The sequence below is a fragment of the Citrus clementina genome, unplaced genomic scaffold (genome assembly GCF_000493195.1).
Source record: "Citrus clementina cultivar Clemenules unplaced genomic scaffold, Citrus_clementina_v1.0 scaffold_5, whole genome shotgun sequence".
In the NCBI taxonomy this organism is placed as follows: Eukaryota; Viridiplantae; Streptophyta; class Magnoliopsida; order Sapindales; family Rutaceae; genus Citrus; species Citrus x clementina.
The window spans coordinates 35,132,121-35,269,244 of NW_006262201.1; the positions used below are offsets into that span (position 1 = coordinate 35,132,121).

The following is a 137,124-nucleotide window of genomic DNA, read 5'->3' on the forward strand; positions in this document are numbered from 1 at the left end:
ACTGCAATCATTGTTGTATACAGGATGTGTTATTCAATAATTAGTTTTAGACTATTTCTACTTTTATGTAGTAGTTGAGATATTAATCTATTTTTATCTCAAGAGAAATGTCACGTTAATCTTACACTGCCTATTAATAAAATGCATATTAAATAACACCTTATTGTTGTGTGCGGAATACAGAATCAAGTACACCAAATAATCACAGAAAAATAAATGACACAAAATTTACGTGATTTGCCAATATGCATACGTCCATGAGAGTAAGAGAAAAATAATTGTATTACTAACAATTATTAAAGTGCAATATTTGAGTAAAAAACTTCACTTCCCAAAACTCAAATACACCAATACTCTCACACACTTAAAACCACAAACCTATGAAATACACACTTTCCAAATTACTCACTATCTTAACAATTATATAATTGAATTGTTATTCTCCCAATTTAGAATTCTCTCAAATCTTGGGATGCTTTAGCCGTCCCAATGAAGTTCTATTTATAGTTGAGCTTCACTGCAAAAAGTCTTAAAAGTAGTTGTCAAAAGTCTTGCAATTTGGCGCGGAATTGAAAGAAAAACAGAAGAAATGCATGCGACTCCTCCTTCAATTTGCCAATTTTTGTCAAGAAAAGCAAGCGGATTCAATTTATTCCAAATCCAACATGTGAGCCCGCCCCATTTACTTTTGACTTTTCGAACAATTACCTTATTTGAAAAACGTATGCATTATATGTCTTAATTATGTAACTATAATATTGCTCTAATGTTTAACAACTGTCTAAATAAAAAAGAAAAATGATTTTCTACTCATCTTGTTTTTATTTATCCTTTGAAGATTTTACGACACATGTAATGTACAGTATTACTCATGTATACTTACAAATGCATCGATCTATTATTTTTGTTTATACCAACCGGCAAACTAAAGATAAGAATAGTAAAGAATTTGAATCCGTGAAAAATGGTTCATTTTTTTGGTAATTAATCCAAATATTAGTTTACTAACTAAGTTAAAAAAAAAAAAAAAAACAAATCAGTATAATAAAACGCATATATTAGATGGCATTTGCAGGTGTATGAATTGTGACGGTGCGTGTAGAGAATTAATTATATGCCACCCAAATTTTACAAGCAACTTGGGTACGACGAACTTGCAGATAAATAGAGAACAAATGACTTCTTCAACAAACTCAAGTGGCATGCACTAGATGTATATGAGTATGACTCAGTGTTCATATTTTATTTTTATTTTTACTTTTAGATTGAATTGAGAACATCTCAATTTTCCTATTTAGGCAGCAAATTAAAACTTCTGACTTCGGACGCGTTTACGAAATGTCTGAGTTATATTGCCTTTAAAAAAATGTTATTAGGCTAAGAAAACCACGTCAGATCCAAGCTTGTTCGCTTACTATTTACAAGTGAAGTGCATGAAACTTGTAATTAAGAGAGCGAGGATAAGATTGCAAAAAAGTTGATTTAATAAGATATACATGTGATTCTCATACAATTCGCGCCACGTGGTAAATGACATAATTACTTAATAATATATGAGAGGTTAGAAATAATATTATTATTTTAGTTTGGATGCAAACTTAATTTCCATTCAATCTTCGTAAGTAATCTATCATTATTGATTGTTTAGGGGTGAGCGACCGAGCTAAGACTAATGCTACACTTATATATTATTAACATAAACATTTGTATTATAATTAATATTACAAACACATGTCACATGTCACGAATATAATTCATCATATGCCATATTAATTAGCTAAGAAAGAGAGTTGAATTATTGGCACCCCTCTATAATTTTTATGAATTATAATTACATTAAATGATAAAAAAAATCTAATTAAACTCTCATATTTCTCTCTAACTCGTTGCACTACACAGCTAGAGGAAGTTTTTCATATTTTTTTTATTTCCACTGCATTCTAAACTTTTTTTTTCTTATTGTTTTCTTGCTTATCTTTTTTTTTTTAAATTTAAAAAGAATTGCATAATAGCAGTTTGATTCCACTTTTAATTCTATTTAATTCTTACATATGTATGTTTCTTGGGAGTTAAATAAATATATCATTTAATCATTCAAAAACTTGTTAAAAAAAACTGTAATTGGAGTTTTTTTTTTTTTAATCAACTATAATTCGAGTTGAGTGGAAGAAATATAATTTGTTTTTAATCAGAAAGAAACTGAAAATTTTTTTAAAAAAAGATATTTTAGGAATCAAAGTAGGTTTTGAGGGAAGAAGATTTTGGGAAAAGAATTTCAAAGATACTAATAATCCCACTCCAAGAAAAATCTGTAAGCGCAAGTGCACAGCATAAAGTTTAATTTGTATACGTCAATAATGCCAGCCTAAAAGTTGGACTGTTTTTGGTCCAAGTTCAATGTGGCCCAAGCCCGATTGATTGAGTTTTATGGGCTGTTACGGGCCATTGGAAATTCACGAATAGCACATTTTTCCTTTCTCAATCACCAACCCATTTATAATAAAATAACAATAATGTTTTTTTTTTTTAAACATGATCGGACGTTCCCTGTGAAATAATAATTGATAAATTTTGAAAGGTGCCATGCCATCCGAAGGGAATATAATGGGATAATATTTTACCTTTATTTTATGTTATTTTATTTTTTTTTAGTGTTTCACATATTATCTCCGTAAATAGGTAGAATGACACTTTTTCTCCTATAATTTATAGAATGATAATGTATATACAGTAAACAATTTGTATATTATTGTGTTACTTTTCTTTGTCAAAGTTTTTACAGAAAAGCTCTTCTCAATCAGAAAACAATCAACTTTTTTTTTTAAAAAAAAAATTTGGATGTCTCTGGATAATTAGATACAATTCAAAATTAGAGATGATGAATGGTAAAATTGAATTAAGTATTATATTTTGCGTTAAAGAGCTTGACTGAATGGTTTTCAAGCAATATTCTTTATTTGACAATTCATTAATATTTGAGATGGAGGCTTAAATTAAGGAAAAATTGTAAATTAAATAATTGTGTACAGTAATGATATTTGACCCCCTCCTACTTTTCAATTAATCAAGTCATTTTCAAAATTACACTTGTTTCAAACAATAAGAGTTAATTTAAACTTACACCCGTAAAAAGTAACATTCATCAAATTAAATCCATGAATTTAAAAGTTAATCATATTGCACCCATTCCATTAAATCCGCCAATTGAAAAAGAAAAAGAAAACCTAATTTCCAATTCTGCTGCGTCAAAAATATAGTATGGACTCACACCCAAACACAATAACAGAAGCCCTAATTAACCGACTTCACGATAATTCAAATCAAGATCATATCTCATCAAATCACTCTTTAATTATTTTACAGCCCCCCAAAAAAAAAATTGTACAGAGGTGAACCCAGTTACCACAACCAGGAGTGGCGTATACAAACACTGCGTTCAATTAAGTAGAATGGACATTGAGAGCATAATCCTGGTGCAAAGCAGTTATTCAGCTTCAAGCACAGACATTGAGGACACCTAGATTTTTTGCTATTGGTCAAGTTTTAACGGAATGGGAGCAATTTGATTAAAGTTGAAATTCATGGGTTCAATTTGAATGTTGTTTTTTATGTCTGCAAATTGAAAATAACTCTTATTATTTAAGGAATGGTAATCTTTGAAAATAAATGAAATTATTTGAAAAATGGGAAGTGGTGGGAGGTTAAATATCATTACTCGATTGTGCATTGGACTCATCCTTTGACAAGTGGGTGCTCGGGCCCTTAAGGACTCGGGCTCAGTCTCAGAGAAAACTGAAAAAATCGTTGTCCACATCCTGAAGTTAGTATTTCAATCACACGGACAGCCATTTGCCTGCACAAATTTAATAAATTATAAGAGATATGCAACAGAATATGGTACAAGCATTACTGTCACGCCAATTCATGTACTAAAATGAAAAGAAGCTAAATTGAAGCTAAAGATATTTCTCTATTAGTTTAGTGTCAACTAATTAATATGCAAGGCTGAATACTAAAGCGAATGAAAGGACCTGCTGGACATCTGTTCTGGCTTTGATTTGTTGTTACTTAGTAAAACACAATACAAGTACAATTTGCCTCATCATTTTGCAGATATTAAAAAAAATGCATTGAAGTCTCGTAATGATCTCTTTGTAAACATCCTTTGGCGCTAAGGTAAAGACTGTCTTGGATCCAATAAGATATTGGGTTGGTACTGTGATTATTTCATTATTCCACAAGTATTTCTTTGATGATGAAACTTGAAATGGCCATTCCATTGATAAACTAAGTGTAATATGATTAATTAATTTATCAGATTATGTAAAAATAGTTAATTGTCCCCAAAAAAAAAAAGAGCTAGATAGGATAGCCTGCATGCATGCGAATCCTGAAATGTGAGTGTAGATCCTCTCCACGACATTGCCATCGAATTGGTGGCAAATGGAGAGGCTGAAATCTTAAAAACGAATACCCATCACATACTGCCGCTTCCCATCTTATCTCTTTCCTTGTATCTATCTGCTTTAGACCTTCACATGAAATCATCAAATACCATTGGTTCATATCATGGGATAATCAATCTGATGGATGAGAGAGTGACACGTTACCAATCTCGAATCTCTTGATGTTAATTTTTGAATAATTATATCATGACTGGCAAATGGCTTGTGGACAAATTAAAGAATCAGAAGAACATTGATGCTTTCAAACTCCCCTTTTCTACCCGTTCTAATCATAGTCATTACGCGGTTTTTTCCACATCTACACTAAGAATTTCAACCGAGCCCGCGGTCAACTTATTTGAAAGAGAGGGGAAAAAAAAAGAATACGTTTAACAGTTTAAGCAAAAATTAATTAAAGAAAAGTGCCAAAATTATTTAATTTGGAAAGGTAAAGGTTGGGTAGGGGAAAAACACCCCCTCTTTCCTTCTGTTTATCAAAGATTTTATGAAGAAGAAGTATAAACTTTTTTAATAGAAGGAGTTTGATTTAGGGTTGGTAGAAATTTCTAAATCTTGATCGATATTAGAGATTTTAGCCAATTCGAAATGAAATTCGGAATAAAATTTTATTCTTATTTATTATTCGGGGTTAGGATTTGGAATGTTTGAAAATCTTCAAATGGTTTGAAGTGTGGATTTTTAGATATGTATGATAAGTTGGTTTAATGAATCACATATATATATATGATGTATGACTTGTTAATTATAGCATATGACTTGATCTTTGTTGTGTAATCTACGGTATATAATAAAAAACTCATGTTATTGGAAATAATTTAAGATCCCAATCAAAATTTAAAATCCTAATCGAAAATAAAATTAAAACACATTTTTCTTTCTATTTATTATTTAAAACAAGTTTAAAATTTACAAATTCCAACTCATCATATCCCGTTCCGAGACCCTTTATAGAGCGTGACCGTGACCGTGCGCCTATATCAATTCACCAAACAGAATACTAAAAAGTCCTAAAATTCAATGGGCGGGCCAGAAGAGAGAAGATAGGGAGGAGTGTGGATAAAACGTGTAATCCACCCGCCAATCAGAGTTAAGAAATCAAAGTAGAGAAATCGCGAAGTCCCAATTCCCTCTTTTGCCCCCATAAAAGAGGAAAAAAAAAGTCAATAATTTCGCACCGACCCATAAGTCCCACATTTTTGCAGTCGCCAAAGACACCAAATCAAACCAAATACGAAAAAGCTCCACGGAGATTTGTTCAACAGCCCATAAAACCTCTGTATACCCTCCCATCCGGCGTCAATTTTTTTGAGGGGTCTGGGGGTTTTATCATTATTATCATTAGGGCACAAGATAATTTTTGAACGAAGATTCAGAATCATGTCGTTTTCAAGTGGATTTGCCACCGCTTTGGCCGGTTCAAAGATGGAAACAACTTTGTTATTCAATCTTTCTTCTTCCTCTTCTTCTTCTTCAGCGTTGTTTATGAAGGGTGTTCAAAGTCAACTCGGTCAACAAATACGGGTGGCTTGTAAACCAAATCGGAACGAGAGAAATTTGCAGCAGAGCCGGAGAGGCGTTGTTAGATGCGAAGTCGCAGTTGATCCCTCCTCCGCTTCCGCCCTCGAGCAGCTCAAGGCCTCTGCCCCTGACCGTACGTGAATGTCCGTTTATTTGATTATTTTGATGAATGCCGGTGGTTAATTTTCATTAGGGCTTGTTTTGTTTTTCCCTAAGCAGATGATTGAGGCTCTCTTATTACAATGACTAATTAATTTTTTTATTTCAATTCCTGTGACTTTGTTCCTTTTCTATAATATACATGTATGTCTGTGCACATGTGTTAATTAATTGTCCACCATTATGTGGAATTCTAATAATGAGAAAAGAAAATCTATTTCCGGTGGTGATCAGTTGAGTTATAGATTGACCAGGTCATTGTAGAATTAATTAAACGCCTGACATATCTACGATACCTTACTAACAAGTAAGGTCATTTTGAGTCTTTTGACCTGAGGAAGTGCTGTGATTACTGGAATTTCTGGAGTGTTTTTGTGCTTTTGGCAAACTATTCAATCGCCAATTACCTAGTTTTTCACATTTTATATCTGTCAGGATACACGAAGGAAAGGAGCAGCATTGTGGTCATTGGGCTCAGTGTTCACACTGCACCTGTTGAGATGCGAGAAAAACTTGCCATTCCTGAGGCTGAATGGCCACGGGCCATCGGAGAGTTGTGTAACTTAAATCATATAGAGGAGGCCGCTGTCCTTAGCACCTGCAACAGAATGGAGATATATGTTGTAGCTCTCTCTCAGCATCGTGGAGTCAAAGAAGTGACTGAGTGGATGTCAAAGGTGCTTTTGTTCTCCTATTGTACCATTTCTGCTTCATTAACTCGCCTAAGATTTCTGGCATTAACCCATTTTACCCTCTTTTTTTTTTTAATGGCATCTGTCTATCAGAGCCATAGTGGATTGATTTTATTTGTTTTTATCAAATTTAGTTGCTGAATTAATTTTAGTATGAGAATTTGAGATTGCCAATAGATCTAGACTAATAGTGTTTCCATTTGCAGACAAGTGGGATCCCCGTTGCAGAGCTTTGTGAGCACCGGTTTTTGCTGTATAACAAAGATGCTACACAGCATCTCTTTGAAGTATCAGCGGGTCTTGATTCCCTTGTGCTGGGAGAAGGGCAAATTCTTGCTCAAGTTAAACAAGTTGTCAAAGTTGGTCAAGGAGTTGTTGGATTTGGAAGGAACATTAGCGGACTGTTCAAGCATGCAATCAGTGTTGGTAAGCGGGTTAGAACCGAGACAAATATTGCTGCTGGGGCTGTTTCCGTCAGCTCTGCTGCTGTTGAACTGGCTTTGATGAAGCTTCCTGAATCTTCACATGCCACTGCCCGGATGTTGGTTATTGGAGCAGGCAAGATGGGGAAGCTTGTGATAAAACACTTGGTAGCCAAAGGATGCACTAAGATGGTGGTTGTAAACAGATCAGAAGAGAGAGTTGCAGCCATCCGCGAGGAGCTCAACGGTGTTGAGATAATTTATAAACCTCTCTCAGAAATGTTGTCCTGTGCTGCTGATGCAGATGTGGTCTTCACCAGCACAGCATCTGAAGCTCCATTATTCTTGAAGGATCATGTTCAGGACCTTCCTCCCGTTGAGGCTGCAGTTGGGGGTGTGAGGCTCTTTATTGATATCTCCGTTCCTCGTAATGTGGGCTCTTGTGTTGCAGATGTTGAAACTGCACGGGTTTACAATGTTGATGACCTTAAGGAGGTAGTGGCTGCTAATAAAGAGGACAGGCTCCGAAAAGCAATGGAAGCTCAGGCTATTATTTCTGAGGAATCAAAACAGTTTGCAGCTTGGAGGGATTCATTGGAGACTGTTCCTACTATTAAGAAATTGAGAGCTTATGCTGAGAGAATCAGGGTGGCAGAGTTAGATAAATGCCTATCAAAGATGGGTGATGATATCTCAAAGAAAACAAGGAGGGCTGTCGATGACCTTAGCCGTGGTATCGTGAATAAGCTTCTTCATGGTCCAATGCAGCACTTGAGATGTGATGGGAGTGACAGCAGGACTCTAGACGAGACCCTTGAGAACATGCATGCTCTAAACAGAATGTTTGGCCTTGAAACAGATACATCTCTTTTCGAGCAAAAGGTTCGAGCCAAGATAGAACAAAACCAGAAGTGAGCTTTTTGAATACCAGTTTGTCAATGGCACTTCATTCACTTCCTCAATTGAATAAGAGGAAAACGTCCTCACCTTGTTGTGAGTCTCGGCATTGCTGTATTCTTCATTTGAATAGTATAACAGTGTAGATCCCTATGTGGGATCATTCAATTCGTCAAGTGTTGTTATAAGACACTTTTTTCCTAACTCTCATTTGGGTGCCTTCCAACCTCCTAGGATAGAGGTGAGCCTGATCCTTGTACCGATGAAACCACTATAAATCCATGTAATTAATGTACTTCATTATATAGAGACACGCTTGTGTAAATGTCTTTGTTGGGGATTTCTTCCCTTTCGGTCTCCATGAAAGAACTTCTGCAGTATCACGATTTTTTAATTAGTCCTTCATGCTTTTGATAATTGATTTGCTGCGGAGATGCTAGTGAGTTATGCAGATGCTTCATTAATATCGCAAAGCTACAAGTGCCTCGTTCACAGAGAAGGTCCACTCAAACCCAATGGGAGGTTCAGAATCCAACCCAGGTTCAATTGAACTATGCCCTCCAGGATGTTTGTCTTCTTAGCGACGGATTTGGCATCATCCATCAACGCTGCAATAGGGGATGGCGTGCTTCTGGGCCTCTGAGGGATGTCGCAGGCTTACCAGCCCATGGGTCGAAGAAGACTAGGCCGAAAAGCTCATAGATTCGGTCTGCTTAGCATTTTTCTACTTTAGTTATGTAGCTGAGGAGCACAACCAGACCAATACTAGACTAATGCTGCGTTTACTTGTCAGTAATTGGAATGGACTGGAATCGGAATGAAAAATGAGAATTATAATAAATTAGAAAATAGAACCGCGCTTCACACAGCTTTGAAAAAAGAATTTAGTATTATCTTTTTTTTTTTATTTTACACTTGATGAAACTGATAAAAAATATGAATTGATTTTTTTTTATCAATGAGCCAGCCTTATAAAAAACAAAAAAATATATTAGCCAGCAATACAAATAAAGAAGCAACGTAAGATAAAGAATAAAATGAGAGAATATATTATAGAGTGATTTTATTTATTCCAATTGTGTGTATACAAAACAAAAAGATGAACTCACCTTATATAATTACATAATCACTCCATGAAATTAATGAAAAATTATATATCATAATTTCTTGTGAGATATTAGAAGTTATAGGGAAGCTAAAGGTCGCTAATGGGAGATAATGGGGAGACTAAGAGATATATGTTATGAACATCCACATTTATTTTAATAAATGTATAACATTACAAAGAATATGCCTCATTAAAACCTTTACATAATTGTTATTTTATAATAACAATTAAATTAATTATAAGAAGATGAAAGGCCAAATCTAAAAGAAATTTTCTCAATTTATTAGATAATAGAAAATATAAAAAGATGAGAAATGGTGATGCCACATCACCTCTTGTAGTCCCAGCTTTATATATATATATAGAAGCTATTAGCCAGCAACAAAAATAAAGAAGAAACACAAGATAAAGAAGAAACGTAAGATAAAGAATAAAATGAGATATATATTATAGAGTGATTTTGTTCATTCCAATTGTGTGTGTACAAAACAAAAAGATGAGCTCTCATTTTATAGTTACATAATCACTCCATAAAATTAATGAAAAATTATGGATCATAATTCATTGTGAGATAGTGGGAGTTATAGGGAAGCTAAAGGTTACTACTGAGAGATAGTGGGGAGACTAAGAGATATATGTTATGAATATCTACATTTATTTTAATAAATTCATAACACTCCCCCTTGGATGTTCATTACAAAGAATATGCCTCATTAAAAACTTTACATAATTATTATTGTGTAATAACAATCAAATTAATTATGAGAAGATGAAAAGTCAAATCTAAAAGAAAATTTCTCTATTTATTAGATAATAGAGAATATGCAAAGATGAGAAATAGTGATGCTACATCACCTCCTCAAGTCCCAACTTTATATATATATATATATATTGTTTACTTAAGCGGTAGGAATCGAAATCGGAATGAGCTTAATTATTTCAAATTACTAAAATACCCTTAATTAATTATAATAATAACAATTATTATTATTATTGTTGTTGTTGTTGTTACTATATTAATTAATTATATTCATATTTTCTTAGATTATTAATTAATTATAATAATCAAAATAAAAGATTATCATTAGCAAAATAATAATCCATTTAAAAATAATAATAATCATAATCAGATTCATCATCATCATCAACTAAATAATTTATTTCCAAAAAAACAATAATCCTCAAATTAATCCATTTCCCAAATAATCATCCTCAACAAAATAATCAATTTCTCAAAAAAAAAATTAACAGAAATAATCAAAATCAGAATCGTCATCGTCAGAACAACAAATCATCACCGTTAGCAGCAGCAGCAGCATCAAATCGGAACCGCGGCTATCAGAGACAAATCGAAGACGAAATTAGATGGGGACGAAACTGAAACGGTGACGAAATTGACACGGCCCAACGGAGACGAAACCGGCCACTAGCTGGTGTCCACAACGGAGACGAACAGTGATGACAAATATGTTGGATGAGTTTGGGCGCGACGGTGATGGAAGCTGCTTCGATGGCATTTGATTGGGAGGCTTGTGCGAGAGAGAGAGTTTAGGTTTTTAGGTTTTTTTTTTTTTTAATTTTTTGCTATTTATATTTTTATCTGAAGTGGGGGTATTTTCGAAATAATTAAAAATTTATGGGGATAGAATGAAAAAAGTCGGGAATGAGAGACTTGGGAATCAAGTTTCCATTCTTAATTCTCAAATTATTGTGGGGCGTACAAAAATGATTCTCATTCCCCTCCTTATTTTATCAAGTAAAGGCATGAATCATTCAAATTTCGGATTCCTATTCTTGAATTCGTCGAGTAAACGCAGCCTAAGACTTTGACGCTTTAACTTCGACAAGTATTGTGGTTACTCGTACCACTGTTGTTCGTCCGTGACATGATAGACATAGACCAGAGTAATTACACCACACCTTTGAGATTATTTGTCTCCGCAGCTCCCACTGGTACATAAAAAGCTATATAGAACCAGGACTCCAAAGACAGCAAGTACACGTACGTTATCGGGTTTTTATGGAGAACAGCTTGGCTTGTGGGTCACTGACGCTATAGTTTGCTTTATTATACAGCTTGTTACTTCTTGTCCTCCAGCCTAAGTAACACATATTGCAATGTACACATATGTACACTGTGTTTCACGGTGATTTTAGCTTTTCTACTATGAGATTTTCCCAAATAGTGGCACATTGAACTTTACAATAATCTACTGGGAGTACCTAACTGGCCTGAAACAGAGATGAGAACATGAGAACCTTTTTTTGGATCTACCTTTTTTCCACTTTCCCTAGAAAGTGTAATCTTCTAATTATTATGGCTATATAATATCCAAAAGCAATATATCCCTTTTTCTACTTCTTGATTTCAACAAAATCACCGCTCCTATAAAGATCATATCCTAATGTTATGCGCCATCACACAATATTTAATGGAAAACAAACTTGTTGTTCAAGTCGTAGAAACGTGGAGCTGCGGCTTCCCACATGTAGAAGAACGTAACTCAAGTGTCCCATTGTACGCGCATGCTCAATTTTGCTCTTCTTTCTAGTACCAAAAGAGGAGCCGACGGATGACGTGCGGTCCCCCCCTCCCATTTCGTCACATGATCACTAGCGTATCTGTGCCGTTATGTTTGATGTACTGGCCGCTCCATCCCCGCCGTTGGTAGGTGAGTCACGATTTCTGCTGATTGACGACTGCAGTGGACCATGAAATGCTAACACTCACTCAGAAAAGGACCAGACAACGGAAAACTGCTACAGTAAAATACAATGCCAACGCCAATGCCAATACATGCACACAGGACGAACAGTTTAAATCCGTAAGCTTTCAAAGAATGAATTAAAATGGGCTCTGTTTGGATACAGGACCAGTACAGTGGACAGGCAGATTCTGGTTGATTCCAACCTTGTAAATTGGTTTAAAACGGCGCACTCATACATATGCAACAGCAAAATAAGAGATAGGCGTATGGTCTCACATAGTCATTTGACAAGTAGCCCATGATTGCCCTCGCAAGAGTTACAAGATTAGCTGTAGTTATAAGAATCAAAGGCAGTATGCTAACAACATTACTCAATCATCATCATGTATACAATCATTATGTCCTAGGCTACTAGACCATTCCTACTCCCCCTATCAGGACTTGAATATATAACACAAAAGCAAAAGCAAAAAGGTTTTAAGAAAGGGAAAAAAAATAAAAATAAAAAAAGCTCCATTACGCCAGCATTCACAGCTTTTTAAAATTTAAGTTGGTGATCATCATCATCAAGATCATGATCAATCACTACAAACAAACGGAGCCTCTCTTATCCCTTTGGGCTGTGACAACGGACAAGCTCAAAATTATACAAGCAACCCAATCAAATCGATGTGGGCCATTTTTATCAGCCTATGTAGAAAGGCCCCCGCGCCGTCTGCTATCAGCTTGTCCCTAATATATATATTATATTCCTGCTCCATTTTTTTTTAAAGTTTTTTTCTTTCTCCAAATAATAGCTGTTTTGTTTTCTTGGTTATGCAATATCTAATTAAATTAAAATCTTGCGTTTTCGAAGCCGTGCAAATCGCTAACTCTATTCAACGACTTTTTCATCATAGCCACTTTAGCCAGCTTCTCAGCCGCTCTCCAAGCCGACGTAGGCGTAAGCGGCTCCCCGTTCTCATCAGTCACAACCATCACTTCCTTATCGCTCACTCTTCGACGTTGCATCATCATCATCTGCTGCTGTTGTTGCTGTTGCTGCTCCAACAGATATTGCCTTCTCCAATGCAATTCTGCCAGCTCAATCTCCAAACTTCTCACATGCTCTTCAGCCGATTCTGAGCTGGAGTGGATTAACAGAGCTCGAGCCGATGCAAGCAAATGATGCGCGCTGGTAAAATCATTGTGCTCTATCAATCTTCGCGACTCGGCTATTGCTCGTGTACTGATAAACAAACTTCTCAACCGTTCGATCTTTGGTGCGGATGATCTAACCGTATGTGGACATGGAACCAAAAGCGGCTGATCCGCGCCGTATACGACCTCTTGAGTTGCGGGGTCCTTGTATAGACACTTCACTGACATCACGTGGCGGGCCTGGGACCCAACCGCCGGTGTAGGGACCCTCAACTCTACGAGTAACTCCCTTTCTTCCTCGGCGTATAAATCGCCCAGCCGCACTGAGCCGGAGCTGAGCAATGCGGGCCGTCCATTGCATGAATAAACAGCTGAGATCTCAGCTGGCGCGGATCCGGGCGCGAAGCTAAGCTGGATTCTTAAATCTTGCACCACAACACTTAGTAGTCCGCCAACACATTTGGCAAAAGCGTCCTCAGCTGGCTCGTGGCTGTAGCCGCCGCTCCGTCCAAACCCAAACGAATGAACAGGGATCTCAATGTGCGCGAAACGAGTTGAAGACCCGTGGCTTACTCCATACCTATGATTAGCTGAACTAGGCTGGACCCGCTCATCCTGACCGTCCGATAATAACATGATACTCGCGACGGGATTTCTCTCCCTCCGATCTTCAAGCACCTTAGTAGCTTTTCTCAAAGCATCACCCACACTAGTCCCTTGGCCACACGCCAGCCGATCAATAATGCGCCGAGCGGCGCGCTGACCCTGAGCCGTCATTCTCCTCAGAGGCAACAATCTCTTGGAGCACGCGGAGAAAGTGACAATAGAAAGGCGGTCAGCCGAGCCGAGAGACGATATCACCAAACGCATGGCGCGTTTTAACATTTGTAACTTGGCTCCGGTCATGCTTCCACTCACATCTAGTACAGTCACCAAATCGACAGGCGCACGATGCGAGGCCGTATTGTTGCTGTTAACGGGAGGTGCCGGTAGCGGTGCTTTAACTCTCAATGCCACCGCATAAGTCTCGTAATTTTTACCAACCGAGATAACGGCAGATTCTGGAAGCAATCTGAGCTGAACTGTTCTTGATTGTCTTCCGTTGAATTCTAGTTGAACTTGATCGGATTTGATTGAAGACGAAGGATTAGGATTAACGAAAAATCCTTGAAACTCTTCGACGTCGTATCCATCGCCTTCGACATTCTCGTCTGCTTCAGGTATTGGATTGAAACGAGCAGCAGCAGCGGCTGTTGGAGATAACAAAGGCTCGTCGTCATCGTAAGATCTAGATTCCGATGGAGCTACTCTTGGTTCTTGTTTCGGAGTTTTAACGAGTCTCGGCGAAGGTTCAATCATTTTCTTCTCTTCAACTTTGGTCTTTGTGGTGGTGCTGTTGGGTGAATCGTCGTCGTTTCGGTTAAGGTTCTCTTGATTGAGATTCTTATGAGCGGCGAGTAAAGGAACGTCTTTCCAGGTGGTGTTGCAGACGGGGCACACGAGGTTTCCATGTTTCCTCACGTGCGAAGCTATGCAAGGGAAATGAAACGCGTGTGAACACTCTGCAGTGTAAATGGCTGTGCCCTGACCTCTCTTCACGCTGTTCAAGCAGATCCCGCAGCTAGTCTGGAAATAGCAATAATAACAACAAGTACAATTAATTTCTATAAAAAATAACTAAAATTGAAAGTCAAAACACTTTGAGATATATTAGCACGGCGTTCAAATTCTTACTCTGAACTTGAAGCTGTTCCTGAAAAGAGAGAGCTTGAGAGGAGATCTTGGAGAAGATGGATTTGAGCCGAGAGATTGTTTGAGTGTTTTAGTCGCTTTGGGGGTGGTTTTGCATTGGAGTCTGGGGCTCTCATTTGTTGAAGGTGCCTCGGGAGTTGCAGTCCGGCAACGCATGCCTGGGCTTGACACTGGCTGAGACTGCAATCGAGGAGTAGAAGGGTTGCTAAAAAACCCTAGCTTTGTACAGCTTCTGGGGCTTGGACTCGGACTCGGACTTGCACTCTGTTGCTGCTGCTTCTCTGAAACTGCTGCAATTTCTGGATCTCTAGGGATCGTCGTGCAAAAAGCTCTTCTCCAACCGGTAGCCATCGTCACAAATCCAAAAGGTAACAACACTTTTTTTCTTTTTTCTTTTCTTTTTTCCAATGTATTCTTCGTTTCGAAGGGAAGGAAGAAAAAGAAAAAGAGATTTTGTTTTGATCTATCTAAGAGTTGTGCGAACGAAGACAAAATGGTAAGATCGAGTTTAGCGATACGAGCATGGGATCAAATGAAATAATAAAAGTAAAAGAGACAAACGAGAATGTGATAATGAAGATAGAAAGAAATCCCAGGTCATTTCCCTCTCTCTTTAAAACTCTAGCTCTATTTTTATTTTTCTTTAAATATCCCCAAAAAGATCCAGGAAACCAAAAGCCTTTTGATCTACTTCCTCTCTCTCTCTCTCTCTCTCTCTACTTGTTCTATCCAGCTTTCTTTCTCTCTGCGTATGCGATAGGTTAATATTTATATTCATTGGAAAAGGTAATTTCTGGGTTTAACCGCGTAACCGGCACGTGTTGGGTTTAAATATTTTACGTAACCAGTCAAACGGCCGGGACTCTTTCTGTTTAGAGCACGTTATGGCCACCGACCTGTTAACTGAAGAGTTGGCATCTCTTACATGCTCCGTGCACTTTGTATTAAGTCCCCCTTTCACGCGCCATTGTAAAAAAATTGTATCACGAACGCAACGCAACTTCCATTTCACTATCCATGTGGCACGTGCTCTTCACTCATAGAAACCGCAAGTGATTCAGACATTGCTTAGTTGGACTTCTCTGTTATTCATGCATGATCCGCATACAGTAGGCGTCTAAGGTCATGATCCTATACGACGAAACACAAAACAACGCAATAGAAGTTTCATTTTAATCATGGATAATAGCCGTCGATTAGGTTTGAATCGTTCGAACATGATTGTGATGCGGGAGGGACCGCAAGAGCTGGTCTAGTACGGAACTGCTGGGCAATGGCTCATAGGTAGTTAATTACTAGTTACCACATACCATCATTCATGATATCAAGTTTCCGTGCATGCACTCGTAAAATTAAAAAGGCCTAGGAACCTAGGATGCAGGCTATTATAATGATGCAGTACGTAGAAATTTTTTCATTGCATATCTTGGTGCATTAAACACCCAAACACTGTGAGAAGAAAAAAAAAGAATAATTTTTAAAAAATTTTCCTGAGCTTTAGGATTGTTGCAAGTAGATGGTGAAAATTTATTTATTTATAAAAAATTTTCTACCGTCAGTTAATTTTAATATTGACCGTTAGTTGACTATGCAAAGATAATATTACCTTTAACAACAGTTTGTAGACGGAAATAACTAAAAAATAATTAAAATTATTGGCTATTTTATCCTCTTTAAATTATTGATATTTTCTTAAAATTCCTAAAAAAAATAAAATTAAAAATTTGAAAAATTCTCTTTAAATTATTAATATTTTCTTAAAGCTCCTATAAAAAAGATAAAATAAAAAACTTGAAAATGAAATAGTTATAATCTTTACCTATGATATTATAAATCTTTAGAATTGACAAGGATAAAATTGTCAAAAAATAGGGTTTGTGCTTTTCGCGCCAACAATTTTAATTTTTTTTTAGTTATTTTCGTCTACAAATTATTGTTAAGGGTAATATTGTCTTTGCACAGTCAACTAACGGTTAATGTTAAAGTTAACTGACGATAGAAAATTTTTTATAAATAAATAAATTATCGCCATCTACTTACAACAAACACAAACCTAAGGAGAAATTTTTAAAAATTACCCAAAAAAAAAATTAATAGCGATTAAGATTTAAGAGTAGTTTCAAAAGAAAAAGGCAATGGTACTCAATCGAATTGCAAAATAGGGCTCAGACACCCACATGTTGGGTCGTTCGTTTCTAGGAGTGTCAGTAGTTCGGAGACCATGAATTGGGCATACGCTGAAGCTACCTTTAGGGTCTGGTGTTTTTTGTCCTATCATTTTTGTTGAGCCGTGTCCATTTTTTTTTTAACCGAATGGTAATTGGTAAATGAAGCAAGTACTGCTGACAAGAATTAAGAAATCACGGATATTATTTCCGCAAGTTGGTCCCACCATTGTATTGAATCGACCGCTCATATGCAGACGATATCTTTATTACCCTTACATCGCCTTCCCTTTCACATACAGTACTTTCAAATTTTGCTTCCATTAGTCGTTCGTAGTAAATTTCAGTAACTTTGATCTCATCTAAGTAAATTTCTATTTTAAATACATGATTTGCATTACATGGAACGTGCGTGTATCTTGACCTGCGAGTGCTGAGCAAAAATGAGGGCGCGCAAGCAAGAGTCCCGAAGTAATAAATATTTTGTACCTTCCCGGAGAGAAAGCATCTTACGGATGGCAGAGAGACTTGACAGCGAGGAGAAGCAATGTCACCCACAGTCAATAATTCCGACACTCACGTGGGGCCCGAATTTTCTAGGTCTATCTAAAAAAGCCCGCATGGGCTTAACGCCGTTTACCTATTTGTTGACGTTTATTCAGCACATGGGGAACCTCAACTGATGAACTGCGTTACCAATTGTCAACTCCTTTACCCGGGAACACGAGTCCTGAAATGAAATCAATCAACCATCCGTCACACAGTACCAGTGCCTCTCGAGTCTTTTAAGTCATGGAAAAAAACTAATCATTTTTTAATCACAATGTCTATTTAACCCTGTTTTTTAATCCGAGTTAGGCAAACTAAATCCACTTTTAATGATTCCCTTTTTAACTTGCGTGTTGAAATTAACTAGGGAGGGAGCAGGTTTTAATTAACTCTTCTTTTCTGGGGGCCAGCTGCAACGCCTAGTATATTAGGTTTAGCGATGTTTTTAACCAATTTCTTGCAGTGCTTGTGTTCTAGGAGACAAAACTCAAACTCCTTGAAGGAATTCACAGCAGTCCCCGCAAATTTTCATCAAATCGGCGCATCAGTGTGCTCTTTAATGCCCTTTAATATCATTTTCTATTGTTATCATTGGCATATCCAATTAACTGTCTAATCGACATTTAAGAGCTGGAATTTGATCCTTTGGCGCCGAAATTTCATCTAGAATGTGTTCAGATAAACTCCCCCCACTCCCCTCCAATACTACAACACAGTTATGATAATAATAAATCTATCAGTATGAGTAGAGTCACGCTAATATCATGAAATAGGACAAATACGCTAATTAGGTTCTGAAATTTTTTTGATGTATAATATCAAAACAACTCTTGTGGTCTTAACATTTTGAAAATACTCCTAACACTTATAAAATTTGAGGACCATTCCTTGTGAAGTTCATTATTACACTTATAATTTTGAACTTGCATTATTTAGGTTAAATTCTAGACTACGTTTATTGTGAGATGCAGTGAGTAGGGATGGCAGAGGTCCCCATGGGGACGGGAGACTTTGGGGATTTTTCCCATTTGAGAAGGGTATGAGGATGATTTTATATCCAATTTCTTATTCGGAGAAGGGAAAAGGATGAGGTGAAATCCTTATCCCCTCCTCATTTCTCTATTTTAATTTTTAATTTATTTTTCTAGAATTATTAGTGAATAAATAATATATTTTAAATTGTAAAATATTAAAGATTGGTGTAAATATCAAAATATTTATACAAATAATATAAATATTAGTTAATATAAAATGTTTAATATAATTTAGACTTAATTACAACCAAAAGCACAAAATCCCACAAGCTCATAACTTACAAATCAAACTCTAAATCACTCCCTCACAGTCTTGCACATCCTTTCCAAATTATTCGCTCAATAGCAAGCACCCAACCCGTCTTCATCTCATCATAGCTCAATAGTGCGTCGCGTTGTCAGTGACCGAGTAGCCTAACTCATCGCAACGTCAACTAACATCCACACATGTGACTTTATTGTGCCACAGTCGGTGATCAGCATGTATCATCATTCATGGACAAAATCATGTCAATATTGTATAAAAATCACATTATTTAAAGTTTGTTTTGAAAATCATTATTTGAATATTATATATACTAAAAGCTTGAAGGAGTAGAATGAAATAAAGGCCATTCATAATCACTCTCATTTTATTTTATATATTTTCAGGTTAATATGATTAAACTAAGTTCAAAAATTAAAAATATATCAGTTATTCGAGGATCAGGAATTCTAGGGGATCCCCTATTATTATTTGAGGAGGGGGCGAGAATCCCTTCAAGCAATTCTGATGGGACAAAGAGGGGATGTAAATATATGCAGAATATCGGGGATGGATACGGGGGTGTTGACCTCCTCCCCTCCCCATTGCCATCCCTAGCATACTTAAGAGACTTAATTAAGAGAGACTCACATAGAATATGTACAACATGTCATTCGTGCATCTATCTAATAGTATTTTGACACATGCATTCATTTTGAGATTAGCTAGTAACAGTATTGAGAGAGTATAATTTAAATCACATAATTTACATCTTTTCCATGGTCCCAAAAGACTACACCATCTATTTTTCTCGTTATTAGCTTAACTCATTGAAATGTCACTACCAATCAATTTGGCCGATATCATAATAAGGAATTACTCAAAGGTTTTGAAGCTCAACGAAAATTAATTTTTTCGAGGAGATTAAGCTTAATTGTTATGATGAGTCGTATCGAACATTTCAAAAGAGATTCTCCTGATATAAGCCACTCGCAAGATGTTACATTACACGTAAGATGGGACAACTCATTGGAATCGAACGTACAAGTAAAAAGCGAAAATTGTGGTGAGATAATAAATATCGATCACCATTAATATACATGCCCGTCCCGTCCATTTGGATATCTAGCTAGTAGCAATACTAAAATAGAAATTTCCCGTTTCTTGGGTTTCTTGTTGAGTAACAAATTCCAATTTCTTTGGCTAAAAACTTTACTTGAACGATGAAATAAAAACCCTAGTAAAATATTTAATGCATTATGGTGTGTCAGGTTTCTTTTCACGGTCCAATTGAAGCTTAATTTTCACCGAAGTGGACACTTGCGTATGTATGTTTAATGCTTCAACACATTTAATGCATCATGCATGCAAAGTGTCTGCATATTAATAATTGTGCGAACACCGAGGTAGCATTGCACTTTGCATTTGCATGGCAATTGCGCGTTTTAAAGCTTTCTGCGTGTGGGCCCGCTTTACGCGCCAACGTGGCCCGAAACACACCATATGGGATGCCCATGTCGTCATCGTCCTCATTATCTCCCTCGTCCTGCTTCCACGTGGCACCACGCCTATTTTTCGGTCAAATTTGTTGACTGCTTTAAACGGTCCCGATACTCGGAACTCAAAAGGAATCATCGCGACATACAAAGATGTAATAATCTCAAAGATTTTATGTTTCAAATTTCATGTTCGGCATTGCAGCTGGATCCCCTACTTTTTCAAATAATAACAAAAAATTAATAATACAACACCAGTCTATAAAAGCATCCAATGCAAAAATTTTATTTTATTTTTTAAAAAAAAAATCCACCGTCCACTCATTTTTTTAACTTTTTCAAAAATAAATATTTTACCCCCAAAACAAAAATTATAATTTCAACCTAAAAAATATCAAAAATAATTAGATTTAATGATTAATATCATTATTAGTACATTAATGAAGTACAAAAAAATCTTAACTACTAGAGATTATAACTCAACAAATAATAAAATTCTACTTATCTTAAATTCAATTAATGGTTTGCGAGATTGGGTTATTTTTAATACTACTGTTATAATTTAACATTCTAATTACAGACGGGTTTAAAAAAAACCTGCATTTGATGGTTGTGGAATTAATTTCTTTATTGGCCGATGAGAAAAATATTTAGATTTAATCTTATTATTTTTGATAATTTTTAGGGTGAAATTGTTATTTTCGTTTTAGGGGGTAAAATTGTCATTTTCTAAAGTTTCCGTTAGTGTTCTTAACGGATTCCAAACAGAAGTGGAAAAGTGAAAAAAAAATGTAACTTTAGGTGGATTCCAGTAAAAAAAAAATTATGTATTTTTAAAAAAGTAAAAAAAACAGGTGGACCGTGGATATTTTTTCTTTTTTCTTTTTAATTCATGAGATGATTATAAAAGTGATGTAATTTCTTGTGATTCGGATTGGTCCGTTAGGGACCCACCTACCATTTGGTAATAGACCCATCTCTAACAAACACTCATAATGGCCAAAAATCTTAATAATTCAATCAATTCGACCATACCGTTGTGATATATTTAGAGAGAGATTCATGAAAATACGTTATTATATATCTCAATATAAATATAAAAATAGCTACTGTAGAAGAGGACAATAAGTAATGATTGATCTATATAGTCATATATTTTCATTTTCTTTTTTGGCCTTTGAGAAAGAAATTCCAAAGCTTTTATTTTATTTAAATCTTTGTTCATAGAAAAAAAAAAAAAGTAATTTAAAGTTTAGAAGGGACAGATGCATCTGTTTTAGACAACTTACATATCATCATGTACTTGCCAATTAAATGGTTTGAATATCAAGTTATGAGTCTAATGACATTAATAGTATAAAAAATAAATAAATAATAAAAAAAATCAACTAAACTGACCAAACCCCACAAACAACAATAATATATTTTGGATGGCATATGATAGAATAGAATGAAGCACCTGCTGGTTATTTATTAATCATTAGAGATTAGTTAAAGATTTAGAAATAAGGAAAATGCCCATAAATCACATGACATAACCGGACATCCCATATGGGCATATGGAAGAAATCCCATTATTTTGCTAACTCCCAAATTGCTGTTGTTAATTAATTCATTCTAGCAATTGGACTACTTAATTAATTGCAAAAATTACAACAATAAAGCATCATTATAGAAGAACCTTTTTTTGACCACGAAACACACCATTTATTCTGCAATCACCATGTGTATTGATCAAATCCCTTTCTAGTCTAAATTATTTCTAACTTTAATTTTTAATTATGTTTGTACTGTAAGCGTTCATTATTTAATGAAAGTTTTTTGTTTTTTTTGATTTGGGATCCCCCAATCGCATAACCCCATTTATAATTAATAAGATTACTTAGATTTGGTTGTCATTAATTCGGATTACAAAAATATGACATTCCCTTTTGTTCACCTACCATTCTGAAAATTAACGTAACCCATGCGCTGGCCACAGCATTACTCTCTTTTTTTTTTTAATAAATATTCAAACCCGATTATGGTACGTATTATCGTTAATAAGTAAAAAAAAAAAAATATTGTTTCTATTTTTCCCTTTCGGCTATGACATTTTTTTTTAAAAAAAAAATCACTCTTAACTTAACTTAAATTAGAGGTTTTTGGTGAGATGGGATCAATTACAATGGAATTTGTTTCTATCGTTAAGTTTAGTAGCATTAATGGGTTGGTGAAGAGTCAGTCATGTGGATCACAATTGGTGTAGGTATGAGAAGGGAATATCCTTAATTAAAAGTTTAAATTGAATTACTGAATTGAAAATGAAATTATGAAAGCTTCATTCACTGGAGGGTGGTTGTTGAGATGAGATGCTGCCATTAATGGAGCACATGTCCTGAAGGTACAACTACTAGAATCTTTTAACAACCCTTTATTTTTTACGTATTAATATTTGCATGACCAATGTGGGCGATGTATATGATCAAACCCTACTTGCTATTTTTTTAAATTATTCATTTTAATCACTTAACATATAATCCCAAAAAAAAAAAAAAAAGAAGTTTACGTTCAATATATACATACTAGGGAGAAACATAAATAAGATTATAGTCATCATATATATTAACATAGTATCTAATTATTTGTCACTTTGGCTTTTGTCTCTATCATAAAGACTGTAAGTATTTATAGATAAACTATCAAATTATCAATGGAGACTCCTCCAATGTTGTGGATATTTATTTATAAGCTTGAAATAGCATACGATTTAAACTTTATAATACCTGTGATTTTAACATACATTATAATATAATTTTAAAGTGTAATTTAATATAAAAGATAAGTAGTGTTGGTAAGTTATTATAATGTTATGGTTTAACATTTAAATTATAATATTACATGAGACTGTTCTATTTTAACCAAAGTTCTGAGTTCGAGACTTGAGAATACAGCTGCGTTAAATACTTGTTGAGAGAGTTTTGTCACCCTAATGATCTTACATAACTCGAATATGAATTAGTTAGGGTCCAATATAATTTTTAGATACCAAATGATTTAATATATTAAAAAAATGATGAATTATTATTATAAATAATTGTTATACAATGTTGTAAATGAATGCTGCATAAATTGAGAAACAAATTTGTCGCGTATTCATATACATTCGTAAATTTTGGTGGTGGATTTGGCGATGGTAATTTTTTTTTGAAATGGGCGATGGTAATTGATAATGCAAATTACGACGACACCATGCATATGATTCGGAGCTACAAAACTTAGAAGTCGCCAGATTTGACAGCTGGCATGATGTTAGTTTCTTAGTTTTGATTGAGATTGCAATAGTCTTTGATCTGTGTAGGCCCAGTGAGATTCTCGCAGGTGGGCCCAATCAAGTCATGATAGGACACTGCAATGACTCTGTGATCAATGGTAGAGATTCCATTAGCTAAGCTGCCATTTTTTTTTTTCGTATTTATAAAATGAGCAATCGTTTTGATTCACTGGGCTTTATAAAACCAGCTAGGCTAACGTGTAATGAGACTTTGAGCCCCCAGTTTAATGGGTCCTACAATTTTTCGCAAGCGTTCTTACAACCGTACAAGAAGAACACGCATACGCTGTCATTTATCATAATTCAACATTAAAGATCACTAGGTTGAAATCCAAATAGAAACCCGATCGTTGCCCAAAAAAGAGTTAAAAACACCACCAGAAACGCATATGGTTATTATCACATCGGCTTCATTCTGTAATTTTCTTCATCATTTCATGCCTTTTTGTTTTTAGATACACGAGACTAATACTTATATTACAATGAGACTATTACTAATATATTTATAAGCAAACAATTATTAAGATTAGTCTTATATTAAATCTTTCTTGTTTTGAAAATGACATTATTACTGATATATCTTACATTAAAATGAGACAATTACTAATATATTGGACAGTAAGTTTTACTCAGACTATTACTAATATAATTACAATCAGACAATTACTGATACTAGTCTCACGTTATATCTTACTCATTTTAAAAATGAGACTATTACTGATATATTTGTAATTAAACAATTACTGCGATTAGTGTCTTCACTCAATTATTATCCATAATAGATTGTGAGGGCTTGAATCGCTAGCCTCACAATTGTGAGAACAACGGTTCTGCTATGCCACCAAACGCGGAATTCATTTAATGCGATTTTGGTTGTATCTCTAGTTAGGCCATGGCTTTGAGAAAAAGGGACCAACACAATAGCAAAATTACGTATAATGAGATAACTTTTGCCTACTTAACTATTTATCCTTGTTTACAAATTATGAGATTTTGATTGCTGTCATAATCTTCTAGACAGTCTAAGTGGGCTAAGAAAGTTATCACAAGCTATTAGTTGAGATGGGTTAAAGTTTGTTGCTTTATGGAAACAAAAAAATAATTAATTAAGTCTTTGTTTGATTTTGTGGTTTGTAATTTTTATCGCACAATTGTTGTGATGTGAAATAGAAGTTCTAATTATTAAAAGAAAGTTAATAGATATTTAGCAAAAATTACTAGCTATTAAGTAAACTTATTTATTAATATTTTTAGAAACTTTTAATAAATTATTGTGAGATATATAACTAGATGTATCACCAAAATTAATGAAGTTGTAAATGCATGGTTACCAAAAATTTTAGTAGCTTAAATCAAATGGAGCCCATGTATTGCTTTAAATAAAGTTGAATGCAAAGAATGTATGAGATTGAGATAATCTAAATTATCTTTACCATAGTGGATAGAGATTACTTCAATTAAAGCAAAGGAAGAAATTTGTGTACAAAGAAGTGCTTTTTCACCTAAAACTATACTTTTTCGGCCACGGAGCGGAATCTAAATCTCTTGATGTTGCCAGATATTAGTTTAAAAACTCTTATGTTTTGCTTTCCCTGTTGCGTCTTGGCTCTGCTAGATTTGGACTTGTTAGGATCTCAACGTACCCTTATTTTTCTTTTTCTTTTTTTTCCCCTCAAGTTCATGAGTCTGTCCAAGATTGGCATTAGTAGAATTGTGGTATATGAAACCAAGCCATGTGGGGTGTTGCTATACTAATTGAATTGTTGCGTGTATTATTATAATGGGATTAGTTATTTATTGACAATTATCCCCTTTATGTCAACCCATGAGTTATAAAATATAGATAGTGGGAATTTAACAATCGTGATTACGCTCATAATTTCTCAAATCGATCTCTCGTCTTCATGGACTTTTGAGTTCAATTTTAACAACTACTCCAAGTCCATTTCAATCATCGAGTACTTTACATGGAATATATAAAAATGAGCTTGCACTGGACAGAAACAACTAGACTATTGATCTAACTAGTGACTAGTGGGTGTATTATTGTAGTAAGAATAAAGAATACTCCAGATATGTAAATGGAAATTCAGACTCGACTTGTGTGCCTTCAGTGTACGCCCATATTATGTTCATACTGTTCAATGAGGACTGTATCACATATTCACGTACGTGTCAAAGACCGAAGAGTTGTTGTCAGTTGTAACAGTTACTGAACTCTCTTGAGTCCGAGATGCCATCTTTCACCCCTTCCTGTTTACTTATTTCCCAGCAGTGAGTGGGAGTTTCTAAGTTAGGCCATTCCCTGGCCCTGCTTGCGACTATGTTTGCTGCACGCTCTAGCTATGTATCTGATGCATTGAATTAATGGGCGAGCATATCCTTTGTCCCCCTATTCAGCCACAGAATGTGGAGAACTCACCCGATATTTATTTATGGTGAAAACTCGATCGCCACCATCAACAATCCTCTCATTCATTTGCGCTTCCATCGGTTTTACTAGATTGAATCCCATATTTTTACCATGTGCTTTCCTTCTGAGGGGCCAGATATTTTTGGAGGATAAGGAAAACAAGATCTGTGCAAATATATATATATATATATATATATATATATATATAAAATCAATGGGCATGAGACTGATTGAAAATAGGTTTTCAAAAGGACCTCCGCCATGCCACGTGTTCAATTTATGCTGAAATTAAAATAATGATCAATGGGCATGAGACTGATTGAAAAGGGGATCTGTCTCCAGAATTGTGAGCATTCTACAGATAAGATTCATCTTCTTTTTTCACATACATTAATTCTAAGAGGGAAGCCGACTTAGAGTATTGGAATATCTTTTACAGGTACCCCTGATTGCGCTTCGGAATTTAACAAGCTCGAAGAAGTTCCCTCTTCATCTGAAGGCAAGAAGCTCATTTACCAACAAAGTAACTTACTAACACAATACTATTTTTCACCCACAAACGCATACACCATGCGTCCTTGAAATTGATCCTTGCCTTCAAGACATAATGCGGATAAGGTTCAAGCAGCTCTATCACTCACTTCCAATCATACTGCACTTGTTCCAAGCCCCATCCCCAACACAAATTTACAAGATGATGGATTTATCTATGGCCTCACTTGGGCAATTCATAGCCTCATACTAATCTTCCACGTGCAACACGAGTATGAGAAACTACAACCCAGCCAATAGGTACACCCAGTTAGAGAATAGAAGGCCACCAGCTTCTCTCGAGATGCATGGCTTACATTATTTCTGTGCCCCTTAATAACACCTAATGCTTGGTGCAGAGAAAAATTATTCAGCGGCAAGCATAAACTTCAACTATGAATAAACTTCAACAAGGTTAGCAACAAATCAGAGATTTGGTGGACTATAGCAGAAATTCATAGCAGCAAGTTAGATTTTCACGGTGCTAGTGGACTCCACCAATCCAAGTGCATCCAGTCCAAGTGCATCATGCAACTGCACCGTAGCCTGATCCTTAAAATAATTGCCCAACTAATGGTCATATTTAACTATCCTTGGAAAATGATTTTGCCCACATGAAGTTTGCAGTGCATGATTGCAGCTCCAATTGCAGTTGACTAAATGCTTCTATAGATATAATAATTAACAGGCGTCATATATTAATTAACAGACAGAGCAACATGAAAGTATGGCACAGACAGACAGGTAATGGAGACAGGGTTACAAATTAATGACATGGATGATGTCTTTTTTTTTTCACCATACAAGCACGCATAACAAAGTAGTTCAACAAACAACGCACTTTACAAACTAAGGCACCTGTTGGGAACAGGAACTTGTCAGAACTCCTTGAGGAGATCCAATCTCAGAGGTTCACTCCAAAATACAAGGTCTACGAGAGTTTTATAATTTTAATAACAGGACAACAATCACAGCTTACAGAACATGAAAATCCATCACAGTAAACGTAGTAATGTGGTAACACAGAAAAGCAGATGCCCTCCAACACCCCCAAGCATGAATTTGGATCATGTTATTTTCTGTCATCTGCCAGAATTTTATCACCGAGAATTGCTGGATGAATACCAACAATATGTTGAACAGTAGCTAGTTTCTGTTCCTGCATTTCTCCACAGCCCTTGGCGCTGCACGAAACAAAATCGCCCAAAAAAATGAGCCTAATTAAATTAATTTTAAGGCAGATATAATGGTGGACACAATTCATTGGTTCACGACCATGAATTGCAGAACAAATCAGACTGATATGCAGAAGCAATGGCAGAACTTATGCAACGGACTTCATCAAAAGATAATAGTTAATAAAGGACACATCAGGGACACCTAAGTTCTCAGAATACCATATAAGCTTCTCACTGGATTACGTAAAATAACAGTAAATAAATATCAATACTTCAGAATCCCATGATAAAAGTTGAGAGAACACCCCACACAAAGCAATCGGAATTTTGATCATGTTGCACATTGATCTAAAAGGTTCAGTTAAGAATATAGTAACAAAAATTAGATTACATGTAGAATTATAATTTTTTTTCTAGTTGAATAGCTCATGCAGTGAGTGCAGTGTTTGATTGACCATACATACCTAGGCCAATGGCATCAGTGCTCTTCATAATCCTCAACCTCTTGCATGTACCAATAAACATCCTGAAATGAATCAATGCATAGATTAGGCTACAATGCATGCCCAGGGATTTATACAACAATTTGTGATAAAAAGTTGCGAATCAGATGTGAGGGCACAGAGTTGCAGCATAAATTCAACTTCTATCTTATAAACAATAATAACAAATGCAGCAGTTAACGTCAATAAGCAGTCCTTATTCCCCATTCCCCATTCCCCATTCCCCCCCAACAAAAAAAAAATCATATCAATAAACAGTCTTTTCTGATTCTTGAGTTAACTAGTCTATCCACTAATCAAACTAGAGTAGCATCTTGAAACAAAATATTCATATATTCTTTTAGGAAATAAGAGCAGAACCCACAGTGATCAGGCTGATTGGACTAGATAAATTTACCAGATGCATGATATACATCCATTTACACAAATCTATAGAGACTGGAAAAAAGTGTTACAACATAGTTGTGTCCAGAATAACATAAAAAATTAGCCCTGGGTTATCTTCTAAGAGCTTTGGTACTGATATAATCTTCCTCCCTGCTTTAGTTGAAAGTCAGCCTTGAAAGATGAAACAGTGCCAAAGAATCATTCTTATATTCCGTTCATAAAGCTCTACAAATAATAATTGATGATTGACACAAAGTTGATTTGATGAAAGCTAAGGTCATATGTTTGAATAACTTCAATGTTATCAGCCTTCTGCATAGCTTGGATGTTACTCATTGCTATGCTACATCCATTTGGCATATTCACATCGACTTCAGATATTCTACTACCTATAACTACATCATCAAGCATCATATTTGATATGGAACTTCTTAAAATCTCTCCCACTACAATGACTGCACCGTTCTTATATAATAACTCAAGATTCTAAATAAGATCAATGGCAATGGAAATGTAAGTTATTCATGCAACATGCAGGAAAAAAATCAAGCAATAAGCAAAACAAAAGAAATTAGAACTTACTCCCAGGGGACATCACCCACAAGCATCCAATCCCCATCTTTGTCTTCATAAGTGAGAACGAATTCTGAGCCATGTAGCAGATCCTTCAACTTGCTTTCACTCAGCATCTCCCTGCCCAGAGCCCCATGAGATCCATATTGCCCTGATAACAAATGAAAACAGCAGCAACTGAATCCATACAAACCAGAATGTGCGTCTTCAAAGAAATATTGGCTCAGCACAAATTGCATAAATATATACAATACACTGATCAAAATCTAAAATTCAAACAGACTGTTAAAAAAGGCTCACCAATTGTAAAACAGCTGAACATCTTCTCAAGGGCAGAAGATAGTTCCTGATATTTAGAGTAATTTTTCAAGTCCACTTTTCTTAAATAAGGAGCACCATCCATGCTGACCTTAACAAACAGAGCACTGGAACCTGCTTTTCCATCTACTTCATCATTATTCTTAGACGAAGTGGCCAATGAATTCTTCCTAAATGATCTAATTGGTGGCCAACCCACAACCTGTGCCCTGTCACCGAATAAGGAAGATTGTAATTTTTCTATCTTACTGAATCCGAGATTTAACGCAAAACCAACTTTGGACTTACTTGGCAGCAGGTGCACTGCTACTGTTATTTGCAGAACCATTATGGTTTGTTATGGTCTCATTGTTAACATGAGGCCTTTCCTGCACTGCTTTTTGGTTGGCCATCTCTTTGCCTTTAGCGGTTTGAGGCCCAAGGTTCTCTTGAATAGAACCTGACTTCAGCCCCAAGTTTGGAGCAGCCCTGGGTGACAATAGCTCAGAACTAGAAAGATATTTCCCCTGCACCAAAGATTGGGTAATTTCCAAGTTAGATCGTGATAGAGAAAATAACTTCCAAGCATCTTCAGCCAGAGTAGTAACTTTACCTCTAAGAACCCATCCATAGCATCAGAGAACCCCCTTTTATTTCCAGAAACAACATTCTTCTGTGATGGGTAGTGGCTATCACTTGTTGGATGCAAAGGGAACAATGGCTTCTCATCCAGTTGCGCAGGACCTAGGAGGCAGAGTTCCGAACCTCTCTCTGGAGACTGGGACCCAGGAAGTCCGAGCCTCAGCTCTGTAGCCTTGAGATTCAGACTGCTCTTGCTACTCTCACCGGAGACACTGGAGACCACTGAGCTGTCCATTGAAGAAGAGTCTGATAATCCCATGTAGTTACGCTCTTTTATTACCGAGCTTTTTTGGCATACGCTGCCCATGGAGGCTGGAGAAGCCAGTAAATTGACATTGCCAGGACCCCTCTTCTCCTCACCAACACCAGGTGGTGGAGACATCAAAATCTAAAATCTGATACTTTAATTCCGTACAACCTGTTTAACATAAGAAGATCTACCACACTTGGACGTTCAAAGAATTTTATCTAAACACAAACACCCAGAATTTAAAATGAAAGACAGAGAAATAAAGAGCAATTTGATCCTTTAGGAAATATTTTACTCAAAAAGAGTTTTCCATTCAATAACAGCTGTCTATTCTTGTAAAGCAATCAATGGAACGTAGACTAAATGAATGATCAATATTGAAATTTCCAACACAATCAAACAATCTTTATATAACAAATTATGCTGCATATGATTCCAAACAGAATATGCCAAAAGCAACTAAGTCACAAGAAGAGATTCTACCAGTACAAAACTAACAGATCCATCATCCATGGGCAGAAAGGATAACTGAAGCACATGTGATGTGAACTAAGGTCTAACTTAGTCCTGCTTTGCTTTAAAAAGAATTCAAAATCCAACAAATTATATATCTAAATGTGTTTCAAAAGAATAGTGGTAGGGTTGAACATGATCGTTATGCATTAACTGTGCTGATTAATAACAAAGAAAAACAAGAGATTCATAAATTACAAAGCTTTAAAAAGTCAAACCTCAGCTTAAAAATGGAGCTCTGAAAAACTAAGCAATACGCCAGTATACGTGCATATTTACAACCCAAGAGATCCAAATCCCATTTTGTTAAATAAGTTTCTACACACTACAAACAGAGATTGCACGTAACTAAAAGACAAATCAAACAATTTATTGAAACTAAAATTAAAAATTACGAACAGAGTTGAACTCGACAGGTAACTGCAACCAATAATGCTGAGAAAAATAAATGCATGCAGAAAAGAAAAGAAAAGAAAAGAAAAGAGAAGGTCCAATATTAGGTTCCTGAATAATACAAAAATCTTATTTTTGAAAGGATGAAACAGCAGCGTTGAGCATTTTCACTGTTATCTGTACGGAAGCTAACTACAGAAATCATTTACACAAGACTTGCACATTTTCTTTGCTTTAATTTTCTTTACAAGCAAACAGCAGCAAAGCAAGGCACAGAAATTTAAATTAAAAAAAAAAATTAAAGCACCAACACTAACAAGAAATCCACCAGAAATAGAAAAATCAAAGAAAAAATAAAAGAAATCACTCAGTTACAGTAATCATAGACCAACGAGACGGGAGCAACTGAAAAAAATTTAAAAAAATTAAAAGCTGACCTCACCTGGTTGGTTTTGTTGATCACTTGCCGGAGAAGAAGTAGAAGATTTGCAAAGCTGAGACTTCAGACTTGAGAGAGAAGAGAAAGAGAGAGAAAGAGCTAAGGACCCTCCATTTGGCACAGAGCAACAAAAGCTTATTTGCCGTCCGATGTGAAACTCTATGCATTTAAAAAACAATATTTATGTCTTTTCTTAAAAAAAAAAAAAAAAGGTAAAAAAACACTCTTCTTTCTTTCCTTTGTATTTTGTTTTCTGTTTTCTTTTTAATAATTCTTTTTGTTTTAATCTTTTTTATAATCCGCCGAACGATAGACAGAGGGAACGCTTCTCAATGGCTGATGGGTCCCTGATTGTTTTTATTTTTTTGATTTTTTTTTATGAGGTGTCCCTGATTGTTAAATGCCAGCCGTCGATGCGATTTTAATTTCACAATTTTGGGATTAATTCTTTTTGATGATGAAAAAAAGGGCTTTAGTGTAAAGTTCATTCATAAAATCTCTGTGATGGGTGGGACTTGGGAGACTGGAGCAAGGCATAACTTTGTACACAAACAATGTACTTTGTACACTGTGCTTACACACACGCTTCAACTTTTTACTCTGTATTTTTCTTTTGTTTTTATACTACACCTTATATTCTCTTAAAAGATATTACAAAGTTGGTATTTTAAATGTCAAACCAAAAATTGGGAAGGAAAGTCCCATTTGTCAAAACATTTTCATGCATGCAAATTACTTTAAAGCGGATGAAATGACCGGACCAGGTGACGAAATGAGATTTGACAGAGAGAAATTTACAAGCAATTGGGCCCACGGGCTATGATTTCATGCACATCAACGAGTAAGCATGGGTTACATGTTGCGCCACCGCAATCATGTAATGTGTGCCTGGATCTGCGAAGTGTTAAGGCCTAACATCTTGAATCCCTAATATGCCCTTGTAGCGGCAAATTTGTCTTTTAACATTTCGTCTCATGACGTGTCAAAATCACTGCCCTTGGATGTCGTTTTCCCAATTGAGCTTAGTTCAAGCCGATTAGATTCGAAAGATGTCCTAAACTTTTTGGGCAGCGATTCCTATTCCCTCATAAGAATGTGGGCACCCCCAAGCGAAGCGAAGGAGACCCTTTTACCTCCAACTAAACCATATTCTGTTGACTTTATTGCCAAAATATTTATCATATCTGTATAATCATGATGCTTTCCAATTGCCTATGTACCCAACACCAGCGGCTACTCTTTTCAAATTTCTCTACCCATTTTGCAAAGAAAGAGAGCCTCGCGATAACAATGAGAAGCAAAGAAAAACAAGACTTGCTTAGCTGAATATAACAAAATTCAACCACCCCACTCATTGCTCTCGTATTTTTATCATCAAGATTCCTCTGCCCCTTTGCCCCATGTTACATACAAATTACTAATTTAATCTCTCACAAATACCCTCCACTCACATGAAATCACTCAAAATGGGTCCCGCCCACTTAGTGTCACATGGTTTGTTAGAGCCCAGTCTAGGGGTCCACAGCCTGCACAGAAAAGGGACATATTAGTAATTATACCAACGTAGTTTTTCTGCAAATAGCCGAAAAATTATTCGATGCCTTCTACGTAGGGACTTTGGCATAAGTCATACCATAATAGAATGGGGGCAGAAATGGAATTTTGAATAAAGTGGACGGGAGGATAGAGATGGAGTGTAAGTTACGCAGAGGGCAATAAAAGTGTGTATGAGAGAGAGAGAGAGAGAGATGAGGGTGGAATTCGGATTGAGAGAGAGAAGGGGACAGAGAGAAACAGGGTAAAGAAGTATGATTGATATATTGGGGGACAAGAAAGCGGCTTTTAAATTTGTTTTGCCGGGAGCAGATTGCGACATTTAACTTCCTTCACTATCCCCCTTTTTTCACGCGATGCCTCCCTCGCTTGTGTGTCACGCTCTTTCCATTAACCATTTTCCTTCCTATTCTTTTTATTTTTATTTTTATTTTAAAAAAAGCATCATGCTTGTCATGACCTTTTTTTTTTTTTTCTCTAATAACTATTTGGATATACAGTCACGGGAAATAATATTATTACCATAGTTTACATCTGTGGTTGTGGGTGAGAAGTTACGACGCACGCGCGTCGGTTTGAAATGTGGGTGTGGAGTTTTAGTAGGATATTTTATTTTATATTGTTTCCTGAAGGCGAGAGATTTCGTAACCATCATTAACTGCCTACGGTAATGCACGCGTTGCCCTGGAGCCATGCATACATGTAGTGATTGAGCATCATGAACATGCCGCAGCTTCTGCATCCTCCATCATCAATTCATCCTCCACGTCATCTAGTTATCATCAGGATGAATTAGGCCCGTCATTCTTTTCGGCGCTCTTGCGCCAATGACAATGCGCCAGGCCCAAAAATTGGGCCTCTTTAAGAATTAGCGGATTGGCTTTGCTTGGCTCCGAAAAGTGAAAAAAGTTGTCAAAAATGGTTGTTGCGAGTGAGTGAGAGAGTGCACTGAAAAATTGAAGGTATGCTCACATATATATAATAGAAGTATTATTTGGAGAAAAATCAGAATTAAAGAGCATTGTGAGTTACTTTTAGTTTGATTTTTCAAAGAGCAGATATTGTGGGATTATGCCTCGGAAACTGGAAGCTCTATTGTGTTGACTATCTCAATGATAGTGACAGTTTAGGTCCGATAAGATTATAATTTCATTGTCAATTCGTGGGCAGAAAAGAAAAAAAAAAAAAAAGGAGTGTTGTGCTGGGTCTATCAACAAAGACTTTGCTGCCTTGCTGGAAAGTAATATTCATAATTAATTTACGTGTTATTTCAATATTTATTGAGCATATGAGAAATGGTCAAGGATATGACATGGTTGATTCATAAATGAGAATTCAGAACGATAGGCACTTGGCCAGTCATAATATAGACTTTTTCACAAGCAAGCGCACGGGTGCACAATTTATAAATATTGTGAAGAAAGCTACACTTGAACCAAAATGAGAAAAGGATGGCCGCTTTCTGATTTAATATTATTATTTCTTGAATAAATTCTGTAAGTTTTTGAGTCTTGACAATGCTGTGCTTTTTTCGCCTGATCTAACACGGCCTTCCCTTACACGGCTGCACTCTTTCTCAACTCTTTGGGCCAAACTATCAAATGGACTGGATATAGCCCTTTAAATTCCTTATAACACCACTTTTGAATTTTTATTTCAAAAGTACCCCTATATCCTAAAAATTAACCATCTTGCCATGAAACTTCACCTTAAAGAGTGTATTTCTTTTAAGTTTTTATATAGAAAATGTGTACAAGTCCTAAAATCTTAAATTATTTTCTTCAAATTGCATAGTTTTAGTTTTCATGACTTATAAGTTTCTCAAATAAATTTTTTAATATTATATACAATGCAATTTACATACAAGTCAGTAAAAATACTCAACAGACAAAATCAAATGGGCTTATATGTAAATCCGCTGTCATTGGGAAGACTCCAATCTTTACAATGCGTTTCACATTTAAGTCCACATGTATATTCAACTAAAGCCTAACAAAGATTAAGCCCAAGAGGCCTAACAAATATTAAGCCCAAGAAGCCCAACAAAGAAAATCAAAGAATTCAACTCGGATTTGTCACCATCCAGACCCGAATCCTAAACAAGAAAATTTATGTATAAGCCTACAGAAATACTCAACTAAAGCCCAACAAGGATAAGTCCAAGAATCCTGACAACGCGAAAATAATAATAATAATAATAATAATAAAACAACAGAGATAAGCTCAACAATTCCAACATGGAAAATAAAGAAATGAACTCCGTGTTGTTACTGGGGGAGACTTGAATACTTCACCTCAGGAACTTAAAATAAACCAAATAAACAATTATCCCAACTTAACCAAAATTTGAAGGAAATCCGACAAAGTTTTATATAAATGCGAGATCTCAAACAAAATTAACACAGCATTAGTTTTTCATTCCCAAGCTAAATAAAACAATTTCACAAGAAATAGCTCGGTTTAGATACAAGTTATTTTCAGAATATACAAAATAGTTAATTTAGTGTAAATATCTTTTTGTGCCATTTCCTGTAGATTCCGCAAATCTGAAGGCAGTTTTAATTAAATTCAAATTCGTATGAGTATAAAACAAAGATTAATTAGGAGGGTTGTGCACAGACGTCACTGTGACGTCCTTCTCCATGCATGGCCAGTGTAGGAGGCTTGCATGGACATGCCATTGCTACAAACTTCGGTACCTGATCCCCGGGCATCGACACTAGCAAGCTTTGGAATTGATTTTGCTCCGGCGCCTGGAACTACAAGCATTACTAGCAAACTAATATCAGTTTATGATGCGCCGAAATATATGGAAAATACAAACAGATAGTAATCAATTAATTTTGCGCGAGAGAGGCAGATAGTTAATTACCGTGTGCAGATGGTGGCTATTGGTTTGAATATTATCATTATCAGCGTGAATGAGGAGGGATCGAACTTTATGCCAATTGAGGCAACAAGTGAGGACGCCACTCATGCAAAACAACATCATCAAAAGCAGGGCTAAACCGAGAGGGAAACCTATGGATGGCCGATTTGATGATGACGCTTCTTCATCATTCCCCATTATTTATTTTACTTCTCGCTACGTACGTAGTACTCTAAGCTACCTTTCTTGCTTCCTTCAAGTGTACATTTAATTGAAAACAATCGTGTTAGTAGTATTATAGGAATTCAATTTTCGAATCATCAAATCGAGTATCTTCCGTGGTTTTAATTTTGCTTCCCAGGGTTTGATGGTGGTGGTGGAATTGGTTGCTATTTATTGCTTTTTTTAAGCGACTCTTTGGTGGATGGTGGGTTAGGCACTTATAATCCTTCACGTACAATTCAAGGCCAGTACGGAAGAAGAGAAGTATTGGCGGGGTCCTAGACTCCCACTCGCATTTGGCTCTATCACATCAGTTGGTGCTTTCACCATTCACTTCTCAAAATTTTCTTCTTCGATCTCTATATACGATAGTATTTTGTAAACAAGGAATTAATAAGAAAATTAAGTCCCAAGCTCAGCTCTTTTCTTTACCCGTATGGCTTGGCTTTAAGTTCAACTTAATTTGCATATCAATTACATTTCAAACTACGTATATTCACTTAAACAATCACATAGTGAAGGCAATATAGTACATGTGATATGTTTGAGATTGCAGGGATTCTATTGTATCTTTGATAATCACTTACATATTAATTTGATAGTTGCTTTTGCATTGGGTCCAAAAGAAACAAATCAAATAAACAATTTAGTCAAATATATTGTAATTATTTGGTGGATGGTCCTTATAGATCTAAGTCGCAAATTGATCTAGTTATATAGTATCTCATTACCATTAAAGGGTAAATATTTGTTTACTCTCTATATTTTGAATTAAATACTTGTTTATTAAAAAAAATTAAAACTCAAAATACCCTTACATTTAATAATTTAAATATGTTTCATCTATACCTACCTTTATTCTTAACTTTTACAATGATATCCTTACAACAATATACTTGAAATTAACTAGTTTATCTTTTAAAAAAGTTAATTTTAACAAATTGACCAATAAATATTAGTATGAAAGAACTAGTACTTTTTTTTTTTTTTACGTGTGCAACAATCTTATTAATAATTATCTATAAATAAGTTAGTGTATTTGAATTTAAAGCAATGTTTAAGATCTTTGCAATAATCTTACTAATAATTATTTTATAAAAAAATAATTTACAAAAATTAATCCTAAAAGTAAAATAATGATATAAAAATTTGGATAACTTTTTAAATTACTTTTGAGGCTCATTTGATAAATTATCATTTTTTTTTCTTTTCATTAACATTCTCAATAATATTGTTACAAGAGAATTATTGTAAAAGGAAATAAAAAGTAAAGACAGCATTATTGTAACATATTTAACAATATAAGTGTTTAAAAGTATTTTTTTAAAATATACAGTTTAATCGAATGTCTAAATCCAAATAAAGAGATTAAAAGAGCATTTGCACTCATCTCAATCACATATCAAACAACTGTTTGACCAACGTGATTTCATCTATGCGTTTTAATTACACCATCATAAATGGTTGACCCCCCAACCCATCATAAATTCTTGCACTTAGTATATTAATGATGTTGCAATTGTCACGTAGTGATTGTTCCATTTCACTGTTCTTATAAATATTCTTCTATACTAATCATGACGTTAAGCACGGGTGCTTATAAAGTTCTTTACGGAACTAATTCGCTCTTAATTTGCCAAATCCTGAGACCTACACATGTATCATTCATATCATTACAAGCAACGAATTATATATGCCCATCATTACGTTATGCGTGCATGGATCTTGCTTCTCCATCTTCACATATTTTCATTATCACAGCTAATTTCAAAGGTTAATTTTGGATTACCCCTCATAAAATCATAATCTTTAAATTATTTTCTTTATTTTTAAAAACATCACGTCGTTATTGTTTATTATTTTTAATGGTCAAAAGGGTAAAACAATATTTGTATAATCTCTTCATAGTTAGTTAATAATAAAAAAAATCAACCTCTATGTAAGCTAATTTTCATGGCCTAAATCCATGGCTACACGCGATCAAGTCAACCAAATCATGCCAACTATTTGAAATAATGTGATAAATTAGGAATATAATCCTCTCCTGATATGAGTTTTACTGAACTTTTAAAAATTTTCTGCCATGTGTCTTTTAGTGGTAGTGTATCAGTAAAATTTAAATTCTTTTATTTTTTATTTATTAACAGCCAATCAACAATTGAGTTATTTGCTCAAGATATGATCAGATCAGGAGAGAATCCTGATCCGATAAATTATGGGTACTTTTGTTAGAATTTAGTGTGATTCTGATTTGGTAGAGGTGAAATTGAAAAGATTTTTTAAACTTTAAGGATTTCGTCTATTTTATTTGTTATTTTATTAATTAAAATAGTATTTTTTTAATGTTAAAATAGTTAGTTAATAAAACTGTCAAAAAAGAATATTTTCCTACTTTAACAAATCAATGCCGTCAATCGTTAAAGTTAACTATTTTTAGGGATAATTTAATGTTTTCAAAAATAAAGAAAGCAATTTGAAGATTATTAATTCAAAGAGGACTAAGTTGAAATTTACCCATGATTCAAATGATCTAATTATCAGTTTACTGCCTGAAGCGCCTTCTTGTGAAAAGGGTTCTCCACTGAGGAGGGTGCGCTATAAATGTTTTCCATTCATGGCCTTATCCCTTAAAGATAATTTACATTATATATATAGATGCGTCATTGGGGTGCATGTAACATCTATCAAGTTCCCCAATAAAATAAGTCCAAATATTTTAGGTCATGATCGTTTCAATATTCAATTATATATCAATTCTCTTTCAAAATATAAGTGGAAAACATTATGATTTCTTATCCACTATTTATATGCAACAAGGAAATTATTGGTGGATATACAAATGTTGCTTTCATTAGCGGCAGAGCTATACTTTTAAATTAGTTGATGAGAATTTAATTTACTTAAGTTAATTTAACTATTCTTTTTTAAAGTACTTTCATTCTACTCTGAACCTAATTTACTTATGTTGAAGTGATTTTGGTGATTAAAATGTAACTTTTGTCTTCATTTTCGTATTTTATTCAAATTAAAAAGGGGTAAATAAAAATTTAATTGAGATTGGAAAATGATTTTTTTCTGAAAAAAAAAAAACCCAGCTTAGTTGGGGCAGGTACCAAGCTGTCCCAATGTGACTCGACTTCACCACCTTTTCACGGCCACTACAATAAAACAAAAACCTAGCTAGCTAGTGCTTTGCTTTTTATCCATATCGGAAAGAAAAATAAGATGCCCAGCTCAGTCTGCTCAGACATGGCTGATTGCTTTTATGCTTGCGTTGCATCAATGATGAAATAAAGGTAAAAGAAATTGTTAAAATGGGCCGTTGATATCAGCAAAAGGGCCAAATCTTTCTTCGGTCCATTGACCTTGCGTTCAAAAATTCTTTTATGTACTAAGAAAACCCAACGTCCAAGGTCTAGTGAGTGTTTCCCGATCACATTACTCCTCCTTTTGGGCGAGTCCATGTTCAATTGTTCATTGCACAATAGTATATGCCATTGAGTTTAATTTTCATGAAACCTAGGATTGATCCGAGGGAAGTGCAATAAATTTGATCTGGGTAATTTACTAACAAGTTTATTATCCCAACATCCACATAATGTTTTGAATGACTCCTTGCTTTGCTGGTAAAGAGTCATAGAGAGAGATTATAAAGGCAGCAAGCACAAGGTAATCATTTTCTCCGAAAGGAAAACACAGTGCTGCGGACCCTGCAAAGGTAAAATTTGTGCCATGAAAAGATGTGTGGAAATGTCTCAACTTCTTCCTGCAGCTGCTTTTGGAATTGGATTTGGGGGGCTTCATTTAAAATTATGTCGAGTAAATATATATGCATAATTTTACCTTTTCCCAAAAGCACGGCCCCTTCTTTACATCATGTATTTAATAATATCAGAGACGGCAAAGTGAGTTTCACTTAAAGGGTCATGCCAAGCGTACCAGTGAAAGCATAAATTAAAGATCAAAAGCGATCAAAGACAAGACTGGAGCGACTTAATCAATCAGGACTGCTTTGCTTTTTTATTTGTTTATATGCATTAACACATCACATAATAATTGAGCTTTTTATTCTTATCTGATGCAGAATTATTCATTTGGAGTGATATGCTTGTAGAGCTTTTGATTCCTTAACAAAACAATACGCCTCATTTGTCTTCATGGAAATGATTGTTGTATTGTGGGGACATTAGATTAATCAAGTTTCCGATAATTTATCTTTTTTGCATTTGTTAAATCAGCTCGCCGAGCTTACACTGCAGGATCCAATTGGGCTTCATTTTTAACTTTGTTTCCGAAACAAAAGGATTGATCAGCGTATTTACACACAACAACGTAGGATATTAATTATTGATATGAGGAATAATTCTCCAATGATGATTTTAACAACAAAGTAAGGATATTACTAATAGATAAAAAAATTACATTTTTTTATATACTAATAAATGTATTAAAATTTGTATTTTTTAATATTTTAATGACAAGTGAGAATGTCCGAAGTAGAGAAAAACTATTGATATGAAATCTTATTTCATTGCAAGTTAAATGTCCAGTCTTAAGTCTAAATACTAATGCTGTTCAGCATTTTTAGCTGCATATAATGAACTCTGTTTTGAACTTCTGATTAACAAGTTAATTACAATCTCAAGAAGGCTCAGTAATTTCTAGTTATATATGTGCCAGGGTTCAGGTGGCGGCGAGTGCTCATTGGCTGTCCTGTTCTCTTTAGGCGTACAGAGGTTTAACCTTAAGAATTCTAGTATTTGAATTCCAAAGTACTTGGGAGAACAAATTAAAACAAATTTTTTGCAATCATAATCATCTTCAATCAAAACGGATATTACATTGCCCTGAGAAGTAAACATATCTTATTCAACAATTAAACAGCTCAATGAATTCATGGAGAGATCACTGATGAGGAATCCTCTTATCCCAAAACTTCCCTCTCTTAGTGTTTCTACAAACATTTTCCTCCATATCCTGCATTCCTAAATAATGCCTGCTTTATGTCTTCACAACTCAAAGTTTCTCTCTGCTCCACTCCCTGTCACCATCACCATAAATGATGAATACAATAATTAGGCCTAATTAAACAACAGGACATAAAGTTGATGGACCTGAAACCAGAACTTAATTGTACCTACCTCTGAGCAAGAAGCTTGCATTGCAAAGTCATTGAAGCAACTAATAACACACTGCTGAATCTCAAGACCGAGTGCTTCAAGACTCGTTACCGTCGACAGCAACAATCCTGGCTTCCCTGCGCAGCAAATCTCAACCCGGGTATCCATATTTGTTCTTTCCACATCAAACTGCAATGCAATTACATTTATTCAGTGTCAGAATTCCATTAATTAATTACTTAATTAATGAAGTTCAGTGCATGCGTGTCTCATTTTAATTTTTAATCAAGGAATGACTCCATGCATACCTTTGGTGAATTTCTTACTACGATTTCATTTGGCTTCACATCCTTAAAAATGCCAGTCTCCAAATTATTTGAACCTGCTTGAATTTCTTGCTGCAAGCTACTGATTTTGTCAAGCAGCTCTTTCATGTAGTCTATTGTATCTGCAAGTATAGATGTTCTGTCCATCTATCGAACAAACCCAACAAGACAATTAATTAGCTTAATTAAACCATTTTCTAGAAAACGAAAAATTCACAAGTACACAATGAACAATGGAATAGAGTTTATTAAAAACATTATTTACCTTGCTTATCTTAGGAACTATTGATCTGAGCATTGAGAGCCTGTCATTTAATCTCTTCCTTCGCCGCCTCTCAGCCATTAGATTCTTTGATGGCTGCCCACCCAACTTCTTGTTTCTACTCTTCCTTTCCAGGCAATCAGTCCCCATGTTAAAAACAGGGAGCGTTTCCGGAGACTCATGAACAGGCTCTACTTTGAAACAATTTTGCAGCATCTCCAAATTCTGGAACTCATCAGCGAGTAAATTGTTAGGCTCTTCGCCATCCAACTCCATCATGGACAATGGAGCCTCTTCTTGAATTGGAAATGAAGGCGGCGTATGCGTGTGCGAATCGAGCGTGTTCATGGATGATGAATCCGTAAGCTGCGGAGCTGACAACTGATCGTCACCATATGGACAATAGGCAGCCTCATTGAAGAAGTTATTGTAATTGAAGTGATCTTGTTGATGAATTGGAGCTGAGAAAGAATTTGGAGAAAAGGCAGCTGGGTTCTCATCAAAACAATCATAAATCCAATTACCATCAGAAAAAATCTGATTCATTTCCGCAGGAATACTAGTATCCCAAGTGTAAGCGTCTCTTCTCAGAGCTAACAATTCCTCTAAGAAGCCATGCTCACTAAACTCCATTTTTCTCTCGAAAATGAAGTTAAAATTGCTAATTGCAGGTGCAGGCAGTACGTTGAGAATAAAAGAAGTTGCACCTAGTGGAAGAATATATATATAGCTGGGAACAGAACAAGAACAACCATGAAATGATATTAAATTTTTTAATTAAATTAATCATAACAATGGATTAAATTAGAGTGCGTATTAGAAAATGGGGCATATAAGCTAAGATTGAAATGGAATCTGCCTTTTTTTTTAATCCCCTCTTTACTGTTTCCATGGTCTTTTTCACCGAAATCTGCAATCAAACAAATTAATATTAAAATCTTTTGTTACTCTGAAAATTTTGACCCACATATCTGTCTCAAACGAAGGGTGGCCAGCCTTAGCATCATAGACCCTGTCAGGTTCTTTGTATGGTTAATTAAAATTTAAAAACTTTTTAAAATTTGGTGATGTTATTTTCGGCCATCAATTCAACACAACACAAAACAAACACCCCCATCTCTTTCTCTCACTGAAAAATTTGCTGATTTGGGTCCCATTTTCATTACCTCTTTGCCTCTAGAATTTTTGAAATTTTTGGCCGAGCTCGCAATATCAAATCAATTGGCGGGCCTTTTCTTGTTCTTTCTTCACTTTTATTATTTCATAAACTCGGAATTTTCTGCCCATCAAATGAATTTATTAATTTTCTAAAATTCTATCAACTAAATTAACTACGCAACCTGGCTAATTTCATTTTCTTTTCTCTAATTTAGAATCAAGGAACGATGGCATAGTTAGCCGATCATGCATAACTATAAAAATTAAGATGGTATATATAAGTATTTTTTAACGGTAGCTTTCGGCAGGACTGTACACTACGATCAGTGGCGTTACCATATGATATCGGAGGAATTTTTGTCTATTCCCAAGTGTTGGCCTCATTCTCTCAAGACGTTAATTTCATAATTTAACAAAGTGACACACATAAGTGTTTATAATCATAATTATTCTTGCTATTATACATTACAGTCGCTTGTCCTCTATTATTATTAATCATGCATGGTGGGTAAGCAAGCTCGATTTCGAATAAAAATCTCAAATTGAAGGTGGCGACATTGAGTCGCATCCAAATAGAGGAACCTTTTTTTTTTTTTTTTTTACTACTCATAGTTTATGATAATAGTACAGGATAATCAATAATTATAAATATGGATTAGAGAGAGATAATAATGGAATACAAAATTCGCAGATGTAAAATCATTGTTTTGCCCAGAGAAGAGAAAAAAAAAATGTAATAATAAACAATATACATTCACTGCAGTCTGCAGATCTAATTATTTGCAAAATGCATGTCTGCATGCAAAATTTTTAATTAGGTCATTCATAGTCATGGTGACATACATAATCAACGTAAACCGCAGAGACTAATAATATTATTTTTGTTAATTGTTTCCTTTGGAAATTGGAATCCAATGTCCCAAGCGACCGCGGTACTATTTTGCCGGATGTTACAAATCTGTCTTCACACTAAGAACTATTCGATGTCACAACTTGTAAATCACAGTGTGTGATAATTAGAAGTGTGAGATAAAATTAAAATAATTTTCAAGCCAAGACAATAAGTGTTTATTAACTACTTTAGTATTGTAGCTTTTAAACTACAATTACCCACCCATAATATTAAATATGGTCTAAATACTTAGTGTATATGTCTATTGATTTCATGATATATTTATTTCACTCAATTTTACGAGAGAATTTTTTTAAATAGATCATCCAATGAAAGAAATTTTAACTGCTCCAATCCACCACTTAAGGAATTGTAAAATTGTGAAACAAGTAAATGACAACCTATTAATTATATAGGTTTTGATGGTGATTGATATATCGACTCATTTTATATTAACCCAATCAATAAAACCTATGAAGAACATGAGCCTAAGTAAGAAGAAACTCTTGGTGTGGTAGACGAGATGTCTCTATCAGATGTCCAGTAAAATTCCATCACTTACTTCAAATCTTCTACCATATCTTTAATAACAGTTACAATTGATTTATTATAAGATAAATGTATATGTGAAACAATTCAACGTGAGTATATGAATAACGAAAATGTAAGCGAAATAACATGGAAAAAATTTATATAGATTCAGTCAATTTGGGGTTCATTTGATAAGATTATTAGGAGATTTAGAAATGATTTTGAAAAGATAAAAAAATAATTTTGGTGTTTAATAATTTTGTTTAAAAAATGATTTTTGGCAAAATCATCACATGACATATCTTGAAAAGTAAAACTGAGTAGTTTTTCAATATTTGATTTTAAGATTGAGTTTTATATCTCACATATATTACATAAAGCCAAAACTATCCTTATTGAATGAGAAAGTAAAATCAGAAGATTATTATAATGACTTTTTTAAGAAATAAAATTAAGAAAGTAAAAACATTATTTTTTTAAAGAAGATCATTATTATTGTTAAAATATTTTAAGAAATAAAATTAATGAAGTATAAATATTATAATTTTAGTTACTAGTTATTATATATAAATGTTAAATTCATGTAAGTAAATTTCAGTTAAGCACACGATATTCATTTTAGTAGTTTGCATAATTATATCAGTTTGCTAATAAGATTTATCATACTTCTAGAGTTGCTTTTAAAATTAACTGCAATTTAAAAAATAAATTGATCTACCGAACTGCCCTTACTTAATGTAATAAGTGGTCGGTCGTGCTCTGTTAATAATCTTTTCGATTCTTCGAACAACTTAAAAAAGTTGTAATGATTTGGTGCTAACTTCTCACGAAAAGTTTTGAAATTCTAAAGAGGAAATGATTTGGAGCAAGCAAGTTTCTAAAGGCAATTAACTTTCGGAAATTTCCCACGTTATTGTCCTCAAAATATTATTAATTAATTAGTATTATCGCTTCTTAATCGACAGCCAGCTAGTGAGCATTTCATCTATGAATGATGATGATAAACTTCAACGTTTATTATATTAATTGAAGAGATATAAAAAAAACAAGTGTAATAATTGTTATAGAAGAAACTGATATTAACGGCTAAAATACCATTCTGACAAATATTTTTACATTTACTTGACTCTGTGATCTCCTTTCCAAGCTTGGTGCTTTGCTGCTTTTCGATAGTTTCCTCCAATAAAATCAAAAGAAAAACAAATAAAAACAACATTTGGACGAGTGCACGAACGTCGAGGAGAATAATGCTCTCTATGGGCACGTGAATTTCTACAATCGAACGTGTCATTTTTATGTCTTTTCACGTGTCAAGTGAATAAAATCCATTAGAAGTTGCGAGTTGCTTTACATGCACAGACATTCATGACAAAATTACTAGGCAAACTCTTTCTTACATGTAAGATACATGCCTCTCACATGAATAGTGTATATGTAGGACCCACACACTATTCATGTGAGAGGCATGTATCTTACATGCATGTAAGATAGGGGATCCCAAATTACTAACCCTGATTACTAGCCAATTGAGTTAAAACTTGATTAAAGATTCATTGATATGTAAAGAACTTAGTAACCAAAGTTGGTTGGTGTAAGTGGTTCAACACTCTTACTCTTTAAGAGAGGACATGGGTTTAAGTACCGCTCTTGTATAGAGTCACTACTTTAACCAGCACTTTACCCCTTACGGGCTGACCCGGTGCGAGTAGAGATTAGTTTAAATTGTGATACGGGCTTAAAGGTGTCTCCCACAGTCGAGACCCACTCAGGACCACCTCGTGGTTCAGACAAATATATATATATATAACTGAATCAACAAGTATTACCTGGATCGTCTTAACTAATGTTACAGCTTATCATTATCTGTATCGTCTCGACTAATGTTATGAATAAATTAAAATTCAAATTGGTCGTTGAACTAATACATGTATCTTCTTAATCAATTTTAAAATATCTATGAGTCACTTTTATATTGATTCTGTATCATTTGGACCAATCTCATTTAAGTTTTAATATTTGATTAGTGCGATAACAATTTGGTAGTATATATTACCCCATCCTCAACGGGTATTATTAATTGGATATAAATCTCAAAGGTAGAAAGCGACAAAAGATTGAGAGCCCAAACAATTACAAGATTATTAAGAAAGGATTTGGATTGGTATTAAGAAGGAGATTAGAGACAAATGACAAATATATATTTAAAAATAAAAAAATGACAATGACACAAGGTAACACACCACGAGAAGCACAGGGCCTTCAACGGTGGTGTGAGAAAACCGCGGGCAGTTTCTCCCCACCACCCCGACACTAAGCGGTTTTGGAAACCTTACTACTTTGACAGCCCACAATATCTTATTTTAGGGTTTTAGCTTCCTTCTCAAAACCACTAGTCTTTCCATTTCTTCAATTCTTATTAATAATTTGTCTGTTTTTGTTTTGTTTGTTTGTGACTTGTGGTGCCCTAGCTCTAGCCCTAGTGGGGGTCCAATACTAATACCAATACTGCTGCTAGCTACAGTGTCAAAAATGACCTTTATTGTTGAAGACTAGATCGTCTTTTAATCTTTTGCCTGCAGCTTAAAGACAGTTCTTGCTCGTGTGTTCAATTGTCTGCAAGAAAGATACAAAGAAAGAAAGTATTAAGTACGATTCTTTTCTTCTTTCTTCTTTGGTGAACACATATTTGGTATTGGCATTTTGTGTATGTCTTTGAAGATTGTGTATCATGATGTATGTGCAGGAAAAGTGAGTCATTATTAGATTTAGAGTCCAAAAGTGAAAAGGGACGTCCGTCACGAGTACTCTTTTCTTCCCTAGAAAATGAGCTAACCCCACAATATCGCAACAACTACTCATCAAAAGCTGTGTAATGTGAAATAATTACGACCAAAACATGTGTTAAAAAAAAATAAAAATCCTGTAAATTTCATGATCGTTTTCCAGCCATTAACGATTATAACATTAAACAGTTTACTCAGGACTGAACATGTGACATGTAAAATACTTTGAAAATTTGGTGATTTTTATATTATATATACAATGATAAGGTGATTCGTTGTCAGTCAGTCAGTCAGTCGTCCTTTGAAATAAATTGATGCCCTTGTAGCTTGGCGTATAGGGTTAGTAACCCGTTAACAAAGCCTTGTGTCTAGCTTGCCTCAAAAATCTTAATATGTGGGGGCATAGTTGGCAGTCGAATATGTTGAATTAAGTCTAGCTAATTAATGAGAGGGAGGGCATGGCATGTACAAGAGGCAACAAAATGCCACACACACAATTGATTTAAGTATAGCCAGCTAGCTAGCTAATTGCAACTTCAGTATTCTAAATGTAGGTCATTTACGGTATATACACAAGTGATTTGGCATTAGAATTAAATTTGCAAGTTTTCATTTGAAGTAAAGTACCTAAAAGTTAGTAGAGAGACTGTATCATATGTACACTGGATCTGCCTATGCGTTTTGCATGATGACAATATTCGCCCCCCACTTTAACTCTCTTGAGTTTTTCAAGTGTACATTGTTGACCATGCATACTTGTCAAGATTGATTCATTAATTGTTTTCATTTAGATTGACTTTTTATCATGCATGTGTTTTGATTTACTTGCTAAGGTGAAGGAAAGTTCAAATAACCAGACCTAGGATCCTGATTTAATGAGGAAATTATAGCATGCAAGATTGACAAAATTTTAGTTAAAACGATGCCATAATTATTAGTTAGAGACAAATGAATCAGTGTCCAGTTCACAGTACACCAATTATTGATCTTCTTGCCCTAGTTCTCACTTTTCGATAATTAATTAATAAATTAATGCTTTTAGCTAAATTTAACAGATAATTGTAAAAAAAGAAGAAGAAGAAAATGCTGGATCAAGGTTATTGAGTTGAATTAATAAGCACTGGGGATTGGTTTGAGATCATTCTTTGTTGACTGCTCAACGTACGTACGTGGTGGGTCCTTAACTTACACGTGTATGGCGTGATCTCATCAATCTATCAAATTGCAACATTAATTCTAATGCAGCACACAATCAAATGATATTCAACTCTAATTAATTGTTTGTTTCCTAAACTAGGAATATATAAATCTAAGCTAGCCAGCAGCACTTTGGTACACCTAATAATTTCTTATCATGCATTGTTTATAGCTAACGTATATTCGAACAAGATTGCATTATCATCTCAACCGCTTATATAGCAACAAAGAACGCTTTCTAATCTTCCGTGCCACAGCAAAAAATTAATTAATTAAGATCAATCCATCTGGTGGTCCTTGAACTACTTTATAATTAGAAGTTTAGTTGTTATTATTTGGACAATTATTTTCCATAACCTAAGATATTCTTGAAGACCAGTCACGGTCTCCTCAAAGATCAATTAGACGCCACATCAATTCAACAATATTAATTCAATCACAATCTAGTGATAATGTGTCCATTTTAAGGATCTCCTTTCATGAAATTTGAACGAATTATCCAAGAATTAAGCAGCTTCCTGTTAGGAAGTCTCACTACAATCAAATCCAATCTCTGTCTTGTCAAAGATTGATCATGCAAAATGATGATTAAATAGTGGGACAAGTGGTTTTCGTACGCTCTTATAATCATCTCCAGAAGATTTGTTGTTTCCTGGTTGTTATACATTCATACAAAACAGTTCTTTTAATATAGCAAAATAAATATATAAACGTATATATCAGTATATATTGTGCTACAAGTTGTCTTCTAAATTAACCTTCAAATAATAATAGGATCGCGCAACTTCTAGATATGCAGCAGTTCAATCATTATTGCACAAGCACAACTGGCCGGTGCAAGTTTGGAAAGCTATCCTAAAGTCAATTAATTAATACCTTCACATACGCGTGAGAATGAAGATAGCCAGGATACAAATTACGTATCAGAACTATATAGTATATGTAAAATTAAAGGTTTGAACTATTGTCATTTTAGTTCATATACTTAATTATTCACCTTAATTACTTTTTCAAGTTTGTGATTTGGTATATGGAACAGATGAAAGCAATTTTGTTTTTTAGGCCAACATTGGCGGCATGAAGGAAATTTTATCGAAAAGAGAAGAAAAAAATTACTCCTCGTGGCATAATGAGCATTAACCCAGAGCATAACTAGGAAGCGAGAAACATAAAAACAAAATTAAAAAAAAACCAAAGAAACTGAAACTAGAAAGACCATGAGCATCTTAATGACAACAAAAGGATCGGACCACCAAATAAAATAAAAAATTGTAGTGCCAATAATATTAGCATCTTAATGCATTGATCACATCTGTCGAATTATGAAAATTACACTATATTTGTACAAAAATGGCCGGGACAAAATTGGAGACAAGACCAATTGAATAAAGACCCGTACATAAATGATAAAAATTTATTTAAACAAACGATTTGTTTCTTAGGTTAAATGTTTTTAATCTTTTACTGCTTTTATTTTTATCCCCATTTTCGCGATTGTTGGTACATGTGTCAAATCATAGGTGGAAGCCTCTAAAAAATATAAATTAACCAAAAAATCAATTAAGAGATTACGGTTTAATTAAGGATCCATATAGAGTTAGTTAGCAGAACCAGCTGGAAAATGTTTGTCTGAACCTGTTGCAGAAAATTAACACTTGCTGGCGTTTTTGATTAATTAATTTAGTTATGAATATACAAACTTAAAAAGTCATGAATGAGACGTGTTTGAACTTGCTTTAGTTTTCATCAATAGTTGATTAATTGGTTTAAGGTACGCTATTAGCTGTTGTTTGGAGTGATTATGAGACATCATATCTCCTTGTTAATTGGAGGAACATTAATTTAGTTGAACTTAACTACAAATTATTGACCAGATAGGATTTCTTTAACAGAACAATGCCCATTAATTGTCCAATGCGAAAGATTATAGACGTATCATTCTACTGTTAAAGAACTGAATATTTCAAATAAGATTATGTTGGTGGAAACTGGATGGCGAATCAAATCTTTGAAACTGATGAATTTTTTAATTAAAAAAAAAAACTGCCCATTATATTAATTTGTTTCCTTGTACGTTCTTCTTTTGTTTGTGATATTACTTGATTCCTAATATTATTAAAGGAATTAGAAGATTCTCTACAACTAGATGTCGCATAATAATTCTTCATTCAAAAGAAGAAAGGAGGGAAAAAAAAAAGTCTCATAATATATATAACCCTACATGTATATTTGTAACCGCGATCGATGCCATGCCATGCATATATGCCCTAAAATTTAAAAGGAATGGTACAGGATTTACTATTGAGTTCCTGAGGGAGGATTAAGATTTTAGAGTAAAAATTAAAATATCTGAGTCCGTATTAATTCTCAGTTCTCTTATCTCGATTGAAACTGAAAACTGATTTTACTAAATCTAAACACGTTGAAAATATAACCTGCTGCATGCCCCCATCGTACGTTTCTGCTGTGATTGCTGAAAGAGAATCCAAAACTATTTAGAAGCATTACAGATACAATGAACCACTACTGCTCATCTCCCTCAGTTGCAGGGAACTTCGGCACTTACAGGATATGATGCTATTCTTACCTAACATTGAAACAAACTGGTTTTCTTACCTAATATGTATATCATTTGTATCGGAATGCTAACTTAATTTTACAGTCTCATCGCATATGCACATGTAGATCCAGGGTTAGAATACGAACGTAACTATCAACTTTATATATATGAAATAAGGATATTAGTTATGGCATCCCAACGATAATACACTAAGTTAATTTACCGTTGTCGTCGAGTAAATGATTTGATCCCACGATTGCTCATTGCATGACAGAACAACTTCACATCGATATAAGTATAAACTCATTATTCAATGTAAAAATCCTCTTGTTTTCTACCTAAAACTTTTATTTATAACATCTTAATCAATACTATCCTTTTCTTCTGCTTTTGACCCCCTTCTCCTTCTTTTCCTTTTTCTTTTTGTATTATTTATGGAATATTTTTATTATTATGTTCTCATTGCAATTTATTTTGGGTGTAAAATCCAATATTAACATAAATATAAAAAAATTAATAACTAAAACTATACTAAATAATTTATTTACACTTGGCTTGATTAATATTGTTGTGAGCATGTGTTAAATCTCTTAAAATTGGGTACGTTGAATAGTTTTATTGGTGTTTTAAGTACGTAAGGAATTTTTCTTTTCTGAATTTTTAAGATTGTATAAAGTAAAATTTCAAAATTAGTATATGAAAATACAAAGTAATAGAGTATTCCAGGTAAGTTGTAGAATGCAAATAGTCACGTCCTACTTTAAATTATAATCGGCATGTGGATCTTCTATAACTCATCATTTATAGTTTTATTTACAGATGACATATCATTCATATGATGAGCATACAGATGACATGGTGTTCAGTGCATTTGACATGTGTAAAGCCGTAAATAGTATGTGTTGATGCATATCTAGGTAACTTATCATTTGTATTTTGTTCTCAAACGATATGTCATTTCCGTTGCAAACATCTTGATTATATGACTTCTATCTTCTTAATTGACAAATGATGCCTCATCAATTAAATTGAATTCTACATGATTTTAATAAAAGTAAGATATTGTTCTTTTTTTAACAATTACAAAAAAAAAATCATTACAATTGTAATTGTAAAAAAATGCTTGTGGCTTATGCTATAGGTCCTTTGGAAGCCCCTCCTTCGAAGGGATTTTGATAGTTGTTTGTTTTATTTGTATTTAGGTACGCACACATGTGTTGCATTGTCAAAACACGACAAGATGTAGCAACTATAATTATCAAATTACTAAGTGCTTATTTAATCGCATAAGTTATTTTCAAATTATTTCTTGTTATTTGGTAATTTTTTTTAGTTGAGGGTTTGAAGATTAATTAAGCTATTCTGCTTTTACTAGGAAAAACTCAAATTTTGGGCTTGGGAATAGAGGTTAAAAATCTTTTTTAGAATGTGAAATTATCTGAAATATCTTTTACATATTTTATAATTTTAATTCACTATTTTCATAACATAACTTTAAAAAACTTGTTTATTAAGATAATTTTATAATTTTTAATAAAAACTCTCATTGATGACTAAACAACTACTTTTTTTTTTCTTTTCTATGAAAGCTCTACTAACAAAAATTATACTTAAATAAACTCTATTTGAAAAGTTATATTAAATGGAGCCTAATATAGTAAAATGAACTAACAAATGATCATTTTTACATAGAAGTAAAATAAAGTTACAATGCAAAATATTCAAGAAACCCCACACATAGTAGTTATTGAAAGAATAGTGACGTTTGATCTCCTATAGTTCTTTTACCAGCCTTCACTTTTCAATTATTCTCATTTATTTCCAAAATTACCCTTATTGAATAACAAAAATGTTAAACAAAAATGAAATTATAAAAATACTAGCCATTTTCCACCACCATTGTCATCAGTTCAAGCCACTGCACCATTAGCCACTTGTCACCAATTGATCATACCAAAAAAATTTATCAACGACTACCAACTAAAACCCCCTTTTTTTTAAAAAAAAGAAAATTGATTTTGGCAAGATTGATGCAATATTGTCAAAATCAAAATAATATCACATGAAAAGACAGAGAGAATAATTTAAGTATTGGAATCAAGAAATTAGAAATTAAGTTGAATGAATGGCAAAGAAGAAAATGAGAAGGCGAATAATTAAGCGGCTGAGATTAGAATGAATGATAAATAATGGTTGCTTGAGGTAGTAACAATGATAGTAGAAGGTGGCTGGGGTTTCTAAAATTTTTGTTTTAATTACATTCTTATTTTTTAATAAGGATAATTTAAAAAATTAAGAAAGTTAATGACATAATGAAAATTAGTGTGAAAAATTAAAAGGATTATATATCACCATTCTTATTTAAAACAAGTGAAAGATTGCAATTAGGCCCATCTGTCGATTCACGTACTAGAGAAAAATATGATTTCCTTGTTAAATACACCCGGTTGTACATGGCACATATTAGGGATGGGGTGTATATAGTATTAATATTCAAGTAAAGTACAGTTCCTGTTGCAAAGAAACTTGTCCAAGCCTAAAAATAAACTTCGTTCAACCCAAAGCCTTTTTGATGCCATTTGGCCCAAATTAACGTGCTCTGGTCATGATTCACGCAGGGAGATGTCGACACCCCTGCTTTTATTGTCAGGAACTGGGATAGAATCGTAACTTTTGACTTTTTGTCATGAATTAACGAAAAAAAAATGGAAATATTCAAATAAATTTGATAAGGAGCTGAAATTGCCTAACAATGAGTTGTTTTTCGGATACAATGAACCTCGCAATTTGATATCAGCGCGCACATTTATCTTATGGGAAATTTACGTTGTCAAAACCATCATAGTCGCAAGTCATTTTTATTATTAAGGTATTGTAAATTTTAAGTCAAAATTAATGTGAAAAAATTATAATTATAAAATAAATATTGATAGTATTTAATAAATATATTTTTAATAATAATTTTGATAAATAATAAAAATATTATTAATTTTTAATCATGTAAATATTACATCAATTTAATTTAATTTTTAAATTATAGCCGTTAGTATTTATTAAATAACTTTAATTAAATAACTTTTAAGTCATAATCTTAAGCGTAAGTACACATTTTAATTTTTAACAAATAACGATCCTTTTGTTTTAGAAACCAATTTCATTTTTAACTGCGGAGACATTGTGAAAAGTCCATTTCAGCTGGAGCCACGTGTGCATTTTATTATTTAATGGGATAGAATAGATCATCGAACCGACCTCTGAGTGTATTATATTGTATTGAAGGAAGAAGTTGACGTTTCTTTCTATGGAGTTATAATAAATATCTTTCTTCTTATGTTGTCTGTGACGAAATCAAAGAGAGGGAAATATGAAGACGGAAGCGGTAAAGAGTGTATGGTCCCCAAAAAACAGGGGGGGCTAGTGTCAACTAATAAAATAAAATAAAATTTAATTTTGCTTGGGTACGGAATTGCGGGTGGCGCTTGGCTTTGTCCTGCACCCACTTGTTTCAATATTTTTTATTACGCACCCATATATTTTAAAAATACTCACTCTATACTTAATTCTGTTAATTTGACCGTTTATTCTAACGGTTAAAGGATAAATTTAGAAATTCATATCCTAAATATTATTTGATGATGATAAATTAAATTTATTTGATAATTTAATTAATAAAATTATTATTAATTACTTTTAAATAAAATTTTTTAATGTAAACATTAATTATTAAATTAATATTTTATCTCATTTTATTTTTTTTTAATTCAAGATAAGGGGTATTTCGGATATTTACTTAAATTTTAAATAGTTCCGTTAAACATAACGGTCAAATTAACGGAATTAGGTGTGGAGTGAATATTTTCGAAACACATGGGTGCGTGGTGAAAAATGTTGAAACAGTTGGGGGCAGGACAAAATTAACCCTAAAATAAAATAAAATTTAATTTTGCTTGGGTACGGAATTGCGGGTGGCGCTTGGCCTTGGCAGCATTTTGGCATATGCTGAGGATAACATAAAACACAGCGCCAACTAAAACGGACTTATCGCGTTTTTTCCTGGGACCGAATCACCGGGGGAGGGAGAGGGGGAGCTTATTTATCCAACTCACGTAACGCTTATTCGCTGAACACCGACCAAAATAAATAAAAATAAAAAATAAAAAAACAAATTTGGAAAAAAAGAATCATGACCATTATATTCTTAAGTAATTATAATATTCCCAATTTACATTTTACTTCTTCTTCATTTGTTGCTCCTCCTTTTACGAGTTTTCAAAAATATCCAACTCCACCGCCGCTCAAACGCTTTTCTCTGATTCGTGATCCTCCTAACCGGTTTTCTGTCATTTGCTTCTCTTCTGTTCCAGGTTACTCTTCTTTTCCCTTGATCTTTCTTTATTTTATTTAATATTTGGGAATTAATTTGTTTGATTAATGGTTAATGGGCGCTTAAAGCTTTTTTTTTTAAAAAAAAAATCTTACATTGTAATGTTTTGATTATGTTGTGGTGGTGGGCATTGTTGTGTTTTACTAACCTGGGCCTCCATGCCCCCAGATGGGATCTAGTTGCTTGTCTAGTGGAACCAGTAAGTTTTATCTTATTTTTATTTTCTGCTCTTAATAAACACACGCTGCGCGTCCATTTTTATCAGGCTTTAATTAATTGCTTGTCGCACATCTTATGCTGTTGAGTTTTGATCTTGTTTGTTTGTTGGTATGCAGACGGTATGGATACTGCAGCAAGTACAAGTCTATACCCATTTCACAGAAGTAAAACCATTCACCTGGTTTGTGCCAACTCTGCCCCTTGTGTTTATAATATTGTAGAAATTTGCGTGCACTTGAAACTTGGACGAAGCATGCTTGATGGGATCTATGTCAAATTTCAAATTTTGAATACAGGTGAGGCATGCTCAGGGTATTCACAATGTAGAAGGAGAGAAGAACCATGATGCTTACTTGTCCTATGATCTTTTTGATGCACATCTTACCCCACTTGGCTGGCAGCAGGTACTTTACTGATTCTATGTTGTTTCATTATAAGTTTATCTTCTTGAGAAGTTTCGATTAATGAAAACTAGAATGTAGAACGTTATTCCTAATCATATTCTGATAGGAATAGATTATGTGTTGTGTGGAGTTTTAGAACAAAGGGAATCATAAATCTTTAGTTTGTCTGAATTTTGAAAATTTTAATGGTATAGTCTAGGTTGGTCCTTAATGACAAGTTATGGACTATCAAGTGTCACTTACAATTCGCATCAGAAAACTTCTCTCAGAATTTATTTCGATAAGATGTATTTCCTTTTTATGGAAGGATGATGCTTTATATTATTCTTTGTACAATAACAGGTCAGTAATCTGCACAAGCATGTTCATGAAACTGGGCTTGCTAAGAAAATTGAGTTGGTCATCACTTCCCCTTTGTTAAGGTAATACCTTAAAAAATAGAGTTTTGATTTTGTATTTTTTAATTATTGCTTAGCAATTTAACATTGCATAGTTGACTTAAATTCTTGCGTGCATTTCATCATTATTCATGTAGTCTTATTCTTTTGGGTTATGATTTTTCATCACTTGGATTGTAGGACCATGCAAACAGCAGTAGGAGTCTTTGGTGGTGAAGGGTATGCAGATGGGATAGATGCACCTCCGTTGATGGTGGCTGATGCAGGGAACAGCAACCATGCTGCAATATCAAGTCTAAATTCTCCACCATTTATTGCAGTTGAGCTTTGTCGTGAACACTTGGTATGTATCGCATGTAACAGATTTTAGTCATGTAGCATAAACAAAAGAAAAACTGTGTTCTACTGCTTGAGTTGGGAGCCTAGAATGTGCGACATCATTGGTTTTCTTGTTTTAGTTCCTTAAGACTCTTTAATTTCAGGGTAATTTTAAATCCCCATAGGGTTAGTTATAGGAGGGCCCTTTTTTTTTTTTCATGTTTGTAGGCTGAGAAATCTAAGCCGTTTAACACTACCGTGGAATTGGGACATATTTCTGGTTTTTCTTCCACTTTTTACTTGATTAAATGTTTCAGAAATAAAGAGAATTTAATTTTGTATTACTTTACTCATGTTTAACTTTCACCACTACAGGGAGTTCATCCGTGTGATAAGAGAAGAAGCATCACTGAGTATAAGTCTCTTTTTCCTGCTATTAACTTTTCACTGGCAAGTAATTGGTTATAATTGGTTTTTGTTTTGCTGATGGCAGTAACTAATTTTTCTGCTGACAATCGAATTTGGCTTAGTTTGATTAATAGTCTCTTTTTTCAATTGTTGTTATAGATAGAGAGCAATGATGACATTTTGTGGACGGCTGATGTCAGAGAGGCTAATGAAGAAGTTGCAAAGAGGGGTATGAAGTTCGTAAACTGGTGAGTTCCCTTTTGCCTGTATTTAAGATTTTAATATTTCAAACAACATGTGAAAATAACAAAGTACTGAAAGTTTATGCATGAATATGGAGAATAAGGCCCACAAAGGGTCAGCCCAGTTGGTTGAGGGCTTGAGATCTGGTGCTTATAATTCCACCCTTTGTTGTTTCATGGGTCATGGGGTTGGGGCGCCCGACTTACCACCGAGGGCCTGGCTGGGCCAAACCAGCCAGGCCGAGTTGTGCAAGACTCTGGATTATCAAAAAAAAAAAAAAAATGGAAAATGGGGTATGCGCCTGAAATTGGTTAGAAACTATTGATATAAAATAAATTAGCCTGATGCAGGGGGAAGTAGTCTGTAGCAGGAAGCTATCTTACTACCGACTGGTGAGGCCTATTTTGGGTTTTCTTGCACTAGTCTATGTTTTACAAGACTTCAGGCTTCAAGATGTCATTGTCCTGTAGTAAATTCAAATTACCACAGTTTGTCTTCCATCAAATGGTGGTCGCATGTTTGTCCTAAGTGAATGGTTATTAGTTGCCTTTTACTTGGCATTCTTAATACTTGGTGTCTGAACTTTGTGTTTTTATCTCATTTTGAATCTATTTATAGTAGTTATGTGAGAACTTTATCATGTCCGAGTCTGTTGTACCTCTCAATGCCACTTTTATTAGAGGAATTTGGATGACATTTTTTTTTGGGGGGGGGGGGGGTTGAAATTCTAGCAAAATTGTAAATGCTCCTCTTTGATTGGTGAGGGTATTGCATAGTTCTTATATTTCCCACCAATTTTGTTTTCTTGTTGAATAAAATGTATATGGACATCTAATGCACACATTGGTAAGCAGCTTCTGCAGATTTTATATCAAATCTACTCCTTACAATTTCCTGGCCTTTGTGCATTTCAATTGTTCCAGGTTGTGGACACGGAAAGAGAAGGAGATTGCAGTTGTTACTCATAGTGGGTTCTTATATCATACCCTAAGTGCTTTTGGAAATGATTGCCATCCATCTATAAAGAGTGAAATATGCACACAGTAAGTGTTACCCATTTGTTCACCTGCAATTGTCTGTAAACGGCTTGAAACATGGGTTACCATTTATATATATATATATATATATTGTTTTGAAGGAATTTTATTAAACCTGAGTGTTGAACTTCGTGCTTGATGTGCTATTTTAAGCCATTTGGTTGGTGACTGACTCTCCTCCATTCTGCTGATTCCTCATTTACTTTTCTAAGCCATCTGCTAATAATTTCTCGCTGCAAGATATCGTTTTGAAACTGCTGGTTCATTTCGTAAGACTGGTAGCTGGATATGACTTTCTTTGCTTTTCGTTATGTGCCTGTTTTCTGTTGAGCTCAAAGTTTTTCATTCATAGTTTTGTAAAATTTGTATGGTAAATAATGGTAGCTTGTGAATTAAGCAGATGTTCAGTTTCTGTATTTAAGTATTCTTCTGAGGTACAGTTTTTATCTTAAATTAGTCATCTGGGGTAGTAAAATTAGATGGTTCTGTTCCTGGCCTGGGTTCTAGTCTCCCGAGGAGATTGAATAACCTCTTCCATGTTCTTACATGTAGCAATTACCTGCTGAAAAATTGATAGAAGGAGAAATTTAAATTTGCGGCAAAAATTAAACATATCTCGCTGGTTTTATACACAAATATATGTTGATTTGGCCCAACTACTTGCTAAAATGCTTTCTGCTATCTGTCTGCAGCTTTGCTAATTGCGAACTTCGCTCAATGGTTATTGTTGATAGAAGGTGAGCATGTTAAGAATATAATTTCCTGAGAACTTGCTGCCCAGCCTTTGCACAACTCATGTTTTCGAACTGTTGTTGCAAAATAATAAACTTATCTTTTTTGTTGCAGCATGATTGGCTCAGATGCGCCAACAACAAACTACCCAGGAAAGATTCCCAGCGGTCTTGATCTTCCTAGTGATGTTGCTGCTGAGAAGCATCCGAAGCAAGGAGCATCTCAGTAATCATAGCCTGGGCATGGGGTGATACATTGATCGAACTGGATTATGAATATGATGATATCAAGAATTTCAAGTGAATCACTGAAATAGCAATATTATCAAACTAAAAAGATTTTATGAGCTTGCAAGCTCAGTTACCCATTGTCAAGATTCTTTCTTGGTATAGGCGATGCCTTAAGTTTTTAAGACTAGGCGCCTATTCTTAATAGGATGTATGAAAATGAATTATATGTTAACTCAAAGAGACAAGAACCTTAGATCATTCTTCTGATTATTTTGCTCGTGAAGAATAATTCCATCAAGATTTGCATCATCTTGACGTTTCCTTTTTATATGCACTTATTTATTTATTTCCATCTTTCCCTATTACCTCGATTTTAATCGGTCATTTCGTACATTCTTATATATATTGTGAGTACCATTGGGAACAGTTGCTGCTAAGTCTTGAGTACCATTAGGCATGGGGTAGAAATAAACATGAATAAATCAATTGATCTACGTAATTGCCAAGAATAATCATTTCAAGTTTCAAGTTCAAAGTCCAAGGAAATATCTTTCTTTTGAATCTGTTCAAACTTCAAACCAACCAAAGATGGTGAGAGTCACAAAGGAAGAAAAAAAGCAATGGAGACCCCGATTTAAATATATGTTAATTGAGACTATGGGGAATAGAGGTTTGTCTGTTGCATGAATTAAGATGCAGAAAATATTAAACACGCTTTCAGAAAATTCTCAATATAGGTCTCAGGAATTTGGTCCAGCGATTACGTTGAAGGCACAAAATAACGAATCAAAGCTGATAAAAGTAAAAATCAAAGTAAACCCACCCATCTCACACTTCATTTATTATATATATGTTGCTCACAGCATTTATTGTCCTCCCATACTCAATTGTGTCGTAAAACATTTTCCCAATTCCATTTCAATACTACTAGTACGAATCTTTAACTTGTTTCTAGCCAACGCTCTTTTCATTTCTCATCAATTTTTGACACACGACTTTGCAGAAATGGTGACTGCCCAGGCTCAGTTTCTGTACTCACCGAACAATTGCAAAATTCTACACATGGTGAGGCACGGTCAAGGGGTTCACAATGTAGAAGCAGAGAAGAATATTGATGCATTATTGTCTCCAGAGCTGTTTGATTCACCAATCTCAGCATTGGGTTGGCAGCAGGTTGCTGATCTCCGCAAGTACGTTCATGCAACCGGACTCTTAAAGCGGATTGACTTGGTCGTCACTTCCCCTTTGTTAAGGTCGAATCATTATCATCACATACATCGCCCCAATTTCATTTTTTAATCGCATGCCTCACCCAAGTGTTTGAACTCCCGCGTGGTCAGCTAAGTAATGCTGCTTCAAAACCACGCAGGCGAAATATAATGGCTTAACTAACAATTGTATATTTGGAATTTGGCAGGACCATGCAAACAGCAGTTGGAGTGTTTGGTAGCGAAGGAGCAGATGCAGGATTCAATTCAAATTGCCCACCCATTGTAGCTCACGAGCTTTGTCGAGATCGTTTGGTATTAATTGTTTACTTGCATTACAATTAATTAACAAAAGGCTAGCTTATATATATATATATATTACACGTGCGTGCGTGTACATACACACACCAATTTTGTTCTGATTTTAATTAATTAATTGATTAATTTTGTTCATCAGGGCCTTCGTCCATGTGATCAAAGGAGAAGCGTGAGTGAGTGTCGGTCTCTTTTCCCAGAAATCGACTTTTCACTGGCAAGTGTATTATACTTTACCGATGAATTAATCAATTAATGTTGTTATGTTTTGAATATCATCCACGTTAATTAATTATAAAATTATCAATTAATCCGTAACTTTTATTATTTATTTATTTATTAATGCAGATGGAGAGTGAAGAAGATGATATGTGGTATCCTGAAGCCAGAGAGCCTTATGAAGATATCGAAGCCAGGGGAATTGAGTTTCTCAAATGGTGATTGAATTTGAACATCATCACATGCATATGCATATATGCATTAATTTTTCTTTTTTTTTCATCAATTAATTAATTAATATTAAGAATGAAATTAGTTAACAAATTTAAGCTGGGCCGGTTATTAATTAATTTACATGTACAGGCTGTGGACACGGCCAGAAAAGGAAATTGCAATTGTGAGCCATGGGGTAGTGTTGCAACATTTTCTCTATGTTTTAGAAAATGACAGTGCTGACCCGTCCGTGAAAACTGGTTTGTGCAGACGGTAGGTACAACTACGGGTACCAGCACTCATTCATATTGGCTTCCTCTGCTTTAGCCTTTTGGCTTGACTTTATAACTTTGACCAAATCCAAAAATCACGTGTATTTTTTTATCTAGCTAAGCTACTTTCCACATTGGTGGCTGACTGCATATGCTTAATTAATGTTGTTAATTAATTAATTAATTCTGTAAGCATGAATAATCTTTTCTTTCTTTTTTGATGTGCATGCACTCAGCTTTAACAATTGTGAGCTTCGTTCTGTTGTCGTCGTCAACAAAGGGTACGTCAGCTTGTCATTTGCAACAAATATGAATCACTGCTCTGAAATCTATCCGTCTAATTATACCCAAAAGGCTCACCCTTTACTTAATTAAATTTGCAGGATGATGGACTCAGATTATATTTCCTCGGCAACTAATTAAGTAATAATCTACTTTGCATCAACTCCTTCTTGCGTTTAAGTGGTCCGCCAGCTTCCCAACTCAACGATGACGTGACTATAAATTGTTTCATTTTTTCATTTTTTTTCCTTTTTTTCATTGGGATTCTCTCTCACTCTCCGTCCAACCCAAGGATACCCAAGGATAGATGATATGACGACCAGATATAAATTGCTTCATTTATTCATTCGTTTTATTATTTTTCATAAGGACTTTGTATCCAATTGAATACTTTATTTGTTGTTAATAAGATGGCGTCATACCCTTTACGTAATGAATCCCGTCAAAATTTTATAAGCGCTTGCTAGCTTTGTCTTTCTTTTTCTCAAAGCGTTTATATATATTCCTTTACATCTCTCCATAAACTTAGGGATCTAGAACTGATATTAAATTTGTTGTGAAGATTCTCAACAAGGGGGAAAAAAGGCGAAGTTTTTGCTCAAATATTGATTACTTGGTCATGCCACATAATATATCTTGTTGATGCAAATTTTTGCTCAATGTACAGTGATTGATTTGTGTTTCAAACTTTCTTCTAAATCGAGCTCTGTGGTTTATTTTTTTTCTTGAGGCGAGTATTTCAAATCACACGTTTCCTTGTGGTTAATTGTTCTACAAAAAAAAAAAAAAACAATTATCAAAGGGTGCTGGGGTTGCTGGCGATAACTCTTCAGCTTTCAAGTTAGCCTTTTAAATTTGATTGTAGACAGAGAATTTAAAGAGAGAATGACAACATTTCTTTACCTTTTTTCTCTTACCTCCAAATGGGGAGTCTTGGTATTTATATAGGCAATTTGATCCATGAGATGGAGGTGTCATCATGACACGTGACATTGTCTTAGTGACAAGTGTCTACAAAACTCTTGCATAAAGACACCTGTCATAATGTGTCAAGCTTGTTCATGACAAGTAATCTTTGGACCTTTGTCATGTTTTTGGGCTGTTAACCTTTAATGAACTTTAACTTAAATTCGGCACTTATATTGATTCCTTACAAAGTGGATTGATTTTACAACATTTTGTCTGTAAGCGCATTCTGCCCGTAGGCGCATTCTGTAGAATGTGTATAAGCCCGGAGGCACATTCCGTAGAATGTGTATTTGCCCGTAGGCCCATTCCTTAGAATGTGTATTTGCCCATAAGCCCATTACGTAGAATGTGTATTTGCCCGTAGACCCTTTACTTAGAATGTGTATTTGCTCGTAGACGCTTTACTTAGAATGTGTATTTGCCCGTAGACCCATTCCGTAGAATGTGTATTTACCCGTAAGCTCATTTTGTAGAATGTGTATTTATTGAGAAATATTTTCGAAGTGTCTAGGCCATGAATGGACCTAGGTCATTCTTTGTGAGGAATGGACCTAGGTAGTTCTTTGTAAAAAATGGACTCATGTCATTCTTTATAAATAGTGGACCTAGGTCGTTCTTTATAAAGAATAGACCTATGTTCTTCTTTTTTGAATCATGCCTTTAGCATTTTGTCGAAAACTCGCCTTTTGGATGTTTTACTTAGAAATATTTTCTAAGTTCCTACGTCATTCTTCGTAAGGAATGAATTTAGGTCATTATTCGTAAGGAATGAACTTAGGTCATTCTTCGTAAGGAATGAACTTAGGTCATTCTTCAAGATTTATGTCTTTTTTTGATGAATCGCGCTTTTGACTTTTTGTCGTATCTTGCATGTAGACACTTTAGTTAGAATTGTAAGTATTTTGGTCATTCTTATAGAGAACAGGCCTGGGTTATTTTATTAAAATAATTTTATTGGACCTATATTTTCGTGAGTTTTGAGCTTTTCATAATTTGGTCCAACATATCTCAATAGAAATTTATCATGTAATGGATAGATGACATATCATTTATCATTACGAGCAAAGCAAGAATTTTTTTCAATCAGGTTAGGTTGAAATTAATTTTATTTAAGGTACTAATAATTTATATATAAATTTTACAATTTTCATTAAGGTTTGATGTAGTTCGCATTTAGTTAAACATTTTATTGAGAGAATTATGAAAGAAAGAATAACAAAAAACTCTCATGAATAGCATTACATTAAATCATAATATTAGATTGAAAATTCAACTTGAGATAATTATATTATAAATAAAAATATTTAATGTAGAGAAGAAAAAAATTCAAGCATATACTGCGTGTTAATTAATTTTCTCCTCATTAAAGTTAGAATGTAAATATATCTACTTAGGAGGACATAATTATAATTTAGATAAAAATTAGGACGGGCTACAATCCGGCCCAATCAACAAATAGCTTTGCCGCAGGGCCGCACATTATGATGAAATCTTTTGGAAAATTAGTAAACACTTTTTTTTTTTTTTGAGACCGATATTACAATAAGACTATAACTTATATTGCATGAGACTATTACCAATATTTAAAAATCAAACTATTATCGAAACAAGTTTATATTAAATTTTATGAAGCACTGCTAAATTTTTTTGACCTTTCTAATATTCGAGAATATTTACTTAACGCATATTCAGACTATTATTGAGATAAGTTTACATTAAATCCTATGAAGCACTGTCAAGATTTTTATCATTTCTAATATTTGAGAAGCGTCTACTCTACTTATATTTAGTAAGAGAGAAGACTATTTTCACTCAATTATTTAATGATTGAGGAAGAACTGTAACCCACATAATGCTTTTATGGAGGGGTCGAACTGTGAGAACAGCTACTCTAGCTATTTGGCATTGGCTTGCAAACACTTACCTACTAACATTAAATAATTATTTTTTTAAATGACTGTGTGTATGTGTGTGCGTTCGTGCTTGTGTGTGTGTGTTTAGTTTTAAATTAGATAATTACTAATTTATATAATAAGCGGGTCTTTTAAAAAATAATGAATTTTTTAAAATAAATTATTATCTTATAAATTTATCGAATTATTAATTTATCATGTTGGCCTTAAGTCACGACTAATAAAAATTATTATTTGATCGAGATAATTATTTTATTGTATATTAATTTATACGGTAGAACTTCAATAAATTAATATTTAATAAATTATGATAAAGACTTAAAAGCAAGTAACCTTGGTATCAGACAATTGGAAGACTTAAAACCAAGTAACGGAAAGAAATTGGTGTAGTGTCAATTCCAATTCCCATTTTAAGACGTGGAAATTAATAGGATCATGCGATTAGCACAAAAAAAAAGTCCAGCAAAAGCTCTTTCCACGCAATTACAGGAATTTGGGTTGGAAATTTAGTATGTGTTTACAATTCCATGCTTACGAATGATGCACGAACGTTACAGCTGGCGGCTGGATTTTGATTCTTCTGTTGAGTACTGTTTACAAGACTCATTCCAATTAGGAAATTAATTCACAAGTCAAGCTGCGGAAGCCAAGCAGTTGCAATAGAAATGATGAACATAATGATGATGAAGCCATTCATTAATCATTTATATTTCATTCAATGTATATTTTTATTTGCTGAGAAAATCCCTCCCTGCCAAATCCATTTGCATTGGCGTTAAATTGACTTACTGCTAACTAAAATAATACAATAATAGCACACTGACGAATTAATAATTACAAAATGCAAAGTTGGAAATGAGTTGAAAATTGGAATAATACTATTCGAAGTTGCCTCTCCGGCGAGCTAGCTAGCAGTGTCATGCCAATGTCGCAGAAGCAGACAGACGCTTTCATAGCAGCTTCTCTATGGAAGTACTTTTCGTCTAATGCATGGAATTTTATCAGAGTTTTCGTCACTGACTAAAGCTCTATAATTCCAAAGAAAAGTCAATGGATTTGCAAATATAAAATCAAACTATATGTATATATAGATATACATCACATGCCACACAACACCACCGCCATTCACGTCGATCCTTACCAGCTTGCCTTTCCATCTGACATATATATATATATATATATATACCCAATAATACTAATAATAATCCAATATAAAATTCTATTCCTGTTGCCTTCCTGTCCCAGCTCCCTGTCCAGCTCATTTCGTCTGTATTATTATTATTAATTTTCCAAATCTAATATCAGGAAAAAAAAATGGACGCTTTTGCTGCTTTGTTTCGAGGCAAGACTTTCGTTGTTTCTCCTCTCTCTGGTATGTTAGTCATCTCCTATTTCTTCTGTGGCCAAGTTGGGAACGGTGTAATTGTTACGTTGCTTCTTGTGATTAGCTGTCTGTTGCATGTTACTTTTGGAAAAGTAAAAACTGAACGCTTCGTGCTTTTGCAGTTCTTGCTTCATTAATTAATTAAGTTATGGACATTCACCGTCTAGATTGATTCGGTATTGGTTTGATCTCTTCCACGCTGATTTTTAAAATGTTGTGACCGAGGACTGTTTGGTATGAGCGTATTGCAATTGGGGCTACAACTTTTAAGTTACTATAAATATTTGATAAAATTTCATTTAAATTATATTTATATTTGTGGAAATAGTACTATAAAAAATTCACGTAATTGTCAAGTTGGATCATGAATTATAAAGAAAAATGCCAAATAATTCATCCATGGATGTATTCCATCATGAATAAGAAATCTCTGGTGATATGATCTTTTATACAATCAAATAAATACAACAATGTAATTGATAATTGATAAATAAGAATATAATAAATAAGTAAATTTTAGATAAAATATATGCCGGTTAAGAGATCATTTAAATCTACTAACTTTTCCACTTTGAATGTATGCATATTAAAATCCACAACTTTTATACATGATAAATTTTTTTTGGACGAATTTACAAGTTACAACAGCATCGATAGATCACCCTATATATTATTTATGGGAACCTGTAAAACACAAATATTAGAAGCATATATATGCTGAATCATTGAGAAGGATATATGCTGTAAATTACCTCTAGCTAGTAATTCCATTTTGTATTTGCCTAATTACTTAGTTGCATGCGATTCTCTTGTACTCTCCATGCATTTTTTCTCAGTTGTATCATTTGCAGATTTGGATGCTGCTATAGCCAAACATCTATATTCATTGCAACATTGCAAAATTCTTCACCTGGTTTGCAACACTTTGACCTTTAATTTTGATATTTAATTAATTGATTTCACCTAGGCTACTTTACTTAGATAGTAACTAATTTCAGGTAAGGCACGGACAAGGGGTCCACAATATGGAAGGAAATAATGGCCCAGAAGCCTTATTATCTCAAGAATTTTTTGATGCACAGCTTTCACCTCTAGGGTGGCGGCAGGTGGATAATTTGCGGAAACGAGTTGAAGCAAGTGGACTTGCCCGAAAGATTGATTTAGTCATCACATCCCCATTGTTAAGGTTATTATTGATTTAAGTTATATTATGACTTGAAACAAAAGATCAGCAGTCAGCAGCTAGCACTGGATTGTGTCTTGTGGTTAGCTAGCTTATATATGGTTTGTTAATAATGGGGGTTGCAGAACTTTGCAAACAGCGGTTGGAGTTTTCGGTGGGGATGGTCAAAGCCAGACGGATGGGATCGATGCGCATCCATCTCTGACGGCAACAACAACTGTTAACTGCCCACCAATTGTAGGGGTTGAGCTTTGCCGAGAACGTTTGGTGCGTACGTTAGCTTTAAATTGGTATGTGCACTAGAATCAACTTCCATCACACATGTATAATTCTGCTCACAGCCGCGTCATCTGCTGCATGCAGGGGGTTCATCCATGTGACAAGAGAAGAAGCATCAGTGAGTATCGGTCTCTTTTCCGAGCAATCGACTTTAAATTGGCAAGTACCTGAGCTGTTATCATCCAATTCTCCAATCCATAGAATTGAGTTAAGAAGAATCTCTTAGTCGGTATCACAAGTTTGTTCCTTACAAGTAAATTTTGTTTTCTATTGTTTTGTTCAGATAGAAAGTGAAGATGACAAGTTGTGGAAAGCTGACACAAGAGAGCCCTTCGAAGAGGTTGCAGCAAGGGGAATAGAGTTCATGAAATGGTGGCTTACTTTTTTTTTATGTTTATTTTTGTTTTTTTTTTAATTTTTAAGTAACATGATCAAGGGCGCCATGAAACTAATAGCTCTCCTATCATACGTATAGGTTGTGGACTCGACAAGAGAAGGAGATTGCAGTTGTCAGCCATGGGATATTCTTGCAGCAAACTCTGAATGCACTTCTAAACGATTGTCAAGCATCATTCAACCAAGAACTATGCCCACGGTCAGTCAGCTGTAACTGTATTTTCGATAATTTTTTTTTTGCTCCTATTGCAACTTCAATAAAAAGACAATTATTTTTTTAACCCTCAACTGTTGTTTGTATAATATGTGCTTTAGGTTTACAAATTGTGAAATACGGTCGGTGGTCATCATCGACAGGAGGTGAGCATTAGATTCACACGACACATTCATTCTAACATGACACATGCATTCTATTCTTACTATAAACTATGCTCAACATTTTTATTTTTATTTTTTTTATTTTTTTCCTAAATCTGCAGCATAACGGGTTCATGTTATCCTGAAACTATATCCGGCGAGCTTCGTCTTCATGGGGATGCAAATATTCCGAGTGAAGAAGTATCCAATTAATTGGCTACTAATATCGATTTGAAACCACAATGTTTTTAACTACGTACGACTCCACGAGCTACTAATATCCATCAATATGCGCGTGCGGCTTCCCACAAAAAGACAAGACTACTCCTAATCAAGAATTCTACAATATTTTTAACTCTTCAAATGACTAAATGAGGGGTTTTTTGTTAGTGTTGCAAATAATAAAATATACCTACCTTACCGCACATTGTGTTCTTCCACCACAATTCAACAAAATTTCTAAGTCAAAAAACAATTAAATGTTCTGATTTTTTTTTATACTTAAAAAAAAATGAACCATTTGATTACTGAAAAAGATTTTGCTTAGTGAGCTAGTGTTTCTTAGCAATAAGCACAAATACTACCAGAATAGAAAGCAGCAGAAAAAAACAGCTGCCATGATGTTGAAATTAGCAGCCTTTACGAGTCTTTTCCTTTCTTCTTTCAATTCCCTTCCTCTCTTGCGAAGAGCTAGATCTGAAATTGAAAAGGACTACTACATCCCAAAAAGTTTTGCTAATTATCGAGGGTGCTTTTATTTCAGTGTCCAAGTTTAATGAGGAGTCATTAAGAGCTTCCATGGACATTAACTCAACACAATGTTCTCTAAGAGCCTAACGTAGCATGAAAAACGCAAATCGAAAAAAGCACTTAAAGCAATGAATAAGAACAAGTCTTTATTATTTTAATTATTTTAAAATTTAAAAAAGATTTGGATAAGGATGGGAAACCTCAACCCCCAAACACCAACTCTTGTCCTTTCATCGTACCAGAAATTATTGAAGTTAGTTTTTGAAAGAAGAGAGAAATAGAGTTCATATTATTATTTTAGAAATACAAAGCTCAAGTGTTTCGGATGGTTGAAGGTAGTCATATAAATATGTATCTGCCAACCAAGGCACAAAAACTCTTCATGGAAATGAAAGACGACATGTTTTATAATATTAACAATGTAGTTAATGATAAAGTTGATAATCTCAAAATAGTTGAAGGCTTCAACCAACAAAAAGAATTACATGATTCAAAATTTGCAAGCACACCTTCTACAGATGTATCATTTAAGAATGGTAGAAGCAACTCAACTTCATGCAAACCATCTATTGAGCAGGGCTCATCATTAACAACCTAAAATTACATACAATGTAAAGGAAACTCCTCATTGTAAGTCAGTATGGAAAGAATGCAGTGTAAGACAATTCTCATTGAAATTATTGGGAATTATTAACTAAATTGAATACAAATTGTAAAAATTTCTCGTAATATGGATGCATTTTATAAGCCTTAATTTGAATTCTTTACGAGATTGTAGAAAATGATTTCTAGTAGTTCCTAGAGTTATTCTTTCATAGTGAACATGAATTAGGCTCACCACAACAAATTAGAATGAATAGTAGAAAGTAAACTGCTTACAAAATTTCCACTACAATAGCTTTTGCACCTCTGAGCTCATTAGCATGAACTAAAATTCTTTGGTGGAGAATGTCACTAAATGTTTGGACATTTGATGCACCCACAAGCCTTATCGGTAGTCTACTAGAATGTGGGAAACATCAAATTACTATTAATTCAAAGATTAATGAACTCTCAAAACTCAATTGGTGCACCAAACATGACTATATTTATGTCAATTATGATGAAAGCTCTTAAGCGCCAATGCAAATACAGTAAAACCTCTTTATAGTTATAATGTTAGGACTAAACTAATTTTATTACTATGCGAAAGTTACAACAAACTAGAGATATAGTTTAAAAAAAAATATTGTTTTGGACTTAGTTATCCCTAATACAATGGGAATGCAGTTTATGAAATGGTGACTTACCTTTTTAGTGTTTATTTTTGTTTTTATCTTTTTTATTTTTAAGTAACATGATTAAGGGCGCCATGAAACTAATAGCTCTCTTATCATACGTATAGTTGTTGGACTTGACAAGAGAAGAAGATTGCAATTGTCAGCCATGGCATATTCTTGCAGCAAACTCTGAATGCAATTCTAACGACTGTCAAACATCCTTCAGCCAAGAACTATGCCCACGGTCGGTCATCTATAACTGCATTTTCGATAAACTTTTTTTTGTTTGCTCCTATTGCAAATTCAATCAAAATGAATTATTTTTTTAACCTTCAAATGTTGTCTGTATAATATGTGCTTTAGGTTTACAAATTGTGAAATACGGTCGGTGGTCATAATTAACAGGAGGTGAGCATTAGACCCACACGACATATTCATTCTAATATGACGCATGCATTCTATTCTTACTATAAATTGTGCTCAATATTTTTTATTTTATTTTCTTTTTTTCCTAAATCTGCAGCATAGCCGGTTCATGTTATCCCGGAACTATATCGGGTGAGCTTCGTCTTCCTTGGGATGCTGCAAAAGAGAGTATTCATATCAAGTGAAGAAGTGTCCAATTAAAAATGTAAAATACTCCAACTACTATGAAACCCGAGCAAGTGTAAAAAAAAATTGAAGAAGAAATATATCCTCTAACTTAGGCTATAGTCGTGTATTTTTGTAAGTTACATGACTTTTGTCATATATGTATAAATTTACACCACTGCAGTCATGCAAGTGTGAAAAATATAGTAGCTGTTATAACGCATAACATTCTATTAGTGTAAAGAATATATTATTTTTACTAAATATATCATTTGACTGTTTACTGGACTATAGTTGTGTATTTTAGCAAGTTACACAACTGTTATCATGTAAACGAGCAATTACACGACTGTAATCGTGTACATGGGCAGACAGTTCCACACTTTGTTTTATGCCTTGTTTGATTTTGCTTTTGTATTTATTGTATCATTACACAAAATGACTTCAATACATGTGCCTATTATGTTTTGTGGTAAAATGAATTAAGTAAAACAGCTATTTTAGATTTAATGGTATAAAGGCAATAAGGATCATGGTGCCCCATTCTATAACATATGCACAATTGATAGAAATAATATTTAGGTTTATTTTCATGGATTTTTTTTTGAATTTGACATTAAAATGAAGTTGAAGCTTAAAACATTCGATCTAATGTCGTTCGTTCCAATTTTGACTGATGATGATGTAAATTATTTTCTAAAGGAGACGATTAGTAGAGTTGAGTTGAACAATTCTCTTTGTATTACCTACAAACGAAAATAGATTTTAAAGACACTTATTCCTGATGTTGACATTAACTTTAAGCCAGATAGTTGTCCACAAGAACCCGTTGAGTTATATGTTGGAGGTGAATGTTTAAGTCGAAATAATTTTGTTGCTAAAGATTAACCAGAATTCAAATTTGTTCTTAAAACACAACCTAATGATAGAAGGGTGCCAAATTTAGAAAATGTGAATGTTATTGTTCTTGATGATTTTGATGGGATAATAGTTAGTAATCAACAGTCGAGAATGTAGCACCTTGCAATATGAGTTTCCATTCCTCTAATAGTATATATATGCTTGTAGTCAATTTGTTTGCATGCAGCAATTCATTAAATAACGATAACTCGCATTCGAATAGTAATAACTTGCCATCCATGAGAGTTGTTGGTAATAATGATATGTTAATGGTGAAAAAGTTGTTCGATTCGTAAGAGGAGTTACAAGAAGTTCTTTCTATGGAAGCTTTAAGGAGAAATTTTAAGTTTAAAACCTTTAAGGCATGGAAGAACATACTTCTTGTTAGATGTAGTGACAGTAATTGTAAGTGGTAACTTCGTGCTACCAAGCTTGAAAGTTTGAATATGTTTGAAATTAGAAGGTATTATAGCATTCATACTTCTGCACTTGATGTTCGTAAGAGAGATCATCGTCATACTTTATTCATACTTCATCTTCATAGAGGCCTAGTGAGATTAGAGAAGAATTTCAGAAACAGTTTGAGTATAAAATAATTCATTACAAAGTATGGGAAGCAAAAGAATATGCAATAGAGAAAGTTAGAGGCACGCTTGAGGATTCATTCAAATTACTATCTTCCTATATGGTAATGTTGAAGAAGAAAATTTTAGATACATGTATATTTCTTAAAGTTGACAATGTAAATAACTTTGAATATTTCTTTATAGCAGTTGGAAGCTATGTACATGGATTCATTTCATCAATAAGGTCAGTCATTGCAATTGATAGTATATTCTTAAAGGGAAAATTAAAAAAAAAACTTTATTCTTTGTGACAGCACTTGATGATAACAATCAATTTTATCATGTTGCATGTAGTATCAGTGACAGTGTGAACGATGCTTCATAGGGGTGGTTTATAAAAACTTTAAAGGAAGCAATATGTGAAATTCTTAATTTGGTTTTCATTTTTGACCGGCACCCAAGTATGAAGAAAAATGTTAACATTGCATTCCTATAATCTGTATATGATATTTGTACGCACCATTTGAAGTGAAATTTATGTGCTAAATTTAAAGAAATTGGGCTAAATACAATTGTTAAACTAGTTGTAAAGGCCTATCGATCACAACAATTTAACTATTTTACGAATAAGATACAAAAGGTCAATGAAAGATTGCAAAATATTTTTATGATGTAAGATATGAGAAATGAGCTTGTTCTCATTTTGATGGGTTGCATTATAGTTCTATGACAACCAACGTAACATAATCCATGAACTCTATCCTTAAAAATTCCCGAGAATTGCCCATTCATAAGTTATTGGATTTGATCATTGATAAACTACAAGAGTGATTTTGTGATAGGCGAAAAGAGACAATTAATTGTCACACTCGACTGACAAAATGGACTGAAAAAGAAGTTGTTCAGAAAATTAGAGGATTCCTGTACATATAAAGTGGTGGCACTAAATATGTATGAATTTATTATTAAAGATGTTGACCTTGATAGTCATGTCAATATTCTTGACAAGATATATAATTGCCGGGAATTTCAACTCGATCAACTACCTTATGAACATGTATTAGCTGTATGTATGTGCCAACAAATATTGCTTGCATATGATGTGTGCTCATATTACTATTCCAGTGAAGCTTGAGTTGCAATATAAGCAGAAATAATCTATCTTGTTGGTGCGCAAGAAGAATGGTAGGTTTCATAGGAAGTGCACAATAATAAGATTTTACCCCTTATAGAAAAGCAGAAAATAGTCGTCCACAAGAAATTAAAATAGCATTATAAGGTGAGGAGAAGTTATGTTGTAAGTGTGGTAGGTGCGATTATATAAGACATTAATTCCACTGTCTGACAATAAACTTGTAATTGGACTGAATAAAACAAAAGCATGCATGTGCAGTAGCAACTTTTGTTCACTTAAAACTTATTTATAATTCTAACATGTGTTGGGCCTATGTTTTTTGATGTAGAAAAGCTTTCGTTATTTGATGTATTGAAGTTTGATGTGTTACATTGATTGTGTTGTTTATCAAGTACGTTGATTGTGTTATCATTTTCATGAGTGCTTTAGGTAGCTTTTATTCCTTATCCACGTACTCGACTAACGTCGTATATTTATGAAGTTACTTTATTGTTGTCGTGTATCGATGAAGTTTACTCGACTATAGCCATTTATTAAAAGATGAATCATTGATATGTAACTGATGGGTAATGATTTATAAATGTCAAATGATTAAGAATAATTGGTGTATCTATGAAGATACTCGACTATAGTCACATGTATCTAGAAAGAGACTCGACTGTAGTCATGTATCTATGAAGGTACTGGACTGTAATCGTGAACTTAGGTTGAACATTCGTTCAATGTTTATGATTGTCCTGTTATATTACATATATGATGCAAAACTACCTTCTATTCTTTCAATAATAAACTTAACAAAAAATAAAGCTTATATATAATGCAAAACTATATTTAATTACATCAAATGTCAATTGCATCAAATGTCAATTGCATCTCTATTGTAACTGTTACATATGACAATAATTTATCCAAAAAATGGAAAAATCATTGTAATAAAGTTCTTAAGGGTATGACACTAGGTCGTTGGTTTCCACAACCTATGTCCAAATAATTTGACATACAATGCTTTTCGATAACATCACCGTGTTGGCAATATGTGTTGACATCAAGGCCATGGGCTAGAATCTCCAAGTACCGTAACAAAAATGCTCTACAGTCACCACTAAGAAAATTCATATATATCAATAATAAAATCACCATTTTAATTAAAAAAATAAATAATGTGCTCAATTGTATACCTTGATTTTTGTTGCGGGATATTTCGTACTCGCAAGATGGGCCAATGGACTTTTGATATGACATCAGCACAATTTGGATGTGTTTTGTGATATGATATATTTTGAAATAGTAGAGGTATCGTGTCTACAACATGTAGCAATTGTTTGACCAAACTTTAATCTTTTGTCGTCTATTATAGAGTCATAAACATTAATCTTACCCGTAGATATATCGACCACCCCAAAATCCAATGCTTATTCATAAGTATCGACAAATATACCTGTATGGTTTGGGCAATATTTTAGGAACTAAATGCCACATAATATAAAAAAGAATGTCAAACTCACTGTCGAAACACTTTTATAAACAGTGGTGCAGTTTAATTTCGCACCATTAGTGTAATCAATGCAATAGCTCCCCTTTTCTGACATCTTATCCGGGTTTTCCATGTACAATATATCATCTCTTATTATTTTTAGAGGTTAAGGAAAATGTATGCAAAATTAATCATACTAGAAAATTGTTGTCCATAATGGCATAAAATTATATGTTTGGAGTCGTAGCCCAGGACATATCTTTTCTTAAGTAGTATCATGCAATGTCGATATGCTGAATATAAAATGTGAATTTTTATTTAGAAAATAGCAAATATTTATCAAAAAAATGATAAAAAAAAGTTGTGCTAAATAACTTATAAAATTAGATAACCACGTGTCTGGTGTATATAATTTATGAAAAAATTCTCTACCAATATCCATAATAGTCAAATTGATAACTTTCATGTATAGATAAATGACAATAACTAAATGTGTTAAATAAATATACATTATAATAATAAAAAATAAAAAGTTAATATCATAATATGAGATAACTTACGACTCTTGTTTTATCATTGGCGAAATCCATCCATCGCTGCAGCTCCAGTAATTCCTCTCGGGGTATAAGGGGATGCACTTGAAAGTCTATTGTCTTTTGAGGGTGCACCTCAACATCTGTTGTTTCTCGCGACTTCTTTAAGGGAATGGAGTACAATGTCCGTAAGTAAGTCAAAGTTTTTGTTTCTCTTCTCTTCCGTAAATTATATACTAATCTACAATCTTTTCTTTGCGTTTAGATGACAATTAGATCCCTTCTGTACCATGACAATTATCTAGCATTTTTAATAGGAGTGTATCATTTTTTGTACTACAAAGGTTGACGAATGTGTCCAATGGTTGTTATATTGGTGAGCCAAATGTGACGTCCATAGGATCATTTACAGGCCACAGACATAACAACTAAATTGTTTGAGAATTTAACAAACACACATACTCAATGAACAAATATTGACAGTTTTATATATCAAACCACATTACCATAAGTAAATTGTCTGCCTAATAAATTTATTACATTAAATAGAAAGATTACGGTAAAGATGAATGAGCTCCCTTGAAATCACTCCATTTCAACAAACATGCAAGTCAAAATTTAGAACTATCAAATTTCATATGCGCAGCTAGTGAGCTAGCACACCAAAATATACGTTCTAGCTAGTCTAAGGGAATACAACAGAAAAATTTACAATTTGATTTTTGTAAGTTTGTGGTCGTAAAAAAGAGATAAAGTTCGCTGAGTTATTAACTAGACCCATTCATCCAATTAGTCATGTACACAAATGTTATGGCATGTAAATGCAAAGCTCTATTTAAGATTGCTTGAAATAAAAATCAAGAAAAATAATGTCAAATGGCAGATGGAAAATTCTTAAATTCTTTTTCTTAGAACGAATATTAGCAGATATGGTTTCGTAAATTTCAAAGCCTAATACTATTAGTAAAACAAGCTAAATTGCCAAGACACCCAATAGTCCTTGTAATTAAAGAGATTAAAGAACAATTATTGTTACTTAATCACATTGCAAATTAAACATGTATTCTTAATATCAAAACAAAATGCAAAAGGAAAACAGCTGACCAAAGGTCCCATATGATTAATAGAAAACTACTGACTGCATACCCAATCAAAGGACCAGCAGTGGAGCAAAATCCACAAAGACTCTAAAGTAAAACCATGAAGTCGTAGTAGGATAATCGTTGTCAGAGTTGGCCTTACCTAATAGCCCATTAGAACGACACTTTATTCTTTGTTTTCTGTTTCGACTAGTAATCTTCAAGTAGGTTGGAATCAGGGGAAATTTTGGTATGGTGTACGGTGGTCGTGAGTGATAAATTGTGCGTTGTGTATTCAAGTTGTGAATAATTTTAAAGAATTAGGTTTTGAGTTACGGTAATTCGGTAATTGCATATAAAAAAAGCATATATGAGGAATTTTGAAGTATAAAAGTGTATTTAGATAAATATCCTACTTTTAGGGTATGTCACAAATAAATACCTAACATATATACCTACACAAGTAAGCTCGCTCATCCACCCTACTGTACACATACTAATCACTAACTTTTATTGAGATAGCACAATAGTACTGCAGGATTAGGTACCTCCTAGGATTATAACCAATGTGTATAGGCAGCCTTCATCTGAAACAATCTCCAAAATAGGCGCAGCTTTGGCAACTACATTTACTGTCCACAAAGTAGCATTAAAATGTTAAATCACTAGAAAATATAGCATAATGATACCCAAAAAAAAAACATATATTACCAAGCATTTTTTTTAAATAACAAAGACTTTCGCTAAAATTTACGGTATTAGCCTCCTTAAGTTTATGCTATATATGTTGTTGCCTCTTAATTTTGTTATTTCTCAATTATGACCCCACTAGGCACTGGCATTGCATCATTTGCATTAGCTCAAAATTCTCTAGAAAAAGTAATGTACCCGGCAAAGCTCCTTTTTGAAACTGTAAATGCTCCTCTTGATTGTTGAGGATATTGCATATTTAGTATATTTCCCTCCAGTCTTATTTTCTTGTTGAATAAAATGCATACGGACATCTAATGCACACATTGGTAAGCAGCTATTGCAGATTTTATATCAAATCTATTCCTTACAATTTCCTTGCCTTTTCTCATTTCAATTGTTCCAGGTTGTGGACGCGGAAAGAGAAGGAGATTGCAGTTGCTACTCATAGTGGATTCTTATATCATACCCTGAAGTGCTTTTGGAAATGATTGCCATCCATCTATAAAGAGTGAAATACGCACACAGTAAGTGTTACCCTCATTTGTTCATCTGCAATTGTCTGTAAACAGCTTGAAACGTTACCATTTATATATATATATATATATATTGTTTTGAAGGAATTTTATTAAACCTGAGTGTTGAACTTCGTGCTTGATGTGCTATTTTAAGCTATTTGGTTGGTGCCTCACTCTCCTCGATTCTGCTGATTCCTCATTCACTTTTTAAGCCATCTCCTAATAACTTCTTACTGCAAGACATGTTTTGAAACTGCTGGTTCATTTCGTAAGACTGGTAGCTGGATATGACTTTCTTTGCTTTTCGTTATGTGCCTGTTTTCTGTTGAGCTCAAAGTTTTTCATTTATAATTTTGTAAAATTCTGGATGGCAAATAATGGTAGCTTTGAATTAACCAGATGGCCAGTTTCTGTTTTTAAGTATTCTTCTGAGGTACGGTTTTTATCTTAAATTAGTCATCTGGGGTAGTAAAATTAGATGGCTCTGTTCCAGGCGTGGGTTCTAGTCACCCCAGGAGATTGAATAACCTCTTCAATGTTATTCCTTGTAGCAATTACCAGCTGAAAAATTGATAGTAGGGGAAACTTAAATTTGAGGCAAAGATTAAACATATCTCACTGGTTTTATACATAAATATATGTTGATTTGGCTCAACTACTTGCTAGTATGCTTTCTGCTATCTGTCTGCAGCTTTGCTAATTGCGAACTTCCCTCAATGGTTATTGTTGATAGAAGGTGAGCAGGTTAAGTATATAATTTCTTGAGAACTTGCTGTCCAGCCTATGCACAACTCATGTTTTCCAACTGTTGTTGCAAAATAATAAACTTATCTTTTTTGTTGCAGCATGATTGGCTCAGATGCGCCAACAACAAACCACCCAGGAAAGATTCCTAGCGGTGTTGATCTTCCTAGTGATGTTGCTGCTGAGAAGCATCCGAAGCAAGGAGCATCTCAGTAATCATAGCCTGGGCATGGGGTGATACATTGATCGAACTGGATTATGAATATGATGATATCAAGAACTTCAAGTGAATCACTGAAATAGCAATATTATCAAACTAAAAAGATTTTATGAGCTTGCAAGCTCAGTTACCCATTGTCAAGATTCTTTCTTGGTATAGGCGATGCGTTAAGTTTTTAAGACTAGGCGCCTATTCTTAATAGGATGTATGAAAATGAATTATATGTTAACTCAAAGAGACAAGAACCTTAGATCATTCTTCTGATTATTTTGCTCGTGAAGAATAATTCCATCAAGATTTGCATCATCTTGACGTTTCCTTTTTATATGCACTTATTTATTTATTTCCATCTTTCCCTATTACCTCGATTTTAATCGGTCATTTCGTACATTCTTATATATATTGTGAGTACCATTGGGAACAGTTGCTGCTAAGTCTTGAGTACCATTAGGCATGGGGTAGAAATAAACATGAATAAATCAATTGATCTACGTAATTGCCAAGAATAATCATTTCAAGTTTCAAGTTCAAAGTCCAAGGAAATATCTTTCTTTTGAATCTGTTCAAACTTCAAACCAACCAAAGATGGTGAGAGTCACAAAGGAAGAAAAAAAGCAATGGAGACCCCGATTTAAATATATGTTAATTGAGACTATGGGGAATAGAGGTTTGTCTGTTGCATGAATTAAGATGCAGAAAATATTAAACACGCTTTCAGAAAATTCTCAATATAGGTCTCAGGAATTTGGTCCAGCGATTACGTTGAAGGCACAAAATAACGAATCAAAGCTGATAAAAGTAAAAATCAAAGTAAACCCACCCATCTCACACTTCATTTATTATATATATGTTGCTCACAGCATTTATTGTCCTCCCATACTCAATTGTGTCGTAAAACATTTTCCCAATTCCATTTCAATACTACTAGTACGAATCTTTAACTTGTTTCTAGCCAACGCTCTTTTCATTTCTCATCAATTTTTGACACACGACTTTGCAGAAATGGTGACTGCCCAGGCTCAGTTTCTGTACTCACCGAACAATTGCAAAATTCTACACATGGTGAGGCACGGTCAAGGGGTTCACAATGTAGAAGCAGAGAAGAATATTGATGCATTATTGTCTCCAGAGCTGTTTGATTCACCAATCTCAGCATTGGGTTGGCAGCAGGTTGCTGATCTCGGCAAGTACGTTCATGCAACCGGACTCTTAAAGCGGATTGACTTGGTCGTCACTTCCCCTTTGTTAAGGTCGAATCATTATCATCACATACATCGCCCCAATTTCATTTTTTAATCGCATGCCTCACCCAAGTGTTTGAACTCCCGCGTGGTCAGCTAAGTAATGCTGCTTCAAAACCACGCAGGCGAAATATAATGGCTTAACTAACAATTGTATGTTTGGAATTTGGCAGGACCATGCAAACAGCAGTTGGAGTGTTTGGTAGCGAAGGAGCAGATGCAGGATGGAAGTCAAATTGCCCACCCATTGTAGCTCACGAGCTTTGTCGAGATCGTTTGGTATTAATTGTTTACTTGCATTACAATTAATTAACAAAAGTCTAGCTTATACACACACACACACACACACACACACACATGTGCGTGCGTGTACATACACACACCAATTTTGTTCGGATTTAATTAATTAATTGATTAATTTTTTTCATCAGGGCCTTCGTCCATGTGATCAAAGGAGAAGCGTGAGTGAGTGTCGGTCTCTTTTCCCAGAAATCGACTTTTCACTGGCAAGTGTATTATACTTTACCGATGAATTAATCAATTAATGTTGTTATGTTTTGAATATCATCCACGTTAATTAATTATAAAATTATCAATTAATCCGTAACTTTTATTATTTATTTATTTATTAATGCAGATGGAGAGTGAAGAAGATGGTATGTGGTATCCTGAAGCCAGAGAGCCTTATGAAGATATCGAAGCCAGGGGAATTGAGTTTCTCAAATGGTGATTGAATTTGAACATCATCACATGCATATGCATATATGCATTAATTTTTCTTTTTTTTCTATCAATTAATTAATTAATATTAAGAATGAAATTAGTTAACAAATTTAAGCTGGGCCGATTATTAATTAATTTACATGTACAGGCTGTGGACACGGCCGGAAAAGGAGATAGCAATTGTGAGCCATGGGGTAGTGTTGCAACATTTTCTCTATGTTTTAGAAAATGACAGTGCTGACCCGTCCGTGAAAACTGGTTTGTGCAGACGGTATGTACAACTACGGGTACCAGCACTCATTCATATTGGCTTCCTCTGCTTTAGCCTTTTGGCTTGACTTTATAACTTTGACCAAATCCAAAAATCACTTGTATTTTTTTATCTAGCTAAGCTACTTTCCACATTGGTGGCTGACTGCATATGCTTAATTAATGTTGTTAATTAATTAATTAATTCTGTAAGCATGAATAATCTTTTCTTTCTTTTTTGATGTGCATGCACTCAGCTTTAACAATTGTGAGCTTCGTTCTGTTGTCGTCGTCAACAAAGGGTACGTCAGCTTGTCATTTGCAACAAATATGAATCACTGCTCTGAAATCTATCCGTCTAATTATACCCAAAAGGCTCACCCTTTACTTAATTAAATTTGCAGGATGATGGACTCAGATTATATTTCCTCGGCAACTAATTAAGTAATAATCTACTTTGCATCAACTCCTTCTTGCGGTTAAGTGGTCCGCCAGCTTCCCAACTCAACGATGACGTGACTATAAATTGTTTCATTTATTCATTTTTTTTCCTTTTTTTCATTGGGATTCTCTCTCACTCTCCGTCCAACCCAAGGATACCCAAGGATAGATGATACGACGACCAGATATAAATTGCTTCATTTATTCATTCGTTTTATTATTTTCTATAAGGACTTTGTATCCAATTGAATACTTTATTTGTTGTTAATAAGATGGCGTCATACTCTTTTATGTAATGAATCCTTCAAATTTTATAAGCACTTTGTTGCGGACCGCCTAAGTTGCTAGCCCAATTACCCATAATTTTGGGAAAACTTGCTAGCTTAGTCTTTCTTTTTCCATCTTTGTTCCAATATTTATTCATTCGTTTTTTCTATCACGTTAACACTAAAGCCTAATAATTATGTGTTAATAAAATTAACTTATAGTACTAACTCTTTTTTGAGTTATCACAACTCTCAAAGCGTTTATATGTATGTTGAAACCTTGTCCATTGTTATCCTTAACTATTTTGTATCTCAACTTATATGTGTTTTAATTATGGGATAACAAAATCAAGCATTGCTACTAATAAGTGTCATGCTAGTATAATAGACTTATAAAGGTTGTGTTAGGTAAGTAACAAAAATTGGCTTGAAAGCAAGAGAATTTTAAAAATGACAGTTACATTTTATTTTTATTTTTAATTACCAGCTCTTCATGCTGCGTTAGTTGAATCTTAGTACCTTAAAATTATTCCTTTACGTCTCTCCATAAACTCAAGGATCTGGAATTGATATTAAGTTGGAGGAGCTTTAATTCTCAACAACCAAAAAAAAAAAAAGAAAAAGAAAAAGGACGAAGCTTTTGCTCAAATATCAATTACTTGGTCATGATGCATAATATATTTCAATATAAATTTATCATTTAATGGATATATGACATCATTTATGATTAGGAGCAAAGCGAGAATTTTTTTTAGTTAGGTCATGTTGAAATTATTTAATTTAGTCAAGGTATTAATAATTTATATAATTTTTAATATAGTTTTTACAATTTTCGTTAAGATTTGATGTAGTACCATTTAATCAAACATTTTATTGGGAGTTATATGGAAGAAAGAATAGCAAAAATACTCTCATGAATAACATTACATTAAATTGTCATATTAGATTGAAAATTCAACTTGAGATAATTATATTATAAATCAAAATATTTAATGAGGAGAAGAAAAAAAATTCAAGCATATACTATGTGTTAATTAATTTTCTTGTCGTTAAAGTTAAAATGTAAATACATCTCAAAAGGAAAAAATTACAATTTAGCCAAAAATTAGGACAGGATACAATTCGGCCCAACCAACAATAGCTTTGCTGCAGGGCCGCAGGTTATGATAAAATCTTTTGGAAAATTAGTAAACACTTACTTTTTTTTTTTACATTCATATCACAATCAGAGTATGTCATATTATATGAGACTATTACTGATATTAATAAATTAAATTATTATTGAAATAAATTTACACTAAATTTTATGAAGTATTGCCCAAATATTTTTTTATCCTTCCTAATATTTAAAGGACATTAACTCCACTCATATTCAAACTATTACTGTGATAAGTTTATATTAAATCCCATAAAGCACTGCCCAAATTTTGTATCTTTTCTAATATTTGAGGGATGTCTACTCCACTCGTATTTAGTAAGAGAGAAAATTATCTCCACTTAATTATTTAATAATTGAGAAAGGATTGGAATCTCCTATAATGTTTTTATGAAGGGTTGAACTGTGGAGCAACTGCTCTAACCTCTCAGCCTTAGCTTGTAAACGCTTACCTATACTAACATTAAATAATTTTTTATTTTTAATTGACAATACTATCCGAAATCTCTTTTTGCGAGACAAAAAATTAGATATGTTCAATTTCAAGATGAAGCAAGTAACACCGAAAACATAAATTACAAAAGTCGCGTATACATTTTCTTTTTTATGGGTTTAGTTTTAAATTAGTTAATTATTAATTTATACAGTGAGTAGGTCTTTTGAAAAAAAATATGAATTATTAAAAATTTATTATCTTATAAATTTATCAAATTATTAATTTACGATGATAAGAATTGTAATTTAATTAAGACAATCAATTTATTGAATATTAATTTTATACCGTAGAACTTCAATGGATTAATACTTAATAAATTATGATAAAGACTTAAAAGCAACCTTGGTATCACGTTGTTGGAAGACTTTTAAAGTCAGTAACGGAAAGAGATTTGTATGGTGTCAATTCCAATTCCTATTTTAAGACATGGAAATTAATGGAATCATGCGAGTAACACAAAATAAGTCCAGCAAAAGCTCCTTCCATGCAATTACAGGAATTTAGGTTGGAAATTTAATACGTGTTTACAATTCCATGCTTACAAATTAATGGTGCATGAACGTTACAGCTGGCAGCTGGATTTTGGATCTTTTGTTGTATGCCTCTGTACTGTTTACGAGACCTGTTCCACTTAAGAAATTAATCCATCTTACAAGTCAAGCTGCGGAAGCCAAGCAGTTCCGAGAGATATAATGAAAATAGTGTTGATGAATCCATTAATCAATTATTTATTCCATGTATATTTTTATTTGTTAAGAAAACTCCTCCCTGCCAAATCCATTTGCATTGGCCTTAAATTGACTTCCTGCCAACTAAAATATTACAGTAATAACACATTGGCGAATTATTAATTACAAAATGCAAAGTTGGAAATGAGTTGAAAATTGGAATAATAATATTTGTAATTGTCTCTCTAGCCAGGTAGCTAGCAGTGTCATGGCAATGTCGCAGAAGCAGGCGGACGCTTTCATAGAAGCTTCTCTGTGGAAGTACTTTTCGTCCAATGCATGGAATTTATCAGAGTTTTTGTCTCCGACTAAAGCTCTCCAATTCCAAAGAAAAGTCAACTCATTTGTAAATATCAAATCAAACTATATGTGTATATAGATATACATCATATGCCACACAACACCACCACCATCGACATCGATCCTTCCCAGCTTTGCTTTCTATTTGACATATATACATATATATATTTATATTTATATATCCACTAATAATAACAATCCAATATAAAATTCTCTTCCGGTTGCCTTCCTGTCCCAGCTCCCTCTCCCGCTCGTTTCGTCTGTGTTATTATTATTATTAATTTTTTTTTCCAAATCTAATATCTGGAAAAAAAAAAAATGGATGCTTTTGCTGCTTTATTTCGAGGCAAGACTTTCGTTGTTTCTCCTCTCTCTGGTATGTTAGTTATCTCCTATTTCTTCTGCGGCCAGTTGGGAAGCGTATAATTGTTATGTTGCTTCTTCTGATTAGCCATCTGTTGCATGTTACTTTGCAAGGTGCTTTTGCAGTTCTTGCTTAATTAATTAACATAAGATATGGACATTCACGGTCTAGATTGACTCGGTACCGGTTTGATCTCTTCCATGCTAATTTTTTAAAATGTTGCGATTGAGGACTGTTTGGTATTAGCTTATCCGTATTGCAGTTGGGTAACTATAACTTTTAAACTACAACAAATATTTGATAAAATTTCATTTAAATTATATTTATATTTGTGGTAATAGTACTACCAAAAAGCCAAGCCATTGTCAAGGAAGTTGGATTATGAATTATGGGAAAAAAATACCAAGTAATTCATTCGTGGATGTATTCCATTCCGAATAAGAAATTTCTGGTGATACAATTTTTTGTGCAAGCAAATAAATACGATAACATGATTGATTGATGATAAGAATATAGTAAATAAGTAAATTTTAGACAAAAATGTATATGCGTCAAGAGATCATTTAAATCTACCAACCTTTTACCTTTGATGGCATACTTGTATACATGGTAAATTCTTTTTGGAAAAATTTACAATGACATTCATGGATCACCCTATATATTATTTATGGGAACTTGTAAAACACAGATTAGAAGCGTATATATGCTGCATCATTGAGTACGATATATGCTGTAAATTACCTCTAGCTAGTAATTCCATTTTGTATTTGCCTAATTACTTAGTTGCATGCGATACTCTTGTACTCTCCTTGCATTGTTTCTCAGTTGTATCATTTGCAGCTCTGGATGCCGCTACAGCTAAACATCTATATTCATTGCAACATTGCAAGATTCTTCACCTGGTTTGCAGCATTTTGACCTTTTTATTTTGATATTTAATTTATTGATTTCACCTAGGCTGCTTTATTTAGATAGTAATTACTTGCAGGTAAGGCACGGACAAGGGGTCCACAATATGGAAGGAAATAATGGTCCTGAAGCCTTATTATCTCAAGAATTTTTTGATGCACATCTTTCACCTCTGGGGTGGCAGCAGGTGGGTAATTTGCGGAAACGAGTTGAAGCAAGTGGACTTACCCAAAAGATTGATTTGGTCATCACATCCCCATTGTTAAGGTTATTATTGATTTAAGTTAGTAATTATTTTATTATGACTTGAAACAAAACATCAGCAGTCGGCGGCTAGCACTGGCTTGTTTCTTGTGGGTAGCTAGCTTACATATGGTTTGCTGATAATGGGGGGTTGCAGAACTTTGCAAACAGCAGTTGGAGTTTTCGGTGGGGATGGTGAAAGCCAAACGGATGGGATCGATGCGCATCCGTCTCTGACGGCAACAGCAACTGTTAACTGCCCACCAATTATAGCAGTTGAGCTTTGCCGAGAACGTTTGGTACGTGTGTTACCTAATGCCTGTAGTGTGCACAAGAATCAAGATGGCTACCACATGACTGCCCCTTATGGGAGTTTCAACTTTCAACACACATGTATAATTCTGCTCACAGCCGCGTCGTCTTCTGCATGCAGGGGGTTCATCCATGTGACAAGAGAAGAAGCATCAGCGAGTATCACTCTCTTTTCCCAGCAATCGACTTTAAATTGGCAAGTAGCTGAACCATTATCATTCAATTCCCCAATCCACAGAATTGAGTTAAGAAGAATCTTTTAGTTGGTATCACAAGCTTCTTCCTTACACGTAAATTTTGTTTTGTTTTGATTTGTTCAGATAGAAAGTGAAGATGACAAGTTATGGAAAGCTGACGCAAGAGAGCCATTCGAAGAAGTTACAGCAAGGGGAATGGAGTTTATGAAATGGTGACTTACTGTTTTTTTTTTAATATTTTTAAGTACCATAATCTAAGGCGGCATGAAACTTATAGCCCTCGTATCTATGTACAGGTTGTGGACTCGACAGGAGAAAGAGATTGCAGTCGTCAGCCATGGCATATTCTTGCAGCAAACTCTCAATGCACTTCTAAACGACTGTCAAACATCCCCCAACCAAGAATTATGCCCACGGTCGGCTAGCACTAACTATATTTTCAATAATTTTTTATTTTTTTATTTGCTCCTTTTGCAAATTCAATCATAAACAATTGTTTTTAAACCCTCAACTGTTGTCTGTATAATATGTGCTTTAGGTTTACAAATTGTGAAATACGATCGGTGGTCATCGTCGACCAGAGGTGAGCATTAGACCCGCACGACACATTCATTCTAATATGATGCATGCATTCTATTCTTACTATAAAATATGCTCAACATTTTTATTTGTTTTCTTTTTTTCTTTCTAAATCTAAAGCATAAGGGGTTCATGTTATCCTGGAACTATATCCGGCGAGCTTCGTCTTCCTGCAGATGTAGCAAAAGAGAATATTCCGAGAGAAGAAGTATCCAATTAACATTATGATTTCATTGAAATCATAATGTTTTTTACTACGACTCCACGACCTTCTAATACCTATCAATATGCGCGTGCAGCTTCCCACAAAAAGTAAGTTGTTTGATTATTTCTGCACCCTACTCCTAATCAAGAACTCTACAATGTTTCTGACTCGTAAAATGCGGGGCTTTTTGTCACTGTTGCAAATAATAAAATATACCTACCTTACTGTACATTGTGTTCTTCCTCCCTAATTCAACAAAATTTCTAAAGAAATTTTTTTTTTTGGGTACTTTAAAGAAAAAAAATTGAACCATATGATTAATGAAAAAGATTTTGCTTGGTGAGCTAGAGTTTCTTAGCAATAAGCACAAATCCTACCAGAATAGAAAGCAGCAGGAAAAAAACAGCTGCCATGATGTTGAAATTAGCAGTCTTCACAGGATATTCGGTCTTTTCCTTACTCGTTTCAATTCCCTTGCTCGCTGACGAAGAGCTAGATCCTCCTGAACTGAAAGGGACTACTACATCCCAAAAAGATTTACTGATTACTGAGGGTGCTTCTACTTCAACATCCAGGATTGATGAGGAATCACTAAGAGCTTCCATGGACATCAACTCAACACAATGTTCTTTAAGAACCTAACGTAGCATGAAAAACACAAATCAAAACAAGCACTTGAAGCTGAGTAAAATCAGTCTTTATTATTTTAAATTTTTTTAGAATTTAAAAAAGGCTTGTATGAGGATGGGAAACCTCAACCCCAAACACCAACTCTTGTCCTTTCATCTTTCCAGAAATTATTGAAGTTAGTCTTAAAAAGAAGAGAGAAAGAGAGTTCATATTATTGTTTTAGAAATACAAACCTCAAGTGTTTCGGATGGTTGAAGGTAGTCACAGATATATGTATCCGCCAACCAAGGCACAAAAACTCTTCGTGGAAATGAAAGACCGCATGTTTTCCTAATTTCAATTCAACAGTGAACTAGTAATCAGTACTGATAAATCATGTTCCAGCAACAGCATCAGAGACAACTTACAAACTTGAGCCTAAAAAATGGAAATACAGGTTTTTATGAGACAAGCATGCTCAGGATGCAAGAAACAATAAAGTTGTATGAAAATTAAAGGAAGCTTCCCAAGAAGGCATTAAAAAAATGCAGGAATCCTATATGAACTACCAGTGACTAAATCTGGACCATTAGACATATGTATATGTACTCAAATAAAACAAACAGCAAAACATAAATATTGCAGCTAAAACACCTCAGTGAATGCAGGATAAGTTTGGAAACAGGTTTCTCATTGCTTGCTTCCTCACCACCACCGGCAGTTGGAGCCAGATCTTCATCAACCTCATCGCAAATAACATCTAACCTACTTTGCAGACTCATGATGATATCACCCTGAGAACAGAAAAGCAGTCCGTGATTGAATGAGAGATTAAGAACCATGATAATAAACAAGAACAAGAATAATTGACTTCAGTTCTCTCTACAAACTAACAAGCTAGCTTTTGCAAACATGCCATATACCAATGGGGTTGGCAAATACACATACATGTGTTCAAATGTAGACACACACACAAAAGTAGAAAATTTGAACTTGAAAACACACAAAACATGAAAGATGGTGAATTCCACCAATCTTACTCAGTTCATGCGAAATACCAGTGAGAAAAAAGTTGATATAATAACATTAGTACAGTTTTCTCCAATGCTTGTGAAGACCAAAGCATGCATAAAGTTTCCATTTTGAAGTAACAATAAAGCCAAAGCTGAAAATGATGTGATACCTTTATTTCAGAAAAAGCCTGAGAAATGGGTTCTTTTGGTGTCAAGAATGCAAAAGAACACACGGAGCCACTTAAGATGAGAAGACCAACTACATCTTTCTGGCTGCATGCTTTACAATATTAACAATACAGTTAATGATGAAGTTGATAATCTCAAAACAATTCAAGGCTTAAAGGAACAAAAAGAATTACATTATTCAAAATTTGCAAGCACACCTTCTGCAGATGTATCATTCAATAGCGGTAGAAGCAACTCAACTTCATGCAAACCATCTGTTGAGCAGGGCTCATCATTAACAACCTAAAATTGCATAAAATGCAGAGTAAACTCCTCACTGTTAGTCAGTATGGAAAGAATGCTGTATAAGACAATTCTCATTGAAACTATTGGAAATTATTAATTAAATTGAATACAAATTGTAAAGGGTCTCGTAATATGGATGCATTTTATAAGCTCTAATTTGAATTCTTTGCGAGATTAAAGAAAATGGTTTCTAATAGTTTCTATAGTTATTCTTCCATGGCGAACATGAATTAGGCTCACCACAACAAAATTAGAATGAATAGCAGAAAGTGAAGTGCTTACAAAATTTCCATCTACAACAGCTTTTGCACCTCTAAGCTCATTAGCATGAACTGAAATTCCTTGGCGAAGAATGTCACTAAATGTTTGGGTATTTGATGCACCCACAAGCCTTATCGGCAGTCTGCAAGAATGTGGGAAACATCAAATGACAATTAGTCCAAAGATTAATGAACTCTCCAAACTCAACTAGTGCAGCAAACGTGACTAAACTTACAGCAGTTACAATGAAAGATCTCAAGCACCAACGCAAATATAGTAAAACCTCTCTATAGTCAGAATGTTCAAACCAAATTAATTTTATTATTATGAGGAAGTTACAACTAAATAGAGATGTACCTATACAAAAATTATTGTTTTGATCTAGTTATCCTTAATGCAAGTGATATAGAGGTAAAGTATGCGCTACATTGATAATTCATTAAGAGCATGTCAAATACAATGTATAGACACTGACAAAAGAGATATGCAAAGTCATCTTAAAAGTCTAAAGAATAAATCATTGTGCAAAATAACTATATAAAAAATATTTTTATTTCATCTTAAACCTTTAATTTAACATAGTATTATGCAGAGACAAGTTCCTTAAGGCGGGATCTAGAAGCCTTATAACTTATTATAATGTGGAGTTTATTCTTATTTACAATTGGTCCAAATTGGGACCATAAATTTTTATGACTACACGAAAGTTATTCTTATATAGTGTATCACTATAGAGAGGTTTATCTATAACATCTTTAGCGTGCTTATAAAAAGTAGAGTTATTAGACATCACATGCTAATGTTGGAATAGTAAAAGAGTAAATGAGTAAGAAACGATGCATTTACCTAAGACTGAAGTTGTATGTGCACTTAAAAGTTCGAAGTGTTTTTAAGACCAGTCCTGTTTTGAGATCACAGGGTCTTAGGCAGCTTGATGTAATATTAGAAGTTATCGTGCAATTCCGACATGTATACCTACACAAGTAAGCTCGCTTATCAGCCTTACTGTACACATACTAATCACTAACGTCTATTAAGATAGCACAACACGACTGCAGAATTGGGTACCTCCTAGGACTATAACCAATGTGTACAAGCAGCCTTTCGTCTGAATCAATCTCCAAAATAGGCACAGCTTTCGCAGCTGCATTTACTGTCTGCAAAGTAGAATGAAACATAACGACCGCGTATTACCGAAATTTTTTTTAAAAAAAAATAACCATGCGTTACCCAGCAATTTTTAAAAAATAAAAATAAAAAAGGCTTTCGCTAAAATTTACTGCATTAGCCCCCTTAAGTTTATGTTATATATGTTATTGCCTCTTAATTTTGCTATTTCTCAATTATAATTTCCACTGCGCACAGGCATTGCATAATTTGCATTACCTCAAAATTCTGAAGAAAAAGTAATGTACCTGGCAAAGCTCGATGGTAGAATTTTTGAAGGCGGAATCGGTAGCCCAAACATAAATGCCAACGACCTTGATACCTCCCAATAGCATTCTGGAAACCTGGCGCGCATGTTCGGCGATCCAATCCTTGTCGATGACCAAGGAAATAGAATCGGAAGGCTGAGACTTTGATTTGGAGGGCGGCTTTTTCTTGTCGTCTTTGGAGACCGAACAAGCTGCCTCTCCGGCGTCGTTTTGAGGGGTGGGGATGAAGTCGAATATAAAGCCTCGGTCTAGGGTGGGGCTTAACTTGCCGATCAACAGTCCCACCTGTCAATTTTAATCAAAATTAATCAAATCTCCAAATTTTAGAATTGTTAAAAGAAGAAGAAGCGGAAGAAGCGGACCTGAGCAGAGAGACCGGATTGAGAGAGGCGATCCTCGGCTGATAAGAGTTGAGGTTTCTCTACGACGACGGTATTAACCATCGTTATTGGCTCGCTCAATTGAATTCTTTTCTCAATCGAGTCGAGACATTTTGGCGACTGTTAAAGAAGCTGTTGAGTTGAGGTCTGGGCTTGGAAGAAGAACCGTCGTTTGGGCTTAATGTTGGGCCTTGTTGGGCTCGTGTGGTTCAGCCCTCGAGCGATAGAAACTTGATTGGTTTCAATTAATTTTTCCCAAATCCCGCTCCCTCTTTGAGATGTAAGTGAAAAATTAGTCTTTTTGCAAGAACAAAATTTGGTATTATAAGTTTTTTTATTTATTACTTTCAAATTAGTATAGATTCACAAATAAACATAGAACTCCCTTCAAATCCGTTTCATTTGAGGTTTCATAGATGTTAAATGGCCAAGATAAAGTAGGCGGTAGGAAGTGGGAAGTTGACGCCACAAGCACAAGTGGTGCTGCGAAAACGCAATTTCCAGCAAATGTGGCGCCTCTAATCTTTAATTAAACGATGTCGGTTGGCGTAGGACTGTTATGCCCATGACGCTCTGAGTCTCTGACCGTCCGTTACTGATACCAATTAGGCAATTAGCATCACACATCCACATGCGGTTTCTTGTTTAAATCCCGAATGTCACGACATCGGCGGCCAGAGGTCGATCATTACTTAATTTTGTTAACTTTTGATTTTGTTTTTAAAATTGCACGCCCGCTCTGCTCTGTTGGCGTAACAATTAATTAATTTTTATGTTCTAAATTTAGATCGTGTTTTATCACATGGAATGAAATACAGTGGGCTTGCTGCTGGAGTCATCTACGGCGGGTCAATTAATTATGAATTACCAAGTTGACACATGCATTTTTTAGTAGATCAAAGTGTGGTGTTAATTAATGACTTTTATACCAGCTCAGACACAGCCGGAAAAATCCCAAAATTCACTGTTGACCCCCTTTCTTTACACTTTACAAGAGATTCTCTTCGACATTTGCACCCTCTCACTCCCACTATCCACCATCTAAAATTTTTGTATTATAGCTGTTTTTCGCCATATTTTTTTATCCCCCCCAGGTTTCATTGTTGAGCAGCACACTGGATTGGAAGAGATAAATTATACTAAAATATATGTTTTTAATTTTATTTTAAACTATTAAATATTTACAATTAAATGATTAATAGAAGAGCAATGAAAATTTAAATTGAAAATTTTGATAGAATATTAACAAAAATAATAATACACTCATCTCATGTATTTTGTTAATTGAATTAACAGAATAAATTAGACAAAAAAAAATTACATATTTCTATTTCTTCATTATTTCTCACAGTAGTCCACATATCTGAAATTGGAGCAAATAATATTTTGAAAAACACCAACAATATTGGTCACTAAATAAATGAGGCATAATTTAGAAATTAAAATATGAAACTCTTCTTCTATGTGTTTACAGATAATTACAAGTTCTTTAATACTTTCCTACATTAAAGCAACTATCAATCACATTCCAACCTGATCTTTTTGCAAATTGCAAGCCTAAATAAAAAATATCAATGATTGATCTATCAACTCGTAGAGTCTAGATGATGAATAAAAAAATAAAATAAAAATAATGCCCCATTAATCAATAATATAAAAAAATAAAATAAAATTTATGATTATAAAAGTCTTCCTCCCACGTCTCGTCGTTATTTTACTTCTTAATCAATCCACCAAGGAGGTCCCACACAGCATCCCCATACGTTACCAGCTTCCCACAAGAATAAAAAGACAGCAACTTCAATTATCCCCTCCTTCTCGCGCAACTGGTACTACGTCGTTTCAACCGTAAAATGGTTTTTCTCAGCCTCACAGTTTCCCACAAACCCTAACCGCCAAAACCCGCCCTCTACCCTCTTCCCTCTCCCGCTTCCTCTCTCCATCGCCAGTCATCAACAATGGAAAACTATTCGTACTCTTCTTACCCTGATTCCGGCGACTCCTCGCCACGCTCCCGGGAAATCGACTGCGAGAACCAGTCATGGGACGAGCCACTCGCCAACTACAAAGTCAAGTTCATGTGCAGTTATGGCGGCAAAATCCAGCCCCGACAACACGACAACCAACTCGCTTACGTCGGCGGCGATACCAAAATCCTAGCCGTTGAACGAAACATCAAGTTCAGTACCATGATGGCCAAGCTCTCCGCTCTCTGTAGCGATGATAACATCTGTTTCAAGTACCAGCTGCCCGGAGAAGACCTTGACGCGCTGATCTCCGTCACTAACGACGAGGATCTCGAGCACATGATGTTGGAATACGACCGCTTGTACCGGGCGTCGGCTAAACCGGCGAGGTTGAGGCTGTTTCTGTTCGCATTGAATCCGAAATCGTCGCCTGCCGTGACCGAACCGAAGTCCGAGCGTCAGTGGTTTGTGGATGCGTTGAATTCCGTTCAGATCCAAACTCTAGAAGGTTCTTCACCTTCAGCAGCGGCAGTTTCGGCGGCGAATCCAGATTTCTTGTTCGGATTTGATAAGCCGAAATTGGTTGAAACGGCGGCGGTTCCACCGGAGGTAGTGGGTAAGGATGTGACCGCGGGATCAGATTGTGGATCGGAGGATCGTCACGTGATTGGTGATCCCGTAATAGAGACTCAAAGGCAAGAATTGCAGAGATTGAACATCAGTGGTCTCGAGCAAGCTAACCAAATCCCAAGGGTAAGTTACGCCGGAGCCGGACAGAAAATGACGCCTCCGCCGCCAGGGGCAATTCCTATGCCGATGCAAATGCAGATTCCTGCAGCTTCTTATTTACCGGAACGGCAGGTGACCGCTGGCACTTATCAAACGGAGCAGCAGCCTGTTTATTACTTGCATGCTGCTCCTGGCACTGGTGGTTTGTATTCAGCTCCGTCAACGCGACCGCCAGCTAGTCAAGCTTATTACGGAGTGCAGAGGATCGTACAGGAACAGCCTATGTACAATTTAGTACCGGCGTCAGCACCAGCACCCGGTTCCATTCAGCAGCAGCAGCCTAAAATTGGGGGTTATAGTGAAGGGGTTGGGGTTGTGCAAGTGGGGTATGATGGCGCAGGAAGACAGGTGTACTACACGACAACAACAGCCGCCGCAGGTCCGCCAGCAGGTGGGATGATGGCTCAATACCAGGCATTGAATCAGGAGGGTAAGGTTGTGGTAAATGCTAAGCCTCCTCAGACAAGTTCTGTTTGATTTCAGTTATCATATCGTCATTATATTTGCTTTTGTTTTTCATATTTTATTTGTTGTTAAATAAGAAGAAAAAACAAACATTTTATATAGGTTGAATGTTGAATTGTTAATGTTATCAGTGGTTTGAAATTATCGTGTAAATGCGAATTCTTGTTATTGAGACTGTAAATTGGATGATTATTTGATTACTTTATTTGCAAATGGAGAATTTGGGAAGGTTTGTTCAGCAACAACTCTCATGTGATTTTCTTGCCAGATCTCCATTCTCCAATGTCTTCTGAATTTCAGTTTGATGTATTTGCTGGGTGCATTGTTGCCTCTGTATTTGTTTTTATTTTATTTTTTATTTTTTAAAAAGAATAGCTGAAAGGGAGATGCCCTTGGGATGGCCATTACTTGTTTCCTCTGATGGCTGAGTTTTTTTCTCAAGTGCACATGCTCAGGGCATCTGCTTTGGGAATCTTGCATTTGTTGTTATTTTTGCAGGCAGTTACTCTTGCATGCGCTCCCTCTCTCTCTGGTTTTTTGACTTCTTGAACTTTAATTGCTCTCTTATCCCATTGCAAACCTTTGCTCTATGCACCCTAATTTTTCTTAGGAGATTTAATTGTTGGCTCAGGTCAAATATCTTAAAATTTGCTAGACTATTGAAAGACTTGTTTAATATTTTCCTCAGCCGTACAAGAGTTCTCTGTAATGTTGGTGCCCGTTTCTAGATAAGTTAAACGAATAAGAGATTCCTATCAAGAAAATAAATAAATGAATAAGAAATGAATGGTGCAAAAACTTTTTGGAACATTCTCATAAATTTAGGATGCTGTTGCGGATTTTTTTTCTTTTTTCTTTTTTCTTCTTTTTGTTGTTCCTGGTCATCCAACCTCAACGGAACAATCTAAGTGTGGAACAAATTCGTAGTTATTTGGAGCTTTACTAAGAGAAGATAATTGAAGTGCAGGCTCAAAGCAAAACTTATATTGAAAGAAAGCAGAGAAAGTCATCGTTGGTTCGACTATAATAACTTCATAATCTTCTGCAGGCAACGGCAGAATTATTCGGTGCAGTAGCTTATTTAGATAGTTACCTTACATTGAAGGCTTAATATATAGCATAAATGTCACAGATTTTATGCTAGTGACTTCTCAGGAGGAGCAGCCACCACTGCAATTGCTGCAACCAAAACACCCGCCACGAGGCCCACAAATTGCACTCTTAACAATATTTCCGTGCTTGTAGTCACAAATTGCGCGTTCGTCTTTAACCGTCTCGTTTTCGCTGGTTGGTCTTTAGCCTAGGGATTGCTCTTATTCCAATGGAGCGATTCACAGTCTCCAAGTTGTAAGCACCTTGCAGCCAGAGCTGCGTCACTGCAGTTCACATACCCTCCGCAAGGACTAGAACAACTACTCTTCATATTCACGTGCTCATGATTACATACAAATCTTCCAGCCGCTGCATCTTCCCCAGCCACTTCATTCTAGACGGTACAGCAGAAGAAAGTGAAAAAAGCCGCTAAAATTGCAGGCCGCAATAGCCATTTTTCATTGATCTGTCCGTCAAGCATAGGAAATTTCGAATGCAAGTTAGTATCATATTATTCCGAAAAGCTTTTGATTAACAGATGACGACAATAATAACAATAATAATAAATTGCCTACCTTTACAGAGCCAGACTTCAAGTTCAGCAATATCACAGCTCTTCCACAAGGATTCTCCACAGAGAACTCAACAGCTGTCATAAAGTTCTGTTCAGATTGCCGCTTCTCTCAGTGTTCTACTTCATATTCTAGCGTTTCTACCAGCAAAAATAATCACCTGAGCAGGAAATACGATTTAGATTTATTGATAAAATATGAGAAAACGCCTGCACTTTGTGCCGGATGGAGTAACGCCGTCATTTTCATTCGATTTTCTTTGAAGTTGAAACAACCAGAGTTCATCGAAGACCATCCTTTTCCATAGAACTCTGCCAGCACAAGTGTTTCGGCAGATTTGGTGATGTCACTCACTCTACACTGGTTGAATCCCTGAGATGAACAACAAAGAATCAGAAGAATGAGTGCCAAAATTCATTTGTTTACACTTCATGCAGTCATCGTGTGAGAATAACAAACTAGTGGAATGTGCAAGCATGCAAATGGGAAGGGTAAACAGAACCCAGAATTTCACAATACAGGAAAAGGAACATTTGGGGGCATTAACTGAATTAGGCTGACTTCTCAACTCTGAGATCAGTATATTCTCATCTAGGTATCCTCTTTGTGTCTTTTGAGTTCTGTTTACCTCATGCAGAGATTGATGACCTCATTACAGGCCTCATCCACCACACATGCCCAATCTTTAGAATGTCTTGGAATCAGGCGTAGCACATATGGTGCTGGAACAGGAGAAGCGAAACCGAGTGCAATGCATAGATTGATAGGTCTCAAACCCACAAATCCAGAACCATTTCTCTGTCGAGACTGCAGAGATTGGGTTCACAAGGTCTAGTAGAGATATCGAGATAGTCCCAATGATTTTTCTGGCCTCACTACAGGAAAAGCTGGAAGTGACTGTGAAATGAGTTCAAAAACAAGCTCTCCAATTGGTTCACATTCGAAAACAGCAACATTCTTCTCCCGTCTCCGACATAACGCTTAGTTTTCTCTGGTATTGAAGAGGAAGTCTGGTTGTCCCTTACTTCAGATGACAAAAAGGATTCCCTTGTGCCCAGATGGTAAGTCTTTTACTGCAACTATCGCCACCATAATCTGATGAATTCGGAGCCAAAAATTTAGAACTTTTAGAGGTTAGAACCAAATACCTTTGGCAGATAGATAGGCCAATAGATGCACTTGGACTAGAAGTTTGGGCTTTTCAATAACAATAAATTAATAATTGAAAGAAAATGTAATATTAATTACTGAACTAGATCTTAGGGTATTAGAAATTTTTTTTTAATACTTAGCAGCAGCAACAACAACAATTAATTTTTCTTAAGAATTAACTTAATTATTAACTTAAACTTATATATAATCATAAATCATATTTTATAATAACATTAATACATCTCATGATATTTATAATTTTATTTCTTAAAATCATGATACCATCTATTGGTTTAATAAATTATAAACGTAAAATAATTAGAATATTTTTTTAAACTAAAAATTAAATGAATTTAAAAAATATATATATACTAATAAAATACATTAAAAAATTTAATTTTAAATTATTTATAAAATTATTATATTTTAAATTTATATTTTATTAAAAAGTAAAACTTACTTATTATAGGTATTTTCATGAGTTGTATTTTAATCCATCTCTATTGTACTGTACTTTTAAGGCCAAATGTCTAAAATTCTCAATTTAGTCCAGCCCGCGTCGTGTTGTGTCACGTCGCAAATACTATCAACACGTGTTAACGTCATGTCGAGTGCCCGTATCATGACACGTACTGCCCCATAAGCATCTCTTCTTTGGTCCCCTCAATATAAGGGTAATTTTTAAAAACCTCCCCTGAGGTTTGGACTTGTTGCAAGTAGATGGCGAGAATTGATTTATTTGTAAAAAACCCCCTACCGTCAGTTAAGTTTAACATTGACCGTTAGTTGACCGTGCAAAGACAATATTACCCTTAACAATAGTTTATAAACGAAAATAACTATAAAAAAAAACCAAAATTATTAGCTATTTTACACTTTTTAAATTATTGATATTTTCTTAAAGTTCTTATAAAAAATTAAAATTAAAAAATTAAAAAATCCTCTTTAAATTATTGATATTTCCTTAAAATTCCTACAAGAAAGATAAAATTAAAAATTTAAAAATGAAATAGTCATAATCTTTACCTATGATATTGTAAATTTTTAGAATTGACAAGGATAAAATTGTCAAAAAATAGGGTTTGTGCTTTTTGCACCAATAATTTTGGTTTTTTTTTAGTTATTTTCGTTTACAAACTATTGTTGAGGGTAATATTGTCTTTGTACGGTCAACTAACGGTCAATGTTAAACTTAACTGACGGTAGGGGGTTTTTTATAAATAAATCAATTCTCGCCATCTACTTGCAACAAGTCCAAACCTCAGGGGAGGTTTTTAAAAATTACCCTCAATATAATGAAAAGGTCTTTACGATAATATTATTTTTTATTTTTTATACAAAAGTGGTAGAGGAGTTGAAATTAATCAAGTGGGTGTGGAGAGTGGGCCCGGCGCTCCACTTAGCTAAGAGTTGTAATTGTTGGATTACGGGTTGGCACAAACTACAAATAGACATCCACTTTTTCTTTTTATTGACAAACCATATTGAAAAACAAAAATGGCAAATTGCCGTTTTACATTCGATTCTTTGCCCTGATAATTAAAGGCCAGTTGCCACGATGCTTATCTTTAGTATTCAAGTCATGGTGCATAATTACAATGTAATCAAAGATTAGAACATCTATGGAATAGACTTGCAAAAATCTTCAGACAAAAACGATAACATGGGAGGGCTACATGTCGGATCAGAGGACGGAGGTGCATGTTTAAGCTACTATTACAAAACACTGTGACAATGATATGACGCACCATAGGTCAAGGTCAGTGTCTATACAAATTTCTTTTTTTGAAAAAAAAGAAAAAAGAAAAGAAAAGAGGATGATCTGTCACCAATGAAATGAAGGAAAGTAAAAACCTGGGCAGTCAGCGCACACTAAACAATTTAATTGGTCAATTAAATTGCATCCATTGCATCAAATAGCTAATGCCTTAATGGTATCTGATGTCTTATCCCACCTAACCTAATCCCTCCAAACCAAACCAAATCAAACCAAAAAAAGCTTCCTCAATTCAAATTCTCTCTTTTATTTATTTTTTTATTTTTTGCAAAAAATAAAAAATAAAATTTCCATAGTCCCATTTATCTTAAATTCAGACCAAAAGAGAAGAAGATTGTCTGAAGAAAATATTGAGAAAAAAAAAAAGAATAGTATTCGGACCACCCAATCCAGTCCCTTTTCTTTTCTGCCGCTTTAGGCACCTGTCCTGTAATTGATAAATATATTATTCATCAGAGACAATCAAATAAAATCAAATCGCGTATATATATATCGCTAATAATTTAATTTAAACATACATAAAGGTGAAGCTTCCCATTTACATTCGATTTGATATCAGATACGCACACTGTGCCAAAACAAGAATGCTGAGATTGATTGAGTGAGTTCTGAAGAAGAAGAACAAAGTTGTTAGCTGCTGCTGCTGCAAATTAAGAAGCGAAAAGAAAAAAGAGGAGAAAATAAATAAAAATGGTGGTTCGAAAAGTGGGGAAGTACGAGGTGGGGAGGACGATCGGAGAAGGAACATTCGCGAAGGTGAAGTTCGCGCAAAACACGGAGACAGGTGAAAGTGTTGCTATGAAAGTTCTCGATCGAAGTGCTATTATCAAACACAAGATGGCCGATCAGGTTTCTCTTCTCTTCTTTCTCCCCTTTTTCTTCTTAATTTTCTTGCATTATTTTTAAGTTAATAAAAGTTTGCATTTTTGGCCTTGGTTTTGGTGCTAAATAATGTTCATTACCGAGTAAGTTAAGTGTTAGATATAAAATTAATATTTAATAATAATAATGATAGTACTTTGGTATATTAACTAAAGGGGCATCTCTGTGGAGCGAGCGAGTTGTTCTTTTTAGCTATATATTTGGCAAATTTTTATCCAAGTTTTGGAGATTTTGGGATTAAATTGTAGATTTGGTACACAGCAAAGAATTGGCCTTACTTAGATGTCTTCTTTGCTAAAATTTAGGTTTAGTTCTTGGTGGGCGGTTGCAAAATTTTGAATTGGTTGATCCGTAAGTGTAAGACATTGGCTTAACTCTTGAGGACTTTCTGTGCTTAAGCACACTACTTAGAGTTTCTGGGTTGTGATTGCTGGCCATTTGTCATAATTTTGACATTCATTATGAAAGAGTGAAAGCAAGTGTTACCTTTAATATGATTGAAATTAGTGTGATTAGGTTTTTATATAATTTCATTTTTCATTTGTTTGCAGCTTTCTTTCCAAGTTTGCCTTTCTCAAAACGAATTGTCTTTTGTTTCACAGATCAAGAGAGAGATATCTATAATGAAGCTTGTCAGACATCCTTGTGTTGTTCGGCTTCATGAGGCATGGGAGTTTTTAGATTTATTTTTCACAGCATTAGATTATTGAGGCAGGGAATTGTATTCTTACAAGCTGGTGCTGGTTGTGTTTCAAGTTCCCTTATGACGCCAAATTGTTTTGTTAGGTTCTTGCTAGTCGCACGAAGATTTATATAATATTGGAATTCATTACAGGTGGCGAATTGTTTGATAAAATAGTGAGTACCTTAACTTGGAATCTAACAGCTCAAAACCTTAAATTCTTGACATCATCGTCACTCTCATTTAACCACGATTATGTAGGTTCATCATGGACGTCTTAGTGAGTCTGAAGCTAGGAGATATTTCCAACAACTTATTGATGGTGTGGATTATTGCCACAGCAAGGGTGTTTACCACAGAGATTTGAAGGTATACTTACACTGGCATATGGAGAGCTGTTGTGTTTTTCTGTTTCACTTAATTTTTACGTCTGTTTTCCTATCCATGTAGCCTGAAAATCTATTGCTAGATTCCCAAGGACATTTGAAGATATCAGATTTTGGTTTAAGTGCATTGCCAGAACAAGTAAGACAATTACTACATTTATTGGAGTTTATAGCTGTTCCCGACTTACAGTGTAATTGAGAGAAATAATAAAAATTGCATCTGTTTACTTGGTGACTTATGCTGTTAGGGAGTTAGCCTACTTCGTACAACTTGTGGGACTCCAAATTATGTAGCACCTGAGGTAATTATGTGGATATTTGCTTCTTTTTTTCTCTTTTTTTTTTTTAATGCGGATATTTGCTTCTTAGTTGAACAAAACTTGGTATGAATTGCTGACACTTATATTTGTGGACGTTTCTGTACCAATCTTTTCACTTTTTGTTGTAGGTACTCAGTCACAAGGGTTATAATGGTGCCGCAGCAGATGTATGGTCTTGTGGGGTTATTCTTTATGTTCTGATAGCTGGTTATCTTCCATTTGACGAGCTTGATCTCACCACGCTATACAGTAAGGCATGATCTTTTTTTTTTTTTTTTAATTCAATGGTCTTATGAATTTTTATTTCTTGATGAGAAACTGAGAATGTTGTATGCATTAATCTGGAATCTGGAAAAGATACAAAAGGGGTCCATAAGTAGTTTTTTAATATTATGATTATGGTACATATAAGTAGCTTTTGTGGTTGCCTATCAAGTTCTTTCTCACGATGTGCAGAATTCTTTTAACTTGAAGTTTGCTACAACGTTGCGAAGATGAATTCTCTTTAGTTGATATTTATCAACTTCTTAGTTTACATACTTTAAGCAGTAATTTGGTTATTGAGTGAGGTGTTATGTGGAAATGAGAAGGAATGTGAAAATTTATGGAGTCTTCACATATAAATGTAATTATTATGCGCACTTCCTTACTGTGGTGTTGATTGTATTATTTCTTATTCATCAGTCCAGGCATTAGATGGCCAATCACTACTTAGACAACTTTGCTTATTCTGAAGTTTGTTTTTGATATAATTTGATGTCAACATGAATGTTAAATAAACATTGATTTTGATTGAATTATTTGATTCCTTTTGCAGGTTGAGAAAGCTGACTTTTCGTGCCCAACTTGGTTTCCAGTGGGAGCAAAATCTTTGATTCATAGGATTTTAGACCCAAATCCTGAAACTGTAAGTATCAGCTCTCTGAAGAGACTTTGCCTTCTTGTCTTTATTTGAATACCATTTGGCACTTGCAGTCATGAATTGCAAATCTCTGATTCTTAGAAAATGTTTCATAGAATTCATTAGTGTTAATCTCGTTTCTCTGCTTTTGTTTATTGCTTCTTAATTCGTCTCTCCCTCTCGCTGTGCAGCGTATTACCATTGAAGAGATCAGGAATGATGAGTGGTTTAGGAAGGGTTATGTTCCAGTCAAACTCATTGAATATGAAGATGTGAATCTTGATGATGTAAATGCTGCTTTTGATGATTCTGAGGTTGGTAAGGCTTTCAAATGGTAACTTTTGTGTTTTAAATATCCAATAGAACTTAAGTGTGTCTACTTTTACTGACGGCGGTGGTGCTTGGATCATGAACTTTCATTCAAATGCACTGTTGTCGTAATTTCCTGTATAATTTCTTGACATTCATGGTTATATGGTTCACCATAGGAAGGAGAGCCTAATAACGAGCAATGTGGGACTGAGGACATGGGCCCTTTGAACCTCAATGCCTTCGACTTAATAATTTTATCTCAAGGCTTGAACCTTTCGACACTATTTGATCGTGGAGAGGTATGTATGAATTTCTCATTATTCTAATGTTCCCTTGATTTTTTCCTGAGGCCAGCTCAGCTTATCCTATGTTAGGGTAATCAAGATATAAGCTTTATGTCAACATTCTTTACATTACAGAATCTGCTGTCCTACCTGCTAGGATTCTAATTGTTCAGTTATTGATGAAGTGAAGCTATTTTCTTATTACAATGTTTTACTAATGGACCTTGTATTGAAATTTTTATTGCCGTTTTCCAGTATAGTGTGGATTTATGACTCAAATATATACATCATTTTATGAAATAGTTCAAAATATTTTATTCTTCTACTTCAGTGATGATACTGTATTTTACCCTTGCTCACAGGAATCTGTAAAGCATCAGACACGCTTTGTCTCACAGAAGCCAGCAAAAGTTGTTTTATCAAGTATGGAAGTTGTTGCACAGTCAATGGGGTATAAGACGCATATTCGTAATTACAAGGTAGAATGACTGACCACTTGGAATTTTCTGTATCATGGCATTTCTATGATATCATAACATCAACTAGTACTCTGTTTCTTCTTCATTGCATCAGTACTTATTTTGGATTAAGAATGATTCTGTGCACGATTTCTGAACTCTTATTCATATATATTTCATTAACTTGCAGATGAGAGTGGAAGGTCTTTCTGCAAATAAGATCACTCATTTCTCAGTTATACTGGAAGTAGGTTTCCAACTGCCAACTCTGGACAAGATTTCAGTTTCCCCAATATTTATGTCTACGCAGTTCTCATTTTCTGTTTTAATTTGTTTGGAGTGAAGGTTTTTGAAGTGGCTCCCACATTTTTTATGGTTGACATTCAGAAAGCAGCTGGAGATGCTGCTGAATATCTGAAGGTCAGATATCTGTATCCTTTATCATTGCTGTCTTTTTGCATTGAGCCAGAAATTTATGTATCAGATAGTCCAATATGATCTCTGCTTGAAATAATGATAATTTATTAATGGTTTTTGGGTTTATTAATTTAGTTGAAAGGGATGAATTTCTGTGTCTTTTGCAGTTCTACAAGAACTTTTGCAGTAATCTTGAGGATATCATCTGGAAGCCGCCTAATGAATCAACTAAAGCAAAGATCACCAACTCAAAGAGTAAAAAGCGTTGATTTCTCTGTCGCCAATTAGAGTTTGACGCTCAAGTTATTAAACATAAATTAGGGAAAAAGAAAAAGAAAACATAAAAATATTATTGTTTTGTATGGTTAGTGTTTGTAACAACTGACAATAATACTTTATGAGATTAGATGAGTATATATACTTTATGAGATTAGATGAATATATATATATATATATCTGTAACTAACTGTTACTTTCAGAAAGAAAATTAGTCAAATCATGAAATCATAGTTCTTCTAGCTGTGTGATTGTTGTTTTTGTTTTTTAATTTTTTAATTTTTTTTTGTTCGTTTTCAGCACATTGTCAAACATAAACTAGTGAAAGAATCTTGCAATATATTATTCCCACAGTAAAATAAGAACATTCAAATTCAAAAACTAACACCAAAATCCCTACATGTACAATGTCCATTGACAAATTTATGAAGCCGCTTGCTGTCTCTAACGATGATTTCTCTAGCTGTAAGTAATGTGATGATCTTGATAAAATTATGGCAATCCCTGCACACAGTGGTACTCTTGACAACCAGAATTGGTGAAACAATTGGTGTGTTTAGTAACCCGAACGCAATGGCCAACTTTTCGCTGTGATAAACTGAAGCACTCTCCTCATCAGTAAGCTCAAAGCTTTCTTGTTGCTTGTATCCAAAACACTTGGCTTTTTCAACCAGTTCATCTAATACCTTGAATATCTCTGCACTCTGAGGATGCAAGCCATCATTGGGTTTAAATGAATAAACCTTGTCTTTTATTCTGATCCAGCTCCAATCATCTGTTTCACTAAGTTTCTCTTCTCTCGTTAAATTTTTCACAACAGCAACATCTTCCCACCTCCCTGCAGAAACGAAGATATCCAACAACATGGCATAACTCTCACAATCTTTTGGTTTGAGTTTCAGCAACTGTTCGGCGGCATAAAATCCTAATTCCATGTTTCCATGTCTCCTACATCCTGCAATAAAGACTGACCATATAACCTCGTTGGGTTCGAAATCCATTTTCTTGATAAAATCAAAAGCTTCCTCTATACAGCCTAACCTAACAAACATATCAATCAGGCACATGTAATGGTCCATCACAGGCTTGATTTTGTATTCCTTTTGCATCATTTCAAAGTAACCAAGTGCTTCATAGACCATTCCAGCATTGCTACAAGCTGCTAAAGCACCTACAAAAGTAACCTGGTTTGGTCTAACACCAGCAAGTAGCATATCCTCAAAGAGCTGCAGTGCTTGATGACTCAGGCCATGATTTGCAAACCCAGTAATCATTGATGTCCACGATATCAATGTTCTTGTTGACATTTCCACAAAAACTCTGCTTGCTCTCTCAATTTTTCCACATTTGTTATACATGTTAACTAGTGCAGTTCCCACAACCACATCTGACAAAAACCCAGTTTTCAGAGTCAGAGCGTGAATCTGTTCCCCTTGTTCTAAGGCCACCAATCTACTGCATATAGTTAAGATACTTGAGAAAGTGTATAGATCAGGTTTCATTCCTGAGCTGTTTAATTTCGAAAAAATTCTTAATGCCTCATTTCCACCATTGTGAGCTGATAGGTCGTCCTTAGCAAGATCCATCATCTGGGCATGGCCCGCAATCATTGCATTCCATGTAACTAAGTTAACATGACTCATGCCATCAAAAAGTTTCTGTGCCTCGTCAAATAATCCACATTTCAGGTACAAATACATAATAGAATTTCTTACACGAAGATTTGATGCGTAGCCTAGTTTAATGCCCACAGAATGAACCTGTGCTCCTAAGCGTAATGACAGCATTGTACCGCACACGCTCGAGATGCTAGTTAATGTGAATTCATTAGGCTGAATACCTTCAGAAAGCATCTTAGAAAAAAATCTTAGTCCCTGTACAGCTTCACCATTTTCACCACTAGCACCTATAACTGTAGTCCATGACATCACATTCTTTTCTCTAATCCTGTTGAAGGCTTTAATTGCAGAATTCAAGCTGCCACATGTTGAATATAAGCTACATAGTGAGTTTCCAACACTCGTGTCACCTTCAGTCTGGTACTTGACAACATAAGCATGGATTTGCTTCCCCAATCTAATGGACTCCAGTGAAGAGCACGCAGTCAAAGCAGTTCCTAGAGTAACATTCGTAGGGTAATTGCCAGCTTCCAACATATCTAGAAACACATGAATAGCAAGCTCTGGCTGTGAATTTTGAACATAACCCGAAATCAAGGATGTCCATGAAACAACATTTATTCTAGGCAGATTGTCGAAAACCTTCTGAGCTTCTTCCATATTCCCACATTTCCCATAAACATTGACAAGGAATGTCATAACAAAGAAGTCTTGATGGGATCCAGTCTTTACGATGTGAGCATGAATAATTTCAGCATTTGAAAGTGATTTCCTATTTACGCATTCTTGTAAAAGAGAAACATAACTAGATGTTTGAACTTTTGGGCCTTCAGTTAGCACAGACAGAGCTTCTTGAAAGCCTAGAGACCTAACTGGTTCTGAATTGCCATTCAGTTGGATGAGCTTACTCCCACTTCTCTGATATGAAACGGTGTGATTCTGTGATATAACATAGGGCTTGGCGTCAGCGCTTGCAGAAAGAAATAACAAGGCCCTAATGAAAATTTCTTAATAAATTAAGATGACGAAAACAAAGAAACCAAAACTAGCACTTGAATAATTGAAAGACAGGGTCACTCAGCCTCTGATACCAAACTTTCACCCCTTCATTTCTTCAAATCAAAGCAAGTAAAAGCACTTCCGAAATACTAGTTAGCTAATTATTCTAGTTTCAATTTGTTAATTCTAAGATATAATCTTCAAAAGATGTCTGAAGAATTGATGCTCAACCTTCAGTGGGCAGAATTAAAATTGGAAAAAGAAAATGAAGAGTGGAGTGGAAAACAAAAGGTACCTTATCCTTTAGGGTGGCAAGAGAGCTGCTGGGTTGTCTGGATTTTGTTTCAAGAGTGCAAGCCGCAGCAGCAGCCCAAGGCACAGAAGCCATAAAGGGAAAGGGAAGCAAATGAAGACGAGCAAGTGCTTATTGGAAAATTACATCTCGGGAAACAAACATATTCTCATCTCTTTTCTGCTTGGATAAGAAACTGAGAAGGGAAAGAATGGACCCAAGTCAGTTATCGGTTAACCCATCTTCATCTTCTGCCGCAATATTTTTAACGTAAATTATATTTTACACCTCATTTCTTTCAGTTTATTCGACTTTTCCCCTTACAGTTTCAAATAGTTTAACTTTTGGCCTTATTATTGAATAAATACTAAAGTGGCCTTCTTAAAAAAAAAAAAAAAAGGTGAATACCTTAAAGTGCCTTAAAATAGAAGTAGTTCTAAAAAAAAAAAAGCATTTCACGATTGAATTATGAAGTAGTGCCAAAATTGAAATATGAATAATCTTTTATCAAATATAGGAAAATGAACAACTTACAATTAGGGATGGCAAAAATCCCCACGGGGACGGGTACCTTCGGGGATTTTTCCCATTCGGGGAGGGTACGAGGATAATTTTATACCCAATTTTTTATTCGGAGAGGGGACGGGAATTATTTTTTACCCAATTTTTTATTCGGGGAGGGGACGGGGATGAGGTGGAATCCCCATCCCCTACCCATTTCCCCATTTTAATTTTTAATTTTATTTTTATTTTTAAAATTACTAATAAATAAATAACAAAATTATAAATATTGTTAAAAATAATAAATATTAAAATAGTTATATTATTAAACTTTTAAACTTAATTAACTAATTAAAGTCTTAAATTTTTAATCCAAACCACAATGATACAGGAGAGAGCTGCCTAATTATAATTTACAACAGTTCTAATCCTAATTCGTATTCTACATTAGCTCGAATTGCTAGAGATATTTTGGCAATTCCAATTACAACAGTTGCTTCTGAATCAGCTTTTAGCACCGGTGGTAGAGTTGTGAGCCCACACCGTAACAAACTTCATCCAAGCACATTAGAGGCCTTAATGTGCTGTCAAACTTAGTTACGAGCTTACAATAGCAGTATGAGTTTATTTTACATTGTAATTATATTATACAGTTATTAATATTTGCGCTTATAAGTTACATTACTTATATCATTTTTCTTGTTTTAGGTTTGAAATCTGAGGCTATCTCTCAATTTGCCACATTTCTCGAGGAAGAACAGGAGGAGCAGGAGGTGAATAGTTTTATTAAAAATATTAATTAAGTATCTACATTTATTTCATTTATTTTATTGCCGATATAAAAATAATTTTTTTCTTTTTATTGTAGGATTATGAAGATTGAGTCATTGACAAAGATAATTATTTTAATAATTTATATTTTGAATGTGACTTTGTAATGGATCAATATTAATGCAAAATATATTTTGAACTTTATTTTTATCTGAATTTTTTATTTTAATATGATTAATTTAAAATCGAAAATAAAAAAAATGTATTAGACTATTAGTTATTTGGGGACCGGGGACCCTCGGGGATCCCCTGTTATTATTCGGGGAGGAGATAAAAATTCTCTTAAGCAATTCTGACGAGAACATGGAGGGGACGGGAACATAACAAAATATCGGAGATGGGTATGGGGAGATTGATCCCCTCCCCTCCCCATTGCCAATTTGCCATCCCTACTTACAATATTATTTGACACCAAGCCCTTAGCCCACTCCTAGGAAAAACATCGGTTTCTCACTATTGAGCTCTATGTGTTTTAATTTTTAACTTCTAATTTATAATATACTGTATACACTAACGTAATTTCTGCACTCAGTGCCTCAGTGGAGGCTTTGTGTATTAAACAGCTCTGCGTTGTAAATATACCTTAAACTAATGTGTTCGTCTTTTGATAACAAATCATATGCGACTAAAAATTGTGCTCTCTTTTTACTTTGATGTTCATTCACTTCGCTATTCTTTAAACAAATCATGCTGCAATGGGAAGACTTGTTCATACATTGCCGTGACCTGTGAAACAATTTAATATTTATTCCGATAAACACATTCGGTATAAACATCAATGTTTATTATACATTGCAAAAGGGACCAGGTAACGTCGTTGCAATGACACAATTTAGAAATTATTCCAAATAAATTTTTGATACAAACATCACTGTTTATACTTTGCGAAAGGGCCAGCTGACGGAATTCAAGTTACCAATGGGATGAAGATTCTGATTTCATCTGTGGATCTCATAGACGGAAGTCCAGCATGCACTAAACTTCGACAATTTTCATCTTAAAATCTCAATGCGTTCGAGGCTGACACTGGTTCCCTATCTGACAATAAATTCGTCTGCATAACTCTGTTTCAAAGATGATCATGATCTAGTTAAGACGGATAGTCCTAGATATAAAGATCCCTATCTGCTCTTTTGACTAAAATTTATTCTTTCTGACAAAGTTCTAATTGATTGTGGTAAACATTTGAAAAGTATCCAAGGCTTCTCTGTACAGCAGTGAATTAACATCAACAAATTGCAAAACAATTGAATTCCCAATTGCTGCTCCAAGACACCAAATAAACTTTGCATAAGCTGGCATTATTGATATAGACGGAAACCACCTACTATTTTATATGCTTTCATGAAACAAATATATGACATACCTTGCTGCATAAATATCATTAATCATCCTTCAGTTCTTGTATTTCATTGTTTCTTTCTCAAAACCAACAGTAGGAAATCGTTTTGCGTACTCCTCGACTTTGTCTCGGAGGTTTGAAATCTCAGATTGAATGCTTTCATCTGACATCAAAGTTGCTACAAAATCCTTCAACTTTGTTCCTGAATAGTAAATAATACACAAGATGGTTAGTAAAACCAACAAAGATTATGAAGATGATTACACCCAATAGAATATGGCATCGTAAAGAACCTTTAGTATCACCCTTGATCTTTAATGCCAACTTCACGGCTGCATCGAAGAACTCAGCTACCTTTTCAAAATCTTCCTCGACAAACCCCCTAGATGTGAGGGCTGGGGTTCCTGAAGCACCAAAGAAAAGAATGACACTGGTATTGAAGTACTTTGGCAATAATCAGCAGATGATAGAGGATTAAAATGGGAAGACATACCCATGCGGATGCCACCAGGAACCATAGCAGACACATCACCAGGAACAGTGTTTTTGTTGGCAGCAATATGAACTGATTCCAAAACCTTTTCAACTCTTGATCCGTCAATACCCTAGGAAATAAAATAATGGAATGAATGAACCGATTCCTTTTCTGATGCTATAATATTGTTTGCTGTACATCCTGTGCAAATTGAGTGAACACCAAGGTCTACATTTGAAGGTGGTTCTAATTTCACCATATATAAGATTTCTTGTACCTTGTTTCTCAAGTTCACCAAGACTAGATGGTTCTCAGTTCCACCAGATACCAGATCATAACCTCTCTCTAGCAAACTCTGCAGACAGAGTGGATTTAGAAATGTATTTACTAAAACTTAAATTGCTCTGGTATATATGATTATGGGATATACCATCTACTCATCCAAATTAACAAAGGAATACAAACTGCGAATAGACAAAGTATCCAATGATAGAAAGACACATTCAGTATACCCGTGCAAACTTTGAAGAATTGCTGAGAACTTGCTCCTGGTAGGCCTTGTATTCAGGGGTCTTTACCTGGAATCACATAACAATCAAAGAACTGAATCAACACAGACTAGGATAAATGATTAGAATTGCTTGATCTGGCATTCTAAAAAGCATAGAAAAACATGCACGAATTTAGACCACATTCATGGTGTTTTCTTTGGCTAAATACATAAAATTAAAGCAAATAAATATAAACCTGCTTAAGTGCGACAGCTAATCCTGATATGGTGTGATTATGTGGACCACCTTGAAGTCCAGGGAAAACTGCCTGATTAATTTTGTCTTCATAGGCATACATCACCTGTTGGAAACAAGTGAACCATTAAATAACTCATTCTAAGTGGTTTGCAAGGGAACTTCTGTTCTGAATATCAACATTACCTACTTGTAAAAAGCAAAAATCTTGCATGTACAAAACAGTTAAAAAAGGTCCACTTGAAATAACAGCACTTTCTTGTTCCTTCCTAGCTTTCTAAAGCTCATGTCAATTTTTTTTTTTTGTTTTGGTCTCACTATTCCTTTTTGGGTTGAAAAATAGGACTTACTTCTTGTCCTTGTTTATTAATCTCTTTAACCCCCTTCCTGAAGAAGATCATGGCACCACGTGGACCACGGAGTGACTTGTGTGTTGTGGTCGTCACAACATCTGCATATTCAAATGGAGATGGAATAACACCAGCAGCAACCAACCCACTAATGTGTGCCATATCAGCCAACATAACAGCTTTCTGCTTGTCACAGACCTGCCAAATTCATCATTTTAAAATTTAAGATTTTACACATGCACGTTATCACAAATATGTCATTGAAACAAAAGCAAGTTTACCTTGCGAATACGAGCATAATCATAGAGGCGAGCATAAGCACTTGCACCTGCAACTATGAGTTTTGGTCTGAAAAGTGCAGCACTTTTCTCCAACTGCAAAATTCCCACTCAGATAAGCCAGAGCTTAATAAACAAAACCCTAACCACACTTTCCAAGAAAAAAGTTTGAAAGAAAACTGAAAGAAGCAGAAGAGCTATTTCACCCATTACCAGGAAAAAAAAAAAAAAAAAAGAGCGAGAGATGGAGCTATGACTACCCATATGCTTAATTCTGAAAAAGAAAAATTTACTCTTGTTATAAAGCAAATCCTGTGACTTCCTCATATAGTGACGCTTTTTCATCATCAGCTAGGAAGGAGCTACAGATGATATACAGTCACCACACACCATATAGTTGTGAGCAGATTTTATGTTTACAATCCCAAGAACTATAGAATTGGCAATACTCTTACTGATAAATCCAATTTCTGAGGATGAACCTTAGCACCCATAATGTGAGTTCGGTGACCTAGATGAACTTAACAGTACTCCAGAATTTTTTTTCTTTTTTCTTTTTTACAGTTAAGAAAACTTTCAGAAATGCACAAGTGGCAGGCTACCTGTTCGTAATCAATATATCCTGTGCTCTCATCCAACCTGTATGGCATTGTCTCAAAGAATATGGACACAGCAGATATCTTCTTGGTGTCAGTCTACACAAGAAATAAAAACTTGTCATCAATTATTACAAGCACAAACTCTGTAGGCTCTGGAATAATAGATAACTAAAACCACATTCAGTGGGCAAACTTATGAGCACCTGATAACCATGTGAAAGATGTCCACCATGAGGCAGATCAAGGGCCATAATTCTCTCATGAGGTTTCAGTAATGCAGTGTAAACTTGAAAGTTAGCAGGAGATCCAGATAATGACTGCACGTTAACTGCAAGGGGCAAAAATAAAAATCGTACCTGTTTCCTTAAACAAAATCAATCTATTTATCGTATGAGTAATAAGTGAATTTGAATCTTCATAGACAAAATGCAACATTTTAGCCAACATTCAAGCAAACTTTTAAATCAAAATGATGAGCAATAACAACTGGAATGCATGAAAATATCTAATTAGGAAATCGTATTCGTGATTAATTTACCTCCCCATTTTGCAGGATCCAATTGAAAGGCATCTAATGCACGCTTCTGACATAATGATTCGGCCATGTCAATGTACCTAATTGGATAGCAGTCATAAATGGAAATGTAAACAGAAAAATAATTAAAACAAAGAAAAAAGAAAAGTGAAGCAGAGTGGTGTGTATGGTCCTCTTGTCATACTCGTTTCCTCCATAATATCTAGCGCCAGGATAGCCTTCACTGTATTTGTTGGTCATGACAGACCCAACAGCTTGCATCACCGAGACGGATGTAAAATTCTCTGAAGGTATAAGTTCAAGTCCCTACATATTACAAAAACTTATTTTAAGTCCAGGATCATCATCACATCAGCAAAACTACAATATAAGTAAGTTTTATATTAATTGCATAGAGCGTGTATACTATTACAACATATAATATACCTTCCATTGCCTAGCTTTCTCAAGTTCAATGATGTCAGCTATTTCGGGATCGATTTCCTCAAGTGGAGCATTGAGTTGATTGATCCACTGAAACCAGTTGATATTGAATTAAAGGATAAAAAGCAAACGGGATAGATCACAATCATGTCGTGAGTAAGCAAGTGTTAATAACGCTTACAGAAGCAGGAGCTTTCTCATTGTTTAGTGCTTGGTCGGGTAAAGACGACTGCAAAAAACAGATCAAATTCAAATGAAAAGTAAAAGATTATACGAACGATCAAACAGTGAGTATGAAGTGAATGAAAAAGACCATGTAAACGTAATAGTGGGAACCGTGGTTAAGGTGACGCTTAATTGGGTTCGTGACGGAGGAAGAGAGTCGGCGAAGAGCCATTGAAGTTGCCATTTCTCTGTGTGTGTGTGTTTGTTCCCTGTGATTTGGGTTGGCAAAGTGACTGCTGACGACCTCTGTCTGTGAGGCCAAGTTGGTGGGGGGGTTGGTGGAGATGCTGATGGTTGCTTTATTAAAACAATTGTGGGTTTTGCAAATGGGAGAATTGCGTGATATACCTCATTTCTTTTAAAATATTCAATATATACTTAAAATTATAACACTCTTAAATTATATATATATATATATATATTCTAAAAAATTAAAAAAAGTATAAAAATAACAACAATTAAATCCTTATAAAACTAAACTTAACTCCTCAAAGTCGAGTAAATAGTCAAGAATATTCGACTTCAATCAAACTATACACAATTAATAATTTAGTATAAATTCTCAACTTTTTTATGTTAGTTAGGTAAATAATCGAGAATACTCGACTTCAATTGAAATAAAAAATTATCTGAAAATTTTTTAATTTTTTTAAGTAAGTCGAGTAAAGAGTCGAGAATAGCCGACTTTAATTTAACCTTACCCAATATTCATTCAGCAAAAATTCTTAACTTTTCATTAAAATTCGTTAATTAGTTGAGAATACTCAACTTAAATTAAAATAAATTTTTCTTTTTAATTAAGTCAGGTAAAAAATTGAGTATATTCGACTTTGGTTGTGTTATTATGTAGAAGTCATGAGAGAGAAAATAAACGTAAATAGATGATTTTTTAAATTATTTTTAACTCTTTATATTTTCATAAAATATATATTTATAATGGGGTATAAATTTAGTATTTAAGCACAAATGGTACATATTTAAATAAAAAACCCTTTTCAAATCAAGGTTTAATTTTTTATCTTGGCATAACGTCACAGACCATGGCGTCTTGAAAGTTTAAACGACCGCGCGGAGAGCAGACTCTTAACAAACTCTTGACCCCGGCTTGGGCTGAAAGAGGCCCAGAGGCTCATCAAGGGTGGCTTTGAACTGATGCTACTGCTAAAAAGCCCCCACAGAATTGACAATCGTTCCCATATAATTGAGTAAATTTTCACCATTGATCTTTCAACAAATTAAAATTACTGGACAAGGGCTTGTGTGGGCCTGTCTCCATACAAATTTTTTCTAAATTTCTTTATGGTATTTTTATTGGGTTCTTATCTATAAAAAAAGAAAACTTTCGGTAAACAGATATGTAGGTTTGCTATAGTCACGATTGTGTTAATACAAAGTAGGCATAGCCTCATAAATTAAAGTGCTGTTTATTTTTTGTCTTAAGTCTGAATTTAATTTTTTTCAAACATTTATTTATTTTGAGTTTTTCTTCTTTAACTTATCACTTATTGTTAGACAATTTTAATTGAATAATTTTTTTTACTTAAAGTGGAAAATTTTAATTTTATATCTTAAAAATACCTTTAAACATTCATGTATTTTCTATATTATGTATAAGGCTAATATTTTGTTTTATCCTTAAAGTTATTTTTTTCATTGCTTTAAATGTTCATTCACATGGTAACATTAATTAAACTAAAATATTACACAAATGAGATAATGTCCATTGTAATGAATCAAAACTAAAACAATAATGTTGACTTTGTAATAAAAGTTGATGTCATAATTACATCTTTTATTACAAAATTAAATTAAGAAACAATGATAGTGTTATTTTTTTGTAATAGTATCAAATTAATCAACTTGTTAAAATTCTAAATTGTAACAAAAATATATATATGCATCACCTAAAAGAATATTTATGTCAAACTACTAGGGTTTTAAAAATTTTCTATTAATATATTGAAAAAAGAAAAATAAACATGTCATTCATACATTTCTATTCAAACTTATTTAGATTTCAACTAAATTTAAATATATTCAAATTTCAAAATAAAAACAAATGCACCCTAAGGGTGAGTTTGATATTGTTTTCCAATTGATATTTTTTTATATTTGTTTTAGAGAAGGAAAATTGTGTTTTTGACGTGATATTTTTGAAAACAAAAATGTGTTTGGTAACTTATTTTAAAAATAGTATATGAAAATGAAAACAGCAAAAATATATTTGGTTGTTTGTTTGAAAAAAGTTGGTACAGTGAGAGAGAGTAAAGAATTACTTATTATTAGATTTTTTTTAGTTGCAATATATTTTTTTGTGAGTTATTGTCATAAAGTGTCTTTTTTTAAAAATAGTCTTTTATTATTATAGACAATATTTTTGTAAATAAATACAAAAGTGTCTAGACAATATCATAATGTAATATAAGAAATATAAAAATATATTATGTCCTTAAAAAAATTTTAGAAAGGAAATTATGATTTTTTGCATATTATTTTTTAATTTATTATAAATATTCCCAAAAATAATTATTTTTATTTTTAAAAATAATAATGTATTTTTAATCGTGTATATAAAGTATATTTATAACATAACAATATTTAAGATTATTTGAATCAATTTATAATGATATTACATTTGTTATATTCTTATTATCTATTATAATAATGTAAAGAAGGCATTTTTATTGTGGGACCCACAAAAATTATTACAATGATCATACAAAGTCAAATTTGTTGGATCATTGGTAGAGAACAAAAAAGTTGAGAACGCCAGTATGATTATTTATAATAAATTAAAAAGTAATATACAAAAAATCATAATTAGAAAATTATGATTTTTTGATATTGCTTTTAATTTATTTTAAATATTCCCAAAAATAGTTATTTTTATTTTTAAAAATAATAATGTATTTTTAATCGTGTATATAAAGTATATTTATAACATAACAATATTTAAGATTATTTGAATCAATTTATAATGATATTACATTTGTTATATTCTTATTATCTATTATAATAATGTAAAGAAGGCATTTTTATTGTGGGACTCATTAAATTTATTACAATGATCATACAAAGTCAAATTTGTCCGATCATTGGTAGAGAACAAAAAATTGAGAACGCCAATATAGTGTTTTCTATTTTCCTTCACGAGTTTTAATAAATGAAAATGATTCATTTCTAGTTATTGTAACGTTTTCTAAAAATATGAGTCCACTAAACAAGTTTTATTCATTTTCCTTTTCACAAAATGAAAAATAACAAATTGAAAGCGTTACCAAACGCAACCTAAGTTTTTTTATAGGATTTTTTCGTAGTAATTCCAATTAATTCTTTGTCACAAATTAACAATCTTGTATGATTACTGTCTTTGTCTTAGGGAAATAAGCCATTTTAAACAGCAAGCAAAGCTGACATTGACCCCAAACTCGGCTAATGTTACACATCTTTCCCTGTACTTGTTGCGAGATTATTTTATGATCCATTCCGTGATCTTCCTCTTCCATAAATGCTTCCAAAAGAACCATCAATGTATACTGAATTGCACTGCTGACTACGACAATGTATGATTGCAAATTTGGGCTGCAAGTTGGATCTCATTTTTTTCTTTTTTCTTTTTTCTTTTTTCTTTTTTCTTTTTTAGTATGGGTAATGCTTGTTTAAATATCTATCTCAAATTACATTAAATTTTTTAAATTAACATAATATGCTATGTATCGTTATTTGAATTGATGAATAATCACTTATTTCAAATTTCAAATATAGTTTAAAATAAATTTTCAACTAATTAATTTTTAAACCCTTTAAAAAAAAGAAAGAAAGAAAATTGCAAGAAGATAGAACATTCCAAATATCATTTCTTTAGTTTTTTTTTTTTTTTGTCCCTCTCTTAAAGACCGGACAGTAACCAATTATATATACCTGTCTACATTCCAACTAATTAATTTTTAAAAAATCCCCCACCCACCCTTTAAAAAAAAGAAAGAAAGAAAATTGCAAGAAGATAGAACATTCCAAATATCATTTCTTTAGTTTTTTTTTTTTTTGTCCCTCTCTAAAAGACAGGACAGTAACCGATTATATATACCTGTCTACATTAACATTTAAGTACTCCACAACAGAAAGCAACGAGCAAGCAAAATAACACATCTTTCTTCTTGAATTTGATCATTCTGTCTCAATGGGAACCGTAGAGACAGAGGGGCCGCCAAGCAAAGAACTAACAGTGGCGACCGAGGATCCCGCAATAGAAGAAGAGGAGATGTCCCCAATAGAGCAAGTTCGGCTAACAGTGCCCACCACAGACGACGCATCACTCCCAGTATGGACTTTCCGCATGTGGTTCCTTGGTCTCTTCTCCTGCGCTCTTCTATCTTTCCTCAACCAATTCTTCTCTTATCGTCAGGAGCCTCTGATTATCACCCAAATCACCGTCCAGGTGGCAACTCTCCCCATCGGACGGTTCATGGCCACCCTTCTTCCCCAGGCTAAGTTCCGTATTCCTGGATTTGGGTCCAGAGAGTTTTCTCTTAACCCCGGTCCCTTTAACATGAAAGAGCATGTTTTGATTACCATATTTGCAAATGCTGGAAGCGCTTTCGGGAGTGGCTCAGCTTATGCCGTTGGTATTGTGAATATTATCAAGGCATTTTATGTAAAGAACATCTCTTTCTACTCAGCCTGGATTCTTATAATCACTACCCAGGTATCAGCTTTCAGCATCACCTTTCTTCTACATTTTAATCCCGTCATTAAATTAATTAAAACTACAAGTAAAACATTTTATTATTAATTATAATTAAGTACCTGGTTGTTAGGAAAATTTTCTAACTCGAACTTAAAATCTAGAACGAGTTGACAATAGTATAAAAAGAATTTTACTAAAGTGTAAACGGGTTGACAATGTTGTGAAAGTTCATCCAGTTTTTACTTTTTCAATTCATTCTAAATTTTAATAAAATTTAGAATTCTAAGAACAACTCCCTGTATTAAAGGCAAACCTGCTAATCAAATAGCCCCTAATGGTATTTAATTTTGGCCAATATATTTTTTAATCTTATGTATTTACAGGGAACAATTACTTAAAATTTTAATAAAATTATAGATAAAATTTAATAATTTGTATGAAGTATACAAAGTTGTGTGTGTGTGTGTGTGTGTGTCATGCTGGTGTTATTTCTTAGGTTTTGGGGTACGGATGGGCGGGACTACTGAGGAAGTACGTGGTGGAGCCGGCACATATGTGGTGGCCTAGTACCCTTGTTCAAATCTCCCTGTTCCGGTATGCTTCAACTTTTATTATTATCACGTATTATTACTTTTAAGTATTCTTCTTCATCTTTTTATGATGAATAAAAACAAGTAGTTTACAGTTCATTTTAATTTGTTTAACATAAATGCGTTGTTTTCGTAATTAAATAATATTATATTTCGAGGCCCATTACAGCTATATCCCCAATGAAGTTCAATATTCAAGAATTTTCCCTAAGCTTTTAATTTGTCTTCTACAATACATGCGAACAGTATATACCAGCCGTGAGCTGGGATTCTGCAGGGTTCAATTCATGCATGGCTATTGGCTACTAGTCGGGTCCCAGTGAGAATCTCGTTCATGAACGACAAAACAATAAATCCATATAAATCAATATCATTGAATTTGTTTGAAATGAGCTAAATTAACATAGCATTGTATCGTTGATTTATCAAAAGATTAAATATTAAATTTTAATCGGCAGATACCGATTTTTTAAATGCAGCCTCATCCCACTCGCATGATTTCAAACTTTCATTAAATAATAATAATAATGAAGGAGAGGAGAGGAGAGGAGAGGCCATCATTTTTATTTTATTTTATTTTATTATTTATATGTAAACTTTCCCATCCGAATTTAAAATTCAAGAAGAATTAACAACTTTGTAAGCAGCCTTTTCACAACATTGCAAACTATTTTACAAGGTTTTGAAACAGTAAAAAAAGATAGTCTACAACGTTGTAAATATCCGTCCTAGATTTAAAAAAAAAATTGGATTCCTATATATTAAAGTCTACAATAAGATTAAAAAATTAAACAATATATAGATTTTAATACATTACATGATAAATTATACTTTATGAGAGTCATGTATTTTTTTATTTTTAACTTCTTATTGATTTTAATACAATTAAAGATACTTGATTGAAAAATTATTTTATATATAAGTTATTAAAGTAAGGAATAACCAAAAAAACAATAAAAATATATATTTCAATACATTATAGAATAAAATACACAGTATTATGATATGTGTTTTGCTTGTTTTTTAATTTATCTCGTATTTTAATAACATAAAGAGATCCCTTATAAATAATAATTCTCTCTCTCTGAGAGAGAGAGAGAGAGAGAGAGAGAGAGAGAGAATTCTTCTTTAATGAGGGTATATTCACTTTGTTAAAGTAAGAATGCTGTGTTTTTAATAATGTCAATAATTGGCATCCTCACTTATCAAAGAAAAATTGTATATATCACGCCCTCAGTTTTTAAGATGTAGATATGAGATTTGATAATATTTTAAACTATTGAAATATTAGCTTATAACATTACAATATTTAAAATTTTGAATCTATATTTTAAAAAATGTGGACATCTATGCTAGAGAAAGAATATATGTGTGTGTGTGTGTGTGTGTGTGTGTAAATTTTGATTTATAGTAAGTCCTTCTTTTACAATTTTCAAAGTATTAGCCGATATACATTTCTGACGCCAATTTACTTTCAATCACTGCCCTTATTCTATGTAGAAACTTTTAGATGGATTCCAAAATGCCAGGTTATCAATAAACTCCATTTTCAAATTGTTTTTAATACATTTACAAGCACACAATGGCATCCATTGTGGGTGTCCATATTATAATGAGCAGATTTACACGATGAACATTGTTCTATATGTGTGCATGTGATGCTATCAATATCTACATATGTACGTCCTCCATATATGCGTGCTGGCAGAGTTCTTGTTCATTGCTTGAATTTCATCTAAGATCTTGTTGTATTCACGTGGAAGAACTTGCATGATTCGCCTTATGATTTGTTCATTGAACTTTTAGGACATTGCACGAGACGGAAGACAATGTCGGCGGCAAGCGCCATCTATCTCGAGTGAAATTCTTTGTGATAGCACTAGTTTGTAGCTTCTGCTGGCACTTGTTCCCTGGCTACTTCTTCCAAAGCTTACAAAGCATCTCGTGGGTCTGCTGGGCTTTTCCGAACTCAGTTGCAGCCCACCAAATCGGGTCGGGCCTAAACGGACTCGGGGTCGGGGCGTTAACCCTGGACTGGACAGCAGTTGCGTCTTTCTTGTTCAGCCCTTTAATATGTCCTTTCTTCGCCATCGCAAATGTCTTCGTAGGATATGCCTTTATTATTTACGTAGTGATTCCCGTTGCCTATTGGGGGCTAAACTTGTACAACGCCAAAACTTTTCCAATATTTTCATCGCATTTGTACACCGCACAAGGTCCCGAGTACAACATCACATTGATCGTCAATGACAAGTTTGAGTTGGATTTGGCATCGTATAAGCAACATGGAAGAATCCATATGAGCACCTTCTTTGCTCTAACCTACGGATTTGGCTTTGCCACAATTGCAGCTACACTTACTCATGTGGCCTTATTCTACGGAAGGTAATTAACTTAACTGTCTCTCAATCCACGCATTCTTCAAAATGTAACAGCATATTTTTCCATATATAATGTTATTTGTAGGGAGATTTTAGATCGATACCGAGCTTCTTCCGAGGGAAAGCAGGATGTTCACACAAGATTAATGAAGAACTACAAGGACATACCTTCATGGTGGTTTCAAGTGCTTCTCGTTGGGACAATTGCAGTCTCTCTTGCACTCTGCATTTTCCTGAAAAAGGAGGTTCAGATGCCGTGGTGGGGGCTAATATTCGCTTCTGGCCTAGCTTTCATATTCACTCTTCCCGTCAGCATCATCACTGCCACCACAAATCAAGTAAGTTATAGTTTAAGGATGAAATTTTGAAACATTCTAATTTCCCGGCCCCCTAAAATAATTAAGAATCACGATTTTGTTCTGTATAGACACCAGGATTGAATATCATCACGGAATACATAATGGGAGTAATATTGCCAGGGGAACCGATAGCCAATGTTTGCTTTAAGACCTATGGATATATGAGCATGGCTCAGGCAATTTCCTTTCTTAGTGATTTCAAATTAGGGCATTACATGAAGATCCCACCAAGATCAATGTTCCTAGTTCAGGTAATTAATTGATAATAATCAAACCCTCTTCTCTGTTTTCCGCAATCCAATAGCTAGCATGAAATTAATACAAGCTTGCATTTGATCATCAGTTCATTGGAACCATCATAGCGGGAACAATCAACCTCATTGTAGCATGGTGGCTTTTAAACTCAGTCGAACACATATGTCAACCAGGTCTGCTTCCGAAGAACAGTCCTTGGACATGCCCAAATGATCGTGTATTCTTCGATGCATCTGTTATATGGGGTCTAGTTGGACCAAGGCGAATCTTCGGTTCTCAAGGAAACTACGGGGCTCTCAATTGGTTCTTCGTAGGAGGATTATTGGGACCATGTGCAGTGTGGCTTTTGCACAAGAAATTTCCAAATCAATCATGGATACCCCTCATCAATCTTCCAGTCCTGCTCGGAGCAACAGCTTACATGCCGCCGGCCACAGCTTTGAACTACAACGCCTGGATTTTGGTCGGAACAATATTCAACTTTTTCGTGTTCAGGTATCGCAAGAAATGGTGGCAGAGGTATAACTACATTCTGTCGGCTGCTTTAGACGCTGGAACGGCGTTCATGACTGTTCTGCTCTACGTCTCGCTGGGCTTGGAGGGTGTAAACTTGCACTGGTGGGGGTCCAACCCTGATATTGACCCAGAGCATTGTGATCTCGCAACTTGCCCCACAGCAAAGGGCGTTGCAGTTGATGGGTGCCCAGTGTTCGCTTAATATGCTTTTAGTTAATGTAATATAGTATAATATAATAATCCTACTTCCCTGTACTCAAAACTATGTTGGTTTGGCATTCTTTAAATATTATGAAAAATCATTGAACTGTTTTATTTGTGTCACAGGGTACATGCCATAATTTTTGGGACAAGTTTTGGGATATCTTAATAATACTGTTTTTCTTTTTATATTAAATCATCTTATGATCGAAAATCACATTGTGCCCAATTCTTCCAACAAATATATAATACAGCTACATTCACAAATCTCAAATCGAGGATTTTAGTTAAGTTAGAACAATTTTATATTAGTTTATCTATGCGTTTGTTGGTATTAATATTATTTTTTTATTTACAAATTAAATTAATTAAGTCTTAAAGCATAAATGTATGTGTGTGAGACAAATGCTAAGTTAAATTACATGTAACTTACAACAACTCAAAAATAATTACCTAATATAAAAGAATGATAGTATGTAAAATAAGTAGGAAAATCAGGATAAATATTTAGTGCTGAACTGAGTTTTTTTCTCATTACTGAATCAACAGTTATTAGGTAAGAGAAATAAAAAATAAAAACTCAAAATAATTTTGACCATTGATTCAGTACTCAGCAAAAAATCAGTTCATCATTTAATCTTAATCCAAGAAATCATAAGTAACTACATTTAGGTGGCGTTTGTTTTTTAACTTAATGACTTAAAGTGACTTAACTTAATTAATTAAGTTAATTAGAGGTGTTTGTTTTTATAATTTAATGAGACTTTTTTTTATAATTTTGACTTAATAAAATAAGCCAATTTTTTTGGTTTTTTACTTAATGGAGAAATCTTAATTAAGTCAATTACTTGTTAATGTCAAAAATATCACTGCTTTATAATTTATTTTTTATGTCTATCCCAAAACTCACCCATAGACATTTACCCCACATAAAAATATCCATGTTTTTTCTTTCTTATATTATATACGATAAAATTTGAAATTTATGGTATTTTATATATTAAAATTCTAAAATAATTATGTATTCACTTGAATATAGTTTTACTTATAAATGTTAAAATATTATGGTATTTAATATATTATTTATTTGACATTTAAATTTAATAAGGATACAAATGAAAAAGTACATATTTTCAACTTTTTAAGTTGAAAAAAACAAACAACTTAATACTTATTTTCTGAGATTCAGACAAAAAAACAAACATATTATTCAGATTCAGATAGTCAGATCTATTCAGAATTCAGACTAATTCAGGTCTATTCAGATTTCAAAAAAAAAAAAAAAACGCCACCTTAGATTTATTAAAGTACATGAAATATAACTTAGAAAAATCTCTATATATAATTATATGAAAAAGAGGATGTGTAAACTAACAAGACAAAATCATATATATATATACACATCCTCTTTTTCATATAATTCACATTATCAGAAATTCAATTGTAATTAAAGTTTAGTTCTCCACGTATTACGTAACAAAATACCCTATTTTTGCTCTTCACGAACTACTACGGATTCATAAATCATAATCAATTCACGCCAAAACGGCAGAGCTAGCTAACTGACTCTCACAGGCTCATTCACGATGGACTTTCGCGATGCAGAAGCGCCGCCGTCGAAACGCAAAGATCACGAACTGGACGACGAAAACGACGACGTTTCTCCGATCGAAGAAGTCCGTCTAACGGTGTCAAACGAAGACGACCCGACGCTGCCCGTATACACATTCCGTATGTGGTTCTTAGGCGTAATCTCGTGCGTCCTCCTCTCTTTCCTCAACACGTTCTTCGCCTACCGTACGGAGCCTCTGCTCGTCACCATGATCTCCGTACAGGTGGCAACTCTCCCCATCGGACGGTTCATGGCGAGGCTGCTTCCGGAAAAGAAGTTCAGAGTCCCTGGATTCGGAGAGAAGGAGTTTTCGTTAAATCCGGGGCCGTTTAACGTGAAAGAGCACGTGCTCATCTCGATCTTCGCCAATGCTGGGGCTGGGTTCGGCAGTGGAGCCGCTTACGCTATCAGTATAGTGGACATTATAAAGGCCTTTTATCGACGTAATATCAGTTTCTTGGCTGCGTGGATTCTTGTCATTACCACTCAGGTTATTTATTCAACTTTTTCTTTTTAATGTTGTTAAAATTTAGACGTAATTATGTACTCATTTTTTTCCCTAAAAAGTGAAAAGTTAATTAAATGATACATTTAAATGACTAATCTCTTGTGAGTAGGTTCTGGGGTACGGTTGGGCCGGAATACTGAGGAAGTTCGTCGTTGACCCGGCGGAGATGTGGTGGCCCAGTAGTCTGGTTCAGGTTTCTCTTTTCAGGTAATTATTGCTCTTTTTTTTCAAAAAAAGAAAGTAAATTTTTAGTGCAAAACGTAGTGTTTTATTTAGTTGCATGGATTAAGCGATAGACTAGACTTGCGGCTACCTGCACAACATTGAATGGTAGAAAATGTGAAAGCTAGCCAGTTGATGGCTAATAATAACAATAATGATGGATCTCAAAATATTGCCCTTTAAATAAATAATTCCTTTATTAAGAAATATTTTCATTTTAGCTACAGTTAAGACTACAGTGTCTTTTTTCTCAATATATTTATTATTTAGGTACAAATCTTTGCCAGATCATTTTAAACCAAGTTTTGTCACATGTGAGCGGTTGAGGATATTTATGATTGCATTGATTTCAAGGGTTAAGACGATTTTCGTAAGTTCTTCTTTAATAATTAGCTCCAAATTAGAAGCAGGTAATTTATAATTAGTAGTATGTTTGGAGTTGTTATATTTTTTCTAATCCAAGAATTTTCTACAAAGTAAATATAAATTCCTTTTTAAAATAGTTTTAAGCATTTTTTTTCAAAAGAAAAATTATAAATCGTTTTTGTTGTTTTCGAACTTACTTTATACGAATTTTTTTAAAAAAACACACATTTAATTATTTAAAAATGCTGTCGCTAACGTCTAATGCACTTTCAAAGGCACCAAACAAATAATAACATACTCTACTTTCGACATAGAACTATGAACCTGTATACATAATTGTATTCTTATTGTAGAAATTGAAAGAAGAATTTAATGAAAAGTCCCATGTTGATTTTATTTTACAATTGAACAGGGCTCTGCATGAGAAAGACAACAATCGCATGTCACGGGGGAAATTTTTCTTGATTGTACTTGTATGCAGCTTCTCCTGGTATATATTTCCAGGTTACCTTTTCCCCACTTTGACTACAGTTTCTTGGGTCTGCTGGGCATTTCCAAGTTCGATAACAGCCCACCAGCTAGGCTCAGGCATGAAAGGACTCGGTCTTGGTGCCTTTGCCCTTGACTGGTCAGTCATTGCCTCTTATCTTGGCAGCCCTCTTATTACTCCATTCTTTGCAATTGTCAATGTTTTTGTTGGCTATATCATTGTGATGTACGTTTTGACACCAATAGCTTACTGGGGTTTCAATCTCTATGATGCCAAAACGTTCCCGATCTTCTCTTCACACTTATTCAATTCAAAAGGACAGATATATAACATATCAGCCATTGTCAATGAAAATTTTGAACTAGACATTCCAATGTATGAGCGGCAGGGCCCCATGCACCTAAGCACATTCTTTGCCGTTACATATGGCATTGGCTTCGCTGCCATTATATCTACTCTCACGCATGTGGCCTTGTTTAATGGAAGGTAAGTAATCACAGAGACTAGAATTGAGTGCTTTAGATTACATCGGAGCAATTGTTATATTACATGAATGGTTGTTCTAACAGGGAGATATATGAACAAATCCGAGCCTCTACAAGGGGAAAGCAAGATATCCACACTAGGTTGATGAAGAAGTATAAGGACATACCAAATTGGTGGTTTTATTTAATGCTTGTTGGATCGCTGATACTCTCTCTTGTGCTATGCATTTTCATGAAAGATGAGGTCCAAATGCCATGGTGGGGACTCCTCTTTGCAGCAGCCCTTGCATTAATTTTTACCCTTCCAATCAGCATCATAACTGCCACAACCAATCAGGTGAAAGCATTGAATTTTGGCTTGTGCGAACTTTTGCCCTTAGCTTAAAACTCTGTTCAGCATGATAATTGATTAATCAAAAGCTATCTTCTTGTATATTTGCATTGTATAGTCGAATAAAAAAGAGGTTTAGATTAATACTAACTTTTTTTTTGGGGTCATTTTTGTTAATTCATTATTTGTTACTTTTGCTGCAGACGCCGGGATTAAACATTATCACAGAGTACATCATGGGTGTTATATATCCAGGTAGGCCAATAGCTAATGTCTGCTTCAAGACATATGGGTACATCAGCATGAGCCAGGCAGTTTCTTTCCTCAGTGATTTCAAGCTTGGCCATTACATGAAGATTCCAACAAGAGCCATGTTCGTCGTTCAGGTTTGTACTAATTTAATCAGATATTTCAGTACAATATGCAAAAAAAGGTACTCGTGACAGTAATTAGTTTCTCGATACGGTTATGTTTTCAATTGGAATGTATGATGTCTAAACTCCTTCTGGCTTTTTGTTGTTCATAAAGTTCATAGGGACTATAATTGCCGGAACAGTCAATCTAGGGGTGGCTTGGTGGCTGCTAACAACCGTAGAGAACATATGTCAAGATCAACTCCTCCCTCCCAATAGTCCTTGGACATGTCCTGGTGACCGCGTATTCTATGATGCATCTGTCATCTGGGGTTTAATTGGACCAAAACGTATCTTCGGAAGAATGGGAATCTACTCAGCTCTCAACTGGTTCTTCCTTTTAGGAACATTGGGACCTTTCGTGGTGTGGCTGCTGCACAAAGCATTTCCCAAGCATAAATGGATTACATTGATTAATCTTCCAGTACTTTTGGGAGCAACAGCCCAAATGCCACCAGCTACGACTGTGAACTTCAATTGCTGGATTGTGGTTGGGACAATATTCAATTACTTCATATTCAAGTATCGAAAGGGGTGGTGGCAAAGATACAATTATGTTGTATCAGCAGCCTTAGATGCTGGATTGGCTTTCATGGGAGTTCTTTTGTACTTCACCCTTACCATGGAGAACAGAAGCATAGACTGGTGGGGCTCAGCTGGTGAACATTGTGATCTGGCTTCCTGCCCAACTACCAAAGGTGTAGTTGTTGAAGGGTGTCCTGTTTATTAAATGTCCTTCCGCTACAAGATTAAGCTACTTTAGCTGGTGTTATTAGCTTCATGAGGCATCATTAGAGAAATTAAAAAAAAAAGTATTCGTAAATCATCAGGCTTCTTTAGCTCTCAAGTCCATTCTTTTAAACTTTTAAGTCATGTGGATGTCTGTGATTAATCACGATTGTTATACAATTAATCATCTATGGTTATTTTTTCAGTTCCTAGATGACGTTCTGTATATATTGCGGAACTCCACAACAAGATTCATACTTCTTAAAAGTTAAATCTACTACAGTTGAAGAAAATACAAGATAGTTAATACAGGTTGAAGGAAAGAAATATGCAAGCTTGAATGAAAAACATTTCAAGTTGTTGAAGAAAAATTCACAAGTAAAATGCAAAACTTTTTAAACATGTGTGTGTGTATAGTTTTATATTTACATATATATTGGAAGATATATCGAAAATGTATATTACAACTTTTAGAAGAGACGCACCAAAAGAGTAAGAGAACATCATAAAAGAGATTTCGAAGTTGATGAAGATGGAGCAGCATATCTAGAAGAGAAGCCACGAGACAGAGAATCAACATCACCCTCATCCCAACAGCCATCATCGAAGTTCTGAGCATAGCTCAAAGGATCATACTTAAACCCACCCGCTGGTTTTGGATTCTTGGCCCTGAAAGCTGCTTCTATATTAAAACAAACACTTCGCTGCTGTGCACGCCTTCTTGTATCTCTCCAAATTCTCGGCTTCCTCCATGGAAGCTTTAGCTTGAGCCGACCCCAGCATGATAGCAGCCCTGTTGCTTCATCATCTGTATTCTTAGGAGAAGAAGAAGTTCTCTCCATCATTGCTTTGAGTTTAAGATGAGAACAACTATTCATTTTGCCAACTTGTTGGGGTATGCCTCTTCTCTCCTTTTGTTGTGGATTTTGAATGTGTGGTAGAGAGAAGATGGCATTTATAAGTCGATATGGAATAACAAGTCCCATTTTGTTTTCAAGGAGAAACGGAAGATGAGTGAAGATATAATTTGTCATTTGCTTGCCACAGAGCGAATCTCCGCCTGTACAATTACAATGCATGATAAATGTAGTAAATATCATTTGCACCATTCCGCAGTGGACACACGTCGAATAATACAAGTGTCTCTGTAGAGGACAAAATATACATGCAGCTGTTATATCCAAAAGGAAACTGGATTTATAAAAAATGTCAGCAAGCTGAGCTAGCTCAGTGCGAATATATTAACTCATGTTGGCTTTAAATATAAGAGGTCGGCTTCATCTTTAATCTTTACTTTGAGAAAACAACAGAAAACCAAAAGCTTAAAATGATAGATACCGAATTTTTACTACTAAACTATCAGTTGCTAGACAAAACATATTAAAGATACTGATTTTAACTTGGGATGCAATTCTTAAACTCCCAAAGGGCTTCTCATTGTACAAAGATAAGATTCTTTAAAATTTTCACATATGAAGATGAAAAGAAAAGATTGAAAAACCTGTAACACCACTGGACGTCAAGGCCATTATGAAACAAAATGCCAAAAAATACATATACATATCCAAGTCAGCTAGAGTTTGTTAACTAATGTCATTCCATCGAAGCCGTCCCCGAGCAAATAGTGATACTGCAACACTGTTTTTACATTTCTCCCTTCAGATATTCCCAGGTTCAAGCAAATAAAGGAGCATGTGCGTTTGATGCTATAGAATTACTGGAAGCTTACAGAAAGAATATCCATGGACTGCAGTATTGATGCCATTCAGAAACTGTGCAATTGTGTAAACGTGCTTATCATTCCAAGCTCATTCATTCGCATAGACCTACATTTCCATCTTTGATCATCCATTTGGATGACACCTATTAATTCATCCTACACTTGGTTTTCAATGCAGATAAATAAACATAAGAAGAAATCATGCCACAACAGAACTAAACTTATTGCTTTGTGACTGGCTCAAGTCAGAGGCTCCGTATAACAACAGCATCTACATTGGTTTAGTATATATAGCATATTTGATTTTTATCAGTAATGAAAATGACAGCAGCAAGAGGCAACAAATTATTTCCACAAAGAGCGTTTTAGGACATGAACAAACTACTTAAAGCTTGCAGAGCAATGCCGATTCAAAGTGTGAAAGCTTAAATAAGGATAGACAAGACAGCATTTGAGTGGTCAAGTGAGGTAGAAAGTAAAATACAAAAATTTGACAAAAAGAAGAGGAAAAGTCTACATGGACTGTCTACCAAAATTGACCTTGAATTTCACTCTTTACGAAGAAGAAGCTAATATGAGGAAATTTATAAGCTCTTACGGACGTAATTTGCCAGCACTTAAAGCTGAAGAAATTCAAGGACACAAATTACCAGTTACCAATCACCACAGAACAGAAAATGGAATGGACCAACAGGCTACATTTTGACTGCCACCTGTTCTGCTGAGCTTTTCTTCACAACTCCTCTGGAGCACAACTGATTTAATAGATCAAGAGCCTCCTTAGCTAAACCTTCATAAGCTATGCCTTCAATGAGAATGGTGTATGTAGCTTCAGTGGGTTTACAACCCCTCGTTACCATATCTGCCAAGATGTCAATAGCACGATAGGTCTGCCGAGCCTTACAAAGTCCTAAGATGATAGAATTGTAGGTGATAACATTAGGCCGGACACCCAATCTTTCCAAGTCATGGAAAAGCTTAATTGCTTCATCAACCTTGCCTTCTCTACTTAGTCCACCAACAAGTGAAGAGTAGGTAATGGTATCAGGCTTAAGACCTTTTGTGCGCATCTCCTCCAAAAGCTTCATCGCTTGCTCCGTCTTCCCCACCTTTGAGAGGCCATCAATCACAGTATTGTAAGTGATCAAAACTGGAGAACAATGTTTGTTACTGAGCTGATTAAGTATCTCAACTGCTACATCAACCTTCCCATCTTTGCATAATGCAGTGAGCAGAGTATTGTAGGTTACAATATCAGGGTAACAACCCCTGGAGACCATAATCTCCAAATACTCAATTGCTCTGTCCATTTTCTTCTCCTTGCAGAAACCATGAAGCACTGGGTTGTAACTTAAGGAATTGGGAGTACACCCATGCTTAGGCATTTTTTCCAGAATGTCGATTGCTCGACCCAATAAACCCTTTCGACACAAGAAATTAATCAAGATGTTGAAAGTGACAACACTTGGGGAGCAACCTTTGAGAACCATTTCAGCTAATAGTCTCTCAGCATCCATCCACCTCCCAGTGCTACACATGCTACGCAAAATAATATTATGTGTTATCACATTCGGTTGGCATCCATAGGATGGCATGTCATTTAAGAACTTGATTGCTTCGTCCAACCTTCCTTCCTTACAAATTCCATTGACAAGAACATTATAAGTAACCACATCGGGAATACATCCTTTGTTCCTCATCTCATCTAAGAGCTTCATTGCCTGACCAACCCCGCTTTCTTTGCAAGTTGCTTCAATCAATATGGTGTATGTAATTACATCCGGATAACACTCCTTTTCCAATTGTTTGTGAAGAACTTCCATGGCAAGATTTAATTTCCCACTGTCACACAAAGTTCGCAAAATAGTGTTATATGTAACAACATCAGGTGCAACACTCATTCGCTCCAAAACCTGTAAAGCATTATCAATCTCCCCCAGTCTGCAATACCCACTAATCAAAACATTGTAAGTTATAACATCAGGAACTGCTCCAGAATCTTCTACAATCTCCATAACTCTTGTGGCCTTCCTAGTTTTACCAACCTTACAAAAACCACGAATTAAACTTGTGCAAGGGATTATATCAGGAATATCACCATGATAAACCATACTCTCAAGAAACTTAAACCCCTCTTCAAGCTCCCCATTTCTAACCAATCGACGAAGATGATTATTACTCTCAAAATCCTCAAAATTTAGTGAAGAATTCTCCATGCCCGAAGAAATATGACCATTGTTCAAATGTCCTTGTACAAATGCCTCACCATGCTTCATTTTACCATTAAAACTAAGTGTTTCAACTTTGGAAATGGCAAAAACCCGGTTCTGCCTTTGCTTTTGGAACCCTTTATGCTTTTTAAAATCTACACTGTCGGCAGATTGAACAGAAAAAGAAACTTTGCAGCCCACATGAACTTTCCTAATAGCCCTAGCCCTAGCTATATCCCCAGCCCCAACACTGAAAGGACCAGTATTTCTACAGCTTTCTCGAGTGAAATGTTGAAATGAGCAAAACCCTTCATGGGCATGATTTGCTGGTACTATAATATCCATATTTTCAGCTTCAAACGTATATTAATGATAAAAAATTCATGCTTCCACAACAAAAGTGTTTTAGAGAGGGTTTTGTAACAGAACAACGATAATTTATCAAAGAGGCTAAATAAAGGAATATAGAGAGTTATGCTTACTATGAGACTCTTGTTAAGAAGTGGAAGATAGAGAAGCTACAGGGAGAAGAGTGCCACTGCCGCCAAGGCCTTGTTTCTTATCCTGTTTGTGTTTTCTCTTGTTCAATAACTATTGCTCCTGTGCGGTCGAGGCCGAGCATTCTATGAAGTGAATTTAGGGATGGCAATTGTACCCGCAAACCCGCAAACCCGCCCAAACCCACCCGCCAAAACCCGCCCGTTGCGGGTAATTTTACCCGTTGCGGGCGGGTTTAGTATTATAAATTAAAACCCGCACATGGATGCGGGTGGGTTTGGTATTAACCTTATATCTGGTGGATACCCGCATGGATATCCACCAAACCCGCAATATTTTTTTCAAATATTTTTAATTTAATTTTAATATAAAAATGTATAAAGAAAATAATGTCATTAATTAAATTACCAAATAGCTAAAGGCTCAAAGTTGTGTATGTGTGTATATGGCCTATATCCTATTCTAAAGTCATAATCTAAAGAAAACTAAAGGCATTTTTCTTCGAATTAGTATTTAAAAATATTAATCTTAATTATTATTATAGGCATTGTGTTGGATGGGTGCTTATGGTGGTGAATGAAATGAATATCTTCTCTTGGAGCTTGTTTTAAATGATAATATGAAATGTAATTATTATTTTTAGATACTAGTTTGTGTTTTTTAAATAGATTTGTGTAATTTATACTTAAATTTGAGAATTTGTGTTGAATTGATGTGGAAATTTTAATTTTTCATTTACATTATTTAAATATAAAATTGAGTATGTTATATGGAATTTGAGGTTATTATTATAAATTTATATATTAAACATTTGTGATTTTAAATACGGAAACCCGCAAAAAATCCGCCGGATACCATTGCGGGTTTGGTAATTGTTAAAACCCGCTGCGGGTGGGTTTTTGTAAAAAAATTAAAACCCGCTGCGGGTTGCGGGTGGGTTTGGTAATTTAAATTTTGTGCGGGTTTGGGTTTGGTAATGGCAAACCCGCTGCGGGCGGTGCCCATTGCCATCCCTAGAAGTGATAACGACATTTCAGCAAAGTAATTCAACAAAGTACGCCTAATTAGATTAATTGAACCGGTTTATTTTGTGGGCTCGATTGCTTGGCCCACAAAAACCCATTTGACAAAACTCTGGTCTATGTGGGCCGGGAGCTCAATTTCCAAGTCAGCTCATATGAGATTGTACATTCAATAAACTCTGATGTTACTTTTATTTATTTAATTATTTCTTTTTTCCAAAAAATAAAAAATACATCTTTCATTACATCCTAACAGATTATCATAAAAATTAAAATTTCAAAATTTAATGGTGAGTTTAAATAATTATACTATTTTGAAAAATAAAAATATACAAATTAAATTTTTTAGGTGCGAATAACCCTATCCTTTATGAAAATAGCCTACCTACTAATTTTTCCTTACTTTGATAGCAGAAAAATAAGCAATTAAGCATCCTAATTTCTAAACATAACTGCATATAAGTAATCTATCACTTAAAGATAATGACGGAAAATAATTCAGCACTCAATTCGTAAGTGAGTCAAAAGGAGAGGAAAGTGACTTGTTGCCAATTTTTTTTTCGTTCTTAGGTAGGTAATACGTCGGCAATTGTTGGGTCGATACGCAGAATGTTGCGAAATTACCCGACAGTAAACTTAATTGGTGCTAACCTGACGACAAGTGTGTTAGGCTCTAGAAGCAAAAGTAGGTAGCCATATTACGCACTCGATATACATTGAATAGATTCAATGTACAATCTTTGAAACTTGTTGCCACAAAATCTTTCTCAAAGCTTCTTAAAATTTATAAAGCTTGCCTCTTTGATCGAAACACTTTGACACGTGCATGCTAGTTCTATTTTGCTTCATGTAATCTTCGTATTTTATTTGATTTGGGTTGCCATCTACAAACCGGTGGGGTTTGTTAGGCGTTTAATTTGTTGTCGTTTTTGGGAGATGTTCTAGGAGAGGTGCTGTTAACCAAGATAATTTATTAGATTTGGGTTGCCAATTTCGTGTGGACTCTCTCTCTTTTTTTTTTAATAAATTTTTGTCTCTTTTAAGTGTATATACAATCTTTGTTAAAAAGGAAAGAAAATGAGTGTATATTTGATTTCCAGCATCTGTAAAAAATTATTTTACAACACTAACCAAAGGTCTATCCTTGTTATTATTCAAGGAAATTAATTATTGAAGAAAAGAGATTTTGAAAACAAGTTTTTGTTTCGAACAAAAATATTAGGAATGTAGTAAAAGTTTTTACTAATGTTCTAAAAGTTTTTTTTAAATATGATCTCTATTAGCCTATTTTTGTTGATAATGTGTTGTTGAAAAAAGTTTTGGGCATGAGTAAGGAGTTTTAAAGTGTTTTTGTCGGCATGATTTTAGAATCAGTTTGATAAGCTTTCAAAAGTTAATTTTTACCAGGGCAACTGTTTATTTCAAAAATTTATTGGGATTTTCGATGGTTAACTCGAATGGGAATTACATAAGTTTATATTGTTGGTCTAACAAGCCAAGTAAAAGTCATCCACTCCTCTTTAAAATAACTCTTTTCTCTTTCGTGGTATCATAGTACATCTTTGTTTTTGTTTGAAATATATTTTATATAAGTAGTTATGAGACAAATTTTGTTTAGTTCATGACATATTTTCGTAATTGATAAATTTGATGATAATCTTAATAGTTTTTATAAAGATCCATATGTTGTTTTAGAAAAAGATTATGATCTTGGATACAAAATAATCCTTGTATAAAAATATTAGAACATACTTTTATCGTAGAATTTGAATTAGCAAATATTAATACAAAACATTCAATTTTAGAATTATATGTATTAATAAATAGAGTTGAAAGATTAAATTTAAATAGCCCAATTTTAGTACCTAAAAAAGTAGACATAAAAGATATTTTAAGACCTAAAATAATATTAAAAGGTAATGAAACTAATAAGAAATAGCCGTATAGATGTTATTATAGCAGAAAAATAGAAAATCAGTGTCATCTTTAAGTAAAGGTAAAGAAATTATGGAAAAGACAAAATATATGATAGATGAAGAAGAACCAAGTAGATTATTAAAAAAAGGTTTTAACCAAACCGATTTATTTCTTCATTACATTTCTCTCACTCTATCTTTAATTGATTACCAAAATTTTATTAAGACACGTGTCTTAATTAACCTTATTCAATTATTGCATCTCTAATGATAATTTCCTAATTGCAATTTAGCTACTATATAAATAATGACATCAATCCTTATCCTTAATATCGCAATTCCGCTGACCCCAAGGTACTTACTTAGACGCATACGTAGATAATTGCGAGAGATACGCAGTCGATGTTATATGATAACAACAACGGTATATCGCCTGATATCTTACTCTCCAATAATATCTCCACACGTGTCATAAGATTGGACCTAATTGTCTTGATAATGACTTTGTTATCTTATCTACTAGACCTTGTTAGCTCGAAACTCTGTTTCACGTGATCTTAATAATTTAACCACCATCTTTTCATAATTTTTAGTGAATCATTTTGTTGAAATAGATTCTCTCACTTTACAATCATCCTACAAAATATCTTCGTTACAACTGCCATGTGTCACAACCTTAAGCCAATGCTAAAAAATATCTTCGTCCTTGCATAATATTTTAATCGCGAGAATTATAAAGTACATGCTGACCAAAAATTTGACACGTGTCCTTGACAGGTAGGCCACTTTCCTTTCTCTGTACTTTTCTTTTCTGTTTTCACTTGATTTGTTTTCAATTAAGTAAAGTACTTTCTTTCCGCGATGCCTTCAAAGGCTGATTACAAAAATGAGCCTATAACAGTTGAGATTTACAAGAACTAGACGCGACGTTAGGAAATTGGATACGTGTTCCCTCTCAATTTGCGGGAAAAGACACGTACAAAGACCTAATATTTGAGTGATTGTGGGTGATTCTGCGTGGTCAAATAGTAGACTGCTACGTGTCCCAGTAGGTTCGTCCAATGTTTTTTTTTTATTTTTCACGTTTGGCGCCGTTAGTTTTCGAAACAGGACTACACTTGATGGCTTGGCTTAAGCCGCTCGGCTCTTTGAGCCATTCAGGAATACATTAATGAACAGAGAAATTATTTATAATTGCACATTTATATTCAATTAAAAAAACGAAAAAAATTATTAATTTATGATTGATGTCATTTTTAGAAAGTAGTCATACATAATTTTTGAACGAAGTTAAAAATACTAAAAAAAAAAGGTATATTAACTTACAAAATGCCTACCAAACATCAAGTAAAATAACATAATTTTTGTCCAATTTTATATTTTTACATATCATTTAACACTAACTTAAAAATATCAAATCAACTGTTAATTCATTTCTTAGAGATTGAATTATTATATTCAATAAATTTAGAAAAAAATTCTTTCATTTCATGGAATAAATATTTTATAGTTAAATTTTTTTATAACTTATTGATTGATCTATTATTACATATCATATAACATTAATTTAAAAATATCAAATTAATTATTAATTTATTTCTTAAAAATTGAATTATTTTGTTCAATGAAATGAGAAAAAATTTTTACAGTTCATTTCATAAGATAAATATTTTATAGTTACATATTTTATTATAACTCGTTGATTCATTTACTATTGCATAAAAGAATTTTTAAAAGTGAAAATTTTGTTTATATTTTATACAAGAAAAAATGAGAAGGAATGTGGGTGCTTTATATGTTATATATATTTAAAAAAAATTAATCCAAAAAATTAGAGAAAAAAAAAAAGAGGAAATGAGCAGTTCACAAAGTCGGGTCGAGTCCAGTCCAAGACCCGCTAGACCAAGTGAAATTATTTAAATTATTGTTTGATATGCTGAAACAGCAGCTGTCCCAAAAATTCAGAAAGCGGTTTATGAGAATCCGAAACCCTAGGCATTCAACAG

At 34.3% G+C, this 137,124-nt stretch overlaps 16 protein-coding genes and 1 pseudogene across 28 annotated transcripts; 10 read left to right on the forward strand and 7 right to left on the reverse strand.

Annotated features, from left to right (window-relative positions):
- Positions 1-5,501: 5,501 nt before the first annotated feature.
- Positions 5,502-8,479, forward strand: LOC18041148 (glutamyl-tRNA reductase 1, chloroplastic). The gene is made up of 3 exons (XM_006433668.2): positions 5,502-6,117; positions 6,579-6,820; positions 7,042-8,479. The coding sequence occupies exons 1-3, from the start codon at positions 5,844-5,846 to the stop codon at positions 8,170-8,172; spliced, it is 1,647 nt and encodes a 548-aa protein (XP_006433731.1). The 5' UTR covers positions 5,502-5,843; the 3' UTR covers positions 8,173-8,479.
- Positions 8,480-12,144: 3,665 nt separating this feature from the next.
- LOC112098273 lies at positions 12,145-15,576 on the reverse strand. Its single transcript, XM_024184174.1, has 2 exons — positions 14,845-15,576; positions 12,145-14,736 (listed from the first exon to the last, which is right to left on the reverse strand). The coding sequence occupies exons 1-2, from the start codon at positions 15,211-15,213 to the stop codon at positions 12,805-12,807; spliced, it is 2,301 nt and encodes a 766-aa protein (XP_024039942.1). The 5' UTR covers positions 15,214-15,576; the 3' UTR covers positions 12,145-12,804.
- An 11,770-nt stretch (positions 15,577-27,346) lies between these two features.
- LOC18041291 (auxin-responsive protein IAA8) lies at positions 27,347-31,976 on the reverse strand. Of its 3 annotated transcripts, none has more exons than XM_024183921.1 (7): positions 31,786-31,976; positions 30,159-30,575; positions 29,855-30,072; positions 29,549-29,775; positions 29,258-29,453; positions 28,250-28,311; positions 27,347-27,791 (listed from the first exon to the last, which is right to left on the reverse strand). In XM_024183921.1, exons 2-7 carry the CDS (start codon positions 30,567-30,569, stop codon positions 27,754-27,756), a joined length of 1,152 nt encoding a protein of 383 aa, XP_024039689.1. In that variant the 5' UTR covers positions 30,570-30,575; positions 31,786-31,976; the 3' UTR covers positions 27,347-27,753. The 3 variants fall into 3 exon arrangements, with proteins under 3 accessions (XP_024039689.1, XP_006433736.1, XP_006433740.1); XM_006433673.2 differs by having other exon boundaries at positions 30,159-30,605; XM_006433677.2 differs by having other exon boundaries at positions 29,258-29,399; positions 30,159-30,605; positions 31,786-31,974.
- A 9,136-nt stretch (positions 31,977-41,112) lies between these two features.
- LOC18040658 (transcription factor bHLH61) lies at positions 41,113-42,825 on the reverse strand. The gene is made up of 4 exons (XM_006433679.2): positions 42,139-42,825; positions 41,856-42,020; positions 41,569-41,736; positions 41,113-41,468 (listed from the first exon to the last, which is right to left on the reverse strand). Exons 1-4 carry the CDS (start codon positions 42,766-42,768, stop codon positions 41,382-41,384), a joined length of 1,050 nt encoding a protein of 349 aa, XP_006433742.1. The 5' UTR covers positions 42,769-42,825; the 3' UTR covers positions 41,113-41,381.
- Positions 42,826-55,200: 12,375 nt separating this feature from the next.
- LOC18040659 (phosphoglycerate mutase-like protein 1) lies at positions 55,201-59,957 on the forward strand. 3 transcript variants are annotated; one of them, XM_006433681.2, is made up of 11 exons: positions 55,520-55,620; positions 55,809-55,839; positions 55,976-56,040; positions 56,156-56,263; positions 56,606-56,685; positions 56,842-57,004; positions 57,355-57,429; positions 57,547-57,635; positions 58,554-58,673; positions 59,360-59,404; positions 59,514-59,957. In XM_006433681.2, exons 2-11 carry the CDS (start codon positions 55,809-55,811, stop codon positions 59,626-59,628), a joined length of 891 nt encoding a protein of 296 aa, XP_006433744.1. In that variant the 5' UTR covers positions 55,520-55,620; the 3' UTR covers positions 59,629-59,957. The 3 variants fall into 3 exon arrangements, with proteins under 3 accessions (XP_006433747.1, XP_006433744.1, XP_024039870.1); XM_006433684.2 differs by lacking the exon at positions 55,809-55,839 and having other exon boundaries at positions 55,201-55,620; XM_024184102.1 differs by lacking the exons at positions 55,520-55,620; positions 55,809-55,839; positions 56,606-56,685.
- A 552-nt stretch (positions 59,958-60,509) lies between these two features.
- Positions 60,510-62,545, forward strand: LOC18040352 (phosphoglycerate mutase-like protein 1). 2 transcript variants are annotated; one of them, XM_024184615.1, is made up of 7 exons: positions 60,510-60,882; positions 61,047-61,152; positions 61,295-61,375; positions 61,501-61,589; positions 61,735-61,857; positions 62,093-62,137; positions 62,240-62,545. In XM_024184615.1, exons 1-7 carry the CDS (start codon positions 60,635-60,637, stop codon positions 62,277-62,279), a joined length of 732 nt encoding a protein of 243 aa, XP_024040383.1. In that variant the 5' UTR covers positions 60,510-60,634; the 3' UTR covers positions 62,280-62,545. The 2 variants fall into 2 exon arrangements, with proteins under 2 accessions (XP_024040383.1, XP_024040382.1); XM_024184614.1 differs by lacking the exons at positions 61,735-61,857; positions 62,093-62,137; positions 62,240-62,545 and having other exon boundaries at positions 60,566-60,882; positions 61,295-61,369; positions 61,501-61,593.
- A 3,774-nt stretch (positions 62,546-66,319) lies between these two features.
- LOC18041225 lies at positions 66,320-79,403 on the forward strand (annotated as a pseudogene).
- Positions 79,404-79,955: 552 nt separating this feature from the next.
- Positions 79,956-82,001, forward strand: LOC18040883 (phosphoglycerate mutase-like protein 1). The gene is made up of 7 exons (XM_006433688.2): positions 79,956-80,328; positions 80,493-80,598; positions 80,751-80,825; positions 80,957-81,045; positions 81,191-81,313; positions 81,549-81,593; positions 81,696-82,001. The coding sequence occupies exons 1-7, from the start codon at positions 80,081-80,083 to the stop codon at positions 81,733-81,735; spliced, it is 726 nt and encodes a 241-aa protein (XP_006433751.1). The 5' UTR covers positions 79,956-80,080; the 3' UTR covers positions 81,736-82,001.
- Positions 82,002-84,796: 2,795 nt separating this feature from the next.
- Positions 84,797-91,293, forward strand: LOC18040884 (phosphoglycerate mutase-like protein 1). Of its 3 annotated transcripts, none has more exons than XM_006433693.2 (9): positions 84,797-85,054; positions 85,883-85,944; positions 86,031-86,218; positions 86,352-86,493; positions 86,628-86,702; positions 86,827-86,915; positions 87,000-87,119; positions 87,242-87,286; positions 87,403-87,526. In XM_006433693.2, exons 1-9 carry the CDS (start codon positions 84,997-84,999, stop codon positions 87,500-87,502), a joined length of 879 nt encoding a protein of 292 aa, XP_006433756.1. In that variant the 5' UTR covers positions 84,797-84,996; the 3' UTR covers positions 87,503-87,526. The 3 variants fall into 3 exon arrangements, 2 of the variants coding, with proteins under 2 accessions (XP_006433756.1, XP_024040209.1); XR_002905474.1 differs by lacking the exon at positions 84,797-85,054 and adding an exon at positions 91,210-91,293 and having other exon boundaries at positions 85,668-85,944; positions 87,403-87,594; XM_024184441.1 differs by lacking the exon at positions 84,797-85,054 and having other exon boundaries at positions 85,668-85,944; positions 87,459-87,516.
- Positions 87,783-91,782, reverse strand: LOC18040885 (protein odr-4 homolog). The gene is made up of 10 exons (XM_006433694.2): positions 91,643-91,782; positions 91,260-91,565; positions 90,913-91,001; positions 90,691-90,819; positions 89,866-89,986; positions 89,496-89,580; positions 89,280-89,389; positions 88,751-88,890; positions 88,351-88,447; positions 87,783-88,125 (listed from the first exon to the last, which is right to left on the reverse strand). Exons 1-10 carry the CDS (start codon positions 91,721-91,723, stop codon positions 87,832-87,834), a joined length of 1,452 nt encoding a protein of 483 aa, XP_006433757.1. The 5' UTR covers positions 91,724-91,782; the 3' UTR covers positions 87,783-87,831.
- Positions 91,783-93,376: 1,594 nt separating this feature from the next.
- LOC18040759 lies at positions 93,377-95,119 on the forward strand. Its single transcript, XM_006433695.2, has one exon. It carries the CDS (start codon positions 93,619-93,621, stop codon positions 94,891-94,893), a length of 1,275 nt encoding a protein of 424 aa, XP_006433758.1. The 5' UTR covers positions 93,377-93,618; the 3' UTR covers positions 94,894-95,119.
- A 4,560-nt stretch (positions 95,120-99,679) lies between these two features.
- LOC18041120 (CBL-interacting serine/threonine-protein kinase 8) lies at positions 99,680-104,632 on the forward strand. Of its 3 annotated transcripts, XM_006433696.2 has the most exons (14): positions 99,680-100,323; positions 100,959-101,021; positions 101,143-101,214; positions 101,300-101,407; positions 101,489-101,563; positions 101,673-101,726; positions 101,873-101,998; positions 102,562-102,651; positions 102,837-102,959; positions 103,134-103,256; positions 103,604-103,720; positions 103,890-103,946; positions 104,045-104,119; positions 104,284-104,632. In XM_006433696.2, exons 1-14 carry the CDS (start codon positions 100,165-100,167, stop codon positions 104,383-104,385), a joined length of 1,344 nt encoding a protein of 447 aa, XP_006433759.1. In that variant the 5' UTR covers positions 99,680-100,164; the 3' UTR covers positions 104,386-104,632. The 3 variants fall into 3 exon arrangements, 2 of the variants coding, with proteins under 2 accessions (XP_006433759.1, XP_024039736.1); XR_002905335.1 differs by lacking the exons at positions 103,890-103,946; positions 104,045-104,119; positions 104,284-104,632 and having other exon boundaries at positions 102,837-102,979; positions 103,604-103,696; XM_024183968.1 differs by lacking the exons at positions 103,604-103,720; positions 103,890-103,946; positions 104,045-104,119; positions 104,284-104,632 and having other exon boundaries at positions 102,837-102,963; positions 103,134-103,239.
- A 97-nt stretch (positions 104,633-104,729) lies between these two features.
- On the reverse strand, positions 104,730-107,535 carry LOC18041121 (pentatricopeptide repeat-containing protein At4g21065). 2 transcript variants are annotated; one of them, XM_006433697.2, is made up of 2 exons: positions 107,306-107,535; positions 104,730-106,950 (listed from the first exon to the last, which is right to left on the reverse strand). In XM_006433697.2, the coding sequence occupies exons 1-2, from the start codon at positions 107,396-107,398 to the stop codon at positions 104,767-104,769; spliced, it is 2,277 nt and encodes a 758-aa protein (XP_006433760.2). In that variant the 5' UTR covers positions 107,399-107,535; the 3' UTR covers positions 104,730-104,766. The 2 variants fall into 2 exon arrangements, 1 of the variants encoding a protein (XP_006433760.2); XR_002905336.1 differs by having other exon boundaries at positions 106,915-107,005; positions 107,306-107,374.
- Positions 107,536-109,322: 1,787 nt separating this feature from the next.
- On the reverse strand, positions 109,323-113,950 carry LOC18041122 (serine hydroxymethyltransferase 2, mitochondrial). 3 transcript variants are annotated; one of them, XM_006433698.2, is made up of 16 exons: positions 113,696-113,950; positions 113,564-113,611; positions 113,386-113,472; positions 113,144-113,265; positions 112,963-113,039; positions 112,628-112,752; positions 112,428-112,520; positions 111,829-111,921; positions 111,548-111,745; positions 111,199-111,303; positions 110,964-111,029; positions 110,729-110,806; positions 110,470-110,581; positions 110,270-110,380; positions 110,001-110,178; positions 109,323-109,698 (listed from the first exon to the last, which is right to left on the reverse strand). In XM_006433698.2, the coding sequence occupies exons 1-15, from the start codon at positions 113,789-113,791 to the stop codon at positions 110,030-110,032; spliced, it is 1,560 nt and encodes a 519-aa protein (XP_006433761.1). In that variant the 5' UTR covers positions 113,792-113,950; the 3' UTR covers positions 109,323-109,698; positions 110,001-110,029. The 3 variants fall into 3 exon arrangements, with proteins under 3 accessions (XP_006433761.1, XP_024039737.1, XP_006433762.1); XM_024183969.1 differs by having other exon boundaries at positions 109,323-109,841; XM_006433699.2 differs by having other exon boundaries at positions 109,323-109,896.
- Positions 113,951-117,769: 3,819 nt separating this feature from the next.
- On the forward strand, positions 117,770-122,597 carry LOC18040281 (oligopeptide transporter 4). The gene is made up of 6 exons (XM_006433700.2): positions 117,770-118,312; positions 118,791-118,888; positions 120,691-121,269; positions 121,351-121,603; positions 121,693-121,875; positions 121,968-122,597. Exons 1-6 carry the CDS (start codon positions 117,788-117,790, stop codon positions 122,595-122,597), a joined length of 2,268 nt encoding a protein of 755 aa, XP_006433763.2. The 5' UTR covers positions 117,770-117,787.
- A 1,437-nt stretch (positions 122,598-124,034) lies between these two features.
- On the forward strand, positions 124,035-127,896 carry LOC18041899 (oligopeptide transporter 2). Its single transcript, XM_006433701.2, has 6 exons — positions 124,035-124,698; positions 124,826-124,923; positions 125,717-126,280; positions 126,364-126,616; positions 126,814-126,996; positions 127,139-127,896. Exons 1-6 carry the CDS (start codon positions 124,183-124,185, stop codon positions 127,751-127,753), a joined length of 2,229 nt encoding a protein of 742 aa, XP_006433764.1. The 5' UTR covers positions 124,035-124,182; the 3' UTR covers positions 127,754-127,896.
- Positions 127,897-129,943: 2,047 nt separating this feature from the next.
- Positions 129,944-132,274, reverse strand: LOC18041345 (pentatricopeptide repeat-containing protein At1g09900). The gene has a single exon (XM_006433703.2). The coding sequence runs from the start codon at positions 132,025-132,027 to the stop codon at positions 130,168-130,170; it is 1,860 nt and encodes a 619-aa protein (XP_006433766.1). The 5' UTR covers positions 132,028-132,274; the 3' UTR covers positions 129,944-130,167.
- Positions 132,275-137,124: the final 4,850 nt, after the last annotated feature.

What these genes read in the sequence shown, in the direction of transcription:
- LOC18041148 (XM_006433668.2), top strand. Translation starts at nt 5,844, where the DNA reads ATGTCGTTTTCAAGTGGATTTGCCACCGCTTTGGCCGGTTCAAAGATG. An exon ending in CAAGGCCTCTGCCCCTGACC is followed by an intron (nt 6,118 to 6,578) that starts GTACGTGAATGT and finishes TATATCTGTCAG; the next exon opens with GATACACGAAGGAAAGGAGC. An exon ending in TGACTGAGTGGATGTCAAAG is followed by an intron (nt 6,821 to 7,041) that starts GTGCTTTTGTTC and finishes TTCCATTTGCAG; the next exon opens with ACAAGTGGGATCCCCGTTGC.
- LOC112098273 (XM_024184174.1), bottom strand. Translation starts at nt 15,213, where the DNA reads ATGGCTACCGGTTGGAGAAGAGCTTTTTGCACGACGATCCCTAGAGAT. An exon ending in GGAACAGCTTCAAGTTCAGA is followed by an intron (nt 14,737 to 14,844) that starts GTAAGAATTTGA and finishes TGCTATTTCCAG; the next exon opens with ACTAGCTGCGGGATCTGCTT.
- LOC18041291 (XM_024183921.1), bottom strand. Translation starts at nt 30,569, where the DNA reads ATGTCTCCACCACCTGGTGTTGGTGAGGAGAAGAGGGGTCCTGGCAAT. An exon ending in AGCAGTGCACCTGCTGCCAA is followed by an intron (nt 29,776 to 29,854) that starts GTAAGTCCAAAG and finishes ATTCGGTGACAG; the next exon opens with GGCACAGGTTGTGGGTTGGC. An exon ending in CACTGATGCCATTGGCCTAG is followed by an intron (nt 27,792 to 28,249) that starts GTATGTATGGTC and finishes TGTTTCGTGCAG; the next exon opens with CGCCAAGGGCTGTGGAGAAA.
- LOC18040658 (XM_006433679.2), bottom strand. Translation starts at nt 42,768, where the DNA reads ATGGAGTTTAGTGAGCATGGCTTCTTAGAGGAATTGTTAGCTCTGAGA. An exon ending in TAGTAAGAAATTCACCAAAG is followed by an intron (nt 41,737 to 41,855) that starts GTATGCATGGAG and finishes ATTGCATTGCAG; the next exon opens with TTTGATGTGGAAAGAACAAA. An exon ending in TGCAAGCTTCTTGCTCAGAG is followed by an intron (nt 41,469 to 41,568) that starts GTAGGTACAATT and finishes TGATGGTGACAG; the next exon opens with GGAGTGGAGCAGAGAGAAAC.
- LOC18040659 (XM_006433684.2), top strand. Translation starts at nt 55,440, where the DNA reads ATGACCATTATATTCTTAAGTAATTATAATATTCCCAATTTACATTTT. An exon ending in AGCTTTGTCGTGAACACTTG is followed by an intron (nt 57,005 to 57,354) that starts GTATGTATCGCA and finishes TCACCACTACAG; the next exon opens with GGAGTTCATCCGTGTGATAA. An exon ending in AAGAGTGAAATATGCACACA is followed by an intron (nt 58,674 to 59,359) that starts GTAAGTGTTACC and finishes ATCTGTCTGCAG; the next exon opens with CTTTGCTAATTGCGAACTTC.
- LOC18040352 (XM_024184615.1), top strand. Translation starts at nt 60,635, where the DNA reads ATGGTGACTGCCCAGGCTCAGTTTCTGTACTCACCGAACAATTGCAAA. An exon ending in GTCACTTCCCCTTTGTTAAG is followed by an intron (nt 60,883 to 61,046) that starts GTCGAATCATTA and finishes GGAATTTGGCAG; the next exon opens with GACCATGCAAACAGCAGTTG. An exon ending in GGAATTGAGTTTCTCAAATG is followed by an intron (nt 61,590 to 61,734) that starts GTGATTGAATTT and finishes TTACATGTACAG; the next exon opens with GCTGTGGACACGGCCAGAAA.
- LOC18040883 (XM_006433688.2), top strand. Translation starts at nt 80,081, where the DNA reads ATGGTGACTGCCCAGGCTCAGTTTCTGTACTCACCGAACAATTGCAAA. An exon ending in AGCTTTGTCGAGATCGTTTG is followed by an intron (nt 80,599 to 80,750) that starts GTATTAATTGTT and finishes TTTTTTCATCAG; the next exon opens with GGCCTTCGTCCATGTGATCA. An exon ending in GGAATTGAGTTTCTCAAATG is followed by an intron (nt 81,046 to 81,190) that starts GTGATTGAATTT and finishes TTACATGTACAG; the next exon opens with GCTGTGGACACGGCCGGAAA.
- LOC18040884 (XM_024184441.1), top strand. Translation starts at nt 85,678, where the DNA reads ATGACATTCATGGATCACCCTATATATTATTTATGGGAACTTGTAAAA. An exon ending in AGCTTTGCCGAGAACGTTTG is followed by an intron (nt 86,494 to 86,627) that starts GTACGTGTGTTA and finishes TTCTGCATGCAG; the next exon opens with GGGGTTCATCCATGTGACAA. An exon ending in CAGCAATCGACTTTAAATTG is followed by an intron (nt 86,703 to 86,826) that starts GCAAGTAGCTGA and finishes TGATTTGTTCAG; the next exon opens with ATAGAAAGTGAAGATGACAA.
- LOC18040885 (XM_006433694.2), bottom strand. Translation starts at nt 91,723, where the DNA reads ATGGTTAATACCGTCGTCGTAGAGAAACCTCAACTCTTATCAGCCGAG. An exon ending in AGGCTTTTTCTGAAATAAAG is followed by an intron (nt 88,891 to 89,279) that starts GTATCACATCAT and finishes TTCTGTTCTCAG; the next exon opens with GGTGATATCATCATGAGTCT. An exon ending in AACCATCCGAAACACTTGAG is followed by an intron (nt 88,126 to 88,350) that starts GTTTGTATTTCT and finishes ATGCTACGTTAG; the next exon opens with GTTCTTAAAGAACATTGTGT.
- LOC18040759 (XM_006433695.2), top strand. Translation starts at nt 93,619, where the DNA reads ATGGAAAACTATTCGTACTCTTCTTACCCTGATTCCGGCGACTCCTCG.
- LOC18041120 (XM_006433696.2), top strand. Translation starts at nt 100,165, where the DNA reads ATGGTGGTTCGAAAAGTGGGGAAGTACGAGGTGGGGAGGACGATCGGA. An exon ending in GTGTTGTTCGGCTTCATGAG is followed by an intron (nt 101,022 to 101,142) that starts GCATGGGAGTTT and finishes TTGTTTTGTTAG; the next exon opens with GTTCTTGCTAGTCGCACGAA. An exon ending in TTTACCACAGAGATTTGAAG is followed by an intron (nt 101,408 to 101,488) that starts GTATACTTACAC and finishes CTATCCATGTAG; the next exon opens with CCTGAAAATCTATTGCTAGA.
- LOC18041121 (XM_006433697.2), bottom strand. Translation starts at nt 107,398, where the DNA reads ATGGCTTCTGTGCCTTGGGCTGCTGCTGCGGCTTGCACTCTTGAAACA. An exon ending in TTGCCACCCTAAAGGATAAG is followed by an intron (nt 106,951 to 107,305) that starts GTACCTTTTGTT and finishes GTTATATCACAG; the next exon opens with AATCACACCGTTTCATATCA.
- LOC18041122 (XM_006433698.2), bottom strand. Translation starts at nt 113,791, where the DNA reads ATGGCAACTTCAATGGCTCTTCGCCGACTCTCTTCCTCCGTCACGAAC. An exon ending in GATATATTGATTACGAACAG is followed by an intron (nt 111,922 to 112,427) that starts GTAGCCTGCCAC and finishes GGAATTTTGCAG; the next exon opens with TTGGAGAAAAGTGCTGCACT. An exon ending in GATCAAGGGTGATACTAAAG is followed by an intron (nt 110,179 to 110,269) that starts GTTCTTTACGAT and finishes TTTACTATTCAG; the next exon opens with GAACAAAGTTGAAGGATTTT.
- LOC18040281 (XM_006433700.2), top strand. Translation starts at nt 117,788, where the DNA reads ATGGGAACCGTAGAGACAGAGGGGCCGCCAAGCAAAGAACTAACAGTG. An exon ending in TTCTTATAATCACTACCCAG is followed by an intron (nt 118,313 to 118,790) that starts GTATCAGCTTTC and finishes GTTATTTCTTAG; the next exon opens with GTTTTGGGGTACGGATGGGC. An exon ending in GTTCAAATCTCCCTGTTCCG is followed by an intron (nt 118,889 to 120,690) that starts GTATGCTTCAAC and finishes TTGAACTTTTAG; the next exon opens with GACATTGCACGAGACGGAAG.
- LOC18041899 (XM_006433701.2), top strand. Translation starts at nt 124,183, where the DNA reads ATGGACTTTCGCGATGCAGAAGCGCCGCCGTCGAAACGCAAAGATCAC. An exon ending in TTCTTGTCATTACCACTCAG is followed by an intron (nt 124,699 to 124,825) that starts GTTATTTATTCA and finishes TCTTGTGAGTAG; the next exon opens with GTTCTGGGGTACGGTTGGGC. An exon ending in GTGGCCTTGTTTAATGGAAG is followed by an intron (nt 126,281 to 126,363) that starts GTAAGTAATCAC and finishes TTGTTCTAACAG; the next exon opens with GGAGATATATGAACAAATCC.
- LOC18041345 (XM_006433703.2), bottom strand. Translation starts at nt 132,027, where the DNA reads ATGGATATTATAGTACCAGCAAATCATGCCCATGAAGGGTTTTGCTCA.